Below are 144,179 nucleotides of genomic sequence, written 5' to 3' on the forward strand. Positions count from 1 at the left end.
ACAGGAAGGGGTAAACTCACAATAATGTAAATAATGCATTTTTTAAACTGCTTCTTCTTCTTCGTCTTTCGGCTGTTCCCTTTCAGGGTTCGCCACAGCGAATCATTTGCCTCCGTCTAACCCTATCCACTGCATCCTCTTCTGTCACACCAACTAACTTCATGTCCTCTCTCACTGCATTCATAAATCTCCTCTTTTGTCTTCCTCTAGACCTTCTGCCTGGCAGTTCCAACCTCAGCATCCTTCTACCGATATATTCACCATCTCTCCTCTGAACATGTCCAAACCACCTCAATATGGCCTCTCTGACTTTATCTCCAAAACATCTAACGTGGGTTGTCCCTCTGATGAACTCATTCTTGATCCTATCCATCCTTGTCACTCCCAAGGAGAACCTCAACATCTTCAGCTCTGCTACCTCCAACTCTGCCTCCTGTCTTTTCTTCAGCGCCACTGTCTCTAAGCCGTAGAGCATCGCTGGTCTCACCACTGTCCTGTACACCTTTCCTTTTATTATCGCTGATACTCTTTTATCGCACAACACACCTGACACTTTTCTCCACCCATTCCACCCTGCCTGTACCCGCCTCTTCACCCCCTTTGAACACTCTCCGTTGCTCTGGACCGTTGACCCTAAGTACTTAAAATCCTTGATGTACTCTTTCTAGGCATAAAACCATATTGCTGCTCACAAATGCTCACCTCTGCCCTTAACCTAGCTTCCACTACTCTTTCCCACAGCTTAATTGTCTGGCTCATTAGCTTTATACCACTATAATTGCCACAGCTTTGCACATCTCCCTGGTTCTTAAAAGTCCTCCATTCCTCTGGAATCCTCTCACTCTCCAAGATCTTGTTAAACAAACTAGTCAGAAACTCTACTGCCACCTCTCCTAAGCACTTCCATACCTCCACAGGTATGTCATCAGGACCAACAGCGTTTCCACTCTTCATCCTCTTCAACGCCCTTCTCAACTCACTTCTACTAATATTTGCTACTTCCTGTTCCACAACAGTCACCTCTTCTACTCTTTGGTCTCTTTCGTTTTCCTCATTCATCAACTCCTTAAAGGACTCCCTCTATCTTCCCATTACCCTCCTGGCATCTGTCAGTACATTTCCATCTCTATCTTTAATCACTCTAACCTGCTGCACATCCTTCCAATCTCTATCTCTCTGCCTTGCCAACCTGTAGAGATCCACCTCTCCCTCCTTACTGTCTAACCTAGCATACAAGTCCTCATATGATCTTTGTTTGGCTTTTGCCACCTCTACCTTCACCTTACTCTGCATCTCCCTGTACTCCTGTCTACTCTCTTCAGTCCTCTCAGTGTCCCACTTCTTCTTAACTAGTCTCTTTCCCTGTATACACTCCTGGACTTCCTCATTCCACCACCAAGTCTCCTTGTCCACTTTCCAATTACCTGATGATTGACCAAGTACCCTCCTACCTGTCTCCCTGATCACATTGGCTGTAGTTTTCCAGTCAACTGAAAGCACCTCCTGACCACCCATAGCCCGTCTCAACTCCTCCCTAAAGACTACACAACATTCTTCTTTTCTCAGCTTCCACCACTTTGTCCTCCTCTCTGCCTTTGTCCTCTTCACCTTCCTCACCACCAGGGATATTTTACACACCACCATTTTGTGTTGTCTGGCTACACTCTCCCCTACCAACACTTTGCAGTCACTGATCTCTTTCAGATTACAATGTCGACACAAGATGTAGTCCACAACCGATCCGGTATGGGATTTATATTCGTGATTCGCATCATTGATTTGGCAAATGTTTTACGTCGGATGCCCTTCCTGACACAACCCTCTGCATTTATCCAGACTTGGGACTGGCACAACCCCCGTGGTTGCATTGCATTTTTTAAACTGCAAAAAGCAGAAAAGCATCTCAGCATGCACAAAACATTAAACATTAATGTGGATGGCATATAAAACAGAAGGTTCCTCTTCTGTCAGCCAGGAACAGGAATTTGGGGCTATTATGGATCCACATTCACTCAAAGAAAGAAAGAGAAAGGAAGAAAAAAAAAAACGACCCGGTCTTTTTCTGTCCATTCTTGGCGAGTCTATACGCAACCATGCAGCGAGCAACCATGCAGCGAGCAACCATGCAGCGAGCGACCATGTTACTTCATCCTTCCTGTCAGCTTAGAACAGTCCCATACTATTGTGTAAAACTCCAAGAATATCTCAAATCTTCTATTTAAAATGCTGCCTGCTTTTTATGTTGCTTCAGCTTTTACAAGTTTTATAACCAGGCATGTTACAAATGTTACAGTTCACATTACAACTTACAAAAACTACAAAAACAACAACTTTCAGGCTGACCTAAGTGCTTGACAATGTAAATGAAAAACAAAAAAACAAACCTTAAAAAAAATTATTACATATATTAAGAACAGAAAAGAGAAACAAAAAACAGTGAAACCAGTAAAACATTGCTACTCTGTGTTAAACTCCAGGAAGAAAAGACAAGTCTTCAATTTAAAACTTTAATAGTGGAATGATCTGTAAATCATTACAGTAGTCCAGTCTTAAGGTTGAAAATAAATTTCTGTCTCCATGTCCCTCCAGCCATTTATTTAACCTTTACTAATAAGCGGAGTTGGAAGAAGCTAGCCCGGACCACAGCATTGATCTGCTAATCAAAATATAGATAACATAATAAACGTGGATTTATTTTTATTCAAAAATAAGGCGTTGTGAAATAGCCAACTTTTAACCTCTGAAAAACAATTGACCAATGGTTGTCCACAGTGTCAAAAACAGCTGTAAGATCAAGGAGCACCAGAGCCACAGGACTGTTAGAATCTAATCCCATCATGATATGCCCACAATCTTGGGTTCCCCACACATCACTAAACTTACTTGCTGTTGTCGATTTCTTCTTTACAAGATCAGAAGAATTCACAGATTTCTTCCTTCACAGGCTCCTCAGGTGCTTGTTCAGTCCCTTGTTATTTCAAGACTGGACTACTGCAACTCACTCTTAGAAGATCTGCCTCTGTCCACCATTCGTCCTCTGCAGCTGATCCAGAATACAGCTGCACGTCTCGTTTTCAACTTTCCTAAGTTCTTTCACACCACCCCACTTTTCTGTTCTCTGCACTGGCTTCCTAAAGCTGCTGAATCAAATTCAAAAACCTGATGCTCAGCTACAAAGCTTAAAATGGCCCAGCACCCACTTACTGTACTTCTCAGCTCTAATCACACCACGCACTGCACCACGCTCCCTTAAAGCACTTTTGTAAGTCACTCTGAATAAGAGCACCTGCCAAATGCCTTGTGAATTTTTAGCAGTGCAGATTTTGTGATGTGGCGGGATCTGAACCCAGACTGAAACTTATCATCAATATTATTATTATCCAGAAACTGTTGCAGTTGATGAAAAAACACTTTCTCTAAGACTTTAAATAAAAATAGCAAATGTGAAATTACTAAAATTACAAAGTGCACTTGGGTCAAACTAAGGTTCCTTAAGAAGTGGCACAACATTAGCATCTTTAAAAGCATCTTATACTAAACATAGCTTAAGACAATCATTAAAGAGGATAAGAGACAGGCCTCCGAGTGGCGCAGTGGTAAAGTGCTCGCCCTATTATTCAGAGATAGCTTTTTCGATCCCCGGGTGATGCTTTTACCTTTCACAGCCAGAGGTCTAGAGAGAGCTGATTGGCCGAGCTCTCTCAGGGGGGAGGGATGAGAGGTACTTTGTGCTCCCACATTAATCACAGGTCTACAGCCAATCAGGGGCGTCTGTGAGCTCACGCACGCACGCGGAAGGAGCGGATAGCACTTTCCTCCGAGTGTGTTACTCCGCCCCTAATGGTGTGTGAGAAGGCAGTTCGAAAAGATGCGGTCAGCTGGCGTCACACGGTTTGGAGGAAACACGTGATAGTCTTCGGCCCTCCCGGCTGAATGGTAGTAGTAGCCTTAATGTGGGAGCCCCCTAGTGATGGGGAGGAATTGGCTACTACTAAATTAGGAAGAAAATCTTAAAAAATCAACAAAAAAAAAGGATAAGAGACAGGTATCAAGGGGCGAAAGGTGGCCCCTATCTAAATAATACTCTACTAATACTATATCAGGAAGTAAATTAAGAAAAAAAAATATAAAGAAACTGTACCAACGAACCCTGCCTCACACCATCAATTTTATCATTAAAAACATTTAAGAATGTTCCTGCTGAAATGGAAGTACTAAAGGGGTCATCCAGCCCCATTTTTAAATGTTAATATAATTCTTTAGGGTCCTAATAAAAAGTTTGCCACAGGAGTGTAGTCCGGGCAAGTGCAGTGTAGTGCGGGCAATGCTTTGTGGGTAATGCAGTCCAAACTGCGAAAACGCTGGAATATAGAGCCTGAGCCTGTTTTCTTCAGTCTTTTTTGGTTTGATTTAAGTACGGAACCTACGCGGAAGTTTGTAATATCGCCTGACAGCGCAGAAATTAAAAGAATGGACATGCATGGACCCGTTTGTCTTTCTCATCATTGCATGGGCATGAATTAATGGGCTGTTATGTTGCTGCGAGCAACAACAACAAAAGCGGAGAAGCTTACTGAGAGAGATACGAACGCTTAGGCTACATTTTGCTCCAGCGGTGAAAAACAATGGCCGAAAGCTTTCTTCTCACTCGGGGCAGGTCTTTGCTAAAACACCAGTGTCAATCAACCATAGAAGGAGCGGCCTCATACGGTGTGGCGTCATTTGCGATTGGCCTGATTTCAGAAGGAGCATGTTATTTTAATAAATGAAAAGAAAATCACTGGGCAACTCTTTATCATTGTAGAGTGGTTGTGTACACACTCTCCTAACACACATTTCAGTCCAAACAGCTTGAAAAAGTGCATGTAGGCCTGTATGACCCCTTTTACACACTGATCAGTTAAACATGGATGAACAGCGTATATAGAATTAAGTAAAACTTGAGAATGGTTAAGATAAATATGGATCAATCTAGATTTGGCAGTTCTTACTGTATTATAATACTTATCCAAACAATCTCTAAGTATGAGTAAAGAGACATGGAGTTTGTCTTTTCTCCATTAACATTCAGCTTGTCTACACTCAGCTTGTCTCATTAATGCTCGGTTATTGTCATTCAGTCAGGGATCCTTGCCTAGTTTTAAATTTCTGGACTTTATAGGTGCAATAGCATCCAGTATGGTTAACCATGTTGAATGGAAGTATGAAATAAAATAATCTGGCTCCAGATAAGGTTCAGTGCCATTATAGCTGGATAAAGGAGTGTTCCTAACAGCAGTTAAGAAGGATTCTGACCTGGATGATCTGAAGTGTTGACTGGACGTGGGAAGGCTGTTGTCTCTCAGTACAGGAGGTCACACATACATTGAGCAAGGCACTGATTCTGAATACATACAAACATGCAGAATGGATGGCAGGACGCAAAACAGTCCTTACAGTAAATGCAAGGCATGTGGTGTGTTACTCTGTTTGCGTGCACACAGCTCCTGCACGCTCCCATGACAATGAGCTCTACCGCTAACACAAGCCAGACGGGAGTCTTCCCTGGAAGTCCGTAGGTTGGGCAGCTTTCCCAACTGGGAGCAGGGTCAGGCAGTCCTGGCTACTTAGGGTCCTGGCTATGTAGGGAGCCTACAGAGTGAGCGAGGAGTGATAACGATTGAGGCGCATGCCCATCACAGGCACACACCGTTACACAAATGATGCAGAAAAAATTGCTTTTATCACCTTAAGGTTGATATTAAAATAATACTTTTGACATAAAGGGTCTTATGATCCACCACGCCTACTTTGGATGCAGGCTGCTTGTCAGTACCACGTATTATGAAAACTACAGCTGGGGCAGAGCTTTTTCTCACAAAACCCCGAAGTTATGAAATAGTCTTCCAAATAGTGTTCGGGATTTAGACACAGTCTCAGTGTTTAAGTCCAGGCTAAAAACCTGTTTATTTAATCAAGCATTTTTATAAATAGATTAGCCTTGGGTAAAGGAGCAGATCTGCGAGACTCATGGACGTAGATTTGGGGAAACTGGTATGTTTAGTTGCTGTCTCCCCCACTCTCATTGATCGCTCAGATTTGTTGACGGTGAGGTGATTGGTCGCTTTACATCTCAGGAAGCACTCATGTCTGTGTTTCCTTCTGGCTCCTGCTTTTAGTTATGATTTAGATTTTAGATTTAGATTTGAGTGCATGTTCTCCTCATGCTTGGTGGGTTTCCTCTGGGTTCTCTGGTTTCCTCCCACTGTCCAAAGACATGCAGATTATGCAAACTGGCATTCCCGCATTGCCCATAGTGTATGAATGAGTGTGTGTGTAAGTAAGTTTATTTCAATTCAATTTTATTTGTATAGCACTTTTAACAATTGTCATTGTCGCAAAGCAGCTTTACACATTTAAAAGAATTATTTAAATCTGTATGGAATGTAAGTGTGCATGAATTAAAATGAGCAGATTGTCCCTGGTGAGCAAGCTGCGGGTGACAGTGGCAAGGAAAACTCCCTAAATTGGTAGTAGGAAGAAACCTTGAGAGGAACCAGACACAACAGGGAACCCATCCTCATCTGGGTGATACAGAGAGCAGGAATTGATCTGCATTTATACAGTGTGTTAGGTGTGTTAGGCAGTTCAGCTATCTTGAACTATCGTGCAATTACAGCCAAGTCAAGTCCTCAGAAAAACAGCTGTTAACAGAACCGTCTTTATGGTAGAAAGAATCATCCCCAGACACCAGACACATCCCAAAGTTTGGTATGGTATATTTAGTGTTTTTTAAGTAAGTGTATTTGTGCCCTGCGATGGATTGGCACCCTGTCCAGGGTGTACCCCCTCCATATCCCCTAAGCCTCCTGAAATAGGCTCTAGGCCCCCGCGACCTTGAATACAGGATAAAGCGGTATAAACAATGAGTAAGTAAGTGAGTGTGTAAAGCTGTTTTGCGACAATGACAATTGTTAAATTAAATCGAATTAAATTGAAATTAATAGACATTTTGTAGGATATATTAAACTTGGAAACCAGGATTTTTTTTTTTTTTTTTTTTGTTTCTCTCTTTGGCCTCAGTGAACCTTGTCTTTGTGTGAGGAATCTAAGTGTGTAGCATGGCCACATAAAGTGTACTTTTATATAGATATAAGTAAGCCGGCTCAATAATAAAGCAGCTGCAGTGCCTTTATAATCGTGCCTGGGAGAGTTTTGTTTGCTTATCTACTGAGGTGTAGTGGTTTCCGAATGTACTCGTGAGACTACGCTTCCTGTTTTCAAGAGGTTGGCGGTGACGTTGGAGGTCACCTGAGCCGGCTTTAAAGCTTAACCAGGAAGAAAGTTAGAAGATGCAGCGCGCTGTCTTTGTGATCACTATCCTACGGAGTAAAAAGGAGTATTCAGGAGATCGGACAGTTGAGGCCCTCCCTATTTCTGGATTATTGCTTCACAGGATTACTCATACTCCGATATCGAGCTCCCGGTTTATTTCCATCCTTCCGGGGAGCCCGATTCATCTCTCCTAACACACACACTGTTGCAATAACCAGGACTTTGGAGATTCAATTCACTCACACTTTTCATTAGTTGAATTTATTTTGTAAATATTGTTTTCTTTATTGGTTTTGGTGCACTCTTTTGTTTATTTTGTTCGTATAATACACTTTTGGTTTTTGCTAATTGGTCGTTGTGGTGTCGTTCTTGCTCACAGGCACTAAGATAAAGATCTCTCGTTTAGTGTAACTCAGTTTATTTAAATAATCTGATCGTTACAAGTGCATGGTTGTGAACAGCTGAACATCAGTTTCGATCATCTCATCTCTCCTAACACACAATCTGGTGTCACCCGAGCCAGGTGGGACAGCCGGGAAAAAGCGAGAGGAGGAGTTGTAATAGTGGATCAGTGCTGGCATTGTTTATTGTTAATGAGAGCTAGAAAAGAAAGACTGCCGTGAAAACCGATCTTTCGAAGATTTTCCAGTTTTACAGATTATCCCTGATTGGACTTTTTCACAGGACTGCTCAGCCTCCATCTGAGCCATCTCTCCTCATACACACAAACACAACATCCCGGACTCTGGACACTTATCCACTCACTTACACTCACACACAAATACACACACTTATTCTTGTTTTTCTTGTTTTTTGGTGCACCTTTGTTTTTGTTTTTATTTGTTGTTCTTTTTGTATAATACATGTTTGGTTGGTTTAATTATTTGTGTGTTTGTCTGTTTTTCTCACTCAATTGTAACGCAACACCATCACAGAGATAAAGGATAGGGCTGAAGAGATCCTCTAATTAGTGTAACTTCATAAAATATTAAGTTATCTGATTGTGACAGTTACTTTACCCCAAATAAAACGTCATTTAAAATGTTATATTTTCGCTGTTTCGCTATGAGCACACACCTAACCCTATCACACACTCAGTTCTGTGTTCAAACAATCTGTCTGCTTTGTTTATTCTGCATTTTTACTGTTTCTCTGCTTGACTTCTTAATGAAGTGTTTTCTATTGGGCATTTTGACCTACATCTAAGAGTTGCACATGGTTCTGACATACACACATAAACAAGATTATAAACCCTGTTTGTGCTCTATATATTAATTCATTCATAAATTAGGTTCATCAACGCTAAGATTAGGAATAGCAGAAGAGAAACAGACTTGAGTTCCTGAGTTCTGTAGAGACGAACCCGAAGTCCAGGACTCTGTCCAGCTCTATAGATGTGGAGGTTTAGACACTGCAGTGTGTTTATTCACTTTCACTTCCCCATGAAGCCTCAGTCTATCAGGTTTAACACACCCGCCATTTTAACACCTCCCTTTTCCTGCACTGTTCTGACACACACACACACACACACGGCTGGAAGTCCACTTTCATTTTCGGTGTATTGTTTGATTCGGGTTCTTTATCTGAGAGCTGAAGAGAACTGGATCCTGTACAGCGGTAGGAGCTTTTAGTTTATCTCTAACTTTAATTTTCTTCTGAAAAAGTTTAGTGTGTGTGTGTGTGAGAGAGAGAGAGAGAGAGAGAGAGAGATTCACTTTTAGCCTGTTAGCTCTGGCGCAGAATTAACTGTAAACACAGAACAACTACAGTTTATCATCTTCAGTTTTCGGTTTAATTAAAGGAGGGTTGTTGTTTTTTACACTGTTAGGTTTAATAACTCTGACACACACACGATAAATCAGTATCGTTACACGTTTTCAGATCGCTGTTGTAAAAAAAAAAAAAAAAAAAACCTGAACAATATAAATCTAAGTTACGACGCTAATAACCCTTAGCTAACGTGCGCGTGCATCTCTACAGCCTGTAGTTAAACCCGGAAGTGTACCGAGTGAGCGTTAGCGTCGTAAACACAGGGTTAGATGTTGCGATACAGTTACTGGAGTGCGTCAGCGCGTCCGCCATATTGGCGCTGGCGGAACTGTAAGCAGAGGTGGATAGATTAGCGCAAAAATTCACTCAAGTAAGAGCAGCCGTACTTCTAAATAATATTACTCAAGTAAAAGTAAAAAAGTATTCTGTGAAAAGATACTCAAGTACTGAGTAACTGTTTCAATTTCAGTGTCTGATTTATTATTTTTTGAATTATAATAAGTGCATATATATTTTATATATAAATTCTGTACTGAAATATACTTATTTTATAGATACTTATAAATATACTTATATTTATAGACTGTTAAAGTAACATTATATGTCCAATTGAAATTAACATATAATCACACAAACATAAAGAAAATCATTCTTTACTCGTCCCACTAGTAGCAGCATGGATTTATGGACATTCCGTGAAATTAGAAAAAGATCCGGAAACTTTAGTGTATACGCAGTGAGTGTATATAGGATGAAGTCACAGGTAGGATGAATTTATAGAACACCGGCTGAGTTTTTTTTCCCCACTATGCCGCCCGACCTGATTGGTCAAACGATGTCATGTGATTATTGTTGCCGCGTCTGATGAGTGAAACAATCATGCGGTAGATCTACAGGCATGTGTAGAATAAATGGTGGGAAGAGTAACGAGTCGAGTGGAGCCAAATGTAGCGGAGTTAGAGTAGCGTTTCTTCTTCACAAATCTACTCAAGTAAAAGTAAAAAGTGTGGCGCAGTAAAACTACTCATAGTACTAACAGTAGCGTAATAAATTTACTGAGACGGTTATAAGCAGAGGTGGGTAGTAACAAGTAAATTAAAAAATAAAAATCAGTAAATTTATTACGCTACTGTTAGTACGCATCATTGATGGGAAAATTAGTTTGTGGAAATTTTTGAAAGGTTAAATCTAATAATAATCTGATCTGATCTTTGATGTAATCAGTGATAATATTATTATTATTATTATTATTATGATTATTATTTGAGGTTAAGGCCCACGTACATGTCTTGTGTGTCTCTCTGTACACAGAACTCTCTGTCTAACTTATTAATACAAAGAAATCCCATTCTGTAAGGTTGAGTATCTTACGCCTTGTTTACACTAAGTTGTCCTTCTTTGGTGCTCAGACAAATACACTCCCTGTTCGGAGAGTGAATCACAGATGAGAAATGGAAAAAGTAGATCAAAGGATAAAGATGAAGTTTTGTCTTAAAACCACTCCAGCGTGTTAAAATTCACTTATACCACTTCAGCGCTGTTATTTCAGCCAAAGTGAAAATATGAACTAATCCCAGTCAAAATATTCACTTTATCTTTTCTAATTAATATCTATTGGTGCAGGTGTTTGTTTACATGGAGACAGTAGCGCATTAGTAGATTATTTTACAGTAGATTATTAAATCCCACACATAACTGTTCATAACATCACTTTTACTCCACATTTAGATTCACTGATGGTGCAGATTAAACTTCAGACAGAGATCTAAGGACTGCAGGAGATTCAGTCAAGTCTAGACAGACAGTTTTGTGTGATGCTGAGAAAGAATCTGACTGGAGAGACAGACAGACTGGTTTTGGGTTCTTAAATGTGTGAAATGTAAAGATATTATTAAAAGAGAGACTTCTGACCGATGTACAGAAAAAAACCTTTCTATTATTTATACACATTGTCGACAGAAAGTACTTGCTAGCATGGCTAACTGTTTACATAGCTAGCCCTCAGCACAGATACAAGAATCATCAGCTTCTTGTCTGAATAGGATTTTGTGGATTTCTGTCTACCCTGTCTGTCCTGTTGCACAAAATAGACACAGGAACCTTCACCTCATCTCTATAAATCACCTAGATACCCATCTCTCAGGCCATGTCCACACGTAGCTGGTTATTTTTTAAAAACGGAAAATTTTTTATCTGCAGTTTTGGCCTTTCGTCCACATGCAAAAACAGTTTTGTTTGTTGAAAACAAACCTTTTGGGAAATTCTCGAAAGTGAAGATTTTCCTGTTTTCAGTGGTGATTTTCTCGTTTTCCCGATTTCAGGGGAAACAGAGATTTCGGCTTGTTTTAGCGTCATTTTGTGTGCCGATGATGTCATTCTCGGCGTGCTAATTTCCTTGATTTGACGTCAGCTTTGTTTATGAGGATATTTTGTACAATAGTAGACGTACGTACAGTAAAATAATGACTGTGTTAATGCTGCATAGAGGACTTTTTACATGGGTGAACATACACGCACAGTTACTCACACATTACAATAATAGACAGAGGTACCTGAATGTATTCTCATTGCTGCTACATGCAAAACCCCAACGACACACAGACCCTGCAGACGGCGACGGCGGTTTTGGACGAGACCCACCCATGATGTTTTATCTAGGCTTCTGATCGTCCCCCTGTCGATAAGGGATGCTCCTAACAGCACTTTTTTGGCGAGGGGGTTTCAATTCCTCTCCGTCACTAGGGGGCTCCCCCATTAAGCTGCTACTACCACTTAGTTGGGAGGGCGGACGACTATCATGTGTTTCCTCCGGAACCGCATCTTTTCGAACTGCTCACTCACGCACCATTGGGGGCAGAGTCACACACTCGGAGAACAGCGCTATCCGCTCCTTCTGCACGTGAGCTCACAGACGCCCCTGATTGGCTGTAGAGCCGTGATTAATGTGGGTGCACTAAGTATCTTTCATCCCTCCCCGCTGAGAGAGCTCGGCAACCCAGCCTAGGTAAACACACTTGTTAATATAAAATTTACACGTTTCCTGTGGGATTCACGCTGTAATAGGTGCATTAGTGTAACAGTGCACTCACTCACTCACTCATCGTCTATACTGCTTCATCCATGGGACCTGGAGCCTTAGACCCAGGAGACTTTGGGCACGAGACGGGGTACACCCTTCACGGGCTGCCAATCCATTGCAGGCAGGGGAATATTTTGAGAAATGTAGGCATATAGTCAACATTTCTTTTGATTGTGTAAGGCTGCTTCGCAACAATGACAATTGTTAAAATCGCTATACAAATTTAATTGGATTGAAAAGGCAGTTTTTACCCTCAGAACTCGAACAATAAAATATAATTGTGCAATACAGCTTTTATATTGTATTGTATATTGTACAGCTTATAATTTTGCAATTTTTCTAACAGAACTTTTGAACATGAACATAACTGTCATTAAAGATTAAATAATTCTGCATGATTGAATGTTTGGTTGTCATAGCAGCATTTACTGCTGGAGAGTGTGTAGTGTGACACCAGAGACTTTCCTAACATTGCAGATACATTTATATTTACATTTAGGCATTTGGCAGAGGCTCTTATCCAGATCGACTTAGAAAAAGTGCTTTAAAGTTTCCGTCACTTGAAAGATACTTACACTGGGTTACTAGGTGGGAAGATTTGTATTTTTTTTTGGTGTACAGTATAAGTATTGAAGAAACAGATACATTTTGCGTCGTCATTTAAAGACTCAGATATCAAGAGCTGTATGGACATCTAGAGCGAGTTTATTCCACCACCTCTGTGCCAGAACAGAAAAGAGTCTGGATGAATGTCTTCCTCGATCCCTGAGAGATGGTTAGATAAGGCAAGCAGTGCTGGAGGATCGGCGAGAGCGTGGTGTGATTAGATCTGAGAGGTAAGTGGGTGCTGGGCCATTTTTAGCTTTGTAGGCAGGCATCAGGGTTTTAAATTTGATGCGGGCAGCTACAAAAAGCCAGTGCAGGACGCGGAGGAGTGGGGTGGTGTGGGAGACCTTGGGAAACAGTGGGGCAGAGGACGAATTGTGGAAAGAGGCAGACCTGCCAAAAGTGAGTTGCAGTAATCCAGTCTTGAAATAACAAGGGACTGAACAAGCTAACTAAGTATGGCGTTATATTCAAGCCACAATAATGAGCGCACATTATTTTGAATAAATTTTGACTTGGAAACAAAAAAGTCTTGGTTTACGAGCACCGAGTATCATGTTTTACGCATGCGCTTCTTGTTTTGACGTTGTGCGTCACGTGATTACCACTGCGCCAACGATTTTTCTCTCTCTTGCGCTGCGGAATTGTGGGTAATGTTCTTCCCTGCTGGGTTTTAGTGCTCGTCTCTTATTGGTATAATCCATATCCGTGCACGCGTGTACTGTTTCCTATAACACTGTGACCACGTGTGTGTGTGTGTGTGTGTAAAAATATTTTATTTTGTGTCTGTTTGCGTGTTTACAGCGCATGTATAAAGCAAAAGAAAGTCTCATTAGAGAGATTAAAAATCATTTTTTTCTCTCTGCTCAAGGCTGTTTTCTCCCTCTGCTCAAGGCTGTGGGAGTACCTCTCATCCCTCCCCTCTGAGAGAGCTCGGTCAATCAGCTCTCTCTAGACCTCCGGCTGTGAGAGGTTACAGCGTCACCCAGGGATCGAACCAGCGATCTCCGGATGATAGGGTGAGTACTTTACCACTGCGGCACTCTGAGGACCCTAATTTGTTTTATTTTTACTTTACAGCGATGATTCTGTTAGTGTGTCGCTCAATCGAGATGTTTCTTATTAATTTCCCCGATAAAACAGTTTTTCTGTTGTGTGCGTGTGCGTGTGTGAAAAGAGTGGAGAAAGGGTAACCGTTTAAAACGAGAAGAGGGAAAGGGGAGCTTACTTTAGATTCACACTCACACACTCTGTCGGGATTTTACTTTTTTTTTTTTTAAGGTAAACTGCAGGTTAATTTGTTTTTTACTTAATTTTTACTTAATATTTTGTGTTAATTATTTTTATGTATTGGGGGGGGGGGCTGTGAAACGAATAATTTGCGTTTCTATTATTTCTTATGGGAAAATTTGATTTGGAATACGAGCCCGCTTCTGGAACGAAATATGGTTCCACTATAATTATAAAAAAATATGTTGCGCGCACGATGATTGTCCAGAGTTACCAAAAGATTGTGGGCAGTGGCTGAAGGAGTGATCTGATGAATCACTGGTGATAAACAGCAGTTCGGTTTTACACAGATTGAGCTTTAGCCAATGAGCTGCCATCCAAGATGAGATGTCTGCCAGACATGCTGAGATCCGGTTGGAAACTCGAGTGTCTGAGGAAGGAAAGGAGAGAATAAGGCGTGCGTCATCTGCATAACAATGGTATGACCTTACCAAGAGACCGGGTAGAGAGGGAGAACAGAAGAGGACCAAGTACTGAGCCCTGTGGGACACCAGTAGAGAGTCTGCATGGGGCAGATATGCATCCCCACCATGTCACCTCATACGTCCTATCTTCTAGGTAAGAAGCAAACCATTGCCACGCTGTTCCACAGATTTCAAGGCTTGTCGGAATAGATAATAGAATCTTGTGGTTCACTGTGTCGAATGCAGCCGACAGGTCCAGAAGGATGAGGACAGTCTCTCCTCTTCTTCTATTTCTCCCCCTTTTTCTCTTTCCTCTCTCCCCCTGTCTCCCCCTTTCACTCTTTCTCTCTCTCTATTGAGCTACACATGTCGATCCTGAGCTGCCAGTGATCCAGACTCCCTCTGCCCTCCGGACCTGTCTGACCCATCCTGGTGCCCCGCTTCTGGTTGGAGATCTCGTCGCATGGATGCCCCGTGTGTCTCTTTGGGATGTGTCTGGTGTCTGGAAATGATTCTCTCTACCTAGAAGACGGTTCTGGCCTTGACTGGTGTTGCCAACTGTTTCTCTGGGGACTTGACAGTTCGATAGTTCAGGACTGAAACTTCCTACAAGTCTACCTGGGTCTTCAAGAACTACCCTCCATATTAACATCAATTAACATCAGCTATTATAGCTGAACTGCCTGCCACCCTACACACTGTATAAATGCAGATCATTTACTGCTTTCTGTTTCACCCAGATGAGGATGGGTTCCCTGTTGAGTCTGGTTCCTCTCAAGGTTTCTTCCTATTACCATCTCAGGGAGTTTTTCCTTGCCACTGTCGCCCTCTGCTTGCCCACCAGGGACAAACTGACCATTTTGATTCATACAAATTCACATTTCATACAAACTTAAATAATTATTTCGATTGTGTAAAGCTGCTTTGCGGCAATGACAACTAAAAGCGCTATACAGATAAAATTGGATTGAATTGAATTGAATAGATGTTTAGCAGATTTAGCAGCATGGAGCTTTCCAGTAACTGGCAGAAGGGCAGTCTCTGTAGAATGTGCCTCTTTGAATCCTTATTAACCAGAAAATTTCCTTTTGCAGAACTAGATTATTAGGTGTATTATAATGAAATCACCCAAGCTTCCTCTCAGGGTTTCTTCCTATTGTCCTGTTCTGTTGAGCCTCTCCCTCGGCACCGTCACCCTCTGTCGCTTCTCAGCTTGCCTTAACTATCAGAGCCACACTGATGATTATTATTGTTAAAATTTTTGTAAATGTATTTATCTATCGAATATTGTTTATTCTGGATCACTGGTTGTTTATTTTTATATAAATATTTAGTAAGAAACAAAGTGAAAGTCCTGTCATGTAAGTATGTTCAGGTAACTTATATGTAAAGAAGAGCGACTCGAACAGGACACTGTGTGATTATTTTACATTTACGAACAGCAAAAGCACGGAAGTTTTTAATAATTATGTTTTTTAAATAAATTTTAATTTTAAATAATGAAGAAGCGGTGACCGAGGTGTGATGTGAAAACTCTGTGGGACAACAATGTTTGAGATTACCTAGACCATAAAAACTTTTTGCATGCGCGTGACATTATGTTTATGAATTTTGCATGTTAGTAAGTTTGCAGCAACATTAATAAACCAGGGTCTGTATCAGGAGGGACACTTTTGGGTCATTATTTATTTATCTTTTTAATTAAATAAACACAGCCTTAAATAAAAAAAAAGTGTCTCTTTATCCAGACTGTAACTCATTTCTCATCTCCTAGGTTTTTGTCATTTTTATGAACCGATAGTGTTTGGGTTCTGCTTTACAGCGGATTGTTGCTTGTTTTCCACAGATGAGAATTAGACTCGGAATAAACCCCGGAACTGGAGTGAGAGTCGTGTAGAGAGTGCAAGTTCCATGGTTCTGATGATGGACTGTGTGGATCAGGATGGAGCCGAAGCTCCTCAGGACGCCACCAGGTTACTGACACATCACCGAGAGGTTTTAGTTGAACATGTGAAAAACACGCAGTGCATTTTAGACAATTTAAAGATGAACGGCTTCATCTGCAATGAAGATATTGAGATCATCCAGCGTTCAGCTACTAAAACAGAACAGGTGATAAAATATCTAATTCTCTCTCTCATTCTCTTCCATGCACATTTAAATACTTTTTTCCTGGGTCCTAAAAACTAAAAAAAAAATATTTTCTACTCTCAGGTGCGTAAAATCCTGGAACTGGTGCAGAGTAAAGGCGAAGAGGCTTCTTCATATTTTATTCAGATTCTGCACCAGGCGTATGACGCGTTCATTGACCTTCGTCCTTGGTTTAACAAAATTCACTACAAACCTGCTGAGTGTGTGAAGGACATCCCTGTGATTAACACAGACCCTAGTGAGTGTTTTAATCAGAATCACACAGAATTGATCTTGTGTCCAAATCATTCCTGCACTGACATTGGGTCTGTGTTCAGTTAGCAGATACAGTGAGAAACTCCGACAGGAACTCTGCAGAGACACTCAGTTCCTCACCTCATACTCTCACAGGGAGGAGACGCGTCTGGAGGAGCTTTACACAGACACGCAGATGGAAATCCTGAACGAGAGAGGAGAGAGTCTGGGCTTCTTGCAGAATCTGGATGACATTCTGGGAGAAGAAGGCGTGTTCAACCAGCAGGCTGAGACTATCTTAATCACAGGTGATGCTGGAGTGGGAAAGTCCATTCTGCTCCAGAAGCTCCAGAACATGTGGTCCAAAAGAGAGTTGAACACCAGAGCAAAGTTTTTCTTCACATTTAGGTGCAGGATGTTTAGCTTCTTTAAGGAGAACGATGAGATCTCACTGAAGGATCTGATTTTCAAACACAACTGTTATCCAGATGAAGACCCAGATGGAGAGGTGTTCGGATACATCCTGCGGTTTCCAGAGTCTGTACTTTTCACATTTGATGGATATGATGAAATCCAAATGGACTTCGAACTAGAAAACATGCCAGAGGTGGCTTCTCCTGAGGAAAGAACACATCCACTTTTAGTTCTCATGAACCTGCTGAGAGGAAAACTGCTCAAAGGTTCTCGAAAAATCTTAACGGCTCGGACCGGCACAGAAATCCAGAGCAGAGTGATCCGGAAGAAAGTGTTTCTGAGAGGTTTCTCACCAGAACATCTCAGAAAATATCTGTCTCATCATTTTCCCCAGAAGGAGCAAAGGGACATGGTGTCTGTACAACTGGACGCGAACCCTCACCTCTGTGGTCTCTGCTCTTTCCCATTGTTCAGCTGGATCATTTTCAAGAGCTTTAAGCACCTTCAGAGCATGTACGATGATGTTGAGCTGCCGGATTCGTGCATCACACTCACCAACGTCTTCCTCCTGCTGTCGGAGGTGTTCCTGAGCCGGGGCAGTCCAAGCGCTGGACTGCTTAAGAGAAGCACACGCTGCACCACAGACACGTTTAAATCAGGGCTGAAGATGCTCTCTGCCTTTGCTAAGCTTGCTCTGCTTGGTCTGGAAAAGAGCAGCTTCATTTACACTCATGATGAGGTTTTTTCCTGTGGCCTGAGCGATGACGATGTACAGGTGGGATTTCTGAGGCCCGTCAGTCACTACGACACATGTGGCACTTTGGCGACGTACGAGTTTCTCCATGTGACCCTGCAGGCATTTCTGGCTGCATTTTGTCTTATCATAGATCTTGACATCATTCCCACTGGGATCCTGAGGTTCTTTTCTAGGTGTGAGTATCAAAAGACATCCCACTTTACCTGCCTGTCCTGTTTATGTAGGTCGTCTCACCCAAGAAATTCAGATCCTTTTCAAACGAACGAGCACTTTCAGTACACAAACCTGTTCCTGTGCGGCCTGCTGTCCAAATCTAATGCCGTTCTCCTGGAGCACCTCATACCCCCAGCATCCCTGAAGAGAAAGCGCACAGCTCTGAAGTCCTACCTCTCATCCAGTGTAAAGACACACCTGAGTGGCCTGCCTCGCTGCCCGAGCAGTGACTCCACTGAAAAAAAAGTGCATGTGATGCCAAACTTCCTGTGGATGCTGCGGTGTATATTTGAGACAAACAGTGAGGATGTGGCTCGTCTCACAGCTAAAGGAATCTCAGCAGATTACCTCAAGCTAGCGTATTGCAACATCTACTCAGCCGACTGCAGCGCTCTTAACTTCGTACTTCATCACCACAGGAAGTGTTTAGCAGTTGATCTGGACAACAACAACATCAATGACTATGGTGTGAAGCAGCTCACGCCTTCCTTCAGAAAAATGACCATAATCAGGTACGACATACTTCACATAACTCACAGTGACAAGCTTCCCAGTGGATCAACCCTGTTCACCAGCTTTCCTTTACTGGGAACAGTGGACCACTGGCCAGTGTTTCCTCATTGCCAGTGTTCCACTGTTAACAGTAAGACCAGTCTATTCTCACTGAGACTGTTCCTCTGTTTCCAGTATTATCATTGCTCACTGGTTGCATGAGTTCTGCTGGGTTCTGATCCACACCATGCTCCTGACCAGGATAAAGCTGGTCCTGAAGATGGGTTAGTGATGTTGATCCTTGTGTGTGTGTGTTGTGTAAATGTCTCAGGCTCTGTGTGAACCAGCTCACCGACAGCAGTGTGGAAGTTTTGGCTGCAGAACTCATCAAATACAAAATCGTAAAGGTTTTGGGGTAATTTCACAGAAAGTAATAACAACATCGGCTTTGTTTTTCTTTATTATATCGGATATAAGTCCATTTTTTTGTTAATACATTTATAGACTTTACAAGAATCACATCACAGATGCAGGAGCAAAACTGGTGGCGCAGATCATCACAGAGTGTCCTCATCTGAGAATCGTCAAGTAGGAGCGCAGCTCATTACGTTTTAAACACTGTCTTGTTGTGGATTTACTTTCTTCTTTACAATGAGCTCACATGAAATATTTTGTGTTTATATTAAATTGTCTCTGACGCCACAGCGCTATTAAATAAGACTGGTGTTTCTGTGTAAATGTGTTGTGACGTGTGTAGACTTGGATATAACAACATCACAGCTGTGGGTGCGGCATTTCTTGCTGAAGCGATTCAGAAAAGCAAATCGATCTTTGATATCGGGTAAAATGAAAACTTGCACACGACATACTACACACGCTACACATGAATAAACATGCTCAGTTGTGCTTTAATGATGTTTTTGTGTTTAGCATGTGGGGGAACAGCATCGGAGACAACGGAGCTCACGCTTTCGCAGAGGCGATAAAGAACCACGGCAGCTTAACCAACCTCAGGTGAGTGTAATTATAAACCCAGAGGCAGGATCATCAGGGGAAACCAGTATAAACAGGAAAATACCTCACACTCGTAGTGGTGGTGAACAGTGTTTTACTCTATTCACTTTACTGTGATGTTAGGACTAAACATATAAAGCTTTATTTTGAAATGTTAGTAAAGTAACTGTATTCTTTCTTTTAGTCTGTCGGCAAACGGGATCACCTCGGAGGGAGGAAGGAGTTTAGCGAGAGCACTAGCTCAGAATTCCAGCCTTCACATCTTCTGGTGCACAAGTTCTTTACATGTTTCTCACACTTTTTAGCAGCACATGAAACCACACGGTTGCTTTCATACGTGTTTAATATGTGTTTCATACAGGCATGTGTTTTGAGAGTAAATTCACATGTTGGTGTTTTTTAGGCTGATTCAAAATAACATCTCGGATGATGCAGCAGAGGAGCTAGCAAAAGCATTTCAGAAAAATTCAGCTCTTACACACCTTATGTAAGACCCCCAGCCACACACACACAAACACACAGAATAATCTACCATGGTTCCTTGAATAATCTTAAATATCGTAGTGGATCTGCTGAAGCGTTAGATGAGGATGATGAAGATGGAGCGAACATCACTGCACACTTCAGGAACTTTGGTAGAAAAACTCTGATAGGCCTTCAGGCTTTGTCACTGGGGACGAAGAAAAAGACTTTTAGGGCGCAGCTGAATTCTGTGTATTCTGTAATAACTACAGACAAGTTTAATATTAATAATCTTTATTAACCTCATTAGACTGATCCTGACACAGAAGCATTCAGAGTAGAGAGTTGATATTATCCTCTTCTTGTGCTTTAATGCTCTGATCTTATTTTAAATGTGAATCTGTGTGTGTTTTCAGGTTAATCGACAATAAGTTTTCAGTTTGTGGAGCAGAACAGCTCACTGAAGGTCTGAAACACAATACAACAATTAAAGAAGTCAAGTAAGACACACACACACACACAGGTGTAATGAAAAAGAAGTGAAGTGTTTATGATGCTGCTATTCTAACCGAAGTGTGTGTGTGTGTGTGTGTGTGTGTGTGTGTGTGTGTGTGTGTAGTTTAAAAGGGAACCAGATCAGCGTGGAGGAAGAGACCCGTTTCATTGTGGAGAAAAGACTTCGATTCTGCTGAGGGATTTAATACCAGCACGTCCTGTTACACCACAGACAATGCAACGTTTACACACCTGTACTAGCCTGTCCAAACCAGCCAATCAGAGCAGGGAGGCAGACTCAAAAGGCACCTGTCCTCATCTGGGTCACACAAAAGTAAAAGCATTTCCACTATGGTATTCTTTATTATACAAGGACCAACAAATAGCCTACACCTCATGATTAAAGTAAGCGTGGCAGATCATAATACTTTAGCAGTTCACTCAGATACTGTGGCACAAGACCATTTTATACGTTTATAACCATTTTATATGGTTTATACCATTTTATATGGTTTATACGTAAATAGTAGCATTTTTAAATATATGTGAAATTTCACAGGGAGCCAATGCAGTGAAGATAAGATAGGGGTGATGTGCTCATATCTTCTGGTTCTAGTGAGGACTCTCGCTGCTGCATTCTGGACTAGCTGAAGCTTGTGTATGCACTTGAACAACCAGAATGTGGGGTGTTACACTAATTTAACCTAAAGTAAAGAATAATTTTAAAATATTACCCAGAGATAGTATAAAAAAGAACTATATGAGGACCTAAAACAGAACCTTGTAGAACACCAATCTTTACTTGTACAAAGAAGTGAACATTTAAAAAGGAGGACACTGAGCATGCACGCGCATATACACACAAGCACACACACACACACACACACACACACAAAAATACATACAGCCCAATACTAACACAGGGAGAACATGCAGAGAAACGCTCAAAATTATTGCTGCTCAGCCACTAACCCTGAGCTCAGGATCAACCTGAAACACTAGCCACCACTGTAGCCCCATGCTGCTTAGAGCATTTCAAGTGTTTCTGAAACCAACTGAAAACATCAGTGTGTAACAGTATATGATTGTTGATGTGTGCTTCAGATGAAATTGTTCTGGTTTTATCAATGTGAATTTTGTGTGATTTTTTTTTTTTAAACGCTATACCCCTCCTCCCGTTTTGTAACAACAGATAAATCAGTGTTAATAAAAAAAAAATACAGCACTAATGCTTTGAGAGTGTTTTTGTAGCAAGTCACAGCCAGCATATTACATCAAGAAAAAAGTGTTGTGTATTGTTTCACACTTATTTAATGACGCCGATTGTTGATTATGAGGAACATTAAACACAACACACAGTCTTCAGTTTCCATCAGCGTCAGCCTCAGTCCGACTGCACACACATCCGAGATCCCAAGAGGCTATAATGAAATTCAGAAACGCTGATGGAGAACAGGATGAAGTGAATAAAAAAAAGTGTCTTGTGTCTCTTGTACACGAAGTTCCTGCTCATCTCTTAAGTCTTTTTGCCTAATTTTCTTTTAAAAAATATTACAGTACATATTATGGCTCCAGAATCTACGGAGACCCTAAAGGGACATGGGTGGAAAAAAATAAACTTTGGAGGAAAAAAAAAATTCAAAAAGTTTGCGAGATCTCGCAAAACTTGACTCTTCAGCGTTGCCGATTTAGTCCAGCAGGTGGCAGCAATGCTCCTTAAAGCTTGATTCTTGTCCGTGTACTATCATACTATCGTTCCAGTCCAGCGGGGGTCAGTAATGGGCCTAAAGGACTGCCAACCGCTAAAAAAATAACAAACAAGAAGACGCAGACAGGGAAAGCTAATACTCGGATGATGTTAAACAGGCCTGGAGAGAATCACTGAGTAGAATTCTGAGTAGCTGAGTTTTACATTCTGTATGTACTCGGGGCTTGCCGCCCTTTCCGTATTTTGGCACCGGAAATATGAGTCACATGGTCTTGATTTCCTTTCCCCCTATGTCCCGTTTTTTTCTCTCTCCAGTTTTTATCCCCTCGTCTCATATCCAAGTAGCCCTGTCTGCAGATCGGGGCGGGGCTGAATCTGGGGCGGGGCTGCACGTGTCGCCCCGCCCACATGCCTTCTCATTGGTTGTAGGTAAACTAATAATGTCGGGATCACGTAACTCCCACAACTCATCTTATTGGTATGAGGCGCCGTATAGGGCTTAAATCAAACTTCACTCATACACACATCAAACACTCACACATACATATATACTACTAACTGCTCAAACAACTACATATGAAATGCGCGGACACACACACACACACACACCTCTCCGTGCAAACACACCTGCACAGAGTAGCGAACTGTAGCGCTGTAGGGAATGAGTGAACAATGGTTCTTCACTTTAGCGGAAAAGGGGATGAAAAATTATTAGTCATTACGTATCGCTGGAGCGTGAAAACATTTATCTCGAAAAATTATTTATATATTTATTATAATCATTATCGAGGACGACATCATATAAATAGGACACAATAATTTACATTTTAATTTAATTTAGAAACCCTTAGTATTATACGTATAGGCTTGTAATCTGTAAAAAAATATATAAATAAAATTAATGCATCTCTGTACATCTTGTAAATTAATCGAATCATTAAGTTATAAACGTTTCAATACGTTATATATTTAATAGTATCAGTTTTGGTTTCAATAAATATTCTATATTTAATGTCCATAGCGTGAAATTTCCACAGCATCAGCGACAGGTATCCGAGGTGCTTGTGTTACCATGGTAACGCATGGAGGAAGCGACGTTACAGGGTGATCCGAATGGTAGAATTTTAAATAAATAAGCGGGGGGAGTCCCGTGGGATTCCCATGAGTTAGTTTTTGTTCATATCAGCGAAAGCGAGGAAACACATTTCACACAACAGTAACTACTTCTGGATCCGACATATTAGTCACAGATTCCGTGCTTCAATTTTATTTTTGCAAATCATCACCCGCGTTTTCTGCCGCTGCAATATTCAGACATTATGTGGACAGTTCTGAATACGCCATGTGATTGAACAGTGATGATTATTATACTGTCCTACTCCGCCTTCTAAACCGTCCAACAGCAGGCTGTTTATAAACCAGTACTTCCACTGAAATGACCGTCTACACTAAAACGACTTCCGTTTACACTGAAAATCTCATAGGTGTATGTGCGTGGGTCTCAAAGGAGTGTGTGCATGGAGAGTTTGTGTGTGTATGTGTGCGTCTCATAGGTGTGTGTGCACGGAGAGTTTGTGTGGATGTGCGCACGTCTCCTAGGTTTGTGTGCGCGGAGACGTGAGCGTGTATGTGCTCGCTTCAGTTGTTTGAGCAGTTAGTAGCACATATGTATGAGTGACTGTTTCATATATGTGTGTATAAGTTTTTCATGTGTGTGTGCATGAGTAAAGTTTGATTTAAGCCCTATACGGCGCCTCATACATAGGTGGCAAAGTAATGATGTTGAAATTTTCATTGCTGGTGTTCGTTGCTGCGTGGTGAGTGGGTGCACCTGCTACATTTTACATGTAAATTGTTAATTTAAAGTGTATAATAAGTACGTTAAGTAAGTTTTTTTTTGTGTGTGCTTTTTAATGCATTTAAGATGATGTGTCTTCCCCAGTGCATGCGTGATATGTCCTGGATATAGTTTCCATCTGTAAATGTTATAATTCATGCATATGTATACAATTTGCCGTCTGTCGCGGATGATGTTTCACTGTAAACGAGCCTCGATGTAATAAGTGTGTATCTTTATTACAACAGTAACTGTAAAGGGACTAACATAACTGAGTTTGTTTAAATGTATTTTTTTCTCAGTAAATTAACTTAAACGGTTTCATTTTTAATGTCGTGCTTTTAACTTTAAAAGAGCAAAATATTAGGATTTGTTTCTGTGACTAAAATCAATCAGCACAAAGTGGAGGGCTTGTTTTCTATAATGCAACTTCTATATAAGCACAATTTAAATTATTTTATACTTAAACCAATGATCTATTCCTTCTATTTGCAGATTCTTGATGTTGACATCCCCATTAATATTCCCTGTGCACCACATTTTCTATTTTGTTTAGCTTGTTTTGTTTTGCTGTTATTCTCTAAGCCTTACACTACTCATCAATTCGCTCTTTGTTTTCTTCACATAACCCAAGGGCTCTTTTAAGGGCCATTTTCCTTGCAAACGTGCACAAAACAGTGTTAAGCAAGGGGCAGTGTGAGCAGTATTTAAAAGACTGTTGCAGCAATTGCATTTTTGCTTTTGTCACTACAGTTTGTTTATTATGGTGCCAAACCAGCCAGTAATGCTCTGTGCATAATTTTTTTAATATGTCTGATTTTACAGAGGTGAGTAAAAACTTTACTGTATATTTGCTATGTAATTAGGAAGTAATTAGAAAGTATTTTTTTTTTTTTTTTTTAAATACCCCAGACAGACATGCCTGGTATTAGGAGATGGTGGTGTTTGCTTCTGTTGGAGAATTTGGTTTTGGTTTATTGTCTGTCCAATATTTCTTTACATTTTATGAACTAGCACTAAACTTTTTGCTGAGGTGTCACTTTTACATTATACTGGGCCTGTGCAATATAATAAAAATGATTAAAGTCTTGTAAATGTACATATTGTGATATGCACAATCGCTTCAGTTTTTAATCTATTTAGAGTCATGAACAAAAGTACAAAGGTTAACTTTTGTACATTTAATAAGAATCAGTTAATTTTAAAAGCGTAGCACTTATTTTGAAAACTTTTATTTACATATTATTTAATGTAATTTTGCTTATTGTATTTTTAAAGCTGTATCATGGCTAACAATCCTAGATGAAGTAAACTGGGAAAAATGGAGTGAAACATCAAGGGCTGAATTACGAGTGCCTTTTGAAATGAAGAATTTAAAATGTGTAAAACGTTATTCAAGACCTGCTTAGGTTATTTCGGAAATGGTTGACATGGTTGCCTTAGAGGATTTTATGATGTCACAGAGTAGCCAGATTGCTGTTTCACGTGCCATTATTAGATTGGGAGGGAGAATTAATGCTTGACCACTGAGAGATGTTTATATACCTCCTTTCTCCTCTATCAGAAATAAATGTGAACAGTATAAATAAATAAATAACAGTGGAATTCATTTGTGTGTCCTCATAATTAATTCATTTGTCATAAATGTTTGTATTTATAAACAATTCTAATGTTTAACAACCCTTTTCTATTTATTAATTTAATAACATAAGGATAGTGGATACTCTTTCTGAGAATATTCCACATTTATGTATTTTATTAACAATATTTTTAAAAAGCTGTAAATAAACTTGATTGGTTGACATTTCGATTTATAGTCACGGGTTGCCAGAAATGGGAGAACTAAACAGCGGAAGTCTTGCTTGTAAATGTATGTAACCTTAAACCACAAACCAGTCATAAGCGTACATTTTTTAAAAACTTAAGTGAGATTTGTACGCATCTGAAAGCTGAATAAATAAGCAAAGGATTCAGTGTTTGTATAAAATGTATAATTCATAAGTATTGTTTCAAAGATTCAAGATTCATATAACTTTATTAATCCCAGAGGGAAATTGCTTATGCTCGGTTACAGGTCCTCACAGTTGTTAACTAAGAAAGGTAATAAAGAATAAAGGTAATAAATAATAATAATAATCTTTAAAAAAAAAAAAAAAAAAGTTCCTAAAACAGTAAGTACCATCAGAATATGACTCAGGGCCACTTGTAAGTATTGCACAGTAATCTAGTATTGTTTATGTAATATTGTATTATTGTATGTAATCTTGTATTACATATTTTATTGGGAAGTAGTATTGCAGTAATTATATTATTAATATGGTATGTGATAATGTCCTGTTGTGTAACAGTTAGTGAAAAATCCACATACATGTGTGTATGAGTTACAGGGAAGAGTTGTACATTTTTATGGCTGTTGGGAGAAAGGATCTTCTGTGGCGCTCTGAGGAACACTTAATAGTAATCAGTCTCTGGCTGAAACTGCTCCTCTGTTCAGCAAAGACACTGTGTAGCGGGTGAGAAGGATTGTTCAAAATGGATTGTACTTTGGATAGAACCCTCCTCTTCGCTACTACATCCACAGAGTCAAGCTCCATGCCTAGCACAGATCTGGCCTTTTTTATTGACGTGTCCAGTTTGTTCTTATCAGACACCTTAATGTTACCACCCCAACAGACCTCAGCATAAAAAAATGACACTCGCCACAACGGTTTCATCGAACATCCGCAGAATGGTGTTACAGACGTTAAAAGACCTGAGCCTTCGAAGAAAGTACAACCGACTTTCTTGTAGAGTGCCGTTGTGTTGAGTGACCATTCAAGTTTGTTGTCCAGATGGACTCCGAGATATTTGTATTCAGAGACCATGTCCACTATCTCTCCCTTTACAGATATAGGAGTCACAGGGGTCTTGCTTCTCCTAAAGTCTACAACCATCTCCTTTGTTTTCCTGATGTTCAGTTGTAGGTGGTTACGCTCACACCAGGAAACGAAGTCATCCACCATAGACTGGTACTCAGAGGTGTCACCCTCCTTTACACACCCAACAACCACAGAGTGGTTCCAACGGCATTTCCTGTTTATCGTGACAGCAACTTCAATCTATTTCACTAACCAATGAGAGGAGTTGTGGGAGGAGCGTTGCGTCGACGTCATTAATTTACTTACAACCAATGATGTTTTTTTCCCCTTAACGAATTTTCCTCCTCCTCAATGTCCCTTTAGGGGCTCCGTGATTATTATTATTTTTATTTTTTGCCTAACATAATTTTTATTTTTTTTTTTTTGCCTAGCATTTTATTTTGCCTGGCATTTTATTTTCCAAGGTGGAATTTTTTTTTTACTCCAAAGTTTGTTTGTTTTTCCACCCATGTCCCACCCATGGCTTCGTAAGAATCAGCACTAGTGAAAGTTTAAACCTTCAGAAAGAAGAATACCTGGTGATTTTCTGGGAAGAAAAGCTTTGTTACAGACAGCCTTGGGTACCTGAGGAGAATCACAGTCTAAAAGCAGTCACATTTCATTGTCAAACTTCTTCCTGTCCTCATACACCAACTAGCCAACATCAAGCAAAATAAACAACTAAGAAAATTTGAAAAGGCTGGAAATCGGTTGAGAATGCTTCAGCACATTATTAAAACCTGAAAGGATAGTGCTGAACCCTAAACTCTAGACAGGGGGAAAAAATCATGATTGGAGATCACATCAAATTAACAGCAAAAACCAAAGCATTTCCACACACACACACATACACACACAATGTGATCACAGGGTTTGGACTAAACAACAACAATGTCTCTGTAAGAAAACCACTTATTAGTAAGGCTAGTCTAAAAATCAATTTGCTAGAGGTCATAAAGACTGGACTTTGGAGCGATGGGAAAAGGTCATGTGACCTGATGAGTCCAGACTGACCCTATTCCAGAGCAATGAGCGTGTCAGGGTGAGAAGGGAATGACATAAAGCGATGCACACATCATGCAAAGTGCCCACTGTACAAGCCTCTGGAGACAGTGTTATGATCTGGGGTTAATCAGTTACTCAGGTCTAGACTCAGTAACGTTATGGGCAATAAAATGAAGTAAGCTGACCACCTGGATCCAAGATGGCGGCGCGGCAGTAGCACGCCACAGTCGCTCCGGAGCCAAAATGGTACTACGTTGTTAAAGTTTTGTGTGTAGCGCGTTTATTTTACTCTGTGTATGGATATCGTCGCGACTGGTGTCCGTACATACAACCGCCAGACACTTTTCTACCTAAATAACCCGGTTAACGACATCCACGTTGAGCTGCAGGAAAAGCTAATCAACCTCAGCTTGCTGCGTGAACCAGGCCTTAAAGCCTCGCTGTTGACTGATGCTGGCGACCGGAGAAGGGGACATCGGAAGCAATGCGTGAGGAAGTGGAAGCGTGGCAAGTGGGCGAGAGTCTGTGCTAGGCTAAAAACAAACCCTAGCCGGCCGGCTCTCCCCTCCATCATCTTATCCAACGTCTGCTCCCTGGACAATAAACTGGACTAGATCCAACTCCAGCAGGCTACACAGCCTTTATATTTATTTTCCACCACAAGCAGACACGGACACTGCCTTATGCGAGATGCATGACACAACACCGGGATGCTGCGCTTATTGTGGCGGGGGACTTTAATAGTGCCAACCTCAAACGCGCAGCGCCAAACTTTCATCAACATATCACCTGCCCCACCAGGGGCGAAAGGACACTGGACCACTGCTATACAATGGTCAAGGACGGCTACTAGGCACAATCTCGCCCTCCGTTTGGTAAATCCGACCATGCCGCCATCTTCCTCATGCCAAAATACAAACAAAGGCTGAAACAGGAAGTTCCAGTTCAAAGGGAGGTCCCTGCGGTGATTCTCCTGGGGGTCTCATGCCCTGGGGGGTCTCCGGATGTTTGGGGCCCAGGTCTTTTCCATGTCTGCTTCATGCCTTGCGGGACGGAGCGGTTGTTCCTCACACACACTATCAAACATTTACATGGAGGAACCTTATGAACATAAGTGCGCTCATACACACAGGTGTGCACACAGATGTACACACAAGCATTTACATTGGTGTAAAAACAGGGGTGCACAGACACACACTGTCTTGATCTGCTGTTGCTTCAAAACTTATTTTGTAATATTAGTTATGTGTGCTGCTTAATAACATTTAACATTTAGTATTTACCGTGAGTCATACAGATGTTGATTGTTGCTGCAGTTTCTCTGATGTTGTGTCCTCTGGTGTTATCTCTTTTTGTCAGCAGGTATGGAAGCAAATTCTATTTTTTTATTAAAAATTTTTTTTTCTGTTTTTCTTTCTATCTTTCTATATTATTATTGTGTGTATGTATGTATGTGTGTATATGTGTGTATTTGTGTATATGTAGGTATATATGTATGTGTGTATATATGTGTGTGTGTTTACGTATATATGTGTATGTGTGTGTATATATGTATATGTGTGTGTATATGTGTATGTGTGTGTGTATGTATATGTGTGTATATGTGTATGTGTATGTATATGTATATGTATATATATCCGGAAGGCGGTGAAAGAAGCGAAGCAGCGCTACGGGAGGAAACTAGAGTCACAACTCCAACAGAGTGACTCTAGGAGCCTGTTGCAGGGACTAAGGACAATAACGGATTATAAAGCACCAACATCCAGTATGATGAACGCAGACGTGTCTCTGGCAGACAAGCTGAACACTTTCTATGCTCGCTTCTATGCTGCAGCTAAAGACGCTAGCGATGCTAATGCTAGCGGTGCTAACAGCTGCAGAACGGAAATCACTGCCAGCACCGGAAGCGCGTTCATCATCACCGAGCATGACGTGAGGAGAGCCTTCAAGAGAGTGAACACCAGGAAAGCAGCAGGACCAGACGCCATCTCAGGCCGTATTCTCAGAGCCTGCGCAGACCAGCTAGCACCTGTGTTTACTGAGATATTCAACCTCTCTTTATCTCAGTCGGTGATCCCCACATGCTTCAAAGAGTCCATCATTGTTCCTGTCCCAAAGAAACCTCATCCTGCTCCCCTTAATGACTATCGCCCTGTAGCCCTCACCTCAGTAGTGATGAAGTGCTTTGAACGCCTGGTCAGAGACTTCACCATTTCTTCACTACCAGACCCACTGGACCCACTACAGTTTGCATACCGTCCAAACCGTTCCACGGACGATGCAATCTCTCATCTCCTCCATACATCTCTCACTCACCTGGACACTCGGAGGGGGAATTATGTGAAAATGCTCTTCATCAACTACAGCTCTGCATTTAATACCATAATTCCCTCCACACTTACCGCCAAGCTGGAGCACCTGGGACTCAGCTCATCCATGTGTCAGTGGATCTCCAATTTTCTGACTGGCAGACCACAGGCAGTAAGGATGGGCGGACATGTCTCAGCCTCCATCACTCTCAGTACTGGAGCCCCCCAGGGTTGTGTTCTGAGCCCCCTGCTGTACTCTCTGTACACCCACGACTGCGTGGCCACTACCAACTCCACCACCATCATCAAATTTGCTGACGACACTGTTGTGGTGGGCCTGATCACGAACAACGATGAGACGGCCTACCTGGAGGAGGTTGGAAATCTGGAGAACTGGTGCCAGAGGAACAATCTCCTGAACATCAGTAAGACAAAGGAGCTGATAGTGGACTTCAGTACAAAGCAGGTGAGGAACTACCAGACCCCCGTCATCAACAGGAGCCCAGTGGAGAGAGTGGACAGCTTCAGATACCTCGGTGTTCACATCACGCAGGACCTGGCATGGTCCTTTCACATCAACACCGTGGTAAAAAAGGCCCGGCAGCATCTCTACCACCTCAGACGCTTGAGAGACTTTAGACTGCCCTCCAAGGTGCTCAGGAATTTCTACTCCTGCAACATAGAGAGCATCCTGACGGGAAATATCACGACCTGGTTCGGGAACAGCACCATGCAGGAGAGACGAGCTCTACAGAGGGTTGTGCGATCAGCTGAGCCCACCATCCGCATCGAGCTCCCTGACCTGCACTCAATCTACAGCAGGCAGTGCTGGACCTGGGAAGTGGTCTGGGAAGTGATTCCGCTCCCTGAAGGCCAACACAGAGAGACTGAGGAGGAGCTTCTTCCCGCAGGCGATAAGGTCTCTCAACCACAACCACACCACTATGCAGAACTAACACAATCTTTTCATAATTGATTAATCAATCAATCTTTTTACATCCATGGACACTATGGACAATTATACGCACACCTTTCTTCATATCAACACATATCAACACATTTCTTCACTACCCGACACACTGGACCCTCTACAGTTCGCTTACCGTCCAAATCGTTCCACAGACGATGCCATCTCTCATCTCCTCCACACAGCACACACTCACCTGGACACTAGAAGGGGGAATTATGTTAAAATGCTCTTCATCGACTACAGCTCTGCATTTAATACCATAATTCCCTCCACACTCACCACCAAGCTGGAGCACCTGGGACTCAGCTTATCTATGTGTCAGTGGATCTCCAACTTCCTGACTGGCAGACCACAGGCAGTAAGGATGGACGGACACGCTTCAGCCTCCATCACTCTCAGCACTGGAGCCCCCAGGGGTGTGTTCTGAGCCCCCTGCTGTACTCTTTGTACACATATGACTGTGTGGCCACTACCAGATCCACCACCATCAAGTTTGCTGACAACACCGTTGTGGTGGGCCTGATCTCTGATAACAACGGGACAGCCTAACTGAAGGAGATTAGGAATCTGGAGAACTGGTGCCAGAGAAACAACCTACTTCTAAACGTCAGTAAGACAAAGGAGTTGATAGTGGACTAAGCAGGAGAGGAACTACCAGACCACCGTCATTATCGAGAGCCCAGTGAGTGGACAGCTTCAAATACCTCGGTGTTCACATCACGCAGGACCTGTCATGGTCCTTTCACATCAAAACCGTGGTGAAAAAGGCCCGACAGCGTCTCTACCACCTCAGACGCCTGAGAGACTTCCGACTGCCCTCCAAGGTGCTCAGGAACTTTTACTCCTGCACCATAGAGAGCATCCTGACGGGAAACATCTCAACCTGGTTTGGGAACAGCACCATGCAGGACAGACAAGCTCTACAGAGGGTTGTGCGATCAGCTGAGCCCACCATCCGCACCAAGCTCCCTGACCTGCACTCAATCTACAGCAAGCAGTGCTGGACCAAGGCCATGAAGATCGTGAAGGACCTCAGCCATCCCAACAATGGACTGTTCTCTCTGTTGAGGTCAGGAAAGTGATTCCGCTCTCTGAAGGCCAACACAGAGAGACTGAGGAGGAGCTTCTTCCCGCAGGCAATACGGTCTCTCAATCACACCACCACACAGTACTGACCCACACATATGGTTTTTACACATACTGGACATACTGGACATTCTGGACATTCGTTTACACTAGTGGCCACTGCACAACAACACTTCGTGGTCATCAAATCACTCCATCACAAGCCACTTTAAATAAATCACTTTAAGCATATTTGTACTGCATAAGTCACTTTAAATATGTGGATTGCACCACCCTGGACATTACCATTCTTTTATTATCATTTATTCTAACTCCATTCCACACAAAAAATAACATAAATATGTACCTACTCGTACAGCTGCTTTTATTGTTCTATATTTCTTCATATATTCTTTATTCTTCATATATTTTTCATATATTTCTTCATATATTTTTCATATATTTTCTATATTGTGTATTTTTGTTGTACAGTTATTTTATTTTTAACTTTAATTTGTATATTTTATTTTATTCTTTCCTAGTTAATTTTACCCTTTATTTAAATTTCCATATTTATTTCCTATTCCTATTCATAGTTTTAAATTTTTAGGTCAGCAGTTGTCTAAGCATTTCACTGCATATCGTACTGTGTATGACTGTGTATGACTGTGTGTGACAAATGAAATTTGAATTAGAATTTGAATTTGCTGTCTTTGTTTTCACAAAGACTTGGCTCGACGACAGAGTACCGGACGCCGCTATTCAGTTAGGCGACAGAAATGCAGCTCTGTGCCATAAGACTCGCGGTGGCAGCTTGTGTGTACATCAACTTGAAATGATGCAAGAACTCTGTGCTAGTTTCTAGTTATTGCTCATTGCTGGCAGAGTTTGTGACTGTTAGATGCAGACCTTTTTATTTACCGCGGGAATTCACCACTGTTTTTAATTATCGGAGTGTATATTCCACCTAACGCTAATGCTAAGGAAGCGCTAAGGGAAATGTATGCAAAGAACAGTGAACTGCAGAATACACACCCGGATGGACTGTTTATTGTTGCTGGAGATTTCAACCAAGCAAACCTTAAGTCAGTGCTTTCTAGATTCCATCAATATGTGGACTTTGCAACGAGAGGGGATAACACGCTGGATCTTGTTTACACAAACATCCCTGGCGCATATTGGGCAGAGCCCCGCCCCCACCTTGGCTACTCAGACCACATCTCTGTTATGCTAATTCCAGCATACAGACCACTCGTCAAGCGTTCAAAACTGGCTCTGAAGCAGGTGAAAACCTGGCCAGCAGGAGTCATCTTTGCTCTTCAGGACTGTTTCGAGAACAATGACTGGAACATGTTTAGGGAGGCTGCGACTTACGGCAACTTGGAGGAGTACACGTTATTAGTGACCAGCTACATCAACAAGTGCACCGATGACGTCACTGTCTCCAAAAGCATCATCAATTTACAATCCAATCAGAAACCGTGGATTACTGCAGAAGTGCGTGCACTTCTGAGGACCCGAGACTTTCTCGGGCCATCAGAGAGGCAAAGCGTGCACACGCCCAGAGAATCCACAACCACTTCATAGACAGTGGCGACACACGGCACATGTGGCAGGGCTTACAAGCCATCACTCACTACAGGACGACATCACCTGCCTGTGACGGTGACGGCTCCCTCCCAGATGCACTGAACAACTTCTACGCTTGGTTCGACAGACAGAACGACATGGCGGTGAGAAAGACCACTCCTCCTCTGAATGACCAGGTGCTGTGTCTCACTACAGCTGATGTGAGGAAAACTCTACGTAGAGTTAACCCATATAAAGCTGCTGGACCAGACAACATCCCAGGCAGAGTGCTCAGAGAATGTGTGGAACAGCTGGCAGATGTTCTCGCTGACATCTTCAACATCTCACTGAGCAGCGCACTTGCTCCTACGTGCTTCAAGGCCACCACCATCGTACCTTTGCCCGTGTCCTGTCTTTATGACTACTGTCCCGTTGCACTTACACCCACCATCATAAAGTGCTTTGAGCGGCTTGTCATGAGACACATCAAGACCCTGCTGCCCCCCTCACTGGACCAAACAATTTGCAATTTGCGTACCGTCCTAACCACACTCCATCTTGCCCTCACACACTTGGAGAAGAAGGACACATACATTCAAATGCTGTACATAGATTTCAGCTCAGCATTCAACACTATCATCCCCAATAACTGATCAGGAAGCTGACCCTGTTGGGCCTGAACACCTCCCTCTGCAACTGGATCCTGGACTTTCTGCCCGAAAAGCAACAGTCAGTAAGGATCGGGAACTGCAACTCCAGCACCACCACACTGAGCACTGGGGCCCCACAAGGCTGTGTGTTCAGTCCCCTGCTGTTCACACTGCTGACTCACAACTGTGTAGCAACATACAGTTCAAATCACATCATTAAGTTCGCTGATGACACGACCGTGGTGGGTCTCATTAGCAAGAACGACGGGTCGGCGTACAGAGAGGAAGTGCAAAGGCTAACGGACTGGTGTAAAGACAACAACGTGTCTCTGAATATTGACAAGACAAAAATAGTTGTTGACTTTAGGAGGACATGAGGAGACAATTCTCCGCTGAGCATCAATGGCTCCTCTGTGGAGATCGTCAAAAACACCAAATTCCTGGGTGTCCACCTAGAGAAGGACCTCAGCTGGTCCCTTAACACCAGCTCCCTACACAAGAAAGCTCAACAGCGTCTCTTCTTTCTAAAAAGGCTGGGGAAGGCCCAGCTTCCACCACCGATCCTGACCTCCTTCTATAGAGGAACTATCGAGAGCAACCTAAACGGCTGCATCACTGTCTGGTTTGAAAATTGTGCCATATTGGACTGCAGAACCCTACAGCAGATAGTGAGGACAGCGAAGAAGATCATCGGGGTCTCTCTCCCCTCTATTGAAGACATCTACACCACACGCTGCATCCGCAAAGCTTCAGCATTGTGGTTGATCGGACACACCCCTCTTACACACACTTCACACTCCTGCCATCTGGAAAAAGGTACCGAAGCATTCGGGCACACACATCCAGACTGTGCAACAGCTTTTTTCCACAAGCTATCCGTCTTCTTAATAAAAAAGGGACTGGACTGATACACACACACACACACAGAAACATTATCACTTAGCTTAACTCAAAACCTCAAAACTACCTCAAAACATTGAGACTGGACTGACCAACCAACACAAGCGCAAACACACTGACCTACACCACCAAACTATCGAACACACCAACCTGTAAATGCCCTTTTGCACAATATTCATTACTGGATTACCTTTGCACTAACTTCTTAATTCTTGCTGCTACGTTAAGTTAAGGAATGTTTACTGTTTCTCCACTACCTCAACTCATCACCTCAACACCTTATTATTATGTCGTCATGTCGCACTTTGTTGCTTTTGTTCGCACATTTGCACGTGCACTTTATGTTGTCTGTAAAACCTGTAGATAGTCTTCCTTGGCTAGTTATTTTTTGTTAATTTATGTTGTAATTTATGTTAGGTCAATCTGTCTCGTCTCTGCTAGCCAGCTAACTAGGCCTCTTAGTTAGCTAGTTTAGTTTTTCTGTTAATTTATGTTGTAAATTTATGTTGCATGTAGCACCTTGGTCCTGGAGGAACGTTGTTTCGTTTCACTGTGTACTAATTGTATATGGTTGAAGTGACAATAAAGCCTACTTGAACTTGAATGTACTGAATTACCAGGTTATCACATCTATGGAGGTTTAGTTCCCTGATGGCACGAGCCATATTCCAGGACTCAAAGTGTGAGAGGAATCATCATCTGAATGTGTGACTTTATATTTTGGACAGGTGGTGGAGCTCCAATATTAGACACAGGATCAGGAATGAAAACGTGAAACACACAAACACAGATCTCCAGAAACAAGTGAAAACCCATAGATGACTGTGTGTGTGTGTGTGTGAGTGAGTGAGTGAGAGAGAGATTATATAAGGTGTTTAATGGTTAAGTTAGGGAAAAGCTTTATTATAATCTGTTATAAAGCAAGTGTGATGGTGGTGATTCAGTTTGAGAACATCATGAGACCACGTAATGATGTGGAGAAAACCTTTGTTCATGTGTTTGCCATTTGTACAATATACATTCACAACATACAGGATGTGTACACACACACACACACCTGTACCTGTGCTCCAATTTCACTTCATCTCACACTGGAGCAGCGCAGCAGCACATCTGTAGCCGTGGTCTTACAGAACACCTCCACTAACGCTGACACGTCCTGCTGCATCGAAATACTTTATTTATTTCAGGTAAATTTTCACTGTTAACAACAGTGAACTTTACAGAGGGGCGGTACAGTGATGACATCACACACGCTATAACACGGTTATTATAGGGTTGTTACAGGGTTATAAGGAGTGGTAGCGAGCATCAGTGCAAAAAGAGAAAGAAACAGATACGCAAATGCATCATAAGTACATATTTATCTCCAGGGAATATTCAACACACACACTCAAACACACACACAGAAAAGAGAAACAGAGCGAGAGAGCGAGTGCTGACTTCCATTCATGTTGATGTTTGTCTTTTATCCTGCTGATTGAGTGTCAGTGCACGGGGCGATGATGTCATGATTAGGTGATGATGTCATGATTTGTGATGTCACATATCTAATCACATAATAAAGCAAATAACATCTTATTTTCTGACATGCAACATCTAAACATTATGAGAACTGCAGTGTACCTGTTCCCCTTATTGTATGTGTGTGTGTGTGCATGTTAAAATTAAAATGATAAAGATGTTAGATTTTATTGCTCCTGTTAATATTAAGAGCACTTTAAACTGAATGTGAATGCTGCAGTGTAAATATGCGTACCATGTTGTACTCTGTGTGTGTGTGATCATTTTTATTCAAACATATATAAAATAAATGTGACTTATTACTTTCTTTTTTAAACACACACACACACACACACACACACTAACAGTGCAAGCCTTTCATTGCTCTTTCTCCTGTATTATATTTAAGGAAGTCACACTCAGAACTGGTCAGGTGTGTAAGTGGAGTGGAGTGGAGCACTTCACACAGCTTCACACACACCTCTGTGACACAGGAAGCTCTCGATTAAGCAAGCACACACACACACACACACACACACACACACACACACAGCAACCAATCATGGTGTTTGTAGCTGAGCTGTGATTGGTAAGTGTCAGAGTGTAGCACCACATAGGTGTATTGCCTGAATTACACACACGCACATACACACACATGCACACACACACACATGCACGCATACAGAGATTTCAAAATTACTGTGTGTGTTTGTGTTTGCTCATTGCTTAAATTCAGTCTCTGTAAACAATGTCACTATTATTATTATTATTATTATTATTATTATAACTGTAAATGTGTACTGATTTATTATGGAAGGGGGCGTGGCCAGTGGTGGAAGGTGTGGTAAGAGGCGGAGTCAGAATAGGAGATCAGGAAGGTTCTCTACATACATTCTCATAATACACACATTCACACATAAACAAAGCTGCACATTGTGTGTGTGTGTGATGTTTTAATGTGTAAACAGTTTAAAAAAAAAGTTTCAAATAATAATATTGTGTGACAATAAGTGAAATTCCCCTTATTCTCACACACACACACACACACACACACACACGTACGAAGTAATAATTTAAAAGAACAGAGTTGACTCTCCTTCATGTCTTTTCTTCATCCTGACAGAACACATAGGGAGCGCAACCTGCAACACACACACACACACATCTTCTTGTCACTCACTGTGTGTGTGTGTGTGTGTGTGTGCGTGTGTGTGTGTATGTGTGTGTTACCTGTCAGTGTTTAGCACATGCAGCTCCTTTGATGTGTGTTTTGATGTTAGTGACATTTGACTCGGGCTGCAGCTTCACACTCGGCACTGAGAAGATGGAGGACACTAAGGAAACACACACACATTTTATTAGTATAAATCTTGCTACTTTATCCAGACTTTGTGTGTGTCATGTGAGTGTGTGAGGGGGAAGGTGGGGGGTGTAGTGTGTGTGTGTGTGTGTGTTACTGACTGTCTGAGAGCTCCCTCAGTTTAGAGGTCAGTGAGGTGAAGAAGTCGTGCTGCAGCGCCGCCTGGGCCGAAACTCGGTGCTTCGGGAAACACTGCAGAAACCTGGAGGCTAAATCCTCGGCATGATCCACATGACCTAACCTACACGCACATCACACACACACATATTACACACCTGTAGCACTGCCACATAAGGGGCAATTTTACATAGTGTAAATAGGTCGGCTTAAAGTAAAGACAGCTGCAGCACTTTATTGATTATGCCCACTAAGGTTGTTTGTGCCTATGTACTATGTATATTGGTTCCCGCTCCCACTCTCGCGAGACTACGTTGCCTGTCGGCACAGGAAGAAGGTGATGCACGTGGTCACATGACCTGGAAATAAAAGGCGGCCCGGCAAAGCACTCGAGGAGGAAGTTAGGAGTTTCAGCACGCTGTTTTTCGTAGAGACAAACAAGGGCTGTTTCCTGCAGGTTTTCCTTGCTTTCAGGATTAACACTGGTCTGCTTCGCTACGGTTCTCTTACTCCGACATCAGCCTCCTGGGATTATTTCATCATTTTCGGTGAGATCTTTGGGGGAACCTTCACACATTCATACAATAACCTAGACTTTGGACATTAAACACATTCACACACACTCCGTTTTCGATTTATAATTTTTTTTTTTGGTTGGTGCACCTTTTTGTTTTATTCTTTGTATAATACACTCTTGGTTTGATTAACTTGGTCTTGTTTGTGTCATTCATGTTAACTGGTTTTTAAAGCACACGGACACGGAGATAAAGGCCTCGCAGTTTTTGTAACATTAGTTAAATATATTTTAGCTGAGCATTACACACCTATTAAATACATATTACTGTACACACACAAACACATAAACACTATATACATAATACACACAATATACATAATACACACACACACACACATAACCAAGGTCAGAAGTTTTAAGAATGACAAATATATAATTTTTTATTATATAATCTGTTGCTTCAGAGTTTTTAGATCTTTTTGTTAGATGACACCTGATGAGCTTTAGCAGATCATCTCGTCCTCCAATCTCACCACCTGTTCATTAGATACAATCCTTCCCACAATGCTCCAGGCCATCTCACGAGACCTCTTTCCCTTCATCACAACCCTCATCAATCCATTCCATATCAGGGGGACAGGGGTAGCTCAGTGGTTAAGGCATTGGACTACGGTTCGGAAGATCCCAGGTTCAAACCCCACAACCACCAAGTTGCCACTGTTGGGCCCTTGAGCAAGGCCCTTAACCCTCAACTGCTCAGATGTGTAATGAGATAAAATGTAAGTCGCTCTGGATAAGAGCGTCTGCTAAGTGCCTAAATGTCAATGTCAATGTCAATATCATCTGGTCATGTTCCTGCGGCATTTAAAAAGGCAGGATTACTTCAATCCTCAAGAAACCTTGCTGGATAGAGCGGACATCAGTAACTAATGCCTGGTATCACTTCTCTCGCAGAACAACCTTAATGATCCCAATCAATTTGGAATCAATTGCACATTCTACAGAGACTGCCCTTCTGTCAGTCACTGAAAAGCTCCATGCTGATATATCAACTAAACTATCATCTGTCCTCATCCCCCTAAACCTAACCCTGGTAAGCTATAGTTTGGCTTCAGAGAAAGCTAATGAACTAATGCCCATATGCAAGTGTCCTATCGCTTAACTTATTTCTATGAAAAGCGCAGTGAGTACATTCTTGATTAATTTAATATTAACCAGACAGACAGATAATACAGACAGAGGCTAACGCTAACAAAGCTCAATGGTTAACATTAGTACAGGCAGTTTCCAGAATTCCCAAAACAGTATTTTACGCACTCTGTGGTAAATAGGTTTATTAATATATTTTATTTTATTTAAAATCTCCTGTTCTCTTTAAGCAGAGCTCCGTTGTGGAGGATTGGGGGGTCAGACGGGTGACGGTTGGCCTTTTGGACCTAGAATACTTTACCCCCCTTGAAAAGAATGAACTAATTTTACTCTTCTGCAAATTCATTAACCTGTATATTAGATCCTGTACCGACACATTTTCTTAAACAGATAGTACCAGCAATAACCCCTGTTGGGAATAATTAATTCTTCACTCAGCATTGGTTATGTTCCAAAATCTTTTAAATTAGCAGTTATTAAACCAATAATTAAGAAACCTGACCTCGACCCCTGTCAGCTGTCCAGTTACAGGCCAATATCAAACCTCCCCTTTATCTCTAAGATTCTGGAAAAGATAGTAGCGGAGCAGCTATGCTCATATATACATAGAAATGGCATACATGAACTGTATCAGTCAGGATTTAGGCCTCATCACAGTACAGAGACAGCGTTCGTTAAAGTAGTAAATGACATTCTATTGGCCTCTGATCAGGGTTGTGTTCAGCAACAGTTATGGGGGGGGGGTTGTAAGATGAATGAGAAAACCTAATTTACAAGACAAAAGAGTTAGATGTGTGAGAGCGCATCTCTGATTTGCTCTTCAGTGTGTGTGTGTGTGTGTGTTTTAGGTTTCTAGGGGTGCATTCTTAAATTCAGTCTGTCTGAATCTCTATAAATGCCAAGTTGGGAGATCATGTTTGAAAAAATGACAACAATTAAACACTTGATCATCTGCATCTGTGCTATTTTGTGCTTAAGTTACCCATATTTTTTTTCTTATTTTAAAAATGCTTTGGGCTTTAAGAACTACATTAAAAGAACAAAGACAAACTTAGGAGGAGTGGAAAATGCAGGTGGTAAGGTGCAGGTGGTAAAATGCAGAAAATGGTAAGGTGAGAAATCTCAATGGAGAATGTTCGGTTTTCCCCCCACTACTGACTGTTAGAAGGTGCTAAATGCTGTGTTTGAAGGGGGTTCTTTGGACCTGTCAGCGCACAAGAGCAAGAGCACACACCTGTGGCACTTTAACCGTTAGTGCATCAACATTGTCTTGATTAAACCTAAGAACACAAGTGAGATATATCAATACGTTAATAATTTACACCTTGATAACAGTAGTGCAGAAGGATCTGAAGAGACTTGTCTCTTTTACACCATGACTTTGACACGTTTACAGTAAATTCGCCATAGACTGTTTATTTTGCTGAATATTACAAAACTGCCATGTCCCATAAAACAGTGCATCTTTAATAAGCCATATTTACAATAGAAAAAAACAGGAAATAAGTGTTTAATGCATTTTAGTATTGTGTATTAATAAGTGCTCTTACAGTGTACGGTATGTGCGCTGGTGGGGATTATGAGACCTACCAGAGCTGGGCAAAGCAGGTGAAAAGCCAAATTGCACAAGAATTTAAAAGACAAGGTGCACGAGTGTGTCATACAAAGATTTCCGGATCTGAAAGCGGACCACTGGTTCCGAGTCAGAAGTAAAATAAACGGGTGGGCGCTCTTGCATGGCAATAGAGTAGAACGTGTTTGGCTCGTGCTCTCGCCGAACTCTTGTTTTTTATGTAAATAAGCACTTTATTTTACAAAACACTATATAAAATTTGATATGATTTTCACTTTGAAATGAGGGAAAAATTAATATGCGAGTCAATGGCGGAAAAACTACGCAAATAACGCGTCATCCAACACTAGGCCCAACGTCGCCTCGTCTTCGTGCTCCACCACTTGAGCAGTCCAAAGAAAATGGATGCTAATGCCTTGAAATCCGAGATTCTTCGCTCATTAACAAAAGATATCTCAGCAGTAATTACGGCTGAACTAAAAAATTCGCTTGCCGATGATTTCAGCACCCTTAAAAACTAGATACAATCCGTTAAAAGGGAAATTATAAACAATGTGGTAGCGTTTCACTCCGAAATGGAACAAATACAGGACGTGGAAGGCGGCCTATCAATGTGGTCGGACAAGGTGACAACTTTTAAATCTGTGGTCACTTGTTTGAAAACAGAGGTAGCTGAGCTAAGACGAAAATGTGAGAACATGGAGGGAAGGATGAGAAGATGTAATATCAGGATAGTGGGGGTAGCTGAGACAGATAGATCAAACTCTACTGTGTTTGTTTCGAGGCTGCTGAAAGAAACACTACAACTGGAGAAGGATGTGCTTGTTTCACGCACTGCTCCATGTTCCCTCCGATCCTCCAGCACTGCTCGCCTCATTCCACCATCTCTCAGGGATCGAGGGCGGCATTCATCAAGGCTCTTTTCTGTTCTGGCACCTAGGTGGTGGAATGAACTTTCTCTAGATGTCCGTACAGCTGAGACTTTAACTATCTTTAATCGACGACTCAAGACGCATCTGTTTCTCCAGTACTTGAATTAACACCCCCCCCCCCAAAAAAAAAACTCTTCCCAGTTGTGTTGGACTAATGGCACTTAGTTATTAACCTAGTTAACCCAGTGTAAGTATGTATCCAATGATGTAAACTTTAAAGCACTTTTTGTAAGTCGCTCTGGATAAGAGCGTCTGCCAAATGCCTAAATGTAAATGTAAATGCTTGTGGACCACTCGCATAGAATTCAGGCACAAAGCAGATTGGATGGAAAAGCGTGTGTCATCATGGCCAAACTTCACTATCACCAAGACTGTGTCGAGTGCGCGCGCTTGGGCTCCGCTGAGATTTAACGGAGAATCAGTCGCCATCTTTCCGGATTATATTGCGAGTGTTGCCAAGGCAAGGGCTGCGTTTACCTAGGCTCAGAAATTACTGCGTAATCGTCAGGGTGTCCGGTTTGGGATCCTATACCCAGCCCGTTTACGTGTTTCACACGACGGGAGAGAAAAGGTATTCACAGATGCAGAGGAAGCCATGAGGTATATTAAGAAGAACATTATCCCTGCAGAGGCTTAAAAATTGTGCAAACATTTGGCTTCTATCCGTCTATAAGGTTTTCCAGCCTAGACCACGCTTCAGTGGAGCAGTGACCTTTCGTTTGCATTGTTTTTAGCTCCTCCCAGAGGGCGTACAGGGTACTATTCAGTCATTAGCAGGAGACTTTCCACAGATAATTCTGACACAGCAATATTTACTTAATAGTCTCGCTGCTGATGAAAACATCACAAATTCTAATATCAGTGTACCGTTGAGGTTTCCTTTTTTACTTTTTAAAATACTTATTATTATTTTATTATATCTTTTAATTAATAATATGGCTCTTCCTCAGTTGTGAGCTTGTGTTGCTTAGTGGCATTTTAAGAGAAGCGTCTAATATTATTGTCTTTGCCGTTGCTTTGCCGCTGTTATTACCATAATTATTCTTACTGTTATTACTATGTTATTCCGCAGATTTTACAACATATCATAATGCGCTATTTGAGTTACTTTAGTATGGTGGGTTTGGTGGGAGCGGGAGCTGTTGGCTCAACACAAACACTTAATGTGTGGATTTGTTTTTGGAGGGTATTATGTTCACCATGTTTTTGTAGGTGATGGGGGAGGGGTATTGTTTTTTTCTTTTTTTTCTACCAGACTTATTCTGTCAAATGTCCATGTTAATTTTCACTTGCTTTCAATGAGTTGCTCTTATGGATTTCATATTATATATATATACACATTATATATATATATGTATTTCAATTTAATTCAATTTTATTTATATGGTGCTTTTAACAATGGTCATTGTCTCAAAGCAGCTTCACAAAAATGAATCCAATTTCCATTCAAAGCCAAAGGTGTGGTCATACTCATCAAGAAAAATACAGTATTCACTATGACTAGTGTAGAGGTTGATTCCTTGGGGCGATATGTTTTTGTGGTGGGCCAGCTTTATTCCCTCCCAGTCATCTGGGATAACCCTGCATTCTTTTCAAACCTATTCTCTCAGTTACCAGATACATCATCGCACCATCTTATTTTGGTGGCGAATTGTGTACTCCCCCCGTTTTAGACCGTAGCTTATCCGAAAAAGTTCCTCTTTCTAAATCAGCATGTTCAATTAAACTTTTTATAAAATCATATGGTATAGCTGACATTTGGGGGTTTCGTAACCCTACGTCCAGAAAATATTCCTTCTTTTCCTCTGTTCATAAGACCTTTTCGCATATAGATACTTTTTTTCTAGACAAGAGATTTCTTCCTTTTATTACCAAATGTCATTACGGAGCTACAGTTATATCTGATCATGGTCCCCTAATTATGAAAATGCATATCCCCAATACACAATCCAACTACCGTCCCTGGAGGTTCAACTCTTTGCTTCTATCAGAGGAAGATTTTACTAGACTCATTTCCTCTGAGATTACATTATTCCTTGAGATCAACCAAACACCAGGTATGTTCTCTTAGGCATATTTACGAGGGCAGATCATTTTAAATTTCGCAAGGAAGAATAAAAATGACACTGCATGCCTTAAAGAACTGGCTGATGAGATACTGAAGCTAGATAGACTATATAGTTATATACCCTCTGCAGACACAATGAAAAAGCGTATACTTTTGCAGACTGAGTTTGATCTCCTGTGAACAAGGCAGGCTGAATATCTTATTTCTAAATCAAGACATATGTCCTATAAGCATGGGGACAAGGCTGGGCGAACACTTGCTCATCAACTAAGACAATTGATTGCCAATTAGTCCATCCCTGTAATTAACGATGAGCAATGCTTAAACAATACTGATAGCCTTAAAATTAAATCATGTTTCCAAACTTATAGGTAGTCACTATATACTTCCGTTTCATGTGTCGATCTGCGTTCCCTGGAGGACTTTTTCAATAATATACATATCCCTTCTATAGATCCAGTGACGGTCGCTGAATTGGAAAAAAGTATCACTGTGGAAGAGATAGCCTCAGCAATTAGATCTATGCAGAATGGCAAATCACCGGGACCAGATGGTTTCCCAACAGATTTCTTTAAAAAATTTTCAGAGCAGCTTTCCCCTTTATTGTTTTCAGTTTTTGAAGAGTTACTTTCAGTAAAATCCCTACCACCAACCATGCGTCAGGCAGTTATTTCATTAATCCTTAACAAAGACAAGAACCCTCTTGAGTGTAGCTCATCTGTTGAATCTCCCTTCTTAATACTGATGCCAAAGTGCTTGCTAAAGTCCTTGCGCGACGTTTAGACGGGGTGTTGCCCTCCATCATATAACCTGACCAAACAGGGTTTTTTAAGAATCGTTATTCTTTTTTTACCATCAGACGACTTTTGAATATTCTTTATGGCCCCTCTCCACCTGGTAGTTCTCTCATTGGATGCAGAAAAGGCATTTGACTGTGTGGAATGGAGTTATCTTTTTAATACACTGGAAAGGTTTAGATTTGGCTAATATCGTGGATCTCCATTAGCCACTGTGCATACTAATAACAGCATATCTGCTTTTTTTGAGCTTTACCGTGGCACGAGGCAGAGATGCCCTCTGTCTCCACTCCTATTTGCAGTCGCAATGGAACCACTTGCTTCAACTTTGAAACACAGAGCCAATATCCAGGGTATTCAACGGGCAGGATTGGAACATAAGGTTTCGCTTTATGCGGACGACATGTTATTATACTTGTCACAATCCCTGACAAACTTACCTAAGTTAGTGACTCTACTTACAGAGTTTGGCAAAATATCTGGCAATAAAGTTAACATTCAGAAAAGTGAACTAATGCCTGTTGGTGATGGGGTCAGTCTGTCATCTTTAAGCTCAATTTAAAATTAGCCTTAAAAATTTAAATACCTTGGGATTTGGGTTACGCATAATCATAAAGACTTTTATCCACCTCTCTTATCCAATCTAAAACAAGATCTTAAGCGCTGGGACCACCTCCATCTTTCATGGGTGGAAGAATTAATACAATAAAAATGAGTGTATTGCCCGAGTTTTTGTATATTTTTAGTGCCTTCTGTTATTCTTAACCAAATCTTTATTTTCCAAATTAAAAAATAAGATTTTAACCTTTATTTGGAACAAAAAAACACCAAGAAATAAAAGAAGTATACTGCAGAGACCTCGCGCAAAATGAGGGATGGCACTTCCAAATTCCATGTATTATTACTGGGCAGCCAATATAAGAGCGCTGATGTCCTGGGTAAATAATGACATTAATCTCCCCGTTTAGACAATTCTGGAGGGGGCCTCGGTTAGGCCCACTTCTCTAAAACATTATTGTGTTCTAAAATACCATTTATTTAACCAATCTCTAGTTTGACCTCTAATCCAGTTGTTATACATTCAGTTAAAATCTGGAACTAATTCAGACTATCGTTTTCCCTTAAGGAGTTACCGCAGGCTGCCCAGCATGTTTGTTCCATCTATGATGGATGATGCTTTTAAAGTTTGGGTTAGAAAGGGTTTGGTCTCATTGTCTGAACTTTATGTGGATGTAAATTTTGTACTTGTAGCTTCGGAACTTTGTGGCATTGAATTCTAATAATTTCCCATCATGCCCTACACTTTCTTTATCAGGTTCAATATTTGAATGTGAATCTGTCCAAAAATAAACTATACCCAGGATCTATGAATTACTCAATGTGTATGATTCAACACCCTTAGACTTACTGAGTGTGAGGGTTCACCACTAGAGGGCACTGTTTTTGTTTTGTAATTTTGGTTGGTAGACTCAGTTTCCCAAAAAGCACCTTGGTCAGGTAATGCGGGTGCTCACCTGAACAAGGTAGATCATTAGTTACGTTATAAATAGCTGGTTGTTTTGGGAAACTGGATCAAGCATTATTACGGGTTCTGTTAAGTGGGGTATTTATTTTGTCTTGTTATGTTCTGTTTCAGTTTGTTTAGTTGGCATTGGTTTTCTGGAGCGGTTTAAGTTAAGTTTGCATCTGGCCTGATTTAGTATGTCTCTTTGTCTCTGTGTCTCCTAGCAGGATTAGCCTCTAGGAGAATTAGCCTTTTGTGTGCTTACCCTTGTGTGTAAGTAACCTCTCCTGCATGTTTAGTTCTTAGTTTGTATAAATACCAACCATTTAACTACTAACCTGTTTAGATCCTAGTCTGTCTAGTCTCTTTAGATTTTAGTTATCTCCAAATGAGTATAGTCTCATAGACTCCCTCTGCCAATGCACTGATGAAATTAACAGTTGGATGTGCCAAAATGTTCTTCAGTTAAACAAGGAGAAAACTGAAGTCATTGCATTTGGAAACAAAGATAAAGCTCTAAAGGTGAACGCATACATTCACTCTAGGAGTCAGATAACTAAAAATCAAGTCAAGAATCTTAGGGTGTTTTTGGAGACCGGCCTTAGTTTTAGTAGTCATGTCAGAGCAGTAACTAAATCAGCATACTATCATCTTAAAAACATTGCAAATATTAGATGTTTTTGCTTCCAATCAATCCCAATGCTTCCTTTATCACCAGCAGGGTGGAATATTGTAATGGTCTCCTCAACGGCCTTCCCACAAAGACCATTAGACAGCTGCAGCTCATCCAGAAGGCTGCTGCCAGGATTCTGACTAGAACCAGAAAATTTGAGTCCTCAGTAAATGTAAAATTTGAGTCCTCAATAACACCAGTCCTCAGGTCCTTACACTGGCTTCCTGTAACATTTAGGATAGATTTTAAAGTACTGCTATCCAAGATGGCGCCGGTGAGGTTGGCTGCCGTCACGACTGCTCCGACCACCTTTTCTTTGTTTTGTCTTTTAAGTTAGTTTACGGCGTTTACAGCGTTTTAAAACCGGCAAAATTACCACCATGGAGTACATTAGTTATGATAGAGACACTCTTGTTTCTATTGGTGTACAATGTACTTACAATTCAACGTTTTTAACTCCGGATCCGAGCTGGCCGAGTGAGATCCTGAGGGACAACAAAGGACGCGACGCGAAGCGGCAGCCTCGAGGGAAACAAGCCGGCATCAGGAACTGAGAGCCGGCTGAGAGCCCGTGCACACCGCACACCTCTGCCTAGCATCCTGCTCGCCAACGTCCAGTCACTGGAGAACAAGCTCGATGACCTCAGGGCCAGGATAAAGTTCCAGAGAGACATTCGGAACTGCAATCTCCTCTGCTTCACCGAGACATGGCTGAACCCAGCGGTGCCGGACCACGCCATCCAGCCGGCCGAGTTCTTCTCGATTCACCGCATGGACAGGACACGGGACTCGGGGAAGTGGAGTGGAGCCGGCGTGTGTTTGAGAGTGAACAGCAGCTGGTGCAACAGCAGTTCCTCTCACACGCTCCTGCACACCAAATCTGGAACTACTGTCCATCATGTGTCGTCCTTTTTATCTACCTCGGGAGTTCACATCGGTCATAATCAGCGCCGTTTATATTCCACCACAAGCGGACACGGACACTGCCCTATGCGAGCTGCATGATGCACTTACACAACAACAATCACAACACCTCAGCTCATTGTGGCGGGGGACTTTAATAGTGCCAATCTTAAATGCGCAGCGCCAAACTTTTATCAGCACATCACCTGCCCCACCAGGGGTGAAAGGACACTGGACCACTGTTACACTACAGTCAAGGACGGCTACAAGGCACAATCTCGCCCTCCGTTTGGTAAATCCGACCACGCCGCCATCTTCCTCATGCCAAAATACAAACAAAGGCTAAAACAGAAAGTTCCGGTTCAGAGGGAGGTCGCGCGCTGGACGGACCAATCGGTGGCCGCGTTACAGGACGCACTCGATGACGCAGACTGGGACATGTTCAGAAACAGCTCCGATGATGACGTCAGCGTGTTTACAGAAGCGGTTGTGGGATTTATTGGGAAACTAGCGGATGATACCGTAGAGAAAAAGACTATTAAAACGTTTCCCAACCAGAAGCCGTGGGTGGATAAAACCATCCGCGACGCTCTGAGATCTCGCACCGCTGCCTACAACACGGGACTCGCGTCGGGGGACATGGAACCATACAAGGCTGCGTCATACAACGTCCGGAAGGTGGTAAAAGAGGCGAAGCACCGCTATGGAAGGAAACTAGAGTCACAACTCCAACAGAGTGACTCTAGGAGCCTGTGGCAGGGATTAAGGACAATTACGGACTATAAAACACCAACAACCGGAATGACGAACACGGACGTGACTCTGGCAGACGAGCTGAACACTTTCTATGCTCGCTGTGAGGCTGCAGCTAAAGACGCTAGCGATGCTAATGCTAGCGGCGCTAACGGCTGCAGGCAGGAAGACACTGCCAGCACCGGAAACGCGTTCATCATCACCGAGCATGACGTGAGGAGAGCCTTCAAGAGAGTGAACACCAGGAAAGCAGCAGGACCAGACAGCATCTCAGGCCGTATTCTCAGAGCCTGCGCAGACCAGCTAGAACCTGTGTTAACTGAGATATTCAACCTCTCTTTATCTCAGTCGGTGATTCCCACATGCTTCAAAGAGTCCATCATTGTACCTGCCCCGAAGAAACCTCATCCTGCTTCACTCAAAGACTATCGCCGTGTAGCCCTCACCTCAGTAGTGATGAAGTGCTTTGAACGCCTGTTCAGAGACTTCATCATTTCATCACTACCTGACACACTGGACCCACTTCAGTTCGCTTACCGTCCAAATCGTTCCACAGACGATGCATTCTCACATCTCCTCCACACATCACTTACTCACTTGGACACTAGAAGGGGGAATTATGTTAAAATGCTCTTCATCGACTACAGCTCTGCATTTAATACCATAATTCCCTCCACATTCACCACCAAGCTGGAGTACCTGGGACTCAGCTCATCTATGTGTCAGTGGATCTCCAACTTCCTAACTGGCAGACCACAGGCAGTAAGGATGGGCGGACACGTCTCAGCCTCCATCACTCTCAGCACTGGAGCCCCCAGGGTTGTGTTCTGAGCCCCCTGCTGTACTCTTTGTACACATATGACTGTGTGGCCACTACCAGCTCCACCACCATCATTAAATTTGCTGACGACACCGTCGTGGTGGGCCTGATCTCTGATAACAACGAGACGGCCTACCTGAAGGAGATTAGGAATCTGGAGAACTGGTGCCAAAGGAACAACCTCCTTCTAAACGTCAGTAAGACAAAGGAGTTGGTAGTGGACTTCAGCACCAAGCAGGAGAGGAACTACCAGACCCCCGTCATCAACGAGAGGCCAGTGGAGAGAGTGGACAGCTTCAAATACCGGTGTTCACATCACGCAGGACCTGTTATGGTCCGGTCACATCAACACCGTGGTGAAAAAGGCCCGACAGCGTCTCTATCACCTCAGACGCTTGAGAGACTTCCGACTGCCCTCCAAGGTGCTCAGGAACTTTTACTCCTGTACCATAGAGAGCATCCTGACGGGAAACATCTCAACCTGGTTCGGGAACAGCACCATGCAGGACAGACGAGCTTTACAGAGGGTTGTGCGATCAGCTGAGCGCACCATCCGCACAGAGCTCCCTGACCTGCACTCAATCTACAGAAAGCGGTGCTGGACCAAGGCCAGGAAGATAGTGAAGGACCTCAGCCACCCCAACAATGGACTGTTCGCTCTGTTGAGGTCAGGAAAGCGATTCCGCTCCCTGAAGGCCAACACAGAGAGACTGAGGAGGAGCTTCTTCCCGCAGGCAATACGATCTCTCAATCACAATCACACCACCACACAGTACTGACTCACACACATGGTTTTTACACACACACTGGACATTCTGGACATTTGTTTACACTATTGGCCACTGCACAACTACACTTCGTGGTCATCAAATCAAATCACATCAAATCACTCCAGCACAAATCACTTTAAGCATATTTGCACTGCACAAGTCACTTTTAATATGTGGATTGCACACCCATGGACATAACCATTCTTTTATTACCATTTATTCGGCTGCTCTTATTGTTTTACATTTTTTCATATATTTTCCATATATTTTCTATATTGTGTATTTTGTGTACAGATATTTTATTTTTAACTTTTATTTGTATATTTTTATTTTATTTTTCCCTAGTTAAACTTACCCTTTATTTTAATTTTCATATTTATTTCCTATTCATATTCTTAGGTCATGAGCAGTTGTCTAAGCATTTCACTGCATATCGTACTGTGTATGACTGTGTATTTGACAAATAAAATTTAAATTTGAATTTGATTAAAATTTGATTTTACTTGTTTATAAATCACTCAAAGGGCTAGAACCTAAATACATTACAGATATGCTCACTGAATTAACCCTAACAGACCACTCAGATCATCAGGATCGAGTCAGTTGGTAATACCAAGGGTTCACACTAAACAAGGGGAGTCAGCTTTTAGCTATTATGCTCCTGCAGTTGGAACCAGCTTCCAGAAGAGATCAGATGTGTTAAAACATTAGTCACATTTAAATCTAGACTTAAAACTCATCTGTTTAACATCATCCCCCTCTATGCCTAACAGTACATGATACTCAGAAATAAATGGAAGACAGATCTAGATGAACCAATTTCAGAGAAAATCTGGCACAAAATAATACAGGGAATTTTATCATCATCCAATTGCCTTAGACATGCTGTAATACAATTTAAGATTGTGCATCGTCTACATTGGTCAAAAGTCAGACTTTCTAAGATTAAACCTGATATAGACACCACATGTGACAGATGCAGGCAGGCTCCTGCAACTCTGCTGCATATGTTCTGGACTTGTCCAAGACTCTACATGTTCTGGACCAATATCTTTGAAACGTTTTTTGGAATATTTGGAGAGACAGCAAAGCCAACTCCATTTATTGCATTGTTTGGTATGAACACAGATAATATGGTACTATAAAGAAATGGTGTGAAGAAGATTACTTTTTTTTTTTTTTTTATAAATATCTCATAAGGCATCCTGGTGTTTGTCTGATGTTGGTTGTGTGTTCTCTTTTGTTGTGTTTTGTTGTAGTTTAAAAATAAATTAAAAGAAATAAAATAAACAAAAGACTAAGAAGCCCCCCATAAACTTTAGCAATAATCGGTGATTGATTTAATTCATTTTATTTTGTATATATATTTTTTTGTTTTTTGTTTTTTGTTTAAAAATGCATAAATCCAGTAAAAATATAATAGTATAACAGGCGCCAACCGTCTGGACGTTTTTTTAGTACTGTTTTCAAGTGTGAATGTTTATGAGGATTTAATCTGTCTCTGCTGCCGCATCTATTCACAGTTGTGATAAGTGATTAATGCCCCATCAGGTTTGATAGGGGACGTTATGCATGATTAAATGACGAAAGAAATACTGATCCGTATGGGCAGATATTTCTTCCAGATATTATGTATTATGCGCCATTAATCGCCTTTGTTATGCAAATTTTTGACTATCAGTGAAAAAAAATCAGCGAAAACATCAAAAATATAACGAAAACAAACCCAAGCAGAAGTTACATTTTGAGCTTTACTTTGCAGCAAAATATTATTTATCAGTGTATTAAATGGAACTAGATAAAATAGTCTTCATTTGTATTCTGTACCCACATCAATCAGTAGAGATAAATTACAGATCTTATCATGTCTTTAAGGATCATTAAGAATGTCTTGAAAAATATTTTTATTACAAGTTTTATTATTTCATCAATTAATTAATGTTAAATAGCATAAGAATTATGGGTTGTGTATTAAGTGATTTTTTGTTTTTGTTTTTATTAAACATACTGTATAGGGCTGCCTGGACACTGCAGTTAATTGAAGCAGTCACTGCTCCACCTGGTGGGATCCTACAGCATTGCAACCATCTTATTAGAAAGCTTATGGGGGCGTTTACAGGGCGGGGCATCGTGAATTGTGTCATCGCGGGGGATCACATTTCATGCATGGATCGTGCACAAACTTGTCATGGTTCTGCCATGGTCCAGGCAGCCGTTTGAGATGGCTCCTATTGTACATTAAGTTTATGTAAAGACTTTGCAGTGTTGATCTTCTTTTTCAAGACTTCTGTAGTTCACCCTGACATGCTGTCAATCATCCTTTGGGCCACACCCTGACTGGTAGAGCAGCCCATTCTTACATAATCAATGCTTGGAGTTTGTCTGAATTTGTGTGTTTTTGTTTGTCTACCCGCCTCTTGAGGATCGACCACAAGTTCCCACTGTGATTAAAGTCTTGGGAGTTTTCTGGTCATGGACCCAAAATGTTTTGTTCTGAGTTATGACTTTGCTTTAGAGTGAGGCGCTCCATCATGCTGGAAAAGGCACTGTTCATCACCAAACTGTTCTTGGATGGGAACACTTGGGGGAAGTTGCTCTCTGAGAAGGTTTTTGCACCATTCTTTATTCATGGCTGTTTTTTAAGGTAAAAATTGAGAGTGAGTCAACTCCCTCAACTAAAAAGTGACCCCACACATAACTGGTCTCAGGATGTTTTACTGTTGGCATGACACAGAACTGATGGAAGCGCTTTCGTACAAGCTGGAAATGCTTGTAATTATACTTCAGTATACCAGAGTAACATCTGATGAAAAAAGATCTTAAAACACTAAAGCAGCAGTGAAATTATTATTTGCATCATTTTTAAAACTTTTGGCCCCAGCTGCATATAATTATTTATATACACACACGTAGTTAAACTCACTTGTTCCAGGCTTGTCTAAGTTTTTTGGCGCTATACACAGGAAACCGATCTGCAAAAGAAACACACACACACACACACACACACCATTACCATACACTCTGGCTGATAACACGGTGGCCTTTTTCATTGTTATCATTAATTATAATCTTTAATGATAAAGAAAATATGTGTGTGTGTGTGTGTGTGTGTGTGTGTGTGTGTGTGTGTGTGTGTGTGTGTGTTTTCACCTGGTTTAAAGTGAGGGAGTGAGTGAACACCTGGCCATGTTTCCTCAGATGGAGTGCCAAGTACCTGCAGACAGACAGAAATCTCCCACAGTAAGAAGAGTCAGTCTCTCTCTCTCTCTCTCTCTCTCACACACACACACACACACACACAAACAGATGGTCATCACTATCTCTTCCTATCCATCTCTCTTCTCTGCAGTGCATTGTGGGGAAAACACCACCAATGAGATTATGATGTCCATGAGTTCTGTTTAAATATGAAAAGAAAGAGGAACGAAAAAAGGAGGATTGGAAATAAGGAAAGGGCGGAGGGAGGGGGTGAGACAGCAGTCTAACTCACCAGGAAGATCCTTTCCAGTTGGTCCTGTACATCCTTCATACCAGGAAATGCAGCAACGCCCTGAATCATCTCAATGAAGATGCATCCGACGCCCCTGTGCATACAGCCAATCACAGCCACAGAGACAGAGATCACACACACATACACAGACACACACACACAGACAAACTTATACTGTATCACAGTAATTCAATTCAGAATTTTCTTCTGTCATAATCAATTCTGACGTCTTTTTGTGGGACAATTATGGGCAACTGGCAGGTAACATTGTACCATTAAACATTTCCTTACCAGGCGCCATGGGTCGATTAAAACATTTGTGATGTCCTTGCACTCATTGAAATATGGAAAATTACACAGCGACACTGTACAACAGAGCAATGAAGGAGGAAAAAAGAGCTCAATAGAGTGGCTCTAAAACCTGTAGCAAGGACCATAACGCACATAACTAAAATAACAGGAGAGTTTTTCACACTCGCTATGATTTATTTTTTAAATACATTTTGACTTAAAAACCGAGCAAGTCTTGATTTACGAATACCGAGTATCATGTGACACGCATGCGCTTCTTGTTTTGACGCCGAGCATCATGTGATCACAATTGAGTTTTTTTTTACCCAATGGTTTTTGTCTCTCTTGCGCTGCGGAATTGTGGGTAATCGTCTCCCCTGCTGGGTCTGAGTGCTCGTCTCGGACTGGTATAATTAACACTGTGGTACAATAACACTGTGACCACGTGTGTGTGCATAAAACATATTTTACTTTGTGCTTGCATGTTTGTGTGTACTGCATGCATGTACTGTTTATTATAACACACGTGTGCGCATGCAAAGCAAAAGAAAGTCTCATTAGAAAGGTTTAAGATCCATTTCTCCCTTTCTGTATCAGCCTATTGTTATGTGTGGTCACGTGTAATTTGACACCGTGCCCCTTTACACACACACTCTCGCCTTTACACCCCCCCAACCCCTTCTCCACTCGAGTTCACACACACACACACATTTTCTACTCTACACAGAAACACTGCTCTGTCGTGATTCTTTTTAAAGGTAAAGTGCAGGTTAATTTGTTTATTTGTTTAATTTTGTTTATTGCAGTGACTTCGTTAGTTTGCGCTCTCGATGCTCCTTGCAAATTTCTCTGGCAAAACAGTCTTTCTGTTAATGTGTGTGTGAAACTCAAATAAGAAAGGAGAAAGGTTTACTGTGTAAGATGGGGAGAGGGAAGGGGCTGATTCCTCTTCTCCTCTTACTTTAGCTTCACACACACACACACACACACACACACAGCGCCTGTGCGGTTAAACGGAAATAGTTTTCTGTCAGGATTTATTAAGGTAAAGCGCAGGTTAATTTGTTTTATTTTTACTTTATATTTTGTGTTAATTATTTTTATGTATTTATTTTTTGGGGATGTGGAACGAATTATTTTAATTTCCATTATTTCTTATGGGAAAATCCAGGATAAATCCACAGAGCTCTCAGATGCACACTGGAAGGCAGACCTGGCTTTGCTGTTGATGTTGTAATGTCACTAATGATTTGTATATGACATGTAATGCCAGGTAAGGGCTTTCATATTAAGGTTAAACTTTTTATCAGGCAGGGACTCATCCATGTTCGGGACACTGCATAGTGAACTTTCAGGACGATTTAAAGAATTAAAACCAATTGAGAGTGAAATGCACATAATGCAGTGTAGACAATGTAATCGGTGATGTCCAGCTTGAAGTTTTTGATCTGCAGTCTGACAAACTACTGGTAGAGAACTTTAAGTCAGTAACACTGCAGGATTTATATTCTTCTCTCAAAGAAGAGAGCTTTCAAAGTCAGGAAGGCATGCTCACAGTCTGTTGGTTCTCTTTGAAGCCCAAAACTGACAAGCTGGATGGATTTATTGTTTTTTTGTGCGATGTGTCTCTTATGATGCTGGTCTTTAAAGTAGAGTATGCTCCAAAATGCTCTGTAATTCTCCTGTAGGAAACTAGCATACAAACTATTGTTGTGTTGATTTACCGCGGTATGTGTAAGGTAAGTGTTCGAAGCGCGTGTGCATGGCCCCCCATATGTTCATATCGTTCACGCAGATCCTCAACCCGGATTCCCAGTTGAACACACTCTCCTTTAACACTCCCCACAAGTAGGCAGCAGGGGGTGTAAGATCGGGGGAATGGGACAGGTATGGGAAGTAATTGTTTTGCTGCCTTTTTTAAACTCTGTCCCGGTTCACAACCGCTTATGTACAAGTGGAAATAATGCTCAACTATAAACACTTTTTTCCTCTGTTGAGAGGCGCATTCTCAATAACTGCCCAACACAACTTCCTTTTCACTACTGGAACCACACCTGTCTGGAGCTTTGCCCAGTCGACACATGCAAATGCGCGTCCCTGATGCGCAATGTGTATGCATACTGTATGTTTTCGCACATATTGTACTTGATATTTTGTAAAAAAGGTAAAGGATAGTAGTTTTGCACTTTTTTTTTTCAAACTGTTTTTGTAAATGTTCATCAGCCTCAACCTCAGCACTGGAGCCCCACAGGGTTGGGGACACTGGACTCATCATTACAGATAGGTGGACTGTGTGGCCACTACCAACTCTATCTCCATCATTAAGTTTGCTGACGATAGTGGAAAGACTAGACAGCTTCCAGTGTCCTCCATGGTGTTTAGAAACTTCTACACCTGCACTATAGATAGTATCCTGACAGGAAGCATCACAACCTGGTTTGGCAAGAGCACCAAGCAGGACTAATGGCTCTCCTGAGTCTGGTGCGTTCAGCTAAACGCAGCATCCACACTGAGCTCCCATTCTGTAAATTCTGCTCTGGTGCAATTTTTAAATTTTTAAATTTTTATTCTATTTGATGTTTTATTTTAACTACTCCATGTTTGTATTACACACATACCCCGTCTATAGGTAGTACAATAAACAACTTCACATCAAGCATGAGACCTAACAGGAACATGTGTATTGTGTTTAGTGTTTAGTGTTTTGTGTGTGTGTGTGTGTGTGTGTGTGTGTGTGTGTGTGTGTGTGTGTGTGTGCACGTTCTCTCACCACATGTCCAGACAGGTGGAATATTCAGTAGAACCAAGAAGAACATCAGGGGGTCGGTACCACAGAGTCACCACCTCATTGGAATACGTGTGACTGGGAACAGATTTAGCACGAGCTAGACCTGTCTCACACACACACACACACACACACACACACACACAGTGTTAGTATAAAAGTGTTAAATCCCAGATATGATAGTGAAGAGTGCAAGAGTGCATTTATTTAACTGAGTCTAAAGACTTAAATAAAAGTGTGTGTGTGTGTGTGTGTGTGTGAGAGAGAGAGAGAAACACTGTTATTAAGACTGTCTTGTAGAACATTATCATTACTGCCTCACAGTTCAACTCTATAATTACCATCACTAAGCCCATGGAGAAAGTGTGTGTGTGTGTGTTATATAAGTAACATGTGATGTATAATAAATGTCTCCCCACCTTCACCCTCTGCCCTCTGATCTCTTTAAGTATAGGTCAGTGTGTGTGTGTGTGTGTGTGTGTGTGTATGTGTTTGAAGCAGCCTCTCTTTTATTGTTCTCTCTCTCTCTCTATCTCCCTGCACCTGCTGTGTAAATTTACTAGCTGTCCATGATGAAGAGAAAAATGACATCATCGGTGACCTTCATCCCACCTTCCTCTACCTCTCTCCTTTTTTCTTCCCTGTTGCTAGAGAGCACTGGGGCACAGCCCCCCACACACACACTTAGATCACAGCTTTTTTTTTTTCCTGACGCATGGCTTAAATGTGCTCATGTACTACATGAACTTCTCTTCCTCGGCCACTTTTTTTTAAACAAACTAATTTAATGAACTGAATCAGCAGTTTAAAGTTCACACGAATACTGAATAAAACTCCTGAGAGGTGGAGAGTGAAAACCGCAGGAGCTCAGCAGTTTTTAAAACACACACTGCCATGACCCCACCCCTGGTGAGAATTACCAGCCCCAGCTCCAGCCCATACACTCTCTCCACAGTCCACTCTGATCCACTCACAGCATTCGCTGTTCTCCATTTAAAGGGTGCAACAGCCCTCATATACATTCTATACCATTAGATACAGGACACTAGGTTCAGTGTGTGTAAGGATCTAAGTGAATGCAGTCTAGTTTAAATTTTTGCTGCACAGTTCTCTCTATGAAATGTCTTCAGAGAGATGGAATGTGTTCAGGTCAGAAGAACAAGTTACCAATTTAGCATTACAGGCTAAGCCATACTGGCGGCAGTGGCGGCATGGTGGTGGAGTGCCTCACATCTTCGGTTTGATTTCTGCCTCTGGTCTCTGTGTATGTGTGGAGTTTTTTCAGTTTTCTCCCACAGTCGAATGACTGGTATACTTGGGTGTGTGTCCTGCAATGAAATGGCACCTTGTCTGGAGTGTATCCTGCCTCATGCCCCCAAAGCCTACTGGGATAGGCTCCAGAGACCCTGTACAGGACAAACGCTATGGAAGATGAATGAATGAAGTAATAGGGTTAGAATTAATTTCCGAGTTAAGTTTGACAGACGATCTGGCTGCATTCACATTACCGGCCTGAAGTGACACAGATCTGACTTGAATGAGAATGAGGAGTTGGGAATTCATGTGACTTTGTACCTCTGGACATGCGTGAGGGTGTGACGTCATCAGTCAGCGTCGGCAGTGCAGAGATTTCATAGCAGAGCTAGCAACAGCTGCTAAAACAGCTAAAGCAAGCCGTCCGGACTCCTTTCTTCTCCTGGCCCTCAACACACACAACCGACTCACTGTGCGCCATTCTCCAGGGCTGTTTATAGGCACTTCTTACCCTGACACGCCCATTCCTCTGGAATATTCTCAATCTGGACTCATCAGGTTACATGTCCTTTTTCCATCGCCCCAAAGTCCAGTCTTTATGATCTTTAACAAACTAAAGCCTTTTTTTCTGATGAGTCTCACTAACAAATGGTTTTATCATGGACAGACAGCTGTTTAGTCCCACTCCTGTGAGTTCTCATCACATTGTGTCTGTGCGCATGTGCGAATCTTACCGAAATCAGCCAGTTTGAGTTCTCCAATCTCACTGATGAGCAGGTTCTGGGGTTTGAGGTCTCGATGCAGGATGAAGCGCTGATGGATGTACGACAAACCTCGCAACAACTGGAACAAAAAAAGCTACACACGCACACAGACACACACACTTCATTTATTAATTTCTCACCCACACCCAAAACACACACACAGCAGTGAGACAGGCAGGTGTAGTAGCATGAGTTGCACTTACCCTGACATTTTCAGGGTGGAGCCCCCCGGAGTGTTTATCCATGTACCGACACAAATCTGTATGCTGCAGAGAAAGACAGGCAGAGAAGGAGAAGGAGAGAGATAGAAAGAGGGTGAGAAAAAAAACAGAAGAACAGACAGACAATGCAAATGATTGCACATGATAAAGTTTAAAATATTAAAAACATTCAGTTTCATTGCTGTGCTATATAAGAAATCAAGCTTTCTCCACAAGTCTTCAAACCTTATATATCCAGACCATATTTATAGATATGTGTGTGTGTGTGTGAGTGAAAGAGAGAGACTTACCACATATTCGAAGACAAGTGTGAGTGTTTCCTTGGTGTGTATGATGTCATGTAGTAGGACAATGTTTGCATGTTTTAGACCCTTCAGCAAAGATGCTGCAAACACACACATAAAAACACATACACACAAACAAACAGAAACACACACAAAGTCTATCACTTATTTATTACAGCTATTATGATTCATAAAGCAATTATTAAAAACATTAATAATACAGTACAATCTTCTACATTTTATTGAGCCAGGTAAACCAGAGACTAGGTGACCCGGATGGAGAGGGGACTGGGTGAGCCGGGTGAAGAGGGGACTAGGTGAGCCGGGTGAAGAGGGGACTAGGTGGCCCTGGTGAGAAGGTGACTAGGTGACCCTGGTGAAGAGGTGACTAGGTGAGCCGGGTAAAGAGGGAACTGGGTGAGCCGAGTGAAGAGGGGACTAGGTGACCCTGGTGAGGAGGTGACTAAGTGACCCTGGTGAAGAGGGCACTAGGTAAGCCGGGTAAAGAGGGGACTAGGTGAGCCGGGTGATGAGGGGACTAGGTGACCCTAGTGAAGACTGGTGGTGTCTCCTCAAGGCTCGAGGGTTTTAGGTGAGATCCTGAGCTTACATCAATGTCTGTGTGGTGTTGCACAGATTCTTCCATGTTGGTTTCCTCTGGGTTCTTTAGGTATCTCCCACCTTCCAAAAACATACCAGTTGATGGGCTGATGAGGCAAAATTGCTCCCAGGTGTCATTGTGAGTGTGCTTCCCCATTTAGAGTATGTTCCCTGATCATGCCCAGTATTTCAGAATCTGAATCCCTGATCCCCCAGCATGAGTGGGATCATTGCTCTGCTGGAAAGTAAACCTGCATCCCATAGTGTTACCACCACCATGATTCACAGTAACGTTTGTGTTCTTAGGGTGATGCACCGCACTGTTTTCAGGTATTCAGGTCTGATAAGAGAACCAGTAGTCCAGAACCAGTAATCCAGATGTGTGTGGTGGCTTCCAATCACTTTTTTTTAGAGACACTAGGTTGTAGTTGTCCCCAGGGTAGTTTCTCTTCTGTGGATTTCTACACTGGATCTTATCCCCTTCTGATGAGGGGACTAGTTGAGCCGGGTGAAGAGGGGACTAGGTGAGCCGGGTGAAGAGGGGACTAGGTGACCCTAGTGAAGAGGACTAGGAGAGTCGAGTGAAGAGGGAACTGGGTGACCCTAGTAAAGAGAGGACAAGGTTAGCTGGGTAAAGAGGGGACTAGGTGAGCCTGGTAAAGAGGGGACTAGGTGACCCTGGTGAAGAGGGGACTAGGTGAGCCGGGTGAAGAGGGGACTAGGGGAACCTAGTGAAGAGGACTAGGTGAGTCGAGTGAAGAGGGAACTGGGTGACCATAGTGAGGAGAGGGTCTTCAATAACTACCTGGACTCCATATTAACATCAATTAACATCAGCTATTATAGCTGAACTGCTTTCCACCCTACACACTGTATAAATGCAGATCATTTACTGCTTTCTGTTTCACCCAAATGAGGATGGGTTCCCTGTTGAGTCTGGTTCCTCTCAAGGTTTCTTCCTATTACCATCTCAGGGAGTTTTTCCTTGCCACTGTCGCCCTCGGCTTGCTCACCAGGGACAAACTGACCATTTTGATTCATACAAATTCACATTTCATACAAACTTAAATAATTCTTTTGACTATGTAAAGCTGCTTTGCGGCAATGAAAATTGCTAAAAGCGCTATACAAATAAAATTGAATTGAATTGAAAGAGGGGACTAGGTGACCCTGGTGAAGAGGGGACTAGGTGACCCTGGTGAAAAGGGGACTAGGTGAACCTAGTGAAGAGGAATAGGTGAGTCGAGTGAAAAGGGAACTGGGTGACCCTAGTGAAGAGAGGACTAGATGAGCCGGGTAAAGAGGGGACTAGATGAGCCGGGTGAAGAGAGGACTAGGTGAGCCGGGTGAAGAGAGGACTAGGTGAGCCGGGTGAAGAGAGGACTAGGTGAGCCGGGTGAAGAGAGGACTAGGTGAGCCGGGTGAAGAGGGGACTAGGTGACCCTAGTGAAGAGGACTAGGTGAGTCGAGTGAAGAGGGAACTGGGTGACCATAGTGAGGAGAGGACTAGGTGACTCTGGTGAAGAGGTGACTAGGTTTGCCAGATGAAGAGAGGACTAGGTGAGCTGGGTGAAGAGGGGCTCAGAAGAGAAGAGAGAAGAGAAACTACCCTGGGGACAACTACAACCTAGTGTCTCTAAAAAAAGAGATTGGAAGCCACCACACACATCTGGATTACTGGTTCTGGACTACTGGTTCTCTTATTAGACCTGAAAACCTAAAAACAGTGCGGTGCATCACCCTAAGAACACAAACCTCACTGTGAATCATGGTGGTGCTAACACTATGGGATGCAGGTTTACTTTCCAGCAGAGCAATGATCCCACTCATGCTGGAGGATCAGGGATTCAGATTCTGAAATACTGGGCATGATTAGGGAACATACTCTAAATGGGGAAGCACACTCACAATGGGAGCAATTTTGCCTCATCCCATCAACTGGTATGTTTTTGGAAGGTAAGAGATACCTAAAGAACCCAGAGAAAACCAACATGGAAAAATCTGTGCAACACCACACAGACATTAATGTAAGCTCAGGATCTCACCTAAAACCCTCCAGCCTTGAGGAGACACCCCCACCCGCTGTTCTCCACAGGGTTCATGACCACTCTATTAGAGCGTTCTCTCACTGGGAACAACTGTTCTGTTTTGTTCCAGAGCACAATTTCTCTTCCTTCCCAATCCCCCCACAGGTTTGCATGCACACTGTAACATCGGTTCCGAACCCGGGCAAACTTGTGTATTTACAAAAACGGAAACAGTAGGTGGCAGTAAAGACATAGTTTGTTTGTTTCCCGTCTAAAAAAATTGGAGAAAGAAGAAGAAACACCCGCTCGGGTCATGAACTGTGAGACACCTGTTAATGCTCTGTGTGGATGTTTTTATTTTGTGACAAAAACAACGGCGCTCTGACCAACAATGTCTACTGACACATCTATTGTGTGGCTCAGAGAGCGAAATGAGCGCGCACTGAACGGATACAGCACAAGGCACTGAGGAATGGCTTTACAACTCTACTCTGTCAGGTGAGTAATCAGGTGCTGTAAATAATCACTTTTTATTAAAATATAAAAATAAAGCGTTTATGTACACTGTGAATAAATCCTACAGATGTAAACAATGATTAAATAAATGCAAGAAATGCTAAAAAATAAATATAATAAAGTTCAACAAATAGCATAGATACATATAATAAATAATAAATATGTAATCATATATTTTCTGTTCTCCTCAGGATCATCTGGGTTCAAGAGAGAGGTGGTGTGTGATGACGGCATGTCCTTCTGACCTGGGGAGACCAGGAATGGCTACTAAATTCTCCTATCAAGAAGACAACATTCAAATTCAAATTCAAATTTTATTTGTCACATACACAAACATACACAGTACGAAATGTAGTGAAATGCATTATACGACTGCCATTGACCCTAAAAGAGAATTAAAGTTTACAAGTAATAAATAAATAAAAATATTAAAGAATACGATAGAAATTAAATAAAAAATTTTAAATTAAACTAGGAAAAAATAGAACTAAAAATAAAAATAGAAATGTGCTAGGAAAAATAGAACTAAAAATAAAAATAGAAATATGATGTGCATAAAAATAGAAATATACTGTACATAGAAATATGATGTGCATAAAAATAGAAATATACTGTACAAATTGAAATATACCGTACTGGGTGTGCAAAAATGCATAGAACAAAGTGTCTTTGTGCAGAGGTTATTAGAGTGACTTTGTGCACTGGCCTCGGATGTAGACGTAAACATGTAGTGTAGTTGTGAAGGTAGGTGTGCAAAGTTATTAAAGTGTCTTTGTGCAATGGTCCAGGATGTAAACGTACAACATGTAGTGTAGATATGAAGGAAGGTGAGCGTGTAATTGTCCATAGTGTTCATGGATGTAAAAAGATTGATAGATTTGATCAATTATGAAAAGATTGTGTTAGTTCTGCATAGGGGTGTGGTTGTGGTTGAGAGACCTTATCGCCTGCGGGAAGAAGCTTCTCCTTAGTCTCTCCGTGTTGGCCTTCAAGGAGCTGAATCGCTTCCCAGACCGCAACAGAGTCCGTTATTGGGGTGGCTGAGGTCCTTCACGATCTTCCTGGCCTTGGTCAAGCACCGCTTGCTGTAGATCGAGTGCAGGTCAGGGAGCTCGATGCGGATGATGCGCTCAGCTGATCGCACCACCCTCTGTAGAGCTCGTCTGTCCTGCATGGTGCTGTTCCCGAACCAGGTCGTGATATTTCCCGTCAGGATGCTCTCTATGGTGCAGGAGTAGAAATTCCTGAGCACCTTGGAGGGCAGTCTAAAGTCTCTCAAGCGTCTGAGGTGGTAGAGACGCTGCCGGGCCTTTTTTACCACGGTGTTGATGTGACAGGACCATGCCAGGTCCTGCGTGATGTGAACACCGAGGTATCTGAAGCTGTCCACTCTCTCCACTGGGCTCCTGTTGATGACGGGGGTCTGGTAGTTCCTCACCTGCTTTGTACTGAAGTCCACTATCAGCTCCTTTGTCTTACTGACGTTCAGGAAGAGATTGTTTCTCTGGCACCAGTTCTCCAGATTTCCAACCTCCTCCAGGTAGGCCGTCTCATCGTTGTTCGTGATCAGGCCCACCACAACAGTGTCGTCAGCAAACTTGATGATGGTGGTGGAGCTGGTAGTGGCCACGCAGTCGTGGGTGTACAGAGAGTACAGCAGGGGGCTCAGAACACAACCCTGGGGGGCTCCAGTGCTGAGAGTGAGGGAGGCTGAGACATGTCCGCCCATCCTTACTGCCTGTGGTCTGCCAGTCAGAAAATTAAAGATCCACTGACACATTGATGAGCTGAGTCCCAGGTGCTCCAGCTTGGTGGTAAGTGTGGAGGGAATTATGGTGTTAAATGCAGAACTGTAGTCGATGAAGAGCATTTTCACATAATTCCCCCTCCGAGTGTCCAGGTGAGTAAGAGATGTATGGAGAAGATGAGAGATTGCATCGTCCGTGGAACGGTTTGGACGATAAGCGAACTGTAGTGAGTCGAGTGTGTCTGGTAGTGAAGAGATGATGAAGTCTCTGACCAGGCGTTCAAAGCACTTCATCACTACTGAGATGAGGGCTACAGGGCAATAGTCATTGAGGGAAGCAGGATGAGGTTTCTTTGGGACAGGAACAATGATGGACTCTTTGAAGCATGTGGGGATCACCGACTGAGATAAAGAGATGTTGAATATCTCAGTGAACACAGGTGCTAGCTGGTCTGCGCAGGCTCTGAGAATACGGCCTGAGATGCCGTCTGGTCCTGCTGCTTTCCTGGTGTTCACTCTCTTGAAGGCTCTCCTCACGTCATGCTCGGTGATGATGAACGCACTTCCGGTGCTGGCAGTGACTTCCTGTCTGCAGCCGTTAGCGCCGCTAGCATTAGCATCGCTAGCGTCTTTAGCTGCAGTCTCGAAGCGAGCATAGAAAGTGTTCAGCTCGTCTGCCAGAGACACGTCTGCGTTTATCATACCGGATGTTGGTGCTTTATAATCCGTTATTGTCCTTAATCCCTGCCACAGGCTCCTAGAGTCATTCTGTTGGAGTTGTGACTCTAGTTTCCTCCCGTATCGCTGCTTCGCCTCTTTCACCGCCTTCCGGACGCTGTATGACGCAGCCTTATATGGTTCCATGTCCCCCGACGCGAGTCCCGTGTTGTAGGCAGCGGTGCGAGATCTCAGAGCGTCGCGGATGGTTTTATCCACCCACGGCTTCTGGTTGGGAAACGTTTTAATAGTCTTTTTTTCTACGGTATCGTCCGCTAGTTTCCCGATGAATCCCACAACCGCTTCCGTAAACACGCTGACGTCATCGTCGGAGCTGTTTCTGAACATGTCCCAGTCTGCGTCATCGAGTGCGTCCTGTAACGCGGCCACCGATTGGTCCGTCCAGCGCACGACCTCCCTCTGAACCGGAACTTCCTGTTTCAGCCTTTGTTTGTATTTTGGCATGAGAAAGATGGCGGCGTGGTCGGATTTACCAAACGGTGGACAAGATTGTGCCTTGTAGCCGTCCTTGGCCGTTGTGTAGCAGTGGTCCAGTGTCCTTTCGCCCCTGGTGGGGCAGGTGATGTGCTGATAAAAGTTCGGTGCGTCCCGGTGTTGTGTTTGTTGTTGTGTGAGTGCCTCATGCAGCTCGCATAAGGCAGTGTCCGTGTCCGCTTGTGGTGGAATATAAACGGCGCTGATTATTCAATTCAATTCAATTCAATTTTATTTGTATAGCGCTTTTAGCAATTTTCATTGCCGCAAAGCAGCTTTACATAGTCAAAAGAATTATTTAAGTTTGTATGAAATGTGAATTTGTATGAATCAAAATGGTCATGACCGATGTAAACTCCCGAGGAAGGTAAAAAGGACGACACATAATGGACAGTAGTTCCAGGTTTGGTGTGCAGGAGCGTGTGAGAGGAACAACGCTCGCGCTGTTGCACCAGCTGCTGGTCACCATTAAACACACGCCGCCTCCCCTTGACGTCCCCGAGTCCCGCGTCCTGTCCATGCGGTGAACCGAGAAGAACTCGGCCGGCTGAATGGCGTGGTCCGGCACCGCTGGGTTCAGCCATGTCTCGGTGAAGCAGAGGAGATTGCAGTCCCGAATGTCTCTCTGGAACTTTATCCTGGCCCTGAGGTCATCGAGCTTGTTTTCCAGTGACTGGACGTTGGCGAGCAGGATGCTAGGCAGAGGTGTGCGGTGTGCACGGGCTCTCAGCCTGTTCCTGATGCCGGCTCGTTTCCCTCGGAGCCGCCGCTTCACGTCGCGTCCTTTGTTGTCCCTCAGGATCTCACTCGGCCAGCTCGGATCCGGAGTTAAAAACGTCGAATTGTGAGTACATTGTATACCAATTGAAACAAGAGTGTCTCTATCATAACTAATGTACCCCATGGTGGTAATTTGCCGGTTTTAAAACGCTGTAAACTAACTTAAAGAACAAAAACAAAGAAAAGGTGGTCGGAGCAGTCGTGACGGCAGCCGACCTCACCGGCGCCATCTTGACATGTCAACATTCCTACAAGAGAGATGCTTGTGCTCTTTTTTTTCTTCACCTTGCTTATGTGTAGGTTTCCAAACTTAGCTGAGGTGCTGAAACTATTGAATTTGAAACCTTACCATACATCAACCTTAACATACATCAATGTTTTGTGTTTAACATGTTTTGTGTGCACTGTGTTTATACTATATTGTTATAAATGTAAAAATAAATTTATACTGCTCGCAAGTGGCGCAGTGGTAAAGTGCTCCTCTATCTTCCAGAGATCGCTGGTTCGGTTCCCCGGTAATGCCTAACCTCTGGCCGAGCTCTCTCAGAGGGGGGGGAAGAGAGGTACTTCATGCTCCCACATTAATCACGGCTCTACAGCCAATCCGGGGCGCCTGTGAGCTCGCACAAGTGGAAGGAACGGATAGCGCTGTCCTCAGAGTGTGTTTCGCAGACCAATTAGAAAAGATGCGGTCGGCTGGCGTCACTGGTTCGAAGGAAACACGTGATAGTCTTCGGCCCTCCTGACTGAGTGGTCATAGTAGCCTTAAAGTGGGACAATCAATAGCTCTCTCTCTATTCCAAAACCAGCGCGCTGTCTCATCTCTCCACCCGAGTCCTTTGCCGGTTCCCTATTTATACCGGCACACGTGACCCGACGCGTCATCAGGATTTCCCTCGCGTCATACTCGCGCATACTCGCGAGAGGCTAACCCCGGAACCAAAACATATAGAGGTCGCTGATTAGGTCCGGTGGTTTTATTTTTATTTACCAACCTATTTTAACCTATAAAAAAAAACATTGTGTGGCTGCGCTACAATAGGACAAAGGGGTTTCGACTTGATCACACCGGATGGTTTAAAATCGTCTAAATACTTACGGATACTTCCATAAATGTTTAAGTTTTTATGTGTAGTGTCTGATTGTCTTGGTGTTTTCGTCTGTGTAAATTTCCAGCAAATACTATACTTCGGCATTACATCACAGAGATTCTTTTGCAGCCACGTTTGTTTGTGTATGGATTCAAACAGTAACTACAGCAGTTCCTCTTTTGAGCACGAGGCGTACTTATGTCCTGCCTTCCGTGCTCGCATGAATCGTTCCAGAGACCACCTCTGCAATCGGTCCAGGGATTCGTTCCCGAGCTTGGAGGGATTGCATGCTCACAGACAAAAATAAACTGGTCCCAGGGCCAAGTGTGCTCGGAAATGGTTCCCGGACCCGAGTGAGAAACGCCATTAGTTCCCTCTGATTATGTTTCTCACCTTCTCTGATAGCAGTGAAAGGTGTTCCCTCCTCCTCCTGCAGCCGAATCACCTTCAAAGCCACCAGTTTCCCATTCACCCTATGCACACACACACATACAGTAAACTTTATTTAAAAGATACAATGGACAGTAAGTTATCTGATTTACGGACAGACAGCTGAGTGAGGTTCAAACCAAGCCTTTTAAGTTCACACAGAAATTAAATTGAACTAAACTACACATAACCCACTATTGTTCAAAATATTAGGTAATTGTATAAAGTAAGTGCACACACACACAAACACACACACACACACACAAAACACTTACTTGCTCTTGCCCTTGTAGACGGTGGCATATGAACCCTCTCCAAGTTTCTCCAGCTTCTCATAGGAATCAACTTTCCCGAACTTTGGACTGGTTGGCTGCAGGTGACATGGTCGTGGTTAAAATAATAATAATAATAATAATAATTTCTCACCCGCGTACATCTTCTCACATACCCACACAACCACACACACAGCATTACATGGCAAACCATCACACAACAACACACACACCAAAATAAAAAATTCTTTCTCTATGTGTGTACATCACTGAAATAACAGAATCTACATGACAATAGAATGAGTTTTACATAAAATAATTAGATAATGTAGAATGTATCTCAAAATGATTAGATTTTTGTAATAGTTGTTTTTTTTTTGTAATTTAGTTAAAAACTAAACTGAAACTCTCATATATTCTAGGTTCATTACATGTACAGTAAAATATTTTAAGCCCATTTTTGTTGTAGTTTTTTATTATTATGTCCTACAGCTCATGAAAATCCAAAATTCTGTATCTTAAAATATTAGAATATTTTATTTTGAGTTTTAGTTAATTACTTTTCATACAGTATAAATATGGTCTGTCCCTCTGTCTGGTCCAGTACACACATGTACTGTCAAGACTGCAGAAGATGATCACTAACTTCTTCCACAAGGAAGTTTCTGCCCAAAAGCTGCTGTACGGAAACATATTGATGAAAGGTTGACTGGACAGGAAAAGTGTGGTAGCAATACTTTCACATGCAACAGGGACAAGCGCAGCCTAAAGAAGATTATCAAGCAATTCTGATTTAAGAACTTGGGCAAGCTTCAGAAGGATGAGGCTGGAGTCAGTTCATTAAGAGCCACTCACCACACACAGACGTCTTTAGAAAACGAAATACAACTGCTGCATTGCTAGTATCAATCCACTCCTGAACCAGAGACTTCATTAGATCTGAAGCTAGGACTGTTAAATATTAGATCTCTTGCATCTAAAGCAGTTATAGTTAATGAAATTATCACAGATCAGGAATTTGATATACACTGTTTAACAGAAACCTGGATTAAACAGGACGAGTATGTAGCTCTAAATGAAGCTAGTCCTCCTGGATACAGCTACATACACCAGCCTCGGTTAACTGGTAGAGGAGGAGGCGTCGCAGTTATTCACAATGATAATTTGACTATTATACAAAAACACGGACCCTCTGAGAACAGCATTTATGTCCATACTGGACTCGGTAGGAGTAAATCAGTGTGTAGTAGGACCCACTCATAAAGCAGGTCACACTTCTTCTTCAAATTCATCAACCTGTATATTAGATCCTGTACTGACACATTTTCTTAAACAGATAGTACCAGCAATAACAGAACCCCTGTTGAGAATAATTAATTCTTCACTCAGCATTGGTTATGTTCCAAAATCTTTTAAATTAGCAGTTATTAAACCAATAATTAAGAAAGCTCCAATAATAAGAATATATTTATAAGAATAAATTTCTTTCTGTAACAAAATTGTGCAAAAAAAATGCTAGCTGCTTTTTTACTTCAATTTTAAATTACTGTACCAAACAACAGTGCACAAACAGAAGAAAAATAAATAAATCCAACCTCTTACTAAATTGGTCTGCTTTTAATTTAAGCAAAAGAAGCAGGTTTATCTTTATGAACAAAAGTTTTTCAGTTTTCTGGCTGAAGACACAGTTCCTCTTCTCATGAAGAACATACTGCACTGAATAAAATCACTCTTGCAAGCAAAGGAAAGCGATCTTTGTTCGCGCGCCAGTAGTCAAGTGGATTGTCACTTCTGCCAATGGGTAGTTCAGCTAGATAGGTTGCTACTTCTTGTGAGGCTGCGCTTGCTCTTACACCGCTGTGGGTTGGGACGCTTTCCTGTAAAATTTCGTCTAACATATCAGAAAGCGAAGGAATGTGCGCCCCATCACTTGTACGTGACCGTTTTTCAGGCACAGTTTGCTCTGTTCTCCCCGTCGCGGCTTGTGCTTCACCAGAGGTTTCAAGAGCCATAAGCTCTGTTTGCACCATTTCGCGTACATCCTGCCTTTTCTCATCGTCAAAGTAATGGTCTTTAAAGCGTGGATCTAATATTGTTGCAATGCCGTAAAGAGGGTTGGACTCAATGTCTTGGAAGCGTTTGTTAACAGCCTCCAGTAGAGTTTTTTTAGCTGTTTTTACGCCATGATCTGTTTCCGCCTCTTTTCCAAGCAGGCCCTTCAGTGCTGCGATCAGTGGAATAACTTCAGCAACAGACGCTTGAGCTGAGCTTATTTCCTTGGTTAACTGTTCGAACGGGACGAGAAGAGAGACAATGTTTTCCACCAACATCCACTGATGTGCACTCAAAGTTGCTGGCAGGTCGTGATCTGTCATGTATGCAGCTAAAACCCGCTTCTGTTCAAGTAATCCTTGCAACATATAGTATGTATTGTTCCAGCGAGTGGCCACATCTTGCTGTAGTCGTTTTGTTGGCATCCCAAACTGTTTTTGCAAATCTTGTAGTCTGGAATAAGCAAGCGGAGAATGCTTAAAATGTCCCACAATTTTTCTCCCAGTTGCTGTGATTTCTGATATGCTCCGCTGACTAAGCAGTCCCTCATTCACAGCCAACTGCAGCGTGTGTGCCATGCAAGGTATGCTCTTTAATCCACTGTCATCCATAGCCTTTATCATGTTCCGTGCATTATCTCTCACAATCACATGCACTTTAGACTTGTCTATGTTCCAAGTTTCAAACATGTTAGCCAAAGCATCGGATATTGCTGCTGCAGTGTGTGAGCCGACAAACTCCTGTGCATGAAGCAGAATGTTTTGCAATTTAAACTCCGCGTTTATCCACTGCGCTGTCAAACTGAGCATGCTAGTTGGACTAACGTCAGAGCTCCATATGTCTGTGGTAAAACTTAGAGCAGAGATATCTGTGGTCATGAGCTCATGAACATGTTTTGCAACACGGTCATACATTTCAGGTAGAGAGGTCTCTGCAAAATACCGTCTGCTTGGCAGTGTGTAACGCGGCTCAATGTGGTGTATTAGCCTACGAAATCCGATGTCCTCCACGACTGAAAACGGCTGGTCATCTAAAGCAATAAATTCCATTACTTTCTCTGTTATGTCACGTGCTTTAGCACTGTCATTTGCAAATTTCTTAATTTTTTCGAAAACTGTGGCAACCGAGGGTGTTGATGTGCTAGTTGGCTTAGTTTTAACCAAGTCTTAGCTGTTGAACCCCCTCTTGAAACTTTTGCAGAGCAAATGTTGCATATTGCAACTTTGCTGTCCTCATCTGAAACTTTGAAGTGCTTCCAAACCGCCGACATACTCCGTGTTTGATGCGTAATGACAGCGCGAACGAGACGGGAGGACAGGAGAGGCGTGGCGACAATTTCGGCTTTTATTTTCGGCGCTTTCTTACGTTTCGGCCGAAACCGATAATGCTATAATTTTCGGCGGCCGAAATTTCGGTGCATCCCTAGTATTCGGGACTCAGACACAGTCTCAGTGTTTAAGTCCAGGCTAAAAGCCTATTTATTTAGCCAAGCATTTTTATAAATAGATTAGCCTTAGGTAAAGGAGCAGATCTGGGAGACTCATGGACGTAGAGTATTATGGTGAACTGGTATGTTTGGATGTTGTCTTCCTCACTCTCATTGATCACTCATGTTTGCTGACGGTGAGGTGATTGTTTGCTTTACATCTCAGTTCCCCCTCATGTCTGTGTTTCCTTCTGGCTCCTCCCTTTTAGTGATGATGTCATAGTTAGTCCTGCCGGAGTCTCTGCTTGCACTCTACAGTTAATATACATTCACATTATACATTGTGTGACTGTGACCATACCTAACTGCCATCTCTCTTCTTCTTCTCTTTCCCCCCTCTTTCTCTTTCCTCTCTCCTCCTGTCTTCCCCTTTCACTCTTTCTCTCTCTCTGTCGAGCTGCGCATGTCGTTCCTGAGCTGCCAGTGATCCAGACCCCCTCTGCCCTCCGGACCTGTCTGACCCATCCTGGTGCCCCGCTTCTGGCTGAAGATCTCGTCACATGGATGCCCCGTGTGTCTCTCTGGGATGCGTCTGGTGTCTGGGGATGATTCTCTCTACCCAGAAAATGGTTCTGGCCTTGACTGGTGTTGGCAACTGTTTCTCTGGGGACTTGACAGTTCGATAGTTCAGGACTGGAACTTCTTACAAGTCTACCTGGGTCTTAAATAACTACCTGGACTCCATATTAACATCAATTAACATCAGCTATTATAGCTGAACTGCCTCCCACCCTACACACTGTATAAATGCAGATCATTTACTGCTTTCTGTTTCACCCAAATGAGGATGGGTTCCCTGTTGAGTCTGGTTCCTCTCAAGGTTTCTTCCTATTACCATCTCAGGGAGTTTTTCCTTGCCACTGTCGCCCTCGGCTTGTTCATCAGGGACAAACTGACCATTTTGATTCATACAAATTCACATTTCATACAAACTTAAATAATTCTTTTGACTGTGTAAAGCTGCTTTGCGGCAATGAAAATTGCTAAAAGCACTATACAAATAAAATTCAATTGAATTGAATTTAATTAGAAGTGACTTACCAGGGCTAAAGAGAAAAAGAACTAAACTGGTTAGCTGACCATATCATCACTGGTAATATCACCGGTAATATCACGGTGCATGTTCTCTAACCCCATAGAGAATCCCTGGGCCAATATCAAGAGGAAGTTGAGAAACACCGACCCAACAATTCAGGCGAGCTGACGGCTGATATCAAAGCCACCTGGTCTTCAATAACGCCTCAGCAACGCCACAGGCTGATCACCTCTATGCCATGACACGATGATGCAGGAATTCCTGCTAAAGGAGTCCTGAGGAAGTACTGAGTAGAGATGGGGAAAAATTTGATTCAGTTATGAATTGCAATTCTTTTGTGTGCCGATTCATGTATGTCATACTGACTCCAAAATCAATGTTTTTTTGTAAAGAATTTTTACATTTATAATAGAGATGAACTAATCGCTTGGGAAGTAAACATAATCGTCTGGTTTGATTGGTTTCAGATTGATTGCTCATAATCAATGATCGGACGATTCGCCTCAGATATAAACGATTCTGTACTAAGCGCAGAAGCTTCCGAGTGCCGCAACAGGCACACATTTTTATGGTGTTACATAATCAAAAATCACGTAACGCCTCCGATCTGCCTTTTTCTCTAACCTCTGTGAGCAAATTAGACTCGCATACACTCAATACACAGACTTACACCAGTCTCGAAACACTGCGTGCGTTAGAAGCCGCACACGGCCACGTGCTCACAGCCAATCAACCCGCACGCTCACCGTTGACTTTTAAGACTTTTAACGCATTAAAGGCAGTAAAACATCGTTTCTTCATAATCATACAGGTGACGCACTCTGAACTATTTACACATTTTTATTCCGTGTGGTAGGAGTGAATTATTCACCAAGTTTGTTTAGAAATACCAATTATAGAGGATGTTATTGTGGATTATTGGAGATATGCGCTGCTCAGTAACAATGTAGCTTTGTGTTTAATTAATATTTTATGTTAAAATGTTACTCTTGTATTTGAAGTTAGCTTGTAGTGTTTGAATGCTCCACTTGGGTTTTAAATAAGAAAACTAATGTTATAAGACATACACTCCATTTATTTACTCATTAAACTTTTTGAAAAGATTTGAAATTGTAACAAAATCTGGGAAAAAATGTAAATATGGCATATTTTTAAAATCGTGATACTTTTAGATCGGCACCAAGGCATCGTGATAATATCATATCGGAAGGTGACTGGGTGATTCCCGTCTTTAGTCTTAAGGGGCATAAATGTATTTTCAGGAGTTGAACCTTCCGTACGAGATTTTTTTTTTTATACATTCTGTATAACCAATGTTGTGATATACTGGCTGTAAGCCGTAGTCTTAGATAAACTAAAACGAAAAAGTTTCAAAATATTTAACTTTAAATGTAATAAATCTATGAGAGTTCACTTTTTAAATTCAGTTACAGGAAAAAAAAATTTTCACAAGATTCTATTTTTTTGCAGCACATTTATCATTACAGGTGTAAGCTTCTTTAACTGACTACAGTACTGTGGTATTTTTGCTTGAGGTTATCATAGCGTCAGAACATAGTTCTAGCCCAGACCTAATGCGACTTATTAAACTAGTTGTTTGTAAAACGTGGATATATACACACTGTATATACAGTATATATAATTTTTTTTAAGACATGAAGCTCAACTGTTCTGGAACAGTTCCTACAAGATCAGTCTTATAATTAAGTGTGTTTGTAAAACCCATCACATGATGAAACTGTCTCTCATGAAGACCCAAACTGAGCTCTGCAGAGGAGAAGTTCATTTAGAGTCACCAGCCTCAGAAATCACCAGTTAACAACCAGCAGCTCAGATTAGAGCCGTTATGAAGCTTTACAGAGCAGAAGGAGCAGATAAACATCTCAATATCAACTGTTCAGAGGAGATTATTGTGTGTTTTGGATTGATGGAGTTCATGAAGGTAAAAGAGATGTAAAAATATTGATTATATCAAACTGCAGGTATAGCACTGTTTTCAAAATGGTTAGTTAGTTTTTAGTACCTGTATACTGTGCAATGCTCCCTCACCTACTCATGCAGCCTCTCACTCTTTCCCACACACACACACACACACACACACTCACGGAGCTGGGGCTGGAGTGACGGCGGAGTTTGGGTGACTCTGTGTGTGTGCTGCTCCCCGAGGCGTTGATGCAGGCGTTGTTCTCCGAGTGCACTCTCTTCACCTGGCTGGCGTGCTTCTCAAAGGGCTCGAAGCCGCTCTGAGTGCGCTGGACTCGTGCTCGGCGTTCCTCAGGGATCGAGTCCAGGGGCCTGAAGAGCGAGTCCGAACCCTGGCCCCCTCGGGTGGACATCTTGGAGACGCATATCTGAGGAGAAAGATGCCAAAAGCCTAAATGTAAATCAAACATCTGACCTGAAATAGGTTTTGTGATAAATTTACTTTGTGACATTAATATTATTTTCACTGTGACAAAACATTATTTGAATAAAACAAGCAGTTTTTAGCACCGTGTGATCTCTTAACTCACACACACATCTTACAACAATCTAATCTATAAAAATAACACATTTAATGGAGTCCAATGTCCATGTTAAACACAGCAGTGCACATGTAGTGTGTGTGGAGTGTGTGGAGTGTGTTTAGCAGCACAGATGGAGCCGTGTCACATCAACGTTCAGATTAAATATTTAATGCTGTTATAGAAACGCTGCTCTAATTAACGCAACGCACGGTGAGCTCACAGCAGACTGACTTACCTACACACACACACACACACATACATACACAAGCTATCAGGTGTATCATCATGTAACAGGGTGTGTGGGGGGGCTGGACTCTTGGACAGAATATGATTCATAATCAACTGAAGCTCTGTTTCCATTTTAATACTTTATTAATGTGTGTGTGTGTGTGTGTGTGTGTGTGCATTTGTGTGTAATCACCTTATTAAGTGTCATTCACAGCTCTCAAAAAAACACTTCAACCTGAAGAGCAGAGGTTTCTCTTCACCAAACCGTCTCATTTATAAAGCATTAGAGCTTCATTAATTAGGCTGTGTCCCAAATCACCCTTCCTTCCTCCCTCCCTCCCTCCCTCTCTAACTCACTCCTTCAGTCCCTCCATCTGCTTCCTGTCTGTTTGCTCTCAGACCTGTTATACCCCGGGGGTACAGGACATGTAATCAGATCTAATACAAACAATAAGGACAAACCCTCCCTTGTGCACCCCCATCTGCCCACCTGAATTCCACGAGCTCCTCCTCCTGCCCTCCTGAAGTGTATATGGTCCTCCTCCTGAAGCCCCAAGCTCCTCCTGCTTCCCTGGAGCCCACAAGCTCCGCCTTTTTGTATAGAAGTAGTTTTAGGTTAACTTAAAAAAAAAAAAATTAATTTGTCATATATTAGCTAGTCAGCTAATTAGGTCTCTTAGTTTGCTAGCTGGTTCCGGTAGAGTTGTGGTGTTAATTTATGTTGTTGTATGTAGCACCTCAGTCCTGGAGGAACGTTGTTTCGTTTCACTGTGTACTGAACTGTATATGGTTGGAATGACAATAAAAGCCGACTTGACTTGACTTCTATAATCCTGAGCTCCATAAGCCGCACCTTCTTGCCCTCCTAAGGTCCATAAGCTCCACCCCCTATCCTCTCACAGTCCCCAACCTCCTGCTCCTGCCTACAGAAGTCTACAATCTCCTCCTGAAGTCCAGAAGCTCCTTCCTGCTCCTCTCCAAAAGCCTACAGACTCCTCGGAGCGCAGGAGAAGGAAACCCATCGCTCTCGTCATTGAATAAAAGAGCGCCGGCTTTGCTCCGTATAAAGCGATTACGGCGGAGGGGAGTTTTAGTGCGTTACACCTTTTATTGTGCAACTTGTCCAGTTAACTCACAGCCTGTTAGTTTAAAGTGCTGCATTCAGATCGGGAAGTGCACACACACACCGACTTACACACTCTGTCATACACTCCATCACACGTCACATTACACACTCTGTTACACACTCCGTCACACACCGTGTTACACACTCCGTCACACACCTAGTACCACACTTCATCACACACTCCATCACACACGGTGTTACACACTCCATCACACACTCCATCACACACCGTGTTACACACTCCGTCACACACTCCATCGCACACCGTGTTACACACTCCGTCACACACCCAGTACCACACTTCATCACACACTCCATCACACACGGTGTTACACACTCCATCACACACTCCATCACACATCACATTACACACTCTGTCACACACTCCATCGCACACCGTGTTACACACTCCGTCACACATCACATTACACACTCTGTCATACACTCCGTCACACACTCCGTCACACATCACATTACACAATCTGTCATACACTCCGTCACACACTCTGTCATACACTCCGTCACACATCACATTACACAATCTGTCATACACTCCGTCACACACTCTGTCACACACTCTGTCACACACTCCGTCACACACCATGTTACACACTCCGTCACACACTCCGTCACACATCACATTACACACTCTGTCATACACTCCGTCACACACTCTGTCACACACTCCGTCACACACCATGTTACACACTCTGTCACACATTCCGTCACACATCACATTACACACTCTGTCACACACTCCGTCACACACCATGTTACACACTCTGTCACACACTCCATCACACATCACATTACACACTCTGTCACACACCCAGTACCACACTTCATCACACACTCCGTCACACACCATGTTACACACTTCATCACACATGGTGTTACACACTCCGTCACACCCGCGTTACACACCCTGTCACACACCACGTTAAACATCGCTTTACACACCCTGTCACACTCCGTCACACACTACATTACATACTCTGTTACACACTCCGTCACACACCCCATTACACACTCTGTCACACACCGCGTCACACACTCCGTCACACACTCCGTCACACACTGCTCCCACTGTCGTGCTGCAGCAGGAAGGAGGTGATACACTTTGTAGTCATGAAAGACAGAAGACAAGTGTGAGCTGAAACAGCATCACAGCGCTCGACAATAAAATTGCAATGGAGTCAGTGTGTGTGTGTGTGTGTGTGTGTGTGTGTAATAGAGAGACCAAGAAAGAAATGTCAAGCTGATGATGTAGATTGATGTGTTTATCACAGCAGCAAACACATACGTCATGGAATACACACATGCCAAGTCACGATGTGTGTGTGTGTGTGTGTGTGTGTGTGTGTGTGTGTGTGTACATGGCATGGCTATTAGACACACTGTACTACATGTGAGAGCTGCATGCAGGAAGACAGACACAAGACACAAGGACAGGACTGGATAATAAAAGAGACAAAGAGACAGAGACAGACAGAGAGAGAGACAGACAAAAAAAAGAAAAAGAGAGAGAGAGAGAGAGAGAGAGAGAGAGCTCTTCATTATCTTACCTTATATTCTGAGTGTTCGCAGGATGCAGCTACAGCAAAGCAGACATGCATCCACTCAGACCCTGTCTCTCTCTCTCTCAGTCTCTCTCTCTTAGTCTCTCTCTCTCTCAGTCTCTCTCTCTCTCAGTCTCTCTCTCTTAGTCTCTCTCTCTTTTTCTCTCTCTCTCTCCCTCTATCTCTCTCAGCGCCTCAGCAGGCTGGAACTCCACGGTCTGTACCAAAAAAGGCAGGATGAGAGGGGGATCCTGTCTCCTTAAGCAGCAGAGCAGCAGAGCAGCGTCTGTGTGTAAATGTCTGTGTGTGTCTGTGTGTGTGTGTGTGTGTGTGTGTGTTTGCATGCGCATGTCCTCATGTCCCCCTCTCCAGTCTGAGAAGGAAGAGCTCAAACCATCGTGCCCCCACCCCACCCCCCACTGTGTGTGTGTGTGTGTGTGTGTGTGTGTGTGTGTGTGTGTAGATGGTACAGTCTGGAGCAGTTTAAGGAAGCATAGAAGCAACTGTAGTGTTTGCAGTAGGAAGAGCATGCACACACTCACACACACACACTCACACACACACACTCACACACACACACACACACACTCACAGTATTGATTCCTCACCAGTCGTTCTCATGCTGTGTAGTTTCAGTGAAATATAATTCTCATGAGTGGAGGAGCATCATCAGGTCTCTCTCTCTCTCTCTTTCACACACACACACATACACACACACATACACACATATATGTGTGTGTAGGTGTGTGTGTGTAGGTGTGTGTGTGTGTGTAGGTGTGTGTGTGTGTAGGTGTGTGTGTGCGTGTGTGTAGGTGTGTGTGTGTGAGTGTGTAGGTGTGCGTGTGTGTAGGTGTGTGTGTGTAGGTGTGTGTGTGTAGGTGTGTGTGTGTGTGTGTAGGTGTGTGTGTGCGTGTGTGTAGGTGTGTGTGTGTGAGTGTGTAGGTGTGCGTGTGTGTAGGTGTGTGTGTGTGTGTGTGTGTGTGTGTGTGTGTGTAGGTGTGTGTGTGTGAGTGTGTATGTGTGTGTGTGTGTAGGCGTGTGTGTGTGGAGGTGTGTGTGTGTGTGTGTGTGTGTAGGGTGCCACTACTTATACACTCCATGCAGAGATTCTAGTAGAGCGGCTGTGAGTGTCTCACTCTGTTCTCCAGTGTGTCTCACTCTGTTCTCCAGTGTGTCTCACTCTGTTCTCCAGTGTGTCTCACTCTGTTCTCCAGTGTGTCTCACTCTGTTCTCCAGTGTGTCTCACTCTGTTCTCCAGTGTGTCTCACTCTGTTCTCCAGTGTGTCTCACTCTCTCTCACTACAGATCATCACTTACACTAATAGATCATTTCCTGTTTCACCCCCCCCACACACACCCCTCCCCCCACCTCTCTGTCCCTCTGTGTTTATGTTTAATTACATCAGAGTCAGTCTCTCTCTCTCTCTCTCTCTCCACAACCATGCTCTTTTTATTTTATTTATTCACATATTTATTTATTTATTCACCTTTTTAATGTGTTAACTTTATTAAGTTTTCTAAAGACGATTTTATTTACCTATTTACTTAGGCACTGTTATTGTTCAATGTGCCTAGCACAAATAAGGGAATGTAAAAGTTCAAGTCTTTCTGTCTCCCTCTTTCCGATGGACACCAGATCCCCTGTGAGACGTCAGGTGTAGAGTTTATCCTCCCGGGCTGCTCAGGCACCGGCTGTGTTACAAACCACATTCGAGCTCATGACACACTCACCTGTTGTTTTATCAGAAAGGCTGGTGTTCAGTTGTACCTGTGACCGTGCCCTGTGTGGAAGAGGGGGGGTCGTCCCCCCAAAAAATAACCCGCAGCTCAGGGATAGAGACGGTGAACTCAGCGCGGGTTTATTTATTTATTAATTCTTTTATGTAATCTGGGTGGCGGAGGCGTGGCCTTTGTAACCTGTCAGTGTCAGTAAAGGGTGTGTAGTGGGTTAGGTCAAGTCAAGTGACCTTGAGACACACATGCGCACACACACACACAACACAGAGCACGGTTGTGGCTGAAGAAATGAACTGCATATGATTTATACTCAAGTTTCAGAATGGAAAATATTCGAGCAGCTTCACAAGAATTAAACCACACACACACAGACACACACACACACAGACACACACCATAAAAGGACAAAAGAGCAATGCTGGGATTTCTACATTTTACAGACTCGTCCTCCTGAGAGAGAGAGAGAGAAAGAGAGAGAGAGAACAAGTATTAAAACTAAACAGTGGGTAACCTAAAGTGTCGGCTGCGTGTTTGGCTCTGATCTGGGGAGAAGCCAACATTCTGACACACACACACACACACACACACACAGAGACACTCTGTACTGAACAGGAAGTGGCTCTTTTCCGTTTTGGATTCTTCACATTTTTCTTCGCTGGATCTCACTCACACACACACACACACACACACACACACAGACTGAGAGAGAGAGATTTTCACTTACCTCATCAAAACCTCCATCCTCTTTCTTTAATGCTTTAAGTGAAAAGAAGTGAAAAAGCGATCAGTTACACAGTAACACACCACTGACCACTGCACAAACACTGTGTGTGTGTGTGGGGGGGGGGGGGGGGGGGGGGTAGGGTTTTTTTTGGTATAACAGCATCATGGGAAAGAATTTAGACCTCTGACTATAAAAGGCCATAACTGAATAAAGTACTGTGTGTGTGTGTGTGTGTGTGTGTGAAAACACTAAATCAAATACAACACAGACAAATACAGATATATTTGTATAGATTTATAAACAGTACAATAAATTTATTACTATAACGTTACAACGTAAAAAGGGTGAGTGTGGGGGAGAGAGAGAGAAAACCACCAACCCATCAGGAAAAAACACTGAGAAATTAAAAAACAGAATCACTGAGTTGGAAACGGATCGCCCCCTTGATTGAGTATTTTGTTGAACCCCCTCTCTCTTTAATTACAGCCTGGAGTTTGTTGCGATATGTCTCTGCTGACTTTGCACATCTAGACTTTGCAGAACTTCTCAAGGTGAGTTAAATTTGATGGTGTTTGTGAACTGCAGTCTTTCCACAGGTTTTCAATAGGGTTTAAGTTTAGGCTCTGACTAGGCCTTCCATCACTGTGTGGTCAGTTTTATTGTGTGCTTTGGGTCATTGTCTTGTTGGAAGGTAAATCTTTGTCCAATTGACAACTTTCTGGCAAAGGGGAAGCAGATTTGCCGGTATTCCTTCTATCCATTTTACTTCTATCCTGACTAGGGCTGCAACTAACGATTATTTTGATTATCGATTAGTTGGTCGATTATGTTTTCGATTAATCGATTAATCGGATAACGCCTAACCACTTCTTTAATTTGATATTTTGCTTATTTAAAAATTACTATTTAAAAAAACATAAATCAGGTATTATTTATGTATAAAAAGAAACTTTTAAAAATGCAAAAGCCACATATAGAGTTTAATAATCTTTAATTTTGACATTTTAAATGAACACCTTAAATGAAAATATAATATATACAGTACAAATATATACAATATATATATATACACTTTAAAAAATACACTGATATATTCAGTTGATAAGATATAAACAGCTAAAATAATGTAATTTTGTATAATAAAATGATGTATGCATAAGTAAAACCACAGTAAATTACAAGTTAACTTTGTAGTAGACTATAAAAAAACTGTAGAAATGCATAAAGCTAATAGTCACAAATATACTGTTATTTGCATTCGCTGAAAACCACAACATTTACTAAATGTAATATTCTACTGTTATTCGCACTGTGTAAATTAAGCTACTCATTTAACTAATCACTATTGCTCATGAGGTGATTGCGCAATGTGATGCTAGCGAGTAGCCCGTGAACAGATCTAGGGCGACTGCCCCGAAGTTAGCAAACAGTTTAAACAAAAGCACTTCAACTATACAACTTTTAGACGATGGAGATACAGTTTTTACCGAACCTGCTGACGTTTCGCCATCCGTAACACCAACACGTTTTCTGTTTAAGTGTTCGTGCATGACATGCCATGAAAGCTCGGTCTTGCATAGCGTGCAGGTTACCGTCTTCTTAGAGGCGTTTAATGTAAATTGCTATCAAACCTTGGAGGACTCGGGGCGCGCGCTTTATCCTGCAGACGCTCCTGTAACATCCATTGCGCGAGCGGCTGTGTATCTGTGTGTATTTGTGCATCTTGTGGTCGCGGTCTTTAGTGACGTGAGCAGCCCAACTAATCGATAACCGCATTCGTTGACAACGAATTTCATTATCGATAATTATCGATTTTATCGATTAGTTGTTGCAGCCCTAATCCTGACGAGTGCTCCAGTCCCTGTGGCAGAGAAACACCCCATAACGGAACATCACCACCTTCATGCTTTCCTGAATTAACTGTATTTGATTTCCGCCATCGTTTGGTGTTGTGGTAAAATAATAAAATTTTAGTCGTGACCAGAGGTGGGTACGAACAAGTTACATTTTCTTGAATTACTTTTTTTTTAGGTACTTCGATAAGTAGTCTGTGTTGTACCAAATACCTTACGCTTCTCAATAACAGACTTTACTGTGCTTCTAGGCAGTAATAAAGCCTGTATTTTTTTTATTCATGTATTCATCTCTTCCCTGTGCACAACTTTATCCAGAAGATATTTTTACAGTGTCTTGCCACCCATAGTGGATTGTTTGCTTTAGCTGCACGAGCAGGAACTGAAATGTTCCAGCTTTTCATGCTGAGCTAATCAAATGTTATGTCTTTCATTTTGAAGAGAAGTTGAATGAAAATTGCTAAAAGCGCTATACAAATAAAATTGAATTAAATTGAATTGAATTGAATTGAAGCTCTATACGAAGCTAAAGCTCTCTATAAGAAGGAGAAGTTGATGCTCTATAGGAAGTTAAAGCTCTATAGGAAGTTGACGCTCTATAGGAAGTTGAATCTCTATAAGAAGAAGAAGTTGACGCTCTATAGGAAGTTGATGCTCTATAAGAAGAAGTTGACGCTCTATAGGAAGTTGATGCTCTATAAGAAGGAGAAGTTGACGCTCTATAGAAAGTTGAAGCTCTATAGGAAGTTGATGGTCTGTAGGAAGTTAAAGCTCTATAGGAAGTTGAAGCTCTATAAGGAGAAGTTGATGCTCTATAGGAAGTCGATGCTCTATAAGAAGGAGAAGTTGAAGCTCTGTATGAGGTTGATGCTCTATAAGAAGGAGAAGTTGATGCTCTATAGGAAGTTGAAGCTCTATAAGAAGAAGTTAAAGCTCTATAGGAAGTTGATGATCTATAAGAAGGAGAAGTTGAAGCTCTGTATGAGGTTGATGCTCTAAAAGATGGAGAAGTTGATGCTCTATAGGAAGTTGAAGCTCTATAGGAAGTTGAAGCTCTATAAGAAGGAGAAGTTGATGCTCTATAGGAAGTTGAAGCTCTATATGAAGGAGAAGTTGATGCTCTATAGGAAGTTGAAGCTCTATAGGAAGTTGATGCTCTATAAGAAGGAGATGTTGAAGCTCTATAGGAAGTTGATGCTCTATAAGAAGGAGATGTTGAAGCTCTGTATGAGGTTGATGCTCTATAAGAAGAAGTTGTTGAAGCTCTAAACGAAGTTGAAGCTCTCTAGGAAGTTAAAGCTCTATAAGAAGGAAAAGTTGAAGCTTTATAAGAAGGAGAAGTTGATGCTCTATAGGAAGTTAAATCTCTATAAGAAAAAGAAGTTGATGCTCTATAGGAAGGAGAAGTTGAAGCTCTATAGGATGTTTAAGCTCTATAAGAAGAAGTTAAAGCTCTATAGGAAGTTTAAGCTCTATAAGAAGAAGTTAAAGCTCTATAGGAAGTTTAAGCTCTATAAGAAGGAGAAGTTGAAGCTCTATAGGAAGTTTAAGCTCTATAAGAAGAAGTTGAAGCTCTATAGAAAGTTGATGGTCTATAGGAAGTTGAAGCTCTATAGGAAGTTGAAGCTCTATAAGGAGAAGTTGATGCTCTATAAGAAGGAGAAGTTGAAGCTCTTTATGAGGTTGATGCTCTATAAGAAGGAGAAGTTGATGCTCTATAGGAAGAAGCTCTATAAGAAGGAGAAGTTGAAGCTCTATAGGAAGTTGAAGCTCTATAAGGAGAAGTTGATGCTCTATAAGAAGGAGAAGTTGAAGCTCTGTATGAGGTTGATGCTCTATAAGAAGGAGAAGTTGATGCTCTATAGGAAGAAGCTCTATAAGAAGGAGAAGTTGAAGCTCTATAGGAAGTTGACACTCTATAAGAAGGAGAAGTTGACGCTCTATAGGAAGTTGATGCTCTATAAGAAGGAGAAGTTGAAGCTCTATAGGAAGTTGACGCTCTATAGGAAGTTAAAGCTCTATAAGAAGGAGAAGTTGATGCTCTATAGGAAGTTGAAGCTCTGTATGAGGTTGATGCTCTATAGAAAGTTGAAGCTCTATAAGAAAGGAAAGTTGATGCTCTATAGGAAGTTGAAGCTCATTAGGAAGTTGATGCTCTCTCCACATCTGCATCATCACGCTGCACTCTTCCACATTAAATGAAGGAGACATGATGAAACTCCATAGCAGTACAATGGTTCATAGCAAAATGTCAAGGGGGCGGGGACTCCGTACCTATCAGTCTCAGTCAAGAAGGCGTGGCCTCCATACCTGGTAGTCTATGAGAAGGAGGCGTGTACAATAATAATAATAATAATAATTCACCAACCTGGTAACCCTGCAAATTACACACGCGCGTATGTCTTTATACCCCTGTGTGTGTGTGTGTGTGTGTGTGTGTGTGTGTGTGTGTGTGAGACTCACCGACGCGGCGGAAGCTTTCTGATAAAGTTCTCCGCAGTTTCTTCATTGTGTTCAGGCTTTGTGTCGCTCAGAAGCTGCCGTTACACCACACATGTCCACACACACTCTCTCTCTCACACACACACACGCTCACGCGCTCACTCACGCCTTTGTTTAGGAGCGCTCGCGCGGCTGTGTGTAAAATCTTCATATCGCTGAAGAATAAAGAAAAAAACAACTGAATAATAATCCTGATGAAGTGGATAAACTGCAGAGGTGTGTGTGTGTGTGTGTGTGTGTGAGAGAGAGAGAGAGAGATGATCGTTTCTCCGCGCGCGCTGTTACAATCATCTGGAGAAGAACGCGCTAAGTAAACCACGCCCACAACGGCTCTGATTGGTTGGTTAACCTGTCAGTCTGTGTGAGAACGTTTAAAATAATATGCAGGGAGAGGCGGGGCTTAGGACCTCCCTAAGAGTTATCAAAACCGCTATGTGGAAGTGTGTGTGTGTGTGTGTGTCACTTCCTTTTTAATTAAAGAAGCTCTAAACACATCAAAGGTAAAAGTGGAAGTTTATTAGGAAACATTGAATTAGAGCACACAATAGCACAGCAATGTTTAAAACCACACACTCTCACACACACACACACACTCGCATCAGCATGACATTGCAATTTGAATAGACATTAAACGTAATCAGGTTAATCAGATTCTTCATTTATGGTGATAAAAGCAAACATTAATCAGTCAGATGTCTCACTCCCGTCTCACTCCCGTCTCACTCGTTCTCAAACTTGCTGTACGGGTGATCGGAGTCCGACATTAAACCTGCATAGACACAGACACACACAAACACACACACACAGAGTCACTGTCACAAAGCCGCTTTACACAAATGATGTATGTATGTAATATGTGATGTGTGTATGTAATACACCGCCCGGCCAAAACACATCACTGTAAGAGGCTTAAGAGGCTGTGACTGTATAATTACTGCAGTTATTAATGTGTTTCAGCTTGAACAAATCTTTAACTCTAACTGTTGCAGTGAGGAAGTTCTCGTTTCCAGATCTCAGTGTGTTTTAGAAGAGTCACATATTTTTCCTTATACCGACTGGAATCGGGTTAAGACCTGCCTGAGACATTATTAAACTCTTGAAGGATAGAGCTGAACCTCAACTCCACAAAAGAAAAACATCCTGAGTGAGTGTGATGTGAGATCACTTTAACGATTGGTGAAGTTGAAATGTAAAAAAAAAAAAAAAAAAAAAAAAGGAGAAACTAGAGCTACTGTATGTTTAATAATAAAAGTTAGAGCATTTCCATAAACACACACACACACACACACACACACACACACACACAAATGCAGACACACAAATACACACACACTCATAGGATTGGGACTAAACAGCTATGTGTCCATAATAAAACCACTTGTTATTGAGACTCATCAGAATAAAGGCTTCAGTTTGTTGGGGATCATAAAGACTGGACTTTGGAGTGATGGAGAAAGGTCATGTGACCATGTGAGTCCAGACTGAGCCTATCCCAGAGTGATGGGCGTGTCAGGGTGAGAAGGGAAGGACATGAAGTGATGCTCCCATCATGCATAGTGTCCACTGTACAAGCCTCTAGAGACAGTGTTATGATCTGGGGTTGATCAGTTACTCAGGTCTAGACTCAGTAACTTTATGGGGCAATAAAATGAAGTCAGCTGACCACCTGAATGTACTTTTACTTTTACGTTTAATTCCCTGATGGCACGCGCCGTATTCCAGGACTCGAAGTGTGAGAGGGCGGCTCTGGGAGCACAAGGAATCATTTACACACATGAACTGGACATCAGACGTCCAGATGTTAACCCCAGTGAGACACTGTTGGACATACAGGAGAGCTGACTCTCTGGTCATTAATGTAAAAGTAATACAGCTCAGGACAAAAATAAATGTTGTAACACTGCGCCAAGTTGTTGTGCTTTAATAATAGATAAAGACATTAAGGAAAATATTAGTGTGTGTGTGTGTGTGTGTGTGTGTGTGAGAGATGTTTGTGTCCAGGCAGTGTGAAGTTAAACTAAATAGACCCCATGTTAATGTGTGACTTACCGTACTTCTTCCGGATCTCACTGTATCTTGACCTGCGCTCAGCCCTCCTACACACACACACACACACACACACGCACACCATATTCGTATCATGAACAAACACACTCTCAGTGGAGTGCATCTTAATTAAGTACGTTACCAAAAGACGTTACTATTTCCTTCCAAACACCTAGACGTACGTTCAGAAGTGCACTACTGTAGCATTAGTTTAGATAGGGCTGGCTCACACACTACTCACTGAGGAGAACGTGTGTGTGTGTGTGTGTGTGCGTGTGTGTGTGTGTGCGTGTGAGATTTAGGATGCAATTGAGAAACACTGACTCCCATGACCCCAGTCCTCGGGAGGACAGTTACAGACGTAACACTGAGACATTAAACCCAGGGGGCGCTAGTGTGCGGTCTGAGATTCAGTCAGGGCCTGTTCAAGTCTTACCGCTCATCAGCCTGTCTCTCTCTCTCTCTCTTCCGAGCAATGTCCTCCTCTATACGTGCTGACCTGTATATATACACAAACACAAAAACACACAGAAGTATAAACATATAACATGATTTAGAACCAGACAGTAAGATGCTACACATTTCACTAATTAATTCACTCATTCTTTAACTCATTTACCGATTAGTCATTTGCATAAAGCTCTCTGATTGGTCTGGAAACCCCAAGGCATTATTACATTTATTACATTTAATCTGTATAAATAAGAGGTTTTGTTAATAAAATTTTTGTATAGCGCTTTTAACAATTGTTATTGTCACAAAGCAGCTTTACACAATCAACAGAAATGACAGATTTTACAGTTTGTATGAAATGAGTGGCAGCGCGGTGGTGTAGTGGTTAGTGGTGACCTTGCACCTCCAGGGTCCGGGTTCAATTACCACGGTGCTGAGGGAAAACTCCCTGAGATGGTAATAGGAAGAAACCGTGAGGGGAACCAGACTCAACAGGGAACCCATCCTCATCTGGGTCAGGACTCACTTTTTTATGATATCTTTATGTTTTATACATTGGAGGACCAGAAACCATCAGTGAATCTAAATGTGGAGTAAAAGTGATGTTATGAACAGTTATGTGTGGGATTTAATAATCTACTGTAAAATAATCTACTAATGCGCTACTGTCTCAATGTAAACAAACACCTGCACCAATAGATATTAATTAGAAAAGATAAAGTGAATATTTTGACTGGGATTAGTTCATATTTTCACTTTGGCTGAAATAACAGCGCTGAAGTGGTATAAGTGAATTTTAACACGCTGGAGTGGTTTTAAGACAAAACTTCATCTTTATCCTTTGATCTACTTTTTCCATTTCTCATCTGTGATTCACTCTCCGATTACCGAACAGGGAGTGTATTTGTCTGAGCACCAAAGAAGGACAACTTAGTGTAAACAAGGCGTAAGATACTCAACCTTACAGAATGGGATTTCTTTGTATTAATAAGTTAGACAGAGAGTTCTGCTGTACAGAGAGACACACAGACATGTACGTGGGCTTTAACCTCAAATAATAATAATAATAATAATAATATCACTGATTACATTAAAGATCAGATCAGATTATTATCAGATTTAACATTTTAACTATTTCTACAAACTCTTTAACCATCAGGGACGCGTACTAACGCTAGTGTTATATATAATAATATAAACCTCTAAAAAACAGCACATGAGTGTGACTGGATAGCACTGTGTGTGTGTGTGTGTGTGTGTGTGTGTGTGTGTGTTACCGTGATGATCGCCCACAGCGGCAGCAGCAGTAGCAGCAGCACACGGTGATGACCAGCAGGATCAGACCCAGGATCACGGCCATCGCGATGATCAGAGCCTCAAAGTTAACTAAAACACACACATTTTGCTTTTGTAGTTTCACATGTCTGTTCATTATGTGTGTGTGTGTGTGTGTGTGTGTGTGTGTTGTTGCCCCCTGCTGTTCGTTTAAAGAACTACAGAGACACCGTTAACTTCCGCACGCACCCAGCGCGTGACTATGACGTCACTGGTGATCGTGATAACAGTGTGCTCCATTAATGAAGAGATCTTTATTAAAAGAGTGTGTGTGTGTGTGTGTGTGTGTGTGTACCTGAACACACCCCCCAGCGGGCCTGAGACAGTTTACACACTGAGGCAGGAGGCAGCAGATGAGACACGGGATAAAGTGTACAGGTGTTATTAGTGTAACACCACAAACACTGAGGAGAACACACACACACACACACAGACACACACACACACAGACACACACACACACACACACACACACACACACAGACACACACAGGGGTGTAAATATAAACACATCATAAGTGAGTGAAGTGATTAATATGAGCTGAAATGTTACAGGAGTTCCTCACAGAGACATTCTTCAGGCAGGAGTCACAGCTGGAGGCAGAGCTGCACGCTGAAACACAACAACAACAACAGTAAACAACAACAACAAGAGTGTAAACAACAATAACCAAGGTTACTTCCGGTTTATCTAACATGAGTGAGAGTCTGAGGTGGGTTAGAACAACAACAGAACAGAGTGTGTGTGTGTGTGTGTGTGTGTGTGTGTTACTCACGGTGTGTGACAGGAGGTAGTGTGGGTGACGGTGTGACGGAGTGAGCGGAGTGAATAAACCCCACACACACACACACTGCACACAGAACTCCTGTAAGGTTTATGAACTGAACAATGACTTTAATCTTCTCCATGGTTCCGGTTCTGCTCCTGGTTCCGGTTCTGCTCCAGCGACGCGTTCACGCGCTGCGACTCACAAACACAGACAGATGGCGGAGGCCGTAAACACACGTCACAATAAAAGTCTCCTGACGGAACTTCAAAATAAAAGCCTGTGAGACTCGGAAATGTCATTTAAACAACAAACATTTAGAGATTTAAAATGGAGTAAACATTATGGTACAGTGAATAAACGTTTATACTGTTATATATATATATATATATATATATACAGTACAGGCCAAAAGTTTGGACACACCTCCACTCATCCAATGTGTTTTCTTTATTTTTCTGACTGTTTACAGTTTGTAGTAAATTCTCACTAAAGGCATCAAAACTATGAATAAACACATGTGTACTTATGTCCTTAACAAACAAAGGAGAAAAAACATGTTTTATTTTCTAGTTTCTTCAAAATAGCCGCCCTCAGCTTAATTCAATTCAGTTTGTCATTGTCGCAAAGCAGCTTTACACACTCATAAGAATTATTAAAGTTTGTATGAAATGTGAGTGTGTGTGCAGTGGCGGTTCTACACTGAATTGCTCCCCGGGCGAGACCCCCTCCTGCCCCGCCCCTGCCCCCCCTGCCCCTAGAAAAACCTGACAAAACTTCACATTTCGTACACACCACACGTTTTATTGTAGTAATACTACATGTTGAAGATGTAATGGATTTAATGGTTATAATGGGAATTGTATTGGTTTAAATGGTAAGTATAACAATGTCTGCTGGTATATGATGGATTCTATTGGTGGGTGGTCTGGTAAATCCTATTGGAAAAGTGTCCAAAACACACTACAATAAGGAATTTTGTAATAGTTTCACTGGAAAATGTTAATAGTTCATAATGGTATTTAATAGAAACCATTAGAACTTCTGTGATGGTTTGTATATTAGGCTTTTATTGTGTTTTTTTAGCATGGTAGGCATAGCAAGCATCATAAACAAGAAGTCTAACACACCTAAGAGTTAACGTTATATCACTAATGAACATAATGACATGAATACCTTAATCATACATTTACATTTACATTTAGGCATTTGGCAGACGCTCTTATCCAGAGCGACTTACAAAAAGTGCTTTAATGTTTACATAATCATACAGAGAGAACATTTCTGTGTATCTTTATCTTTTACCCGTTTCTCCTCATCTTCTTTTCTTTTTTCCCTAAACTGGGCACCTGACAGCTTTGGCCTTTTTCTCTCCGTCGCTGTGTTTACTTTGTAATCGACAGATTCAACAATCAACAGATTTTCCCCAACGCTGTCACTCACGACCAGAAGTCAAGATTAAACTGATTCACCTCCACATCATAATCGTTTTTATTACCTATTTTTATTAACCGTTTCACACAATTAAATAAATGAAAAAAGTGCAAATTATTGGTCTGTGTTTATAGTATTTTGAATGAAATGTGCGTTATTTGTAAGAAAGTCGGGTGTCACTGACATAATTCATCCCCGGTCCCTCCTTGTCCGCTTCATTTGGGAGAGGTGGACTGTAACCAGTACTATTGTACTACGTACCCAACCATCCAGGACCACCTTCGTAATGCTGTACTGTAATGTAATGCTGGTGTTATTTTATTTTATCAATTAACTCATGTCACCTGTTAAATCAGTCTTTTATAATTATTGATAATTCACTCTAAGCTGCATGAATGGATGAATTGAGAGCCATGATTTTCGATTCTTTACAAGATAAACTTACTAGATAAATCAACATTTTTAACTAATCCCTTGAATGAATAAATGAATGTATGAAGTACATTTTTAGCAACCACTTGTCTCCACCTCCTGATATAATTGATCTTTATTTGAAGCTAAAGTCACTTTCAAAATGTTTCTTATTTTCAAAAATTCTATTTTGGTTTGTATTGTAGATGTTAGTGTTTATCTCAGAAATACACACTTTTATCCCAGTACATCTCATAATAGTGGCTAATATGACCCAATATATGTTCAGTGATACTTCAAATTATATGTTTAAATAGCATTGATTTCTGTATTGTGTTATATTTTTATACTAGTAACTGGTACTAAAAATGTATCTCTACATTAATGAGCCAATGTATTATGATGTGGGCTGCTGTGGGACAGGAAGTCCAGGGACACTTTTTGGTCCCAGTCCGCCCCGTCTCCTAATTCGAATTATTGTAAGGAAATCATATTGTTAGAATTAATGGTGACTGAAGAGACTGTTTGTGAATCTGTTAAATAAAACCTATAAATGACACCCGCTCTCTGGCTCAGTGACGCACCAAAGCGATTTTGAAATCGTGCAATTTTAATCCATTATGTTATAAATATTTGAGCTGTTAATGAAATAAAAGCAAATCTGGTGGCATTTAGATCTATCAGAATACCCTGTGACCCATAGAAACATCTATTCTCCAAATTAAAAACTGTGACTGTCTTGATTGCCAAACATGTGATGAGGGTGAAGTGTTTATAAAGATGATAAACTGGTTAACTGTGTTATTTCTGGCGAAGTTTATTAATGAAACATTATGAAATAAAGTAATAACTAAGACATGCATCCTGTTTTTGGTTTGAGTCGGTAAAACTACATTTACGTTGTAATTAACTCAAATTGTGTAAAAGGTGTGTAAAGCTGAGCTACTTGAGTGGCGCGCTCCTGCAGGGCTGTGATCGGTCGAATGATGAGGTCGCATCTGATTGGCTAAAGAGCACGAGTGACCCACGTTGCTGCCAGCAAAGTCTCAAAAATACACACACACACACACACACACAAATCCAGGGATATTCACACATAAAAGACGATTTTCACATTCACAGTCCATCATACACTCGTCAATTTAAAAAATTCCAAATTTTGTACACAGTTCTATATCTGTGAATTGTGTTTTGCATTTGTGAATTCAAAATTCTAATTTTATTAAAATTAAAATTTTATTTGTCACATACACAGTCATACACAGTACGATATGCAGTGAAATGCTTAGACAACTGCTCATGACCTAAGTATAAAAGAATATGAATAGGATATGAAATAAATATAAAAATTAAAATAAAGGGTAAGTTTAACTAGCGAGAATAATATATATATACAATAAAAGATAAAAATAAAATAACTGTACACAAAAATACACAATATAGAAAATATATGGAGAATATATGAAAAAATGTAGAACAATAAGAGCAGCTGAATAAATGGTAATAAAAGAATGGTAATGTTCATGATTGTGCAATCCACATATTTAAAGTGACTTATGCAGTGCAAATATGCTTAAAGTGATTTATTTAAAGTGACATGTGAAATGTACAGTGGTGTGAAAAACTATTTGCCCCCTTCCTGATTTCTTATTCTTTTGCATGTTTGTCACACAAAATGTTTCTGATAATCAAACACATTTAACTATTCTAGTCAAAGATAACATAATTGAACACAAAATGCAGTTTTTAAATGATGGTTTTTATTATTTAGGGAGAAAAAAAATCCAAACCTACATGGCCCTGTGTGAAAAAGTAATTGCCCCCTGAACCTAATGACTGGTTGAGCCACCCTTAGCAGCAATAACTGCAATCAAGCGTTTGCGATAACTTGCAACGAGTCTTTTACAGCGCTCTGGAGGAATTTTGGCCTGTGAGGTGTTTTGGGTCATTGTCCTGCTGCAGCACCCAAGATCGCTTCAGCTTGAGTTGACGAACAGATGGCCGGACATTCTCCTTCAGGATTTTTTGGTAGACAGTAGAATTCATGGTTCCATCTATCACAGCAAGCCTTCCAGGTCCTGAAGCAGCAAAACAACCCCAGACCATCACACTACCACCACCATATTTTACTGTTGGTATGATGTTCTTTTTCTGAAGTGCTGTGTTACTTTTACGCCAGATGTAACGGCACCTACCAAAAAGTTCAACTTTTGTCTCGTGGGTCCACAAGGTATTTTCCCAAAAGTCTTAGCAATCATTGAGATGTTTTTTAGCAAAATTGAGATGAGCCTTAATGTTCTTTTTGCTTAAAAGTGGTTTGCGCCTTGGAAATCTGCCATGCAGGCCGTTTTTGCTCAGTTTCTTTCTTATGCTGGAGTCCCAAAGCTTTAGAAATGGCTTTATAACCTTTACCAGACTGATAGATCTCAATTACTTTTGTTCTCATTTGTTCCTGAATTTCTTTGGATCTTGGCATGATGTCTAGCTTTTGAGGTGCTTTTGGTCTACTTCTCTGTGTCAGGTAGCTCCTATTTAAGTGATTTCTTGATTGAAACAGGTGTGGCAGTAATCAGGCCTGGGGGTGACTACAGAAATTGAACTCAGGTGTGATAAACCACAGTTAAGTTATTTTTTAACAAGTCGGGCAATCACTTTTTCACACAGGGCCATGTAGGTTTGGATTTTTTTCCCTAAATAATAAAAACCATCATTTAAAAACTGCTTTTTGTATTCAATTATGTTATCTTTGACTGATAGTTAAATGTTTTTGATGATCAGAAACATTTTGTGTGACAAACATGCAGAAGAATAAGAAATCAGGAAGGGGGCAAATAGTTTTTCACACCGCTGTATACTATGAATTTTTTTTTTCATGCACGTGAATAGGGTTTCACACATGTAAATTGGGATACGCACCCTGAGTTCACTTTAATAAACAAGTGTTTTGATATATATGAACATGATTCCAGAACAAATTATAATTGTAATCAGCGTAATCCAAGGTTCCAGTGTAGTCCTGGTTTTTTTTTGTTTTTTTTATTGAGCGAACTGTCCTCTCCTGGCTCAGATTTTATTTGATGAATCATTATTTTTTAGATTTAAATGACTATTTCACATGTACTAGGGTTAGGGTTGAGGCACAATCTCTCCCTCCATTTGGTAAAGCCGACCACGCCGCCATCTTCCTCATGCCAAAATACAAACAAAGGCTGAAACAGGAAGTTCCGGTTCAGAGGGAGGTCGCGCGCTGGACGGACCAATCGGTGGCCACATTACAGGACGCACTCGATGACGCAGACTGGGACATGTTCCGAAACAGCTCCGATGGTGACGTCAGCGTGTTTACGGAAGCGGTTGTGGGATTCAATGGGAAATTAGCGGACGATACCATAGAGAAAAAGACTATCATAACGTTTCCCAACCAGAAGCCGTGGGTGGATAAAACCATCCGCGACGATCTGAGATCTCGCACCACTGTCTACAACACGGGACTCGCGTCGGGGGACATGGAACCGTACAAGGCTGCGTCATACAGCGTCCGGAAGGCAGTGAAAGAGGCGAAGCAGCGCTACGGGAGAAAACTAGAGTCACAACTCCAACAGAGTGACTCTAGGAGCCTGTGGCAGGGATTAAGGACAATTACGGACTATAAAACACCAACAACCGGTATGACGGACGCGGACGTGACTCTGTCAGACGAGCTGAACACCTTCTATGCTCGCTTCGAGGCTGCAGCTAAAGACGCTAGCGATGCTAATGCCAGACAGGAAGACACTGCCAGCACCGGAAACGCGTTCATCATCACCCAGCATTACGTGAGGAGAGCCTTCAAGAGAGTGAACACAAGGAAAGCAGCAGGACCAGACGGCATCTCAGGCCGTATTCTCAGAGCCTGCGCAGACCAGCTAGCACCTGTGTTCACAGAGATATTCAACCTCTCCTTATCTCAGTCGGTGATCCCCACATGCTTTAAAGAGTCCATCATTGTTCCTGTTCCGAAGAAACCTCATCCTGCTTCTCTCAATGACTATCGCCCTGTAGCCCTCACCTCAGTAGTGATGAAGTGCTTTGAACGCCTGGTCAAAGACTTCATCATTTCTTCACTACCGGACACACTCAACCCACTACAGTTTGCCTACCGCCAGAACCGTTCCACAGACGATGCAATCTCTCATCTCCTCCACACATCACTTACTCACCTGGACACTAGGAAAGGGAATTATGTTAAAATGCTCTTCATCGACTACAGCTCTGCATTTACAGTATTTCTGAATTGCTTAAGCACTAAAATCCATTTGCAAAACTAAAGTTGCAAGTGTACAAACCACTTTATTGATTGAATCAGACAGATTCAATCAGAACTTTAAACACTTCTCATGTGGTTAGACACAACTAGCAAATCGGAATCAGTCTTGGTGCCAAACTGTAAACACATTGTCATTAAACAAGGCACATGTAGCATTGTGGTGCACTTCAACTCAGAATGGCACAACACAGCCCCAAAAGTGAAACACAAGCAACACACTGTTGTCATCAGTAACACACAAGCACTCAAAATTTAACACACCTGTTTCAAATTAGTAATGTGTTGCACCTAATCAATAATCAGGATATAAAGCCATGTCAAATACAAATGGCATGTGTGATTTTCACAATGGAGGGCAGGAGAGAAGGAGGAAGTGGAAGTGGACAAGGAGGAGGAGGAAAAGACAGAGGAGGAAACAGAACAGGAAGAAACAGAGGAGACAGAGGAGGAAGAGACAGAGGAAACAGAGGAGGAGGAGACAGAGGAGGAAGAGGAGACAGAGGAGGAGGAAGAAAAAGAGCCATCATTTCCAATGAAATTAGAGCAACAATCATACACAATGTTCTGGTTCATGGAATGTTCTGGTTCATTGTCAGGACATTCAGAGAAGAGAACAGGTAAGTGCACTATCATTTGTGGTCCCTCAAACTTACAGTATAGTATGTACAGTTGTGGAACGTCTCAGTAAATTACTGTAACATATCTCTAAAAATTTCTAGCAGTATTACAGTAAAACTAATAGTAGTACTATAAATAATAGTATTTTATGTATTGTACATATTTGATGACATTTCAATGCATTAGGCCTGTCTATACAATTCTAACAAGAGGTTTTATTTGCTAGAATTGAAAGACATTCAATGCCACATGCCGGTGGAAGGAGGGGTATGTTCTCACAACAGCAGGAGACCATTATTGTCAATATGATCCTTCAAAATAATCTCATTCGTCTGCGTGAAATACAACAGCGAGTTGAGGAAGACAAGGTGAACTTTGAAGGAATCAACAGTGTGAGTCTCTCCACAATTGACCGTGTCCTGAAACGCAACCTGATAAGTCTCAAACAAGCCTACAGAGTACCATTTGAGAGAAATTCTGAAAGGGTAAAAGAGCTACGATATCAATATGTACAAGTAAGTGATCATGTCCAGAGACTGCACAGCACTATTGAGTTACTCTACATCTTTACTGTGTTGAATGTAATACAGCACATGTATGTAGAGGCATGAAGCCTGGAATGCTATGTAATTTACGTTACTTCAAAAATAATTTTTTTTGTTCTTTTCTATAGAGAAAAGAAATGGCTTCAATCTCACCAAGAGGAGATGGAGAGGCTGCAACATTATTGGTCAACGTACCATTGTAGAGTTGCCAGGGCAGCGCGGTGGCAACGTGACAATATGTGCTGCCATTAGCAGCTACGGGGTTATTCACCGCCATGTGTCTTTAGGACCTTACAACACTGCCCAGCTTCTAACGTTTCTGTATGCTCTACAGGAAGCATTACTGAGACGTGAAGAGAGAGGTGAGCAGGCAGAACATCCCATGTATGTGGTAATCTGGGACAATGTGAACTTTCACCGTGGTCCTAGAATCCATGAGTGGTTTGAAAATAACCCACGTTTTATAAATGTGTGCCTCCCACCATACTCGCCCTTCCTTAATCCCATTGAAGAATTTTTTTCTGCATGGAGGTGGAAGGTCTATGACAGAAATCCTTATGCACAGGAAAATCTCATTCAGTCAATGGATGCTGCATGTGACGACATTGGAGTGGAAGCGATTCAAGGTTGGATTCGGCATGCTAAAGGATTCTTTCCCCGTTGTTTAGCAAGGGACAGGATTGCCTGTGAATTTGATGAGATCCTGTGGCCTGACCATGCCCAGAGGCATGATGCTGAGGCAGAATGATTCCAAGACATTGCTTGCTATCGATCTGATGCATTTTTTGTTTGTAACTACATTTATATGTGTGCAGGATTGTGCAAATACTTTATAATAAATACATTTTCCCCCTGCTTTGCCCTGAGTGCAGTGTTTTGCATTTATCTCTGTAGTGTGTAATGACTGCTGTGTAGTGTTATCTGAAAACAGTGTTTGGTTTTGGGTAAAGATAACATAGTTCTGAATCAATTGTTTGATATAGCAAGACAAGTCAAAGGTTTTGACATTGTAGCTTAAGTTTGGTGATTTGTGTTTAAAGTTTTGAGGAAGTGAGAGAAACATTCAAAAAATGTGTTTTAGCAGTACAGACATACTGTAATACCATAATTCCCTCCACACTCACCACCAAGCTGGAGCACCTGGGACTCAGCTCATCCATGTGTCAGTGGATCTCCAATTTTCTGACTGGCAGACCACAGGCAGTAAGGATGGGCGGACATGTCTCAGCCTTACTCTCAGCAATGGAACCCCCCAGGGTTGTGTTCTGAGCCCCCTGCTGTACTCTTTGTACACCCACGACTGCGTGGCCACTACGAACTCCACCGCCGTCATCAAGTTTGCTAACGACACTGTCGTGGTGGGCCTGATCACCAACAATGATGTGTCGGCCTACCTAGAGGAGATTGTAAATCTGGAAAACTGGTGCCAGAGGAACAATCTCCTCCTGAACGTCAGCAAGACAAAGGAGCTGATAGTGGACTTTAGTACAAAGCAGGAGAAAAACTACCAGACCCCCATCATCAACAGGAGCCCAGTGGAGAGAGTGGACAGCTTCCGATACCTCGGTGTTCACATTACGCAGGACCTGTCATGGTCCTTTCACATCAACACCATGGTAAAAAAGGCCCGGCAGTGTCTCTACCACCTCAGACGCTTGAGAGACTTTAGACTGCCCTCTAAGGTGCTCAGGAATTTCTACTCCTGTACCATAGAGAGCATCCTGACGGGAAACATTATGACCTGGTTTGGAAACAGCACTATGCAGGACAGACGAGCTCTATAGAGCATGGTGCGATCAGCTGAGCGCTTCATCCGCACCGAGCTCCCTGACCTGCACTTGATCTACAGCAAGCGGTGCTTCTGGGAAGCTATTCCGCTCCCTGAAGGCCAACACAGAGAGACTGAGGAGGAGCTTCTTCCCGCAGGCGATAAGGTCTCTCAATCACATCACACCACACAGGAGTAATGTCTTTTAAACATTGACACTGACTGGACAATCATGGACACATTCATGTAATACATTTTTACATATCTGATGCCATTGCACATGACACTTTGACACTTTGCCACTCTGACACTTTAAGACATTTTAATGCCACTTTAAAACATTTTTAAAATTTTATATATATATATTTTCCCCCATATCCCTATATTTTATATTTTGTGATATTTTTACATGCCCTTATTTGTACAGTTTGTTTATTTTACTAGTTACATTTATTTTCCTTTGTATTTAATTTCTTTTATAAATATTTATTCCTTATATATAGTTTTTTATTTTCTTTTTAAGGTCACCGGCGGTCGTATAAGCATTTCATTGCATATCGTACTGTGTATGACTGTGTATGTGACAAATAAAATTTGAATTTAAATTTAAATTTAAGCAAAGTGTGGTGTTCCACAGGGTTCTGATTTAGGGCCACTGCTATTTTCTCTTTACATTAGTTTCCACAACAAAGCCAGGTGAGAGACACCAGCTTCACAACATCACTAATCCATTATAAGTCACTTGTGGCACGGTGTCGACGCTCACCTCCCCGTGCCAATGACAACAGCTCTGACTTTACAAGTTTGCTTCACTTTTATTGTAGTGGAGTATAGTGTTGTTTGGTGAAGTGTGGTGTACTGTAGTATAGTTTAATGTAGTAAAGTTTAGTGTAGCGTAGAGTTCTGTAGTGTAGTTTAGTGTAGTGGTGTGTAGTGTAGTTTAGTGTAGTGTAGTGTAGTGGTGTGTACTGTAGTTTAGTGTAGTGGTGTGTACTGTAGTTTAGTGTAGTGGTGTTTAGTGTAGTGGTGTGTAGTGTAGTTTAGTGTAGTGGTGTGTAGTGTAGTTTAGTGTAAACAGAACTTGCGTATGCTCGGCGTTTATCACTGATTTCCAAAAAAAAAAGAACTTGAGACATGATGCTGATTCACACTCTCACATGAGCTCTTACACAACACACACGTGCACGCACACACACACACACACACACACAAGAAGAAATATGGTTATTTATTAACTTCACTTTAAAATCATACACACTTAAGGCTATTTTGCTTATTTTGTGTGAGTGTGTGTGTGTGTGAGTGTATGTGTGTGTGTGTGCATGTATGCGTGCGTGTGTGCGTGTGTGCGTGCGTGTGTGTATGTGTGTGCATGTACGTATGTGTGTGTGGGTGTTGTGTGTGATTCAGGGGAAACTTACAAGGATTCATAAAGTTCCTCTTTAAATCTAGTCAAAGAGGAAAATGTTCCATTACTGATAAGACCCACTCTCATACACACACACACACACACACACACACACACAGCTTATTAAATATGTTCTTCATCACGACTGCTGTGTTCGGTAAGTGTGTGTTTCTTGTCTTTATGATTGATCTTGTAGTTTTTTTTAATAGAATGCAGCACAAACTCATACACACACACACTCATACATATACACACACGGTTTATACTGTAGTAGAGCAGAGACCATAGGATACAGAGGCGTGTGTGTGTGTGTGTTAGGTGGGGGGTTGATGGGGCAGTGCAGTGGGACACCAGGCAGCATCGCCACGTTACAGCTCCAGGGTGCTGAGTTTGGTCCTAAGCTGAGGTCTGTGTGGACGCTCAGCTGTTTTCACAGGTTCCTCTGGGTTCTTCAGTTTCCTCCTGCTGTTCAGGGAGGACGACTGGCCACAAGTGTGTGAACAGTGTTCTGTGACGGTCAGGAGACAGACAGGCAGGCAGACAGACCATGGATGGACAGACAGACAGACAGACAGACAGACAGGTGTGCACATTGAGTAAACATGACATAAATATAACAGTTAATTTATTTTCATGTTTCTGATTTAGTAGTGTTCTAACATCTCTCTCTCTCTCACACACACACACACACACACACACACAGACATGAGATGGAAAACTGAAACGCACATCAGCAGATCTGTGAATCAGATACAGGGGAAGTGGAAAATTTAAGTTGTGTGTGTGTGTGTGTGTGTGTGTGTGTGAGAGAGAGAGATGTTAGAACACTACTTTAGAACACTACTTTAGAACACTACTTTAAACACTACTGCACTCATCTTTAGGGTGTTTGTGTTGGAGTGTGAGGGCGGCGCTAGTGCCCACCGTCCCAGACCGTGTGCTGGCCGTGCAGGGCTCATGCACTCTGATCCCCTGCTCGTTTCCATCTGTGAACCGGTCCGATGTGGGCGTGGCCGTCCGACTGACGTACCGCGTTCACTCATGGCAACGTCAAACGGCCTTCAGCAGCGACCAGGCAGACAAAACTGAGAGCAAATTCCGAGGGCGGGTCACCCTGAGAGGAGCTCTGAGTACGGGAGACTGCTCCCTGATCATCACGGACGTCAGCGCCAGCGACCCGGGAAAGTACGAGCTCGAGCTGAAGGAGCGCAGAGGGTCATGGGGCGGAGCCAAGAGCATCACGGTTTCTGTCATGGGTGAGTTCAGTCCCAGTGTTACCTACCGCTACTTTAATTTAGTTCTGAGAGACTTTCCAGTCCTGAATGTGTTCGCACCCCTTCTGTCTCTGCGGCAGATGTCCCAGAGCGGCCGGTGCTGAGTGTCCCCCCGGTGGTGGTGTTGGCGCAGACGGTCGTCCTGAACTGCTCGGTGAGGATCTTCTGCCCCTTAAAACCCCCGCGCCTGGTCTGGGTGTGGGAGAAGGGGGGTGAAAAGGGGGCAGAAGAGAACAGAAGAACAGAGCGGATCCAGACCGAGGGTGAGACGTCCATACTCATCTCGTCTCTGTCCTTCACACCGTCTGAGCTGCTGAAGCCGCAGATCAGGTGTGATGCCCATTACCATGGTAACAGGAGGAGCAGGAGCAGCAGCAGCAACTTAAATATCCACTGTAAGTGTACACACACCTGCACAGTCTACATGCTAGTGGCTAACATGCCAAACAGTAACCGTGTGTGTGTGTGTGTTTTCAGTCCCCCCCATGGACGTGTCGATTGAGGTCCACACAGTGCAGGTGAGGGAGGGGGGCAATGTTCAGCTTGTGTGTGTGTGTAAAGCTGATCCCCCTGTCATAGAGTACAGGTGGTCTTACACACACTCGAGTGGCATGTTGCCCCTCCCCCATCACACACACTCCGTCCGCTTATACAATGTTACACGAAACACACGTGTGCAGTGCACTGCACGCAACATTCTGGGACACACATCATCTCCACTCACTCGTCTCAATGTGCAGTGTAAGTGTAACGCATCACATACACACACACACGCACACACATATCACATGAACACACACACACGCGCATCATACACACACACACACATCACATGCACGCACACACAACATGCATCATTGGAAATAGTTTTTATTTTTATTGCAAACTCTAATATGTGTGTGTGTGTGTGTCTTTAATGCAGATCCCCCTGTGATCATGCAGAATGGATCTGTGTGTGTGTGGGATGGTCAAGTGCAGGAGTGTGTGTGTGCAGTGGACTCTAACCCACGTCCTCTCATCACCTGGAGTGTAAATGGCAGCACCCCCCCCCTCAGCTTCAACACCACATCCTCACACACACGCCACACTCTGCAGGAGACGCTGCGTGGACATACACACACCCCGCTACACACCACCTGCTACGCCTTCAACAGTCTCGGCAACGACACACACACACTCCAGCTTCAGACAGAAGGTGCGGTATGTGTGAATATGCCATCACTCCGAGTGTTACAGAGAGCACTGGCACTGGAGACTCCTTCCATTAATGTTCAGAAAACCACATTAACCATTACACACAGTGCAGCTTTTTAAATCTAATTATTATTAAGGTGTGTGTGTGTGTGTGTGTGTGTGTGTGTGTGTGTGTGCGTGTAGACAACCTTGTGCAGGATCTGATCTCAGTGGGGTTCTGTGTTCTGCTCCTTGTCCTCCTCTCCATCACAGTCCCTCTGTTTGTATGTTTGTGTCGTCGCAGGACTGAAAGGTGAGACACACACCATCACTGAGAGCATTCAGAGCGTTAAAGGGGCAGGACAGCAAGAGGATTAAAAGGGTTGGCAGGTAAGAGCGCTAAGGGGGTGGTACAGTGAGAGTGTTAAAGAGGTGGTACAGTAAGATCGTTAAAGGGGCGGTACACTGAGAGTGTTAAAGGGCGGTTAGTTGAAGGGGCAGGACAGTAAGATTGTTAAAGTGGCGGGACAGTAGGATCGTTAAAGGGGTGGCACAGTAAGATCGGTAAAGGGGCGGGACAGTAGGATCGTTAAAGGGGTGGCACAGTAAGATCGTTAAAAGGGAGGGCAAGTGAAAGCGCTAAAGTAGTGGGACAGTGAGAGTGTTAAAGGGGTGGTGCAGTAAGATCATTAAAGGGGCGGTACAGTGAGAGTGTTAAAGGAACAGGACACTGAGATTGTTAAAGGGACAGGACAGTAAGATCATTTAAGGGGTAGTACAGTGAGGGTGTTAAAGAGGCGAGACAGTGAGAGTGTTAAAGGGACAGGACAGTAAGACCGTTAAAGGGGTGGCACAGTGAGGGTGTTAAAGGGTGGTCAAGTGAGAGCGCTAAAGTAGTGGGACAGTGAGAGTGTTAAAGGGGTGGTACAGTAAGATCGTTAAAGGGGCGATACAGTGAGAGTGTTAAAGGTGCGGTACAGCAAAAGCGTTAAAGGTGTGGGACAGTAAGATGTATAAAGCGGTGGTACAGTGAGGGTGTTAAAGGGGCGGGACAGTAAGATCGTTAAAGGGACAGGACAGTAAGATTGTTGAAGGGGCGGTACAGCAAGATTGTTAAAAGGGTGGGCAAGTGAGAGTGCAAAGGTGGTGGGACAGTGAGAGCGCTAAAGGGGCGGTACAGTGGGAGTGTTAAAGGGCCGGTACAGCAAGAGCGTTAAAGGGGCGGGACAGTAAGATCTTTAAAGGGGTCGTACAGCAAGAGCGTTAAAGGGGCGGGACAGTAAGATCTTTAAAGGGGTCGTACAGTGAGAGAATTAAAGGGACGGGACAGTAAGATTGTTAAAGGAACAAGACAGTAAGATTGTTAAAGGGGCAATACAGCATGGCGTTAAATGGGCGAGACAGTAAGATTGTTAAAGGGGCGGTACAGTGAGAGTGTTAAAGGGGCGGGACAGTAAGTATATATAAATATATATTTTATAAAATTGTCCTCTGACCTTCGCTCTGCTGCATGTAGGAGGAGACGGGGGATGGGCTGTACCCCTGCTTTGTACCCCAGCGCTGCGGGTGTGTATCAGGAGCGCACACCTCTCTACATCAACTGCTCTGAGGTCACAAACATCTACACTAATGGGAGCTACCAGCTCGTGTACCAGAACTGTACACCCTGTTTCATCCGCACAACACAGGTACGTATACACACACACACATACACACACACACACATACACACACACACACACATTGCACCATCACTGCGCTTCAGTGTTCTGTATAAAGTCAAATTTGACTCGCCTTTAACCCGGGAGCAGAGGCAGAGACGGAGAGAGAGCTATGTGAAGTGGACATCAGGAGTCTGGAGGCGTGACACGACATGGGGAGGGGTTAACAGGAACATTAACATTAACATTTGTGCTGAAGCTGCAGAACATCATTAACAGCTGAGGTCGAGTCTGATCAGCAGGGCAAGGCTTTTATTTTTAGACCTAGTGGGAAAAAAAGTGTTTTGAGTGGAATAAACCACACTGCACTCATTTTAGCACTAAGATGTAAACAATAGCCTTTTCAAATCCCGCCTTCTGCATTATAATTTAATTATGAATTAAAGGAATTCACCCTGGACTTTTTGTTTGTTTTTATCCTAGAGCGCGAAGGCGGGACTTAAAGGCAGCTCAGTTAATCACCTTGTCAGCAAGATATGGGGTTAAACAGTGGCTATGATGAGCTCTGAGCAGAGCGCTGTGTGTGTGTGTGTGTGTGTGTGTGTGCAGGGCCCGCACCTTACACACCTGCGCTCACTGCTCTAAAATGATGGTAGAGTGGGATTTCTGCCGCGTGTGGTGTACAGCACTACATGTCCATGTTTTGTGGTAGATGCCACGCCCACTCTTGGGCAATTAATCTGTGCACTGTTTAAGAGCACACTGAGGTGGCTCAGTGCCGAATATCTAGAGTTCTGTGTAAATCACTAACACCATGAAAGTGTCACACTAAGCATCTTATTGACATTGTTCTAGTTTGTAAGTGTGAAAAGGGGCTACACACACTCGGGGGATCAGCGTCTGTACATATCAATATATAAGTGTTTGTGTGTGTGTGTGTGTGTGTGTGTGATTAACACCATCTCTTGTTCAGACTCATAAGAGACAGAGGAGAGGAGCCAGACGAGAGAGACAACAGATTTCTACAGAACAGACGGAGAGAGAGAGACAGACGTCTGGCAGTCAGATGGAGAGAGAGAGACAGCTGTCGCTCAGTGCTGACTCTGATGCAGCCATCTATGTGGAAGTGATCTAAGCATTTCTGCTACTCTTCTTATTTTATATCCACTTCCCCTAACCACTCTGACATGAACATCACCTACAGCACACAGGTGTGCATTTGGACAAGGGGACTCGACCAAGGGGACTTGACCAAGTGGATATGGGCAAATGTTAAAAACAGGACTGGGGTGATGTTAAACGTATTTGTTATTAATGCTATGAGTACTAATCTACCACAAAACCCCGCCTCCACCCCAATACTAACCCCGCCCTCACACCAACCCTACCCCATTATAAACCCCGCCCTCACACTAACCCCCTCCACACTAACTGTTTCACTATCCATCCACTATTGAGTTAATGTAAACACTTGAGTGTGGTTTATTAAAATTCAGTAATATGTATATTGAATGTATTTTTATTTTTCTCTCTCGTGTGTAACGCGACTGTCACGCTGGTAAAGGGTGTATCAGTGGATTGGTGTATCATTGTCTCCTCACAGCCCTCTCCTGGGCTCAGGTTCAATTCATTTAAACTTTATTGTGTTTGTTATAAATAACAAAGTATAAATAAGAAGGAGATATCATAAGAACATCAGCTTTCCCCTGTGCATGAGTGGAGTTTCTTCTCGCCATGGACTGGCTGCACTAAATTCCCCCTGAGTGTGATAGAGTGTTTGACAGTGTATGTGATATAGTGTGTGACTTATCCAGAGATGGGGGTGGGTGGGGGTGCTGTTACACAAAGTTATGAGACTGTCGTATCTGTGAGCTGTAGATTTACTACAACAACAAAAAAAAAATGAATATCCAGTGTTGTGAGTCTTTCATTTTTTCCCAGGTGTGTGTGTTTACTGGTAGTAGTAATAAAAATCTTAAAGTTAAATCTGTTTTAAGGGCATCAAGCTTTGCAAAGATCTATTTGTTGACCATAGGTTTGCATCATTTGAGCAGCTTTCTGAAAAGTTTAACCTACCCAATTCTCATTTTTTCAGATACCTGCGAGTAAGACACTTCATTAGCTCTTCAATACCAAATGTCCCTGAAGCTCCTGATGTAAATATTCTAGATAATCTCCTCCGTTTGTCCCCGTTGCGTAAAGGCCTAATATCCACTATTTACGGTGGATTGATGGGTTTGAGTCACACCCCTTTAAGTAAAATTAAAACTGCTTGGGAGAAAGATTTAAATTTGTCACTATCAGATGATACTTGGAATTCAATTCTTAAACTGGTCAACTCAACTTCCTCATGTGCCCGCCACTCTTTATTACAGTTTAAGGTTGTACACAGGGCTTATTTCTCTAAACTTAAACTTTACCGTTTCTACCCAGGCATTGATCCTTGCTGTGATAAATGTAAAAGTGGAGAGGCGTCTCTTATTCATATGTACTGGACATGCCCGAATTTGGAAAAATTCTGGAGGGATGTTTTTAAAACCTTGTCGTACATATTGAAATGCAACCTTGAACCAGACCCTCTGATCGCTCTCTTTGGTGTCACTGGAGAGGAAGACAAGCGTCTAACTCCAGCTAAACAGCGTCTGTTATCTTTTGCGACACTCCTGGCTAGGCGTTCTATTTTACTCAAGTGGAAGGATGCCACGTCACCCACTCACGCCCAGTGGCTCAGAGATATTATGTCCGGTTTGTCCCTGGAGAAGATTCACTACTCAATCCGTTATTCAGACTTGAAATTTCAGCAGGTGTGGGGGCCTTTCCTTTACTTTTTTTCATATACATTAATAGTTTGATTCCATTCTTATTTAATTGTTTGTCTGTTTGGTTTTTTCCTTTTTTTTTGCATGCAGAACTAAAACACTTCCAGCTCCATATGTATATGTGTATGTGTATACATATGTATATATATATATATGTGTGTGTATGTATGTGTATATATATTTTTTTTCTTCTATTTTTCTCCTGTTTTTTAGATGCCTGGCGTCTAGCCTTTCTTATACATGTAAAGCTGGCTTGGAGTCAGGGAGGGGTGGGGTGGGTGCTATAGGGTTTATAAGGGGGTCGTAGAATCTATAGTATATTGAAACTTTACATGTTTACCCTGTTATATCCCGGTTTAAAATCAATAAAAATATTGTTGAGTCAAAAAAGTTAAATCTGTTTTGTCTGTTCTATCTGTGCAGTAAAGACCATTTTTAAAAATACACACACACATTCACATTATATTTGCGTCTTTAATGTTTTAATGATAGCCTTTTATTGCTCAAAGTAAATAAATTGTAAAAATAATGAACCTGTGTACAGATGTTACTCATGCGTTATTCTAGTTTTACCGCCACGCCTCACGATGGCAGCATTTGGGTTTGTGCGTTTGCTGGCTTCTACCGCTAAATGGCGCTATATAACTACAGACTGACGCCTCGGGCATCAGTTCATTCTCTCAAGGATTAATAAGATGTGCTCCTTTAGAGCTGCACGTAGAAGCGGATAAAATTTAAGCAAAGTAAACGTTAACACAGTGAGCCTTTAGATTTTATCATGTGTAATTAGAAAGCAGATGTTGATGTATTTTGGGGTTATTATTAGAATTAAATGCCATAGGCTGTTATGGTCATCATAATGTTCTTTAATGAATAATAAAAACATTTTAACAAATTAAATTTTCACATCTTAGCACCCCCATTGCACATTCACAATAACACGGACTTGGACATTCATACATACGCACACACACACACACACGCATACATTTCACACATTATTATATTTGTGTATATTTTGCATATATTGGTTTGTGGTGCACCTTGTATGTTTATTTGTATGTGTCTTTTTCATTTAAATACACTTTGGTTTGGTTTGGCAATTGTTGTTGTCACGTGTCTTGTTTTGCGCCGCGAACATTGCGCAACCGGAAGTGAAAAATATTATCCAATATATAGATTTAAGACCCCGTTTTAGTGTAATTACCCCTTAAATAAAACCTGAGTGTTACATACTGGTGGCCCATACGGGGAAACTGTTTGGGTTTTTTTCCGGTGTTGCATGACTTTGCAGAGCAATATAGATGCTAACATGGCTAGCGATAAGGCTAACGTTTATGCTAATGCTAGTAGTGCCGGGAGGGCCAACTTTGTTGTTGCGAGAAATACTCTGCATCATGTAAATGATGATGTAGATACTTGTGTGACATGACGTACAGTGGGAGCCACGTCAAACAGCCGCTTGGAGCATGATAGGTCCATGACAGGACCGTGACAGGACCATGATCGATCCGTGCACGGAATGTGATCCCCCGCGATGACGTAGTTAACGATGCCCCGCCCCATAAACGCCCCCATGCGCTTTCTAAAAAGATGGTTGCAATGCTGTATAATTCCGCCAGATGGAGCATTGACTGCTTCTGCAGTGTCCAAGCAGCCGGTTACTATATTTAATATACATAACATAACTTACGTCAACATAGTTTCATAAATAGATGATGTGGTAAAAAAGAGGGATAAAAACGATTCATAAAACAGATTTAAATCCCTCAATACACAATCCATGATGCTTATGCTATTTTTAATTAATGATTAAATTAATTAATTAATAAAACTACTTATTGCAATATTTTTCACGACATCCTTAATAATACTTAAAGACACGGTAACATCTGTTATTTATCTATACCAGTCGTTGTAGGTACAGAATACAGATGCGGGCTATGTACAGTATTTTACATTACGGTGTATTTTATCTATTTCCGTTTAATACACTGGTAGATAATATTTTGCTGCAAAGTAAAGCTTAAAATTTAACTCCTGCTTGGGTTTGTTTTCGTTATATTTTTGATGTTTTCGCTGATGTTTTTTTTCGCTGATAGTCAAAAATTGGCATAACAAATCGATTAATAATTAACGCATAATATCTGGAACAAATATCTGTTCATACGGATCAGTATGTCTTTAGTCATTTAACCAGCATAACGTTTCCCCATTAAAGATCTGATGGGACATTAATCACTTATCACTACGGTGAATAGATGCGGCAGCAGAGACAGATTAAATCCCTTTAAACATTCACACCTGAACACAATACTAACAGAACTAAACAGGTCCAGAGGGTCAGCGCCTGTTATCAGGACAGAAATCACCTACAGGATACTACTGTAATTTTTACTGCTTATATATTTTTTGCCATAGTTTCATTTGGTTTTACGCGATTTCATGTTTTATTTGTTTGTGTGTCTACGTGTGTGTGTGTGTGTGTGTGAGAGAGAGAGAGAGAGAGAGAGAGCGCGTGCGCGGGAGAGGGCTTATATTGTAATTTGTCCAAGGTGACTAAAGACTGGCTTACTACTACTAATAAAAATATTTTAATGTAACCCATGGGTCTCAATCACAAAATCAGCCAACGCTGTAAACAGATGACAAATTATATAGGCTACTCTGAAACGTTAATTTGAACATAAAAATATATATATATATATATATATATATATATATATATATATATATATATATATATAAAATCACGGGGCTTCTCAGTCTTTCGTTAATTTTACTACTGACTCAAAACCAATGTGGCTTATTAAAGATGCACTGTTTTATTGGACATGGGTGTTTTTTAATGTTCTGCAAAATAAACCCTGTCTACGGTTCGAATATACTGTAAACGTCTCAAAGTCACGTCTCTAGATCCTTCTGCAGTAATGTTATCGTGGTGTAAATTATTAACGTATCTATGTATTTCACTTGCAGACAAAATAGTCTAGTAACGAAAGTAATGAATTTGTCACTACTCTTCTCTTACGCAGCATGGCTAAAAAGATAATAAAAGTTACACCAATCCTGCCATGATGCTACCCTGTCCATACACAACACTGGCTGGGGAGATGAACTCAGACTTTACAAAACTTACTATTATTTCATGAGATGAAATTAAGCTAGGATGAAGAGGACAGAAGTGAACTCTCCTCTGTGTAATATCTAAGTAGAGTGTAACTGGATCAGCCACAAAATGCCCCCCGTGTAACTCTGATTAGGAAAAGCCCACAGACACCAAACCTGCAGCACTTTGGTGTAATTTTTATTATCTTTTTAGCCGTGCTGCCTGAGAGAAGAGTAGTGACAAATTCGTTACTTTTAATAAGGTGATGTTTGATTGAATATTATATCATTTCCAAGTTTGATAGTGTCGATTTTAGAGTGCATTACGTGCGATGCGAAAAGGAAGTAAATAAACACTTGGCAATGCAAAGAGGACAGAGCTGCGAAATATTTAAGCCATATAAATTCAACAAAGTGTGATTATAATGGTTGTTGTTGCTGCTGTTTAGGTAATTGGTTCCACCGTGTTACTGAACGCAACTGTGTTCACAAAACCGAGCGGAGGAAAAGAAAAACACTCGCTAACGCGTTTGAATGAAAAGGGGCGGCGGCTTTTCTTTGAAGATAGCGATTGCGTAATGGGGGGGCAATCCGGGGGGGCATAACACACCTCTGAACGTCTTTTGTCTTGTAAATGATTATCTTCGTTCGCCTTCCAATCCCCCACAGCGCACACACTCTCCACACTGTTGCTATGTCTGTTGGGGCACTTGGTTATACACAGCACCTTAATGTATGAAACACTTACTTCCTGGTTTGTTTTATTTTAAATATTGCTTATTACCTTTTCCCGCAAAATAAACATTATACATAAACATGTTATCATTGTGTAAATTATTAACATATTGGTGTCTTTTAATTAAGGACAAAAACAGACCCTGCGCTTGTGTTTAGGACTGATGCTGAACAGCTGTGTTCATAGGTTTAATCAACGATTTACAAGACAACAGTTAAAGCGTTTGTGGATGAGAGGTGTGTGTGTGTCTCCGTTTTCTTTGCATTTCTCCGTTGGTTTAACACAAACATTGCGCAGACAAGTAAGCCTGAAGTACCCCTCTCCCCGCCAAACACACACACACACACAGAGCAATTAGCACCATGTCTTAGTCAGTATTCTTCACTGAGGTTTCTTACCTTTCACTCCTTCTAAGTTTGTCTTTGCTCTTTTAATGGAGTTCTTAAAACCTCCCAAAAATTTATACTGAGAAAAAAATGATTATGGGTCACATAATCACAAACACAAACCAGCACAGATACATATGTGTATGTATATCAAGTGTTTAACTGTTGTTTTCATTTGTTTCTATAACCAGTAATAATAATAATAATTATTATTATTAGCCTAACTCTTTGACTATTTAAAACAACGTCAGGTCCCATTTTTTGCACATTGAAGTTGTTGGTTTAAGTAAATGTATTTTTAAATACACAAACAATCCCCCAACAATTAAAACACGCACACATGACTTTAAAAATAAAATTTATTCTTCCAAAACTAGTCAAAGGTAAAACAATAATTTGTATAAAACAGGTAAAAACATGTTTAATTTTTGCTTAAAGGTCATTAAAATACCCGGATAACACCAGCTGCTTATCAGTCTCTATCTGGTTCTTTTATATTAAAATATCATTTTTAAAAAATATTAAAGATGGAACAGTTTAATTCTTTGTTTCCCCCCTAAAGTATCAGACGTTTTGCAATTCTATGTTCAAAACATACAGTAGACCTGACCAAACATCATTCTAAAGCTGTTGCACTGTGACGTCATCCCTCCTACAGCTCCCTCAACAGCTTGTTCAGGCTCCTCCAGTAGCTCCAAAAGGCCAACCGTCATCCGTCTGACCCCCCAGTCCTCCACAGCGGAGCCCTGATTAAAGACAACAGGAGAATTTAGTGAAGACAAAGATAAATAAACTTTACAGAATATCTAGTTGTAATAAATATAAAAGATATTAGTAAACCTACTGTTTTGGGGAATTCTGGGATGTAAATAAACTGGGATAACTTTAACCAGTGAACTTTGTTAGTGTTAACCCCGGTCTGTCTGTATTATCGTCTGCATTAAATTAAAATGCGCTTTTCATACAAATAAGTTAGGCGATATAACACTCGTATATATTAGTTCATCTCTGAAGCCAAACTATAACTTCCCAAATACTGAAGCCCCCCTCACCCCCCCGGCACCCCTCCCCCCCACACACACACCTCCCATCCCCCCCACTCCTTAACTGATAAACACTTCAGAGTTTTTATCCAGCTCGGTAACTAAGCGCTCGCGCTACCGCGCAAAGTCACGGCCAAACTGAGAAAAATATAAACCCGGTTATGAGCGTTTAGCTCGCGAGCTCCTGTACATCTATCCTCAGCTTGTGTCCTTCATGAACTGCATCACATTATATTCACAGAAATAACCTGCAGATTAACTCTTACCCAAAGAATAAATAAATGCTGAATTTATCCAGACAACACGCGCAGTGGCGGCTGGTGAAAATTTTTCCTGGTGGGGCTGATGTGACAAAATATTTCTTTGCTTAGTCCAATATAAGAATTAAAATCAACAGTCAGACGATGATTACAATTAACAGTAATGATTTAATCTCCTCCTCAAAATCACCAGTTTCACAGATAAAGTAAATGAACAAATTTCCATTGTATAATACGCCATGCATTCTTAAGAGAGTATCAAATACAATAATCAACATCAAAGGTTATGATCAGCTGGATCACCTTTCAAGCAAAGTTGCATCTCAAAGTGGTTCACACAAAGAAAAAGAGTTTTAAAAATGCAATTTAACACAACAGTCTAAAACGGGTATATTAATAAGGATCTCACCGAATTTGGTGGAAACTGCTCTTCGCTCGTTAAGTTCGCCATCATTACTCTGATTGACCGCGCCTCAAAAGAAAAAAAAACTTAAATCTCGCGGTATTTTCTGCGGCTTGGGGCAGAATTTCCAGCGCCCCAAGACCATAAAATTCTGAGAACCTGATTGGCCGCATATTTATTAATTTACCCTAGCAACAGCTACATGACTGGCTATTTGGCTGCACTCAGGGGCGCTTTTTCTCAGCGCCCCATGACAGAAACGATACAAGTCTCTCTGTGGAAATTCACTGGTGAATGAATGTCACTAGGTGGGAAATGTTGTATATGTTATTCATATCGCATGTAGGCACATACTGGTGGGTAAACCGAATTTAAAAACTTAATTTGTAAAAAATATATTTTACATTTTTAGCCCCTCTTATCAGGGAGGGCGGTGCCCCAGCGCCCCCTATGGGCCGGCCGCCACTGAACACGCAGTCAGATTCTAAAGGCATTTTTATAAAACACAAACACTCTTCATTCGGTAGTGCAGCTTTTGTAATAGGGACATTAAGAGTATTTTCGAAGCTTTAGTGTCTTTTTTAGTTAAAGAAGAGTGACATTGTGAGTGTGTGACACTGACAGTAAGCTGTAATGTTAACTCCAGACTTGGTAAACAGATCATTAAGTTATCTAAAGTTACATCTGACCGCTGCTGGTGCTGCCAGTGATTTTCAAAACGGCCGGTAAAAAACTAAACTAAGAAATAAACTGTAAACTAATCCCTAAGATCCTACTAAGCCTCCTAGATGTCGTCTGGTGGCCCACCATCCGCAAGGACGTCTGGCAGTATGTGCAGTCATGCGAAGTCTGCCAGAGCACCCGGAGCTGTGCCAAGGGAACCAGAGGCCCTCGGAGATTGGCCACGCCCTTAGCTAAGCGAGTGCCCAGTGGGAGGGACCAGCAAAAAGACAAAAGAACCAATGACTGACACTAGGTCTGGGGGCAACCCACAAAGCCGAGTAAGTGGTTCAGATAAAGCGCTAGTCCGGTCCTCTCCTCACATGCTGGAGGCAGGGGGCGGGGGATCTATGTAGCGCAGCCACATAAGGGGTTAGTTTATTTAGGCAAATATAACCCTAGGTAAATAAAAAGTAAAACCACCAGGCCTTTTTAGCGACCCCTGTACGGTTATTTTGTTCCCTAGAATGACGGTGTTTTGGTTCCGGGGTTAAGCTCTCGCGCGCATGTGCAGTTGTGCCGTCGGGGAACCCCAATGACCTATCGGGTTACGTGTGCCGGTATAAAGCTGGAACCAGCATGGCACTCGTAGTGGAGAGATGAAGATTGCAGCGCTGTGTGAAAGAGAAAGAGAGCTAGTTTGTGGCAACCAGCGGATTACTTTTCCCAGTGGATTAATCTTTTCCTGGACTTCAACTATACCCCTCTCATTCCGTTTTCTCATGCTCCCAGACTTAACATCTTTAACCGGTGAGGCCGAGCCATCTCTTCCGTTCACCATTACACACACAACAATAACGCAAACTTGGACTTTCATACATCACACTCACACACACGCATTTCTTACTTTGTTTATAGTTGTATATATTTTGTATATATTGGTTTTCGGTGCACCTTATTTGTTTGTTTGTCTTTTTCACTTTAATACACTTTGGGTTTGTTTAGTAATTGTTGTCATGTGTCTTTTCTTGCGCTGCGAAGATTGTGCAACACCAGAAGTAAGTAATATTAGCCCGTATTTAGATTCAAGACTCCGTATTAGTGTAATTAGTTTAAAAATAAAACCTAAAGCTACACAGTTAAATAGGATCTGAGCCAGGAGAGGGCTGTACCCTTATTTCATACTACATTTTTTTAATCTGTGAAGGATACTATGATCAATGGGGTCAAAAGCTGCGCTGAGGTCGAGTAACACAAGTGACGCAACCCTGATCAGAGGCCACTAGGAGGTCATTTACTACTTTAACGAGTGCTGTCTCTGTGCTGTGATGAGGCCTAAATCCTGACTGATACAGTTCATGTATGCTATTCCTATGTAGATATGAGCATAGCTGCCCCGCTACTATCTTTTCCAGAATCTTAGAGATAAAGGGGAGGTTTGATATTGGCCTGTAACTGGACAGCTCACAGGGGTCGAGGTCAGATTTCTTAATAATCGGTTTAATAACTGCTAATTTAAAAGATTAAACATGCCTAATGCTGAGTGAAGAGTTAATTATTCTCAACAGGGGTTCTGTTATTGCTGGTACTATCTGTTTAAGAAAATTTATCAGTGTAGGATCTAATTCACAGGTTGATAAATTTGAAGAAGACATTAGTGACATTAGTTCATTCTCTTCAAGAGGAGTAAAGTATTCCAGGTTCTGATGTGGTCTGGTTAGTTTATCATCTGTATCACTTAAATTGTCTGGTTTCAAAGCATGATCTTTTTGCCTAATATTTATAATTTTGTTATTGAAAAAGTTCATAAAGTCCTCACTACTGTATGTTGCTGTTGTGGAGATTTCTGCAGTGGTCTTGTTTCTAGGTAATTTAGCTACGGTATTGAATAAAAATCCAATCAAAGTTGGTAACTCTGGAAGATTATTGATAAAGCTCTGTGTGGTATTTAAAGTGAATGTACGTTTAATACGGTAGCGTGGTGCTGTGCGTACATTATCACTATAACACACTTGAATTGGAACAAGATAGTGATCTGATATAACTTCAGACAGTGGAATTGTGAATAAATTTCTTATACTTAATCCGAAGAATATTATTAAATCTAAAGTGTGACCTGCTTTATGAGTGGGTCCTACTACACACTGATTAACTCCTACTGAGTCCAGTCTGGACATAAATGCTCTGCGCAGAGGGTCTTCTGGATTTTCAAAATGAATATTAAAATCTCCAGCAATTAACACCTTCTATGGAAACGACTAGGTTTGAGAGGAAATCTGCAAATTCACTAAGAAACTCAAGAGTACGGACCTGGAGGTCTGTAAATGATGATTAGCGGGATGTATATATTTGTAGCTACACTTGTTATGTTACTATAGAGAACTGTAATTGAATTAAATTTGAGTCTGTGTTTTTATATAATAGACAGATTATTATTGTAAATAACTGCGCCTCCTCCTCTACCAGTTAACCGAGGCTGGTGTTGTCCTGTTTAATCCAGGTTTTAGTTAAACAGAGTATATCAAATTCCTGATCTGTGATCATTTCATTCAGAATAACTGCTTTAGACGTGAGATATCTAATACTTAACTGTCCTAGCTTCAAATCAGTGACTGTACAGTATTTACAGAGATTCTTAAAATTCTCTCAGAGGGCTTCTATCTTAGCCTAAAAGGTCCTAGCTGGGAGTCCTAGACTAAAAGTGATTTTATCTTGTCTTATTCTAAAATGGATTCAATATTTTTTTTCCCTCAGAATTCTACACACAACATCCCATAATGACAACATGAAAAAAGTTTACTTGAGATTTTTTTTAATATATAATAGGCCTGTATGGTCGAGTGGCCAGACGGAAGCCACTCCTTAGTAAAAGGCACATGAAGTTTACCAAAGGGCACCTGAAGGACTCTCAGACCAGGAGAAAAAATGTCTGATGAGTCTGATGAGACTCTCTGGCCACTCTACCATATAGGCCTGATTGATGGATTGCTGCAGAGATGGTTGTCCTTCTGGAAGGTTCTCCTCTCTCCACAGAGGACCTCTGGAGCTCTGTCAGAGTGACCATCGGGTTCTTGGTCACCTCCCTGACTAAGGCCCTTCTCCCCCGATCGCTCAGTTTAGATGGTCAGCCAGCTCTAGGACGAGTCCAGGTGGTTTTGAACTTCTTCTACTTACGGATGATGGAGGCCACTGAGCTCATTGGGACCTTCAAAGCAGCAGAAATTTTTCTGTTACCTTCCACAGATCTGTGCCTGGAGACAATCCTGTCTCGGAGGTCTACAGACAATTTCTTTGACATAATGCTTGGTTTGTGCTCTGACATGTCAACGGTGGGACCTTATATAGACAGGTGTGTGTCTTCCAAAATCATGTCCAATCAACTAAATTTACTGAATTTTGTTCTGTTGTTATAGACTATAGTGTGCGCTGTACACCCTATTTACTGTTCTGTTGTTATAGACTATAGTGTGCGCTGTACAACCTATATACTGTTCTGTTATAGACTATAGTGTGCGCTGTACACCCTATTTACTGTTCTGTTATAGACTATAGTGTGCGCTGTACACCCTATTCACTGTTCTGTTATAGACTATAGTGTGCGCTGTACACCCTATTCACTGTTCTGTTGTTATAGATTATAGTGTGCGCTGTACACCCTATTCACTGTTCTGTTGTTATAGACTATAGTGTGCGCTGTACACCCTATTCACTGTTCTGTTGTTATAGACTATAGTGTGAGCTGTACACCCTATTCACTGTTCTGTTGTTATAGACTATAGTGTGCCCTGTACACCCTATTTACTGTTCTGTTATAGACTATAGTGTGCGCTGTACACCCTATTCACTGTTCTGTTATAGACTATAGTGTGCGCTGTACACCCTATTTACTGTTCTGTTATAGACTATAGTGTGCGCTGTACACCCTATTTACTGTTCTGTTATAGACTATAGTGTGCGCTGTACACCCTATTCACTGTTCTGTTGTTATAGACTATAGTGTGCGCTGTACACCCTATTTACTGTTCTGTTGTTATAGACTATAGTGTGCGCTGTACACCCTATTCACTGTTCTGTTGTTATAGACTATAGTGTGAGTTGTACACCCTATTCACTGTTCTGTTGTTATAGACTATAGTGTGCCCTGTACACCCTATTTACTGTTCTGTTATAGAATATAGTGTGCGCTGTACACCCTATTCACTGTTCTGTTATAGACTATAGTGTGCGCTGTACACCCTATTCACTGTTCTGTTATAGACTATAGTGTGCGCTGTACACCCTATTCACTGTTCTGTTATAGACTATAGTGTTCGCTGTACACCCTATTTACTGTTCTGTTGTTATAGACTATAGTGTGCGCTGTACACCCTATTTACTGTTCTGTTGTTATAGACTATAGTGTGAGTTGTACACCCTATTCACTGTTCTGTTGTTATAGACTATAGTGTGCCCTGTACACCCTATTTACTGTTCTGTTATAGACTATAGTGTGCGCTGTACATCCTATTCACTGTTCTGTTATAGACTATAGTGTGCGCTGTACACCCTATTCACTGTTCTGTTGTTATAGACTATAGTGTGCGCTGTACACCCTATTCACTGTTCTGTTATAGACTATAGTGTGCGCTGTACACCCTATTCACTGTTCTGTTGTTATAGACTATAGTGTGCGCTGTACACCCTATTCACTGTTCTGTTATAGACTATAGTGTGCGCTGTACACCCTATTTACTGTTCTGTTATAGACTATAGTGTGCGCTGTACACCCTATTTACTGTTCTGTTATAGACTATAGTGTGCGCTGTACACCCTATTCACTGTTCTGTTATAGACTATAGTGTGCGCTGTACACCCTATTTACTGTTCTGTTGTTATAGACTATAGTGTGCGCTGTACACCCTATTCACTCTTCTGTTATAGACTATAGTGTGCGCTGTACACCCTATTTACTGTTCTGTTATAGACTATAGTGTGCGCTGTACACCCTATTTACTGTTCTGTTGTTATAGACTATAGTGTGCGCTGTACACCCTATTCACTGTTCTGTTGTTATAGACTATAGTGTGCGCTGTACACCCTATTTACTGTTCTGTTGTTATAGACTATAGTGTGCGCTGTACACCCTATTCACTGTTCTGTTGTTATAGACTATAGTGTGAGTTGTACACCCTATTCACTGTTCTGTTGTTATAGACTATAGTGTGCCCTGTACACCCTATTTACTGTTCTGTTGTAGACTATAGTGTGCGCTGTACACCCTATTCACTGTTCTGTTATAGACTATAGTGTGCGCTGTACACCCTATTCACTGTTCTGTTATAGACTATAGTGTGCGCTGTACACCCTATTTACTGTTCTGTTATAGACTATAGTGTGCGCTGTACACCCTATTTACTGTTCTGTTGTTATAGACTATAGTGTGCGCTGTACACCCTATTTACTGTTCTGTTATAGACTATAGTGTGCGCTGTACACCCTATTCACTGTTCTGTTGTTATAGACTATAGTGTGCGCTGTACACCCTATTCACTGTTCTGTTATAGACTATAGTGTGCGCTGTACACCCTATTTACTGTTCTGTTTTATAGACTATAGTGTGCGCTGTACACCCTATTTACTGTTCTGTTGTTATAGACTATAGTGTGCGCTGTACACCCTATTTACTGTTCTGTTGTTATAGACTATAGTGTGCGCTGTACACCCTATTCACTGTTCTGTTGTTATAGACTATAGTGTGAGCTGTACACCCTATTCACTGTTCTGTTATAGACTATAATGTGCGCTGTACACCCTATTCACTGTTCTGTTGTTATAGACTATAGTGTGCGCTGTACACCCTATTCACTGTTCTGTTATAGACTATAGTGTGCGCTGTACACCCTATTCACTGTTCTGTTATAGACTATAGTGTGCGCTGTACAACCTATTCACTGTTCTGTTATAGACTATAGTGTGCGCTGTACACCCTATTTACTGTTCAGTTTTATAGACTATAGTGTGCGCTGTACACCCTATTTACTGTTCTGTTGTTATAGACTATAGTGTGCGCTGTACACCCTATTTACTGTTCTGTTGTTATAGACTATAGTGTGCGCTGTACACCCTATTCACTGTTCTGTTGTTATAGAATATAGTGTGAGCTGTACACCCTATTCACTGTTCTGTTATAGACTATAGTGTGCGCTGTACACCCTATTCACTGTTCTGTTGTTATAGACTATAGTGTGCGCTGTACACCCTATTCACTGTTCTGTTATAGACTATAGTGTGCGCTGTACACCCTATTCACTGTTCTGTTATAGACTATAGTGTGCCCTGTACACCCTATTCACTGTTCTGTTATAGACTATAGTGTGCGCTGTACACCCTATTAACTGTTCTGTTGTTATAGACTATAGTGTGCGCTGTACACCCTATTTACTCTTCTGTTGTTATAGACTATAGTGTGCGCTGTACACCCTATATACTGTTCTGTTGTTATAGACTATAGTGTGCGCTGTACAACCTATTTACTGTTTTGATGTTATAGACTATAGTGTGCACTGTACACCCTATTTACTGTTTTGTTGTTATAGACTATAGTGTGCGCTGTACACCCTATTCACTGTTCTGTTATAGACTATAGTGTGCGCTGTACACCCTATTCACTGTTCTGTTATAGACTATAGTGTGCGCTGTACACCCTATTCACTGTTCTATTGTTATAGACTATAGTGTGCGCTGTACACCCTATTCACTGTTCTGTTGTTATAGACTATAGTGTGCGCTGTACACCCTATTCACTGTTCTGTTGTTATAGACTATAGTGTGCGCTGTACACCCTATTCACTGTTCTGTTGTTATAGACTATAGTGTGCGCTGTACACCCTATTTACTGTTCTGTTGTTATAGACTATAGTGTGCGCTGTACAACCTATTTACTGTTTTGTTGTTATAGACTATGGTGTGCGCTGTACACCCTATTTACTGTTCTGTTATAGACTATAGTGTGCGCTGTACACCCTATTTACTGTTCTGTTGTTATAGACTATAGTGTGCGCTGTACAACCTATTTACTGTTTTGTTGTTATAGACTATAGTGTGCGCTGTACACCCTATTTACTGTTCTGTTGTTATAGACTATAGTGTGCGCTGTACAACCTATTTACTGTTTTGTTGTTATAGACTATAGTGTGCGCTGTACACCCTATTTACTGTTCTGTTATAGACTATAGTGTGCGCTGTACACCCTATTCACTGTTCTGTTATAGACTATAGTGTGCGCTGTACACCCTATTTACTGTTCTGTTATTATAGACTATAGTGTGCGCTGTACAACCTATTTACTGTTTTGTTGTTATAGACTATAGTGTGCGCTGTACACCCTATTTACTGTTCTGTTGTTATAGACTATAGTGTGCGCTGTACACCCTATTCACTGTTCTGTTGTTATAGATTATAGTGTGAGTTGTACACCCTATTCACTGTTCTGTTGTTATAGACTATAGTGTGCCCTGTACACCCTATTTACTGTTCTGTTATAGACTATAGTGTGCGCTGTACACCCTATTCACTGTTCTGTTATAGACTATAGTGTGCGCTGTACACCCTATTCACTGTTCTGTTATAGACTATAGTGTTCGCTGTACACCCTATTCACTGTTCTGTTGTTATAGACTATAGTGTGAGTTGTACACCCTATTCACTGTTCTGTTGTTATAGACTATAGTGTGCCCTGTACACCCTATTTACTGTTCTGTTATAGACTATAGTGTGCGCTGTACACCCTATTCACTGTTCTGTTATAGACTATAGTGTGCGCTGTACACCCTGTTCACTGTTCTGTTATAGACTATAGTGTTCGCTGTACACCCTATTTACTGTTCTGTTGTTATAGACTATAGTGTGCGCTGTACACCCTATTTACTGTTTTGTTGTTATAGACTATAGTGTGAGTTGTACACCCTATTCACTGTTCTGTTGTTATAGACTATAGTGTGCCCTGTACACCCTATTTACTGTTCTGTTATAGACTATAGTGTGCGCTGTACACCCTATTCACTGTTCTGTTATAGACTATAGTGTGCGCTGTACACCCTATTCACTGTTCTGTTGTTATAGACTATAGTGTGCGCTGTACACCCTATTCACTGTTCTGTTATAGACTATAGTGTGCGCTGTACACCCTATTTACTGTTCTGTTGTTATAGACTATAGTGTGCGCTGTACACCCTATTTACTGTTCTGTTATAGACTATAGTGTGCGCTGTACACCCTATTTACTGTTCTCTTATAGACTATAGTGTGCGCTGTACACCCTATTCACTGTTCTGTTATAGACTATAGTGTGCGCTGTACACCCTATTTACTGTTCTGTTATTATAGACTATAGTGTGCGCTGTACAACCTATTTACTGTTTTGTTGTTATAGACTATAGTGTGCGCTGTACACCCTATTTACTGTTTTGTTGTTATAGACTATAGTGTGCGCTGTACACCCTATTCACTGTTCTGTTATAGACTATAGTGTGCCCTGTACACCCTATTCACTGTTCTGTTGTTATAGACTATAGTGTGCGCTGTACACCCTATTCACTGTTCTGTTATAGACTATAGTGTGCGCTGTACACCCTATTTACTGTTCTGTTGTTATAGAATATAGTGTGCGCTGTACACCCTATTCACTGTTCTGTTGTTATAGACTATAGTGTGCGCTGTACACCCTATTCACTGTTCTGTTGTTATAGACTATAGTGTGCGCTGTACACCCTATTCACTGTTCTGTTATAGACTATAGTGTGCGCTGTACACCCTATTCACTGTTCTGTTATAGACTATAGTGTGCCCTGTACACCCTATTCACTGTTCTGTTATAGACTATAGTGTGCGCTGTACACCCTATTTACTGTTCTGTTGTTATAGACTATAGTGTGCGCTGTACACCCTATTTACTCTTCTGTTGTTATAGACTATAGTGTGCGCTGTACACCCTATATACTGTTCTGTTGTTATAGACTATAGTGTGCGCTGTACAAGCCATTTACTGTTTTGATGTTATAGACTATAGTGTGCACTGTACACCCTATATACTGTTTTGTTGTTATAGACTATAGTGTGCGCTGTACACCCTATTTTCTGTTCTGTTATAGACTATAGTGTGCGCTGTACACCCTATTCACTGTTCTGTTATAGACTATAGTGTGCGCTGTACACCCTATTCACTGTTCTGTTATAGACTATAGTGTGCGCTGTACACCCTATTCACTGTTCTGTTATAGACTATAGTGTGCGCTGTACACCCTATTCACTGTTCTGTTGTTATAGACTATAGTGTGCGCTGTACACCCTATTCACTGTTCTGTTGTTATAGACTATAGTGTGCGCTGTACACCCTATTCACTGTTCTGTTGTTATAGACTATAGTGTGCGCTGTACACCCTATTTACTGTTCTGGTGTTATAGACTATAGTGTGCGCTGTACAACCTATTTACTGTTTTGTTGTTATAGACTATAGTGTGCGCTGTACACCCGATTTACTGTTCTGTTATAGACTATAGTGTGCGCTGTACACCCTATTTACTGTTCTGTTGTTATAGACTATAGTGTGCGCTGTACAACCTATTTACTGTTTTGTTGTTATAGACTATAGTGTGCGCTGTACACCCTATTTACTGTTCTGTTGTTATAGACTATAGTGTGCGCTGTACACCCTATTTACTGTTTTGTTGTTATAGACTATAGTGTGCGCTGTACACCCTATTTACTGTTCTGTTATAGACTATAGTGTGCGCTGTACACCCTATTCACTGTTCTGTTATAGACTATAGTGTGCGCTGTACACCCTATTTACTGTTCTGTTGTTATAGACTATAGTGTGCGCTGTACAACCTATTTACTGTTTTGTTGTTATAGACTATAGTGTGCGCTGTACACCCTATTTACTGTTTTGTTGTTATAGACTATAGTGTGCGCTGTACACCCTATTTACTGTTCTGTTATAGACTATAGTGTGCCCTGTACACCCTATTCACTGTTCTGTTGTTATAGACTATAGTGTGCGCTGTACACCCTATTCACTGTTCTGTTATAGACTATAGTGTGTCCTGTACACCCTATTTACTGTTCTGTTGTTATAGACTATAGTGTGCCCTCTACACCCTATTCACTGTTCTGTTGTTATAGACTATAGTGTGCGCTGTACACCCTATTCACTGTTCTGTTGTTATAGACTATAGTGTGCCCTCTACACCCTATTTACTGTTCTGTTGTTATAGACTATAGTGTGCGCTGTACACCCTATTCACTTTTCTGTTATAGACTATAGTGTGCGCTGTACAGCCTATTCACTGTTCTGTTATAGACTATAGTGTGCGCTGTACACCCTATTTACTGTTCTGTTGTTATAGACTATAGTGTGCGCTGTACAACCTATTTACTGTTTTGTTGTTATAGACTATAGTGTGCGCTGTACACCCTATTTACTGTTTTGTTGTTATAGACTATAGTGTGCACTGTACACCCTATTCACTGTTCTGTTATAGACTATAGTGTGCCCTGTACACCCTATTCACTGTTCTGTTGTTATAGACTATAGTGTGCGCTGTACACCCTATTCACTGTTCTGTTATAGACTATAGTGTGCGCTGTACACCCTATTTACTGTTCTGTTGTTATAGAATATAGTGTGCGCTGTACACCCTATTCACTGTTCTGTTGTTATAGACTATAGTGTGCGCTGTACACCCTATTTACTGTTCTGTTGTTATAGACTATAGTGTGCGCTGTACACCCTATTCACTGTTCTGTTATAGACTATAGTGTGCGCTGTACACACTATTCACTGTTCTGTTATAGACTATAGTTTGCGCTGTACACCCTATTTACTGTTCTGTTGTTATAGACTATAGTGTGCGCTGTACACCCTATTTACTGTTTTGTTGTTATAGACTATAGTGTGCGCTGTACAACCTATTTACTGTTTTGTTGTTATAGACTATAGTGTGCGCTGTACACCCTATTTACTGTTTTGTTGTTATAGACTATAGTGTGCGCTGTACACCCTATTCACTGTTCTGTTGTTATAGAATATAGTGTGCGCTGTACACCCTATTCACTGTTCTGTTGTTATAGACTATAGTGTGCGCTGTACACCCTATTCACTGTTCTGTTGTTATAGACTATAGTGTGCGCTGTACACCCTATTCACTGTTCTGTTATAGACTATAGTGTGTCCTGTACACCCTATTTACTGTTCTGTTGTTATAGAATATAGTGTGCGCTGTACACCCTATTCACTGTTCTGTTGTTATAGACTATAGTGTGCGCTGTACACCCTATTCACTGTTCTGTTGTTATAGACTATAGTGTGCGCTGTACACCCTATTCACTGTTCTGTTATAGACTATAGTGTGCGCTGTACACCCTATTCACTGTTCTGTTATAGACTATAGTGTGCCCTGTACACCCTATTCACTGTTCTGTTGTTATAGACTATAGTGTGCGCTGTACACCCTATTTACTCTTCTGTTGTTATAGACTATAGTGTGCGCTGTACACCCTATATACTGTTCTGTTGTTATAGACTATAGTGTGCGCTGTAAAAGCTATTTACTGTTTTGATGTTATAGACTATAGTGTGCACTGTACACCCTATTTACTGTTTTGTTGTTATAGACTATAGTGTGCGCTGTACACCCTATTTACTGTTCTGTTATAGACTATAGTGTGCACTGTACACCCTATTCACTGTTCTGTTATAGACTATAGTGTGCGCTGTACACCCTATTCACTGTTCTGTTATAGACTATAGTGTGCGCTGTACACCCTATTCACTGTTCTGTTATAGACTATAGTGTGCGCTGTACACCCTATTCACTGTTCTGTTGTTATAGACTATAGTGTGCGCTGTACACCCTATTCACTGTTCTGTTGTTATAGACTATAGTGTGCGCTGTACACCCTATTCACTGTTCTGTTGTTATAGACTATAGTGTGCGCTGTACACCCTATTTACTGTTCTGTTGTTATAGACTATAGTGTGCGCTGTACAACCTATTTACTGTTTTGTTGTTATAGACTATAGTGTGCGCTGTACACCCGATTTACTGTTCTGTTATAGACTATAGTGTGCGCTGTACACCCTATTTACTGTTCTGTTGTTATAGACTATGGTGTGCGCTGTACAACCTATTTACTGTTTTGTTGTTATAGACTATAGTGTGCGCTGTACACCCTATTTACTGTTCTGTTGTTATAGACTATAGTGTGCGCTGTACAACCTATTTACTGTTTTGTTGTTATAGACTATAGTGTGCGCTGTACACCCTATTTACTGTTCTGTTATAGACTATAGTGTGCGCTGTACACCCTATTTACTGTTCTGTTGTTATAGACTATAGTGTGCGCTGTACACACTATTCACTGTTCTGTTATAGACTATAGTGTGCGCTGTACACACTATTCACTGTTCTGTTATAGACTATAGTTTGCGCTGTACACCCTATTCACTGTTCTGTTATAGACTATAGTGTGCGCTGTACACCCTATTCACTGTTCTGTTATAGACTATAGTGTGCGCTGTACACCCTATTTACTGTTCTGTTACAGACTATAGTGTGCGCTGTACACCCTATTCACTGTTCTGTTGTTATAGACTATAGTGTGTCCTGTACACCCTATTTACTGTTCTGTTGTTATAGACTATAGTGTGCCCTCTACACCCTATTCACTGTTCTGTTGTTATAGACTATAGTGTGCGCTGTACAACCTATTCACTGTTCTGTTGTTATAGACTATAGTGTGCGCTGTACACCCTATTCACTGTTCTGTTGTTATAGACTATAGTGTGCCCTGTACACCCTATTCACTGTTCTGTTGTTATAGACTATAGTGTGCGCTGTACACCCTATTCACTGTTCTGTTTTTATAGACTATAGTGTGTCCTGTACACCCTATTCACTGTTCTGTTGTTATAGACTATAGTGTGCCCTGTACACCCTATTCACTGTTCTGTTATAGACTATAGTGTGCGCTGTACACCCTATTCACTGTTCTGTTATAGACTATAGTGTGCGCTGTACACCCTATTTACTGTTCTGTTATAGACTATAGTGTGCGCTGTACACACTATTCACTGTTCTGTTATAGACTATAGTGTGCGCTGTACACACTATTCACTGTTCTGTTATAGACTATAGTGTGCGCTGTACACCCTATTCACTGTTCTGTTATAGACTATAGTGTGCGCTGTACACCCTATTCACTGTTCTGTTATAGACTATAGTGTGCGCTGTACACCCTATTCACTGTTCTGTTATAGACTATAGTGTGCGCTGTACACCCTATTCACTGTTCTGTTGTTATAGACTATAGTGTGTCCTGTACACCCTATTTACTGTTCTGTTGTTATAGACTATAGTGTGCCCTCTACACCCTATTCACTGTTCTGTTGTTATAGACTATAGTGTGCGCTGTACACCCTATTCACTGTTCTGTTTTTATAGACCATAGTGTGTCCTGTACACCCTATTCACTGTTCTGTTATAGACTATAGTGTGCGCTGTACACCCTATTCACTGTTCTGTTATAGACTATAGTGTGCGCTGTACACCCTATTTACTGTTCTGTTGTTATAGACTATAGTGTGCGCTGTACACCCTATTCACTGTTCTGTTATAGACTATAGTGTGCGCTGTACACCCTATTCACTGTTCTGTTATAGACTATAGTGTGCGCTGTACACCCTATTTACTGTTCTGTTATAGACTATAGTGTGCGCTGTACACCCTATTTACTGTTCTGTTGTTATAGACTATAGTGTGTCCTGTACACGCTATTTACTGTTCTGTTGTTATAGACTATAGTGTGCCCTCTACACCCTATTCACTGTTCTGTTGTTATAGACTATAGTGTGCGCTGTACACCCTATTCACTGTTCTGTTGTTGTAGACTATAGTGTGCGCTGTACACCCTATTCACTGTTCTGTTGTTATAGACTATAGTGTGCGCTGTACACCCTATTCACTGTTCTGTTATAGACTATAGTGTGCCCTGTACACCCTATTCACTGTTCTGTTGTTATAGACTATAGTGTGCGCTGTACACCCTATTCACTGTTCTGTTATAGACTATAGTGTGTCCTGTACACCCTATTTACTGTTCTGTTGTTATAGAATATAGTGTGCGCTGTACACCCTATTCACTGTTCTGTTGTTATAGACTATAGTGTGCGCTGTACACCCTATTCACTGTTCTGTTGTTATAGACTATAGTGTGCGCTGTACACCCTATTCACTGTTCTGTTATAGACTATAGTGTGTCCTGTACACCCTATTTACTGTTCTGTTGTTATAGAATATAGTGTGCGCTGTACACCCTATTCACTGTTCTGTTGTTATAGACTATAGTGTGCGCTGTACACCCTATTCACTGTTCTGTTATAGACTATAGTGTGTCCTGTACACCCTATTTACTGTTCTGTTGTTATAGAATATAGTGTGCGCTGTACACCCTATTCACTGTTCTGTTGTTATAGACTATAGTGTGCGCTGTACACCCTATTCACTGTTCTGTTGTTATAGACTATAGTGTGCGCTGTACACCCTATTCACTGTTCTGTTATAGACTATAGTGTGCGCTGTACACCCTATTCACTGTTCTGTTATAGACTATAGTGTGCCCTGTACACCCTATTCACTGTTCTGTTGTTATAGACTATAGTGTGCGCTGTACACCCTATTTACTCTTCTGTTGTTATAGACTATAGTGTGCGCTGTACACCCTATTTACTGTTCTGTTGTTATAGACTATAGTGTGCGCTGTACAACCTATTTACTGTTTTGTTGTTATAGACTATAGTGTGCGCTGTACACCCGATTTACTGTTCTGTTATAGACTATAGTGTGCGCTGTACACCCTATTTACTGTTCTGTTGTTATAGACTATAGTGTGCGCTGTACAACCTATTTACTGTTTTGTTGTTATAGACTATAGTGTGCGCTGTACACCCTATTTACTGTTCTGTTGTTATAGACTATAGTGTGCGCTGTACAACCTATTTACTGTTTTGTTGTTATAGACTATAGTGTGCGCTGTACACCCTATTTACTGTTCTGTTATAGACTATAGTGTGCGCTGTACACCCTATTTACTGTTCTGTTGTTATAGACTATAGTGTGCGCTGTACACCCTATTCACTGTTCTGTTATAGACTATAGTGTGCGCTGTACACACTATTCACTGTTCTGTTATAGACTATAGTTTGCGCTGTACACCCTATTCACTGTTCTGTTATAGACTATAGTGTGCGCTGTACACCCTATTTACTGTTCTGTTACAGACTATAGTGTGCGCTGTACACCCTATTCACTGTTCTGTTGTTATAGACTATAGTGTGTCCTGTACACCCTATTTACTGTTCTGTTGTTATAGACTATAGTGTGCCCTCTACACCCTATTCACTGTTCTGTTGTTATAGACTATAGTGTGCGCTGTACACCCTATTCACTGTTCTGTTGTTATAGACTATAGTGTGCGCTGTACACCCTATTCACTGTTCTGTTGTTATAGACTATAGTGTGCCCTGTACACCCTATTCACTGTTCTGTTGTTATAGACTATAGTGTGCGCTGTACACCCTATTCACTGTTCTGTTTTTATAGACTATAGTGTGTCCTGTACACCCTATTCGCTGTTCTGTTGTTATAGACTATAGTGTGCCCTGTACACCCTATTCACTGTTCTGTTATAGACTATAGTGTGCGCTGTACACCCTATTCACTGTTCTGTTATAGACTATAGTGTGCGCTGTACACCCTATTTACTGTTCTGTTGTTATAGACTATAGTGTGCGCTGTACACCCTATTCACTGTTCTGTTATAGACTATAGTGTGCGCTGTACACACTATTCACTGTTCTGTTATAGACTATAGTGTGCGCTGTACACCCTATTCACTGTTCTGTTATAGACTATAGTGTGCGCTGTACACCCTATTCACTGTTCTGTTATAGACTATAGTGTGCGCTGTACACCCTATTCACTGTTCTGTTATAGACTATAGTGTGCGCTGTACACCCTATTCACTGTTCTGTTGTTATAGACTATAGTGTGTCCTGTACACCCTATTTACTGTTCTGTTGTTATAGACTATAGTGTGCCCTCTACACCCTATTCACTGTTCTGTTGTTATAGACTATAGTGTGCGCTGTACACCCTATTCACTGTTCTGTTGTTATAGACTATAGTGTGCCCTCTACACCCTATTCACTGTTCTGTTTTTATAGACCATAGTGTGTCCTGTACACCCTATTCACTGTTCTGTTATAGACTATAGTGTGCGCTGTACACCCTATTCACTGTTCTGTTATAGACTATAGTGTGCGCTGTACACCCTATTTACTGTTCTGTTGTTATAGACTATAGTGTGCGCTGTACACCCTATTCACTGTTCTGTTATAGACTATAGTGTGCGCTGTACACCCTATTCACTGTTCTGTTATAGACTATAGTGTGCGCTGTACACCCTATTTACTGTTCTGTTATAGACTATAGTGTGCGCTGTACACCCTATTTACTGTTCTGTTGTTATAGACTATAGTGTGTCCTGTACACGCTATTTACTGTTCTGTTGTTATAGACTATAGTGTGCCCTCTACACCCTATTCACTGTTCTGTTGTTATAGACTATAGTGTGCGCTGTACACCCTATTCACTGTTCTGTTGTTGTAGACTATAGTGTGCGCTGTACACCCTATTCACTGTTCTGTTGTTATAGACTATAGTGTGCGCTGTACACCCTATTCACTGTTCTGTTATAGACTATAGTGTGCCCTGTACACCCTATTCACTGTTCTGTTGTTATAGACTATAGTGTGCGCTGTACACCCTATTCACTGTTCTGTTATAGACTATAGTGTGTCCTGTACACCCTATTTACTGTTCTGTTGTTATAGAATATAGTGTGCGCTGTACACCCTATTCACTGTTCTGTTGTTATAGACTATAGTGTGCGCTGTACACCCTATTCACTGTTCTGTTGTTATAGACTATAGTGTGCGCTGTACACCCTATTCACTGTTCTGTTATAGACTATAGTGTGTCCTGTACACCCTATTTACTGTTCTGTTATAGACTATAGTGTGCCCTGTACACCCTATTCACTGTTCTGTTGTTATAGACTATAGTGTGCGCTGTACACCCTATTTACTCTTCTGTTGTTATAGACTATAGTGTGCGCTGTACACCCTATATACTGTTCTGTTGTTATAGACTATAGTGTGCGCTGTAAAAGCTATTTACTGTTTTGATGTTATAGACTATAGTGTGCACTGTACACCCTATTTACTGTTTTGTTGTTATAGACTATAGTGTGCGCTGTACACCCTATTTACTGTTCTGTTATAGACTATAGTGTGCGCTGTACACCCTATTCACTGTTCTGTTATAGACTATAGTGTGCGCTGTACACCCTATTCACTGTTCTGTTGTTATAGACTATAGTGTGCGCTGTACACCCTATTCACTGTTCTGTTGTTATAGACTATAGTGTGCGCTGTACACCCTATTCACTGTTCTGTTATAGACTATAGTGTGCGCTGTACACCCTATTCACTGTTCTGTTATAGACTATAGTGTGCCCTGTACACCCTATTCACTGTTCTGTTGTTATAGACTATAGTGTGCGCTGTACACCCTATTTACTCTTCTGTTGTTATAGACTATAGTGTGCGCTGTACACCCTATATACTGTTCTGTTGTTATAGACTATAGTGTGCGCTGTAAAAGCTATTTACTGTTTTGATGTTATAGACTATAGTGTGCACTGTACACCCTATTTACTGTTTTGTTGTTATAGACTATAGTGTGCGCTGTACACCCTATTTACTGTTCTGTTATAGACTATAGTGTGCGCTGTACACCCTATTCACTGTTCTGTTATAGACTATAGTGTGCGCTGTACACCCTATTCACTGTTCTGTTATAGACTATAGTGTGCGCTGTACACCCTATTCACTGTTCTGTTATAGACTATAGTGTGCGCTGTACAACCTATTCACTGTTCTGTTGTTATAGACTATAGTGTGCGCTGTACACCCTATTCACTGTTCTGTTGTTATAGACTATAGTGTGCGCTGTACACCCTATTCACTGTTCTGTTGTTATAGACTATAGTGTGCGCTGTACACCCTATTTACTGTTCTGTTGTTATAGACTATAGTGTGCGCTGTACAACCTATTTACTGTTTTGTTGTTATAGACTATAGTGTGCGCTGTACACCCGATTTACTGTTCTGTCATAGACTATAGTGTGCGCTGTACACCCTATTTACTGTTCTGTTGTTATAGACTATAGTGTGCGCTGTACAACCTATTTACTGTTTTGTTGTTATAGACTATAGTGTGCGCTGTACACCCTATTTACTGTTCTGTTGTTATAGACTATAGTGTGCGCTGTACAACCTATTTACTGTTTTGTTGTTATAGACTATAGTGTGCGCTGTACACCCTATTTACTGTTCTGTTATAGACTATAGTGTGCGCTGTAGACCCTATTTACTGTTCTGTTGTTATAGACTATAGTGTGCGCTGTACACCCTATTCACTGTTCTGTTATAGACTATAGTGTGCGCTGTACACACTATTCACTGTTCTGTTATAGACTATAGTTTGCGCTGTACACCCTATTCACTGTTCTGTTATAGACTATAGTGTGCGCTGTACACCCTATTCACTGTTCTGTTATAGACTATAGTGTGCGCTGTACACCCTATTTACTGTTCTGTTACAGACTATAGTGTGCGCTGTACACCCTATTCACTGTTCTGTTGTTATAGACTATAGTGTGTCCTGTACACCCTATTTACTGTTCTGTTGTTATAGACTATAGTGTGCCCTCTACACCCTATTCACTGTTCTGTTGTTATAGACTATAGTGTGCGCTGTACACCCTATTCACTGTTCTGTTGTTATAGACTATAGTGTGCGCTGTACACCCTATTCACTGTTCTGTTGTTATAGACTATAGTGTGCCCTGTACACCCTATTCACTGTTCTGTTGTTATAGACTATAGTGTGCGCTGTACACCCTATTCACTGTTCTGTTTTTATAGACTATAGTGTGTCCTGTACACCCTATTCACTGTTCTGTTGTTATAGACTATAGTGTGCCCTGTACACCCTATTCACTGTTCTGTTATAGACTATAGTGTGCGCTGTACACCCTATTCACTGTTCTGTTATAGACTATAGTGTGCGCTGTACACCCTATTTACTGTTCTGTTGTTATAGACTATAGTGTGCGCTGTACACCCTATTTACTGTTCTGTTATAGACTATAGTGTGCGCTGTACACACTATTCACTGTTCTGTTATAGACTATAGTGTGCGCTGTACACCCTATTCACTGTTCTGTTATAGACTATAGTGTGCGCTGTACACCCTATTCACTGTTCTGTTATAGACTATAGTGTGCGCTGTACACCCTATTTACTGTTCTGTTATAGACTATAGTGTGCGCTGTACACCCTATTCACTGTTCTGTTGTTATAGACTATAGTGTGTCCTGTACACCCTATTTACTGTTCTGTTGTTATAGACTATAGTGTGCCCTCTACACCCTATTCACTGTTCTGTTGTTATAGACTATAGTGTGCGCTGTACACCCTATTCACTGTTCTGTTGTTATAGACTATAGTGTGCCCTCTACACCCTATTCACTGTTCTGTTTTTATAGACCATAGTGTGTCCTGTACACCCTATTCACTGTTCTGTTATAGACTATAGTGTGCGCTGTACACCCTATTCACTGTTCTGTTATAGACTATAGTGTGCGCTGTACACCCTATTTACTGTTCTGTTGTTATAGACTATAGTGTGCGCTGTACACCCTATTCACTGTTCTGTTATAGACTATAGTGTGCGCTGTACACCCTATTCACTGTTCTGTTATAGACTATAGTGTGCGCTGTACACCCTATTTACTGTTCTGTTATAGACTATAGTGTGCGCTGTACACCCTATTTACTGTTCTGTTGTTATAGACTATAGTGTGTCCTGTACACGCTATTTACTGTTCTGTTGTTATAGACTATAGTGTGCCCTCTACACCCTATTCACTGTTCTGTTGTTATAGACTATAGTGTGCGCTGTACACCCTATTCACTGTTCTGTTGTTGTAGACTATAGTGTGCGCTGTACACCCTATTCACTGTTCTGTTGTTATAGACTATAGTGTGCGCTGTACACACTATTCACTGTTCTGTTGTTATAGACTATAGTGTGTCCTGTACACCCTATTTACTGTTCTGTTGTTATAGACTATAGTGTGCCCTCTACACCCTATTCACTGTTCTGTTGTTATAGACTATAGTGTGCGCTGTACACCCTATTCACTGTTCTGTTGTTGTAGACTATAGTGTGCCCTGTACACCCTATTCACTGTTCTGTTGTTATAGACTATAGTGTGCGCTGTACACCCTATTCACTGTTCTGTTGTTATAGACTATAGTGTGCGCTGTACACCCTATTCACTGTTCTGTTTTTATAGACTATAGTGTGTCCCGTACACCCTATTCACTGTTCTGTTTTTATAGACTATAGTGTGTCCTGTACACCCTATTCACTGTTCTGTTATAGACTATAGTGTGCGCTGTACACCCTATTCACTGTTCTGTTATAGACTATAGTGTGCGCTGTACACCCTATTCACTGTTCTGTTGTTATAGACTATAGTGTGAGTTGTACACCCTATTCACTGTTCTGTTGTTATAGACTATAGTGTGCCCTGTACACCCTATTTACTGTTCTGTTATAGACTATAGTGTGCGCTGTACACCCTATTCACTGTTCTTTTATAGACTATAGTGTGCGCTGTACACCCTATTCACTGTTCTGTTATAGACTATAGTGTGCGCTGTACACCCTATTCACTGTTCTGTTATAGACTATAGTGTGCGCTGTACACCCTATTTACTGTTCTGTTGTTATAGACTATAGTGTGCGCTGTACACCCTATTTACTGTTCTGTTATAGACTATAGTGTGCGCTGTACACCCTATTTACTGTTCTGTTATAGACTATAGTGTGCGCTGTACACCCTATTCACTGTTCTGTTGTTATAGACTATAGTGTGCGCTGTACACCCTATTCACTGTTCTGTTATAGACTATAGTGTGCGCTGTACACCCTATTTACTGTTCTGTTTTATAGACTATAGTGTGCGCTGTACACCCTATTTACTGTTCTGTTGTTATAGACTATAGTGTGCGCTGTACACCCTATTTACTATTCTGTTTTTATAGACTATAGTGTGTCCTGTACACCCTATTCACTGTTCTGTTGTTATAGACTATAGTGTGTCCTGTACACCCTATTCACTGTTCTGTTATAGACTATAGTGTGCGCTGTACACCCTATTCACTGTTCTGTTATAGACTATAGTGTGCGCTGTACACCCTATTCACTGTTCTGTTGTTATAGACTATAGTGTGAGTTGTACACCCTATTCACTGTTCTGTTGTTATAGACTATAGTGTGCGCTGTACACCCTATTTACTGTTCTGTTGTTATAGACTATAGTGTGCGCTGTACACCCTATTCACTGTTCTGTTTTTATAGACTATAGTGTGTCCTGTACACCCTATTCACTGTTCTGTTTTTATAGACTATAGTGTGTCCTGTACACCCTATTCACTGTTCTGTTATAGACTATAGTGTGCGCTGTACACCCTATTCACTGTTCTGTTATAGACTATAGTGTGCGCTGTACACCCTATTCACTGTTCTGTTGTTATAGACTATAGTGTGAGTTGTACACCCTATTCACTGTTCTGTTGTTATAGACTATAGTGTGCCCTGTACACCCTATTTACTGTTCTGTTATAGACTATAGTGTGCGCTGTACACCCTATTCACTGTTCTGTTATAGACTATAGTGTGCGCTGTACACCCTATTCACTGTTCTGTTATAGACTATAGTGTGCGCTGTACACCCTATTCACTGTTCTGTTATAGACTATAGTGTGCGCTGTACACCCTATTTACTGGTCTGTTGTTATAGACTATAGTGTGCGCTGTACACCCTATTTACTGTTCTGTTATAGACTATAGTGTGCGCTGTACACCCTATTTACTGTTCTCTTATAGACTATAGTGTGCGCTGTACACCCTATTCACTGTTCTGTTGTTATAGACTATAGTGTGCGCTGTACACCCTATTTACTATTCTCTTGTTATAGACTATAGTGTGCGCTGTACACCCTATTTACTGTTCTGTTGTTATAGACTATAGTGTGAGCTGTACACCCTATTCACTGTTCTGTTATAGACTATAGTGTGCGCTGTACACCCTATTCACTGTTCTGTTGTTATAGACTATAGTGTGCGCTGTACACCCTATTCACTGTTCTGTTATAGACTATAGTGTGCGCTGTACACCCTATTCACTGTTCTGTTATAGACTATAGTGTGCCCTGTACACCCTATTCACTGTTCTGTTATAGACTATAGTGTGCGCTGTACACCCTATTTACTGTTCTGTTGTTATAGACTATAGTGTGCGCTGTACACCCTATTTACTCTTCTGTTGTTATAGACTATAGTGTGCGCTGTACACCCTATATACTGTTCTGTTGTTATAGACTATAGTGTGCGCTGTACAACCTATTTACTGTTTTGATGTTATAGACTATAGTGTGCACTGTACACCCTATTTACTGTTTTGTTGTTATAGACTATAGTGTGCGCTGTACACCCTATTCACTGTTCTGTTATAGACTATAGTGTGCGCTGTACACCCTATTCACTGTTCTGTTATAGACTATAGTGTGCGCTGTACACCCTATTCACTGTTCTGTTATAGACTATAGTGTGCGCTGTACACCCTATTCACTGTTCTGTTATAGACTATAGTGTGCGCTGTACACCCTATTCACTGTTCTGTTGTTATAGACTATAGTGTGCGCTGTACACCCTATTCACTGTTCTCTTGTTATAGACTATAGTGTGCGCTGTACACCCTATTCACTGTTCTGTTTTTATAGACTATAGTGTGCGCTGTACACCCTATTTACTGTTCTGTTGTTATAGACTATAGTGTGCGCTGTACAACCTATTTACTGTTTTGTTGTTATAGACTATAGTGTGCGCTGTACACCCTATTTACTCTTCTGTTATAGACTATAGTGTGCGCTGTACACCCTATTTACTGTTCTGTTGTTATAGACTATAGTGTGCGCTGTACAACCTATTTACTGTTTTGTTGTTATAGACTATAGTGTGCGCTGTACACCCTATTTACTGTTCTGTTGTTATAGACTATAGTGTGCGCTGTACAACCTATTTACTGTTTTGTTGTTATAGACTATAGTGTGCGCTGTACACCCTATTTACTGTTCTGTTATAGACTATAGTGTGCGCTGTACACCCTATTCACTGTTCTGTTATAGACTATAGTGTGCGCTGTACACCCTATTTACTGTTCTGTTATTATAGACTATAGTGTGCGCTGTACAACCTATTTACTGTTTTGTTGTTATAGACTATAGTGTGTGCTGTACACCCTATTTACTGTTTTGTTGTTATAGACTATAGTGTGCGCTGTACACCCTATTCACTGTTCTGTTATAGACTATAGTGTGCCCTGTACACCCTATTCACTGTTCTGTTGTTATAGACTATAGTGTGCGCTGTACACCCTATTCACTGTTCTGTTATAGACTATAGTGTGCGCTGTACACCCTATTTACTGTTCTGTTGTTATAGAATATAGTGTGCGCTGTACACCCTATTCACTGTTCTGTTGTTATAGACTATAGTGTGCGCTGTACACCCTATTCACTGTTCTGTTGTTATAGACTATAGTGTGCGCTGTACACCCTATTCACTGTTCTGTTATAGACTATAGTGTGCGCTGTACACCCTATTCACTGTTCTGTTATAGACTATAGTGTGCCCTGTACACCCTATTCACTGTTCTGTTATAGACTATAGTGTGCGCTGTACACCCTATTTACTGTTCTGTTGTTATAGACTATAGTGTGCGCTGTACACCCTATTTACTCTTCTGTTGTTATAGACTATAGTGTGCGCTGTACACCCTATATACTGTTCTGTTGTTATAGACTATAGTGTGCGCTGTACAACCTATTTACTGTTTTGATGTTATAGACTATAGTGTGCACTGTACACCCTATTTACTGTTTTGTTGTTATAGACTATAGTGTGCGCTGTACACCCTATTCACTGTTCTGTTATAGACTATAGTGTGCGCTGTACACCCTATTCACTGTTCTGTTATAGACTATAGTGTGCGCTGTACACCCTATTCACTGTTCTGTTATAGACTATAGTGTGCGCTGTACACCCTATTCACTGTTCTGTTGTTATGGACTATAGTGTGCGCTGTACACCCTATTCACTGTTCTGTTGTTATAGACTATAGTGTGCGCTGTACACCCTATTCACTGTTCTGTTGTTATAGACTATGGTGTGCGCTGTACACCCTATTTACTGTTCTGTTGTTATAGACTATAGTGTGCGCTGTACACCCTATTTACTGTTCTGTTATAGACTATAGTGTGCGCTGTACACCCTATTTACTGTTCTGTTGTTATAGACTATAGTGTGCGCTGTACAACCTATTTACTGTTTTGTTGTTATAGACTATAGTGTGCGCTGTACACCCTATTTACTGTTCTGTTGTTATAGACTATAGTGTGCGCTGTACAACCTATTTACTGTTTTGTTGTTATAGACTATAGTGTGCGCTGTACACCCTATTTACTGTTCTGTTATAGACTATAGTGTGCGCTGTACACCCTATTCACTGTTCTGTTATAGACTATAGTGTGCGCTGTACACCCTATTCACTGTTCTGTTGTTATAGACTATAGTGTGCGCTGTACAACCTATTTACTGTTTTGTTGTTATAGACTATAGTGTGCGCTGTACACCCTATTTACTGTTTTGTTGTTATAGACTATAGTGTGCGCTGTACACCCTATTCACTGTTCTGTTATAGACTATAGTGTGCCCTGTACACCCTATTCACTGTTTTGTTGTTATAGACTATAGTGTGCGCTGTACACCCTATTCACTGTTCTGTTATAGACTATAGTGTGCCCTGTACACCCTATTCACTGTTCTGTTGTTATAGACTATAGTGTGCGCTGTACACCCTATTTACTGTTCTGTTATAGACTATAGTGTGCGCTGTACACCCTATTCACTGTTCTGTTATAGACTATAGTGTGCGCTGTACACCCTATTCACTGTTCTGTTGTTATAGACTATAGTGTGCGCTGTACAACCTATTTACTGTTTTGTTGTTATAGACTATAGTGTGCGCTGTACACCCTATTTACTGTTTTGTTGTTATAGACTATAGTGTGCGCTGTACACCCTATTCACTGTTCTGTTATAGACTATAGTGTGCCCTGTACACCCTATTCACTGTTCTGTTGTTATAGACTATAGTGTGCGCTGTACACCCTATTCACTGTTCTGTTATAGACTATAGTGTGTCCTGTACACCCTATTTACTGTTCTGTTGTTATAGACTATAGTGTGCCCTCTACACCCTATTCACTGTTCTGTTGTTATAGACTATAGTGTGCGCTGTACACCCTATTCACTGTTCTGTTGTTATAGACTATAGTGTGCCCTCTACACCCTATTCACTGTTCTGTTTTTATAGACTATAGTGTGTCCTGTACACCCTATTCACTGTTCTGTTATAGACTATAGTGTGCGCTGTACACCCTATTCACTGTTCTGTTATAGACTATAGTGTGCGCTGTACACCCTATTTACTGTTCTGTTGTTATAGACTATAGTGTGCGCTGTACACCCTATTCACTGTTCTGTTATAGACTATAGTGTGCGCTGTACACCCTATTCACTGTTCTGTTATAGACTATAGTGTGCGCTGTACACCCTATTTACTGTTCTGTTGTTATAGACTATAGTGTGCGCTGTACAACCTATTTACTGTTTTGTTGTTATAGACTATAGTGTTCGCTGTACACCCTATTTACTGTTTTGTTGTTATAGACTATAGTGTGCGCTGTACACCCTATTCACTGTTCTGTTATAGACTATAGTGTGCCCTGTACACCCTATTCACTGTTCTGTTGTTATAGACTATAGTGTGCGCTGTACACCCTATTCACTGTTCTGTTATAGACTATAGTGTGCGCTGTACACCCTATTTACTGTTCTGTTGTTATAGAATATAGTGTGCGCTGTACACCCTATTCACTGTTCTGTTGTTATAGACTATAGTGTGCGCTGTACACCCTATTTACTGTTCTGTTGTTATAGACTATAGTGTGCGCTGTACACCCTATTCACTGTTCTGTTATAGACTATAGTGTGCGCTGTACACACTATTCACTGTTCTGTTATAGACTATAGTGTGCGCTGTACACCCTATTCACTGTTCTGTTATAGACTATAGTGTGCGCTGTACACCCTATTCACTGTTCTGTTATAGACTATAGTGTGCGCTGTACACCCTATTTACTGTTCTGTTATAGACTATAGTGTGCGCTGTACAACCTATTCACTGTTCTGTTGTTATAGACTATAGTGTGCGCTGTACACCCTATTCACTGTTCTGTTGTTATAGACTATAGTGTGTCCTGTACACCCTATTTACTGTTCTGTTGTTATAGACTATAGTGTGCCCTCTACACCCTATTCACTGTTCTGTTGTTATAGACTATAGTGTGTGCTGTACACCCTATTCACTGTTCTGTTGTTATAGACTATAGTGTGCGCTGTACACCCTATTCACTGTTCTGTTGTTATAGACTATAGTGTGCCCTGTACACCCTATTCACTGTTCTGTTGTTATAGACTATAGTGTGCGCTGTACACCCTATTCACTGTTCTGTTATAGACTATAGTGTGCGCTGTACACCCTATTCACTGTTCTGTTATAGACTATAGTGTGCGCTGTACACCCTATTTACTGTTCTGTTGTTATAGACTATAGTGTGCGCTGTACACCCTATTCACTGTTCTGTTATAGACTATAGTGTGCGCTGTACACACTATTCACTGTTCTGTTATAGACTATAGTGTGCGCTGTACACCCTATTCACTGTTCTGTTATAGACTATAGTGTGCGCTGTACACCCTATTCACTGTTCTGTTATAGACTATAGTGTGCGCTGTACACCCTATTTACTGTTCTGTTATAGACTATAGTGTGCGCTGTACACCCTATTCACTGTTCTGTTGTTATAGACTATAGTGTGCGCTGTACACCCTATTTACTGTTCTGTTGTTATAGACTATAGTGTGCCCTCTACACCCTATTCACTCTTCTGTTGTTATAGACTATAGTGTGCGCTGTACACCCTATTCACTGTTCTGTTGTTATAGACTATAGTGTGCCCTCTACACCCTATTCACTGTTCTGTTTTTATAGACCATAGTGTGTCCTGTACACCCTATTCACTGTTCTGTTATAGACTATAGTGTGCGCTGTACACCCTATTTACTGTTCTGTTGTTATAGACTATAGTGTGCGCTGTACACCCTATTCACTGTTCTGTTATAGACTATAGTGTGCGCTGTACACCCTATTCACTGTTCTGTTATAGACTATAGTGTGCGCTGTACACCCTATTTACTGTTCTGTTATAGACTATAGTGTGCGCTGTACACCCTATTTACTGTTCTGTTGTTATAGACTATAGTGTGTCCTGTACACCCTATTTACTGTTCTGTTGTTATAGACGTTAGTGTGCCCTCTACACCCTATTCACTGTTCTGTTGTTATAGACTATAGTGTGCGCTGTACACCCTATTCACTGTTCTGTTGTTATAGACTATAGTGTGCCCTCTACACCCTATTCACTGTTCTGTTGTTATAGACTATAGTGTGCGCTGTACACCCTATTCACTGTTCTGTTGTTATAGACTATAGTGTGCGCTGTACACCCTATTCACTGTTCTGTTATAGACTATAGTGTGCGCTGTACACCCTATTCACTGTTCTGTTGTTATAGACTATAGTGTGTCCTGTACACCCTATTTACTGTTCTGTTGTTATAGACTATAGTGTGCCCTCTACACCCTATTCACTGTTCTGTTGTTATAGACTATAGTGTGCCCTCTACACCCTATTCACTGTTCTGTTGTTATAGACTATAGTGTGCGCTGTACACCCTATTCACTGTTCTGTTGTTATAGACTATAGTGTGCCCTCTACACCCTATTCACTGTTCTGTTTTTATAGACCATAGTGTGTCCTGTACACCCTATTCACTGTTCTGTTATAGACTATAGTGTGCGCTGTACACCCTATTTACTGTTCTGTTATAGACTATAGTGTGCGCTGTACACCCTATTCACTGTTCTGTTATAGACTATAGTGTGCGCTGTACACCCTATTTACTGTTCTGTTATAGACTATAGTGTGCGCTGTACACCCTATTTACTGTTCTGTTGTTATAGACTATAGTGTGTCCTGTACACCCTATTTACTGTTCTGTTGTTATAGACTATAGTGTGCCCTCTACACCCTATTCACTGTTCTGTTGTTATAGACTATAGTGTGCGCTGTACACCCTATTCACTGTTCTGTTGTTATAGACTATAGTGTGCCCTCTACACCCTATTCACTGTTCTGTTGTTATAGACTATAGTGTGCGCTGTACACCCTATTCACTGTTCTGTTGTTATAGACTATAGTGTGCGCTGTACACCCTATTCACTGTTCTGTTGTTATAGACTATAGTGTGTCCTGTACACCCTATTTACTGTTCTGTTGTTATAGACTATAGTGTGCCCTGTACACCCTATTCACTGTTCTGTTGTTATAGACTATAGTGTGCGCTGTACACCCTATTCACTGTTCTGTTGTTATAGACTATAGTGTGCGCTGTACACCCTATTCACTGTTCTGTTGCAGTCTGCACCTTCCAATTAATTTGCCCGCTTCTCCTCCAGCTCCGCACAACACAGCCTGCAGAAAATGTGTGTGCACTTTGTGAGCTCGTACCCGGTTCGTAACGAGCGCACTCTGCCCTCAGTGGCGAGCATTGGTCAATGGCAGTCATAATTAATAGTTACATTTTATTGTTGAGGGACAAAGACATGGCTCCATACGCACATACACATAAAAAAAAGGGCACTTGAGGCATCCTGGAGGAAAGGGGCGGGTGTAGAATTCTGAGGAAAAATAAATTTAATCCATTTTAGAATAAAACAGAAGAGCCGTGTTTACTTTTAGCTTTATGTCCAGTGTTTGGAGAAGATTTCTTCCTTCTGCCATTTTATCCTCTCCTATAGAAACTCTTAAACCTCTTAAAAGTCCTCCTCTCTACTCTTAACAATTTTTACCTTAGGAGCCGTTTTTAGGTCTAAGATGTTTTGTAAATCATTTTTACGAAGATTTAGTCCTAAATTTAAGGGGAAATTCTAATAACTGTTGAGTGTGTTACAGTGCAGTACGGTGTTACTGCGATTTAAAGTGTGTTAGTACACTCAACAAAAATATAAACGCAAAACCTTTGTTTCTGCTCCCATTTTTATGAGATGGACTTAAAGATCTAAAATTCATTCCAGATACACAATATTACCATTTCACTTAAACATTGTTCACAAATCAGTCTAAATGTGTGATAGTGAGCACTTCTGCTTTGCTGAGATAATCCATCCCACCTCACAGGTGTGCCACATCAAGATGCTGATCTGACATCATGAGTAGTGCACAGGTGTACCTTATACTGCCCACAATAAAAGGCCACCCTGGAATGTTTGAGAGAAATGGTGTTGCGTTTATATTTTTGTTGAGTGTATGTTACAGCGTATGTTAAAGTGTGTTATGGTAAAGTTTTCTTTTTTTAACGTTTGTATTTTTGATTCTAAGAAGTTGTGTATGTCTTTGCCTTTGAATGTATTTTCTTTCTGACAAAATTGGTGTTAAATGTATTACATTGTGTTATGGTGTGTGTGTG

The 144,179-nt window shown here is 41.5% G+C and overlaps 4 protein-coding genes across 10 annotated transcripts; 2 read left to right on the plus strand and 2 right to left on the minus strand.

Annotated features, from left to right (window-relative positions):
- Positions 1-8,810: 8,810 nt before the first annotated feature.
- nod1 (nucleotide-binding oligomerization domain containing 1) lies at positions 8,811-21,920 on the plus strand. 5 transcript variants are annotated; one of them, XM_053490697.1, is made up of 13 exons: positions 8,811-8,931; positions 13,641-13,788; positions 16,310-16,575; positions 16,678-16,852; positions 16,932-18,744; positions 19,056-19,139; positions 19,229-19,312; positions 19,482-19,565; positions 19,655-19,738; positions 19,923-20,006; positions 20,142-20,225; positions 20,617-20,700; positions 20,820-21,920. In XM_053490697.1, the coding sequence occupies exons 3-13, from the start codon at positions 16,375-16,377 to the stop codon at positions 20,890-20,892; spliced, it is 2,850 nt and encodes a 949-aa protein (XP_053346672.1). In that variant the 5' UTR covers positions 8,811-8,931; positions 13,641-13,788; positions 16,310-16,374; the 3' UTR covers positions 20,893-21,920. The 5 variants fall into 5 exon arrangements, 3 of the variants coding, with proteins under 3 accessions (XP_053346672.1, XP_053346671.1, XP_053346673.1); XM_053490696.1 differs by having other exon boundaries at positions 8,822-8,931; positions 13,664-13,788; XR_008356781.1 differs by lacking the exon at positions 20,820-21,920 and having other exon boundaries at positions 8,822-8,931; positions 13,664-13,788; positions 19,923-20,225; positions 20,617-20,681.
- Positions 21,921-36,767: 14,847 nt separating this feature from the next.
- Positions 36,768-85,898, minus strand: cdk14 (cyclin-dependent kinase 14). 3 transcript variants are annotated; one of them, XM_053490699.1, is made up of 15 exons: positions 85,579-85,898; positions 81,263-81,294; positions 75,487-75,732; positions 68,811-68,905; positions 68,500-68,579; positions 60,140-60,234; positions 59,832-59,894; positions 59,599-59,722; positions 57,596-57,716; positions 54,535-54,628; positions 54,195-54,258; positions 53,968-54,016; positions 38,570-38,709; positions 38,339-38,442; positions 36,768-38,250 (listed from the first exon to the last, which is right to left on the minus strand). In XM_053490699.1, the coding sequence occupies exons 1-14, from the start codon at positions 85,622-85,624 to the stop codon at positions 38,342-38,344; spliced, it is 1,350 nt and encodes a 449-aa protein (XP_053346674.1). In that variant the 5' UTR covers positions 85,625-85,898; the 3' UTR covers positions 36,768-38,250; positions 38,339-38,341. The 3 variants fall into 3 exon arrangements, with proteins under 3 accessions (XP_053346674.1, XP_053346675.1, XP_053346676.1); XM_053490700.1 differs by lacking the exons at positions 81,263-81,294; positions 85,579-85,898 and adding an exon at positions 78,808-79,054; XM_053490701.1 differs by lacking the exons at positions 81,263-81,294; positions 85,579-85,898 and adding an exon at positions 76,607-76,767.
- Positions 85,899-86,113: 215 nt separating this feature from the next.
- LOC128516933 (pituitary tumor-transforming gene 1 protein-interacting protein) lies at positions 86,114-90,404 on the minus strand. The gene is made up of 7 exons (XM_053490617.1): positions 90,228-90,404; positions 90,018-90,064; positions 89,747-89,855; positions 89,394-89,502; positions 88,100-88,162; positions 87,667-87,713; positions 86,114-86,386 (listed from the first exon to the last, which is right to left on the minus strand). The coding sequence occupies exons 1-7, from the start codon at positions 90,358-90,360 to the stop codon at positions 86,337-86,339; spliced, it is 558 nt and encodes a 185-aa protein (XP_053346592.1). The 5' UTR covers positions 90,361-90,404; the 3' UTR covers positions 86,114-86,336.
- Positions 90,405-100,691: 10,287 nt separating this feature from the next.
- On the plus strand, positions 100,692-107,901 carry LOC128516935 (myelin-associated glycoprotein). The gene is made up of 8 exons (XM_053490619.1): positions 100,692-100,865; positions 101,593-101,964; positions 102,063-102,377; positions 102,460-102,723; positions 102,905-103,177; positions 103,360-103,468; positions 104,672-104,843; positions 105,790-107,901. The coding sequence occupies exons 1-8, from the start codon at positions 100,838-100,840 to the stop codon at positions 105,949-105,951; spliced, it is 1,695 nt and encodes a 564-aa protein (XP_053346594.1). The 5' UTR covers positions 100,692-100,837; the 3' UTR covers positions 105,952-107,901.
- Positions 107,902-144,179: the final 36,278 nt, after the last annotated feature.

Source organism: Clarias gariepinus, unplaced genomic scaffold, assembly GCF_024256425.1.
Source record: "Clarias gariepinus isolate MV-2021 ecotype Netherlands unplaced genomic scaffold, CGAR_prim_01v2 scaffold_30, whole genome shotgun sequence".
NCBI lineage: Eukaryota > Metazoa > Chordata > Actinopteri > Siluriformes > Clariidae > Clarias > Clarias gariepinus.

Bases quoted from the DNA above. Each gene is read 5' to 3' on its own strand.
- nod1 (XM_053490697.1), top strand. From the start codon at position 16,375: ATGGTTCTGATGATGGACTGTGTGGATCAGGATGGAGCCGAAGCTCCT. The intron at 19,140-19,228 runs GTAATTTCACAG...ATACATTTATAG, and splicing joins AAAATCGTAAAGGTTTTGGG to ACTTTACAAGAATCACATCA. The intron at 20,701-20,819 runs GTAAGACACACA...GTGTGTGTGTAG, and splicing joins ACAACAATTAAAGAAGTCAA to TTTAAAAGGGAACCAGATCA.
- cdk14 (XM_053490699.1), bottom strand. From the start codon at position 85,624: ATGAAGAAACTGCGGAGAACTTTATCAGAAAGCTTCCGCCGCGTCG. The intron at 54,629-57,595 runs GTGAGAGAACGT...CTGTATGCACAG, and splicing joins TCCACCTGTCTGGACATGTG to GGGCGTCGGATGCATCTTCA. The intron at 38,710-53,967 runs GTGAGTTTAACT...ATGTGCGTGTAG, and splicing joins CTTAGACAAGCCTGGAACAA to GTTAGGTCATGTGGATCATG.
- LOC128516933 (XM_053490617.1), bottom strand. From the start codon at position 90,360: ATGGAGAAGATTAAAGTCATTGTTCAGTTCATAAACCTTACAGGAGTT. The intron at 90,065-90,227 runs GTGAGTAACACA...GTTGTGTTTCAG, and splicing joins ACTACCTCCTGTCACACACC to CGTGCAGCTCTGCCTCCAGC. The intron at 89,856-90,017 runs GTGAGGAACTCC...TGTTCTCCTCAG, and splicing joins CCTGCCTGAAGAATGTCTCT to TGTTTGTGGTGTTACACTAA.
- LOC128516935 (XM_053490619.1), top strand. From the start codon at position 100,838: ATGTTCTTCATCACGACTGCTGTGTTCG. The intron at 102,724-102,904 runs GTAAGTGTAACG...TCTTTAATGCAG, and splicing joins CACTCGTCTCAATGTGCAGT to ATCCCCCTGTGATCATGCAG. The intron at 103,469-104,671 runs GTGAGACACACA...TGCTGCATGTAG, and splicing joins TGTCGTCGCAGGACTGAAAG to GAGGAGACGGGGGATGGGCT.